The 144,179-nt window shown below is 36.7% G+C and overlaps 2 protein-coding genes and 2 long non-coding RNA genes across 4 annotated transcripts; 2 read left to right on the top strand and 2 right to left on the bottom strand.

The window, feature by feature from the left end:
- Window positions 1-8,078: 8,078 nt before the first annotated feature.
- On the bottom strand, window positions 8,079-31,932 carry LOC139125302 (uncharacterized). Its single transcript, XR_011550188.1, has 6 exons — window positions 31,757-31,932; window positions 25,793-25,929; window positions 11,446-12,733; window positions 10,268-10,348; window positions 8,726-9,097; window positions 8,079-8,143 (listed from the first exon to the last, which is right to left on the bottom strand). It is a non-coding gene; the product is annotated as an uncharacterized lncRNA (long non-coding RNA).
- Window positions 31,933-45,335: 13,403 nt separating this feature from the next.
- LOC139125303 (uncharacterized) lies at window positions 45,336-51,299 on the top strand. The gene is made up of 4 exons (XR_011550189.1): window positions 45,336-45,438; window positions 47,049-47,207; window positions 48,573-48,674; window positions 51,231-51,299. It is a non-coding gene; the product is annotated as an uncharacterized lncRNA (long non-coding RNA).
- Window positions 51,300-58,647: 7,348 nt separating this feature from the next.
- LOC139125301 (uncharacterized) lies at window positions 58,648-120,338 on the bottom strand. The gene is made up of 9 exons (XM_070691400.1): window positions 120,163-120,338; window positions 115,419-115,555; window positions 97,526-98,826; window positions 97,320-97,399; window positions 95,777-96,148; window positions 95,105-95,181; window positions 94,009-94,054; window positions 90,698-90,838; window positions 58,648-59,846 (listed from the first exon to the last, which is right to left on the bottom strand). Exons 4-9 carry the CDS (start codon window positions 97,321-97,323, stop codon window positions 59,734-59,736), a joined length of 753 nt encoding a protein of 250 aa, XP_070547501.1. The 5' UTR covers window positions 97,324-97,399; window positions 97,526-98,826; window positions 115,419-115,555; window positions 120,163-120,338; the 3' UTR covers window positions 58,648-59,733.
- On the top strand, window positions 65,438-68,066 carry LOC139125138 (uncharacterized). Its single transcript, XM_070691244.1, has 4 exons — window positions 65,438-66,682; window positions 66,961-67,150; window positions 67,444-67,564; window positions 67,827-68,066. The coding sequence occupies exons 1-4, from the start codon at window positions 66,454-66,456 to the stop codon at window positions 68,064-68,066; spliced, it is 780 nt and encodes a 259-aa protein (XP_070547345.1). The 5' UTR covers window positions 65,438-66,453.
- Window positions 120,339-144,179: the final 23,841 nt, after the last annotated feature.

Raw genomic sequence — 144,179 nt, 5'->3', positions numbered from 1 at the left:
TGAAATAATACTTTTAGGTGAAATTTCAATCTTGTAATTGTTGTCCACATCTTAACTTTCAAACGCCCTATATTAAGTAACTACATTTGTCCATTGGTTTTTTTTTACAACACTTGGGGCCGGTGGTTATAACTGTATCCTGTGTTGCCACAATTCTGTCCGTGTGTATGTGTGAATTTCAGTCAGACACAAAAAACAAGGATGTGACGACTGCCATTGCTCTCTTGTGAAAAACAATGTTACTAAGTGAAAATTGCGAAGCAGAACATTTGTCTCTCAAAATAGTGACAGTAATCTTTGCCAATTCAGGTGTATGATTGTTTGCAAACTTAGCGGTTCAGTCACAGTTAAGCATACCAGAAGGCTCTACCAGAAGGCTCTGTGATGTGTAAAGATAAGTCATTTTTGAATGAGAATATTTAAAATATTTGCACAAATTGAAGGTAGTCAAATGAAAATGATTATACATGCGTATAGTGCCAAGAAATGTACGTATAAGCTTCAATGCCATGTGAAAATAAGCACATACTCATTGCTGCTGGCCTAATCTCCATAATAAACACCTCCTGGAACTCAGTGTCCATCAAAACTTGCAAACTCTAGCCAATTAAGCTGGCAGGCAGCAATGATAAAGATTGACCTCATTACCATTAAATACAAGTCTTTTCCAAGTAAAAGTCCTATACAGAGGTGAAGCTTGTGCATTGTGATTGGTGCTTGACAACAGTATCATTTGACATCAGAAGGTTGTTTGCCATTTACCTATACAATACACGACTGTAACCAACCATTTTCTGTGAGCAAAACACAAGTGAAAGCATGTCTGTATTGTATGAAGTGACTCAACTATCTATTTGTGTCAAACTGTAAACCCTGGTATACAAACAAGAAATTAGTGTGTGTGAGACATTGAAACAATGTAGCATGGTATAATCAGCTACATGAGGTGTTTATGCGTGCAGCTCTACTCAATCGAAAAGGTGTCAATACAAAATATGCCATTTAGTAACTGCATCAGTGAGTAGTGTAACATCAGCAGTACAAGCTTACAATACTTACAAGGATTATCAGTTGTTGTACCTGGAACCAATTCATCGTCATTCTTGTCATTACCATTAGATACAGCTCCACTAGTTGTATCGCCATTATTACTTTGCGTAACTTTTGTGGTTGATTTCTGTTCATCATCAGTGGTACCTTCAACAGCAGATGTCCCTTTTGCAGTTTCATCGCAAAGGGATATATCACGTTGTGTTGTTGTACATGACAAATGACTTTACAAATTATAATTTTTTTAACAACAACAATTAGTTGTGAGGTAAAATGAATCAATTACCAACGCAGCTTGTTCAGGGTTTACAAAAGCACATAGCAATTCATTACACGGAATATTAAATGTTGTTAAGTTGTAGTTTGGGTTAGTTTGTTCTGGTGACCGAGGTGTCGTATTTGGCCACAATGTCGTGTTATCTACCATAGAAGCTATTGAAAGTCCTCACTTGTCCTTTTTGGTGTGTATCCCTATCTCACTAGTTTTGATGCCAATGAGCTGTGTCGTATTTGAAAATCAGTGTAGGAATCACAAGCTCTACAATATCTGAGAAGTTGAGAAACGTATACACCATAACCAGGTGCAGAGGGAATATTACTTGACAAGTGGGGATAATTTGCATTTTAAAAATCGAATAAATCCCTTTTGTCATACAGCTTAGTGTGTAGCCCATTGGTACCAACTTGTAGGAACAGATCGAGATATGAAGCTGAGTTCTTACCGTCAGTTACATGTTTAATTGTAACTGCTCAGGATAAATATGATGTAAGTTATTTGATGTGTCTGGATTGTCTAGACTAATCAGATCATCAAAATATCTGTGCATGGTGTTGAAACGCCTTGCAAGATTTTAGACCCTGCTTTGTGGAGAGATTGTAGGTATTCTGCTTCATATGATTACAGAAATAAGTCAGCAAGAAGGGGTGCACAAATTGTACCCATTTGTATGCCGATAAATTGCTGAAATGGTATACCAACAAACTTAACAAATATGTTGTCAATAAAGAAATCAAGTATTTTAATAATTTTTGATCTGTATATTTGTACCTGTCTTCCATGTTTTTTTACTAAAAAATGTTATGTATTTGTACTTTTTACTGCCATTTTTAAAATGCAGGAAAGCTTGCTTCATAAGAGATGTCAGCCTTGTTTTTAGTTGATCATGGGCAATTGTGATGTATTAATATGGAAAAGTCAAATGTCCGGCTTGACTTGTACTTATTTCTTCTGACTTTTAAGTCCGAAAGCAACAATTCCTTCGAATTTTTAGTATCAGAATTTGATTGAACCCATCCGTTTCATAAACTTTGTCGAAATATTGAAAAAGACCATTTTGATGGTGGATAAAATTATAGTTAATAATTGTGACAGATGTTCAGCAGTGCATTTTCTTGATCCTGCGGTAAAGCATTGTTTGAAAGGGTTCTTATGTAGTTTGGGCATCCAATAAAACACAAGCAGTGTTTTGTCCTTCTATATTATACACTGGCTATAATAATTGCTACATACAAAAATAATGTTGTTTGAAGCTGTGTCTGCAGTAACTACAACATATTTGTTGTGTAAAGCATTGACGCATGCTTTGACAGCGGGGTCAGCTTATACTGAGGAAGTGTTTACATCTTTGTATGTATTTACATATTTATATCTAAAGAAATTTGAGAAATAAAATTTGTTTCGAAGTCACCACCAAAACATACCTTAGTTATCAAATTTTAAGACAACCTAGAAACAAAATCGTACGACCAAACCATATAAAGGAGAGTGTAGAGCCTTTCACTTCTGTCTGAAGATTGAAGGGTGCACAAAATATTATTTCTTCGTACTTGATGTAATTCGTGTTATATAAATACTTAAATAATACACAATTTCTTCGTACTTGATATTTTTGTTATATATATACACATATATATATATATATATATATATTATATATATAGATATATATATATATATAATATATATATATATATATAGTGTCATATGATGAAGAATTAGTATTGTTATGTTGTTAATGGTAAGTGTACTTCAACAGATCTTAAACAATAAATGCAAATATGCCGTTCAGTACCTGCGTCACTGAGCTGTGTAATATCAGCAGTATCACCAGTAGAAGCTGTGTCATAGGAGTCACTACAAGAACCATCAGTTGCTGGTGTACCAGGAATAAATTCATCGTCAGTCTTGTCTTCACCATGACATTCAGTTCCACTAGTTTGTATCGCCATTATTAGTTTGCGTAACTTCTGTGGTTGATTTCTGTACATCATCGGTGGTACCTGCAACAGCAGATGTCCCCATTGCAGTTTCATTGAAGTGTACTCGGTCCCCATTTTATTAACAATAAACACATCATCATTAGCTGAATTGCTAACTGATCGCGGTGTTTCACATCAATTGTATGCGGATGATACGGGGATTTACATCTCGTTTGAGGTTGATGACTCTGCACCCGCCATTGCTCAAATTTCTGATTGTATCAGGGGTGTGCAGTTTTGGATGCTGAGTCACCGTTTGAAGATGAATGACAGTAAGACGGAGGTCATCTGCTTTGGAACGAGACATTCCCTCTCCCGTCTCGGGCCTGTGGATGTTGCAATAGGCGGCTCCCTCGTGGATTCGGCCCAAGTCGTCAAAAATCTTGGTGTTCTTCTCGATAGCCAATTGACGATAAAGCGGCATGTGACATCCACATGCAGGAGTGCATACTTCCATTTAAGGAATTTAGCTCGCATCTGTAGATTTCTCCCACGTTTGTCACTCGAAAGGCTCATTCATGCTTTCATTTTTTCTAAGTTGGACTATTGCAATATATTGTTTCTTGGGCTTCCTTTATGTTTACTACGGAAACTACAGCTAGTTCAAAATAGCGCGGCTCGCCTATTGTCTGGCTGCCGCAAGTATGATCACATATCTCCTGTTTTAAGATCACTTCACTGGCTCCCAATCGAGCGTAGAATTGAATTCAAAGTCTTATTACTGGTTTTTAAGGCACTTCATGGTCTTGCGCCTATCTATATTATTGACCTCTTAACAGCCAGGAGTAATACGCGCCGTCTGCGTTCTTCAGATTCGGGCTTGCTTGAGGTTCCGTTTACGAGGTCTTCATTCATATACAAACGGGCCTTCAGCCATGTCGCTCCGCATTTATGGAACGATTTACCGGCTGATATTAAAATGTGCAATACCGTCGATTGTTTTAAATACGTCTAAAACGCATCTTTTCCGCAAAGCTTTTAATTAATTGTCTCTTTAAGATTTTAAAGATTTTCTTGTGCCTGTTTTTTTTGTAGTGTCAATGGTTTGTTTATTTTTTTACATTTGTGAACCGTTTAGAGCATTTTATGGATTTACGGTATAGAAAAATAAAAATTATTATTATTATCATCATTGCTGGAGGATATATCATTTTGTGTTGCCGTACAGGACAAATGACCAGACAAGTTATGTATTTTTCAACAACAACAATAAGTGGTAAGGTAAAATGAATCAGTTACAAAAACAGAGAGTTAAGAGTTAACAGTAGCCCGTACCAATTCACAACTCGGAGATTAAATGTTGTTAAGTTTCCAAGACAAGAAATTTGACCTTTTTAATCTAACAATTCTTTTACGGTTAATAAGCTCAGAACCCCTGTAAAGTATACATTTTCTGAAAGCCTAGATATACGGGAACATTTTGGTAACCACAGTGTCTCCATTGTTTACATAACTATCACGTGACACGGTAATTTGCATAACCTTTCAAAAAACGGTTTTCCCTATGTTTTGTCTCAATACTTCAAATATCTGACTCAAACTTGCTGGAATGCAAGCTGTCACAACGCTCTTCAAAAGTGTGTCTCAGATTTTTTATATCTTGCTTAGGTTTTTTGGAGCACAATTTTAAAGAAATCAACTACGCTTAAATTCACTGCTCTGGAAGTTTTTCTGACATAAAAACTGTTGTAGAAGGTTTAAAAAAATTCTGAGACACACTTTTGAAGACCCTTAGAACAGCTTGCACTCACACAAATTTCAGCCACATATCTCAAATCATTGAAACAAAACATAGGGAAAACCGATTTTTGAAAGGTTATGCAAATTACCTGTCACGTGATAGTTATGTAAACAATGGTGACACTATGGTAACCAAACTGTTCCCCTATATCTAGGCTTTCCGAAAATATACAATTTACGGGGGTTCTGAGCTTCTTAAACACTAGAGAATTGTTGGTTTAAAATGGTAAATTTCTTGTCTTGGAACCTTAAGTCTATTTCAAGTGAGTATGTTTTGTAAGCCTTGGTGATAAGCTGTACCAGAGTGGTATTCCTATCTTCAGCAAGTATCTCAGATTTCATTCTTTTTGTTTTGTTAAACTCTGTATCCACATAATACAAGCTCACTACAAATAATTAAAATAAAGCAATATTTCAGTGCATTCACAATCATTCAAACTACTTTCATCAGTGAAACTTTTCTTTGGGTGAATGTCCTTCCTGTCTATGAAGGTTATGCTACTCTTTTGTCCCAAAGTTATTCAATAAAGAAATTTAAGTTCCTAAAGATTCAAGAAACAAAAGCAGTGAAAGGTGATTACCTCACCTACGTGGTCAACATGTAAATGAAAACGCATCGGTAACTAGCACCTAGGAATCAAATTGGCAGGTTTGGCTATATATATTAGAGTTTGAAAAGAAAGATCGAAAATGTTTTCTTTTTATTGATTTGCCTGTGTCCTTGAACCATTCATTATTCAAAATACATGTTAACCAGAATGGGAGTTGACAACTTCTCATGTATTTGCATTTGATGCTACATTTTACATGAGTGACATTGGTTCCAAATAATAAAAGGAAAGGCTTTAGTTGATTTTTTGTCATCAATTTAGAATGATGAGCTTATTTATTTACACAACATTTAATTTCAGCATTGCATTGGCTGGAAAATATTTCATAGGCCTCTGTCACAATTGGCAAAGTTCCTACTGACTCAGTAAAAACATATGACTTCCTGTGCCTCGCAGATAATAAAAGTTTCAAGACCCCCTACGCTTCCCCTAGAAAAACAGTATTTCTATATTTGAATATTTCCCCCTGCAATAAAGATTTAACTTAGTGTAAAAGATTTTACATCCTTGTATATGCAAGAGTTCTTTTGTCTACTTCCCGCAGTATTTCAAAATGTCAAATATTTTGTTTTGTCTGCACTTTCCACTGTCTCAAATGCATCGGTATTGCTGATTATTTATGTTAGTACGTTTGATAATTATCACACAGTTTCTTAATATTTAAAGACAATGTTAACAAGAAAAAAAGCAGTATCGGCATGTAGCAGTTGAGTGTAAACCTAGAGAAGCTTGTTGACACTCGCAACAAGAAAACCCTGAAAAACATGAAGAGTTACAATTACTTGGCCTTTAAATGCTCTTATGCTATAATCAGCAGTATTTGGTTTGCCGAGAGACTTATTAGAGCTTTGGATAATCTATAATTTTAAGATTTACTGAATCCACATGCTTTAAGATAGAATGCACCTCAATGGAAAAAGACTTAAAACTTTCACTCAAATCTTCCTCAAGGAATCTTTCAACTATTCACTTTCAAAATTAAGAATAAAAATTGGGATTCATCGTGCAATTTTCGGTACAAAAGAAACAAAGCGAGCATTACCGATGTTAAAATTGGCCGCCAGCCCTGTATTAACTGTATAGAGAAAAATAAAACTTTTCGATTCAAAAACTGTGAAATGTTTTTTTACTCAACGGGCCTTTAAAATTGCCCCAACCCCATACGTGGTAGATAAGAGAAGACATGAAAAGGTTTGAGAGTCCGAATATCTGTCCTCAAAGCGCATTCCACCTTATGGAGTGTGTATCACTATGAACTGAATTTAGAGTTGCAACTATTGCAACTATCCTCAGAATCAAAGTGACTCACCTCTGTTATTCGATGACCTTCTTTGTGACTTGTACCAGAAAAACTGCAAGGTTCAAGCAAGAAAAATAATGGAATATGTATGAAAAGCTTCCTTAGTATATGATTACAACTAGTAAATAAATATCTTGGGATCAGGCATAAAATTGATAAGAAAACGTTGAAACATTTCTGTACGTCGATTGAAAACGAGCAGAAAATACAAGCCCTGCAGTTGAATCATTTATTTATTTATTAGTCATTCATTCATTCATTTATTCATTCATTCATTCATTCATTCATTCATTCATTCATTCATTCATTCATTCATTCATTTATTCATTCATTCATTCATTCATTCATTCATTCATTCACATAAGTATGAAAGAGTGGTATTGTATTGATGACCAATTCCCTGAGATGCCCTGAAATATATAATGTGCTAAAGAGCAAAGTTTTGTAACTTTTAAGATTATCAAAAACCCAATGATTTGCAATATATAACATATATATCTTTGAAATACTGTGCAGAGTTTCGAAAACTGCTAATAAAAGCATTGAATTGAATTTCAATAATGCCATGTACAATGTTTTGCTTATGCCCCTCGAGATTACAAAACGCAGCTTGAGAAGTTTCACTTGGTGCACACCAAGTACAGTAATATGTTTGTCAGATCGCATACCACTTTGCTTTTCTGGAATGCTGATAGGCGAGTTTGATAGCTTCGGCCTTTTGAATGGAATATCTGCTGTTCTTGGCTGCTTTTTCATTTCTCCAAAATACACTTACCTTAATCTTTTCGTACTACGTTGGTGAAATCTTTCAGAAATTGCGTAAAACTAGATATTTTCGCCATTGTACACTTGCACAAAGAAGAGCTAATAGAGTACTCAAATTCAATAGTTTACATGTACATTGCAATACATCATAGTTAAATTTTTCTAATGATATCACCACTTTGATTGGTTTTGACATTTTAGTTACTCACATTTGGCATAGTCGTGCTGACAGGGCGCAGGAACAAAATATATGGGCAATAAGGAAAAACAAATAACATTTTCAGAGTCAATATGGAGGTCTTCTTTAAAAAGCAAAAGATGTGCAAGGGATGGTACTCTTACAATGCAAATCACACTGCTATAAAGCATAATCCACTCATGGCAATCCAGAAGAGTCTTGCCGTAGCACGTTCTTGCTCTGTAAAACAAACAAACAAACAATAATGCCTTTGCTACGCAGGAAATATGAAAATGTTGCGCAAAACCATATCCAGTATTCATTGTAACCAAACTTAACCAGTTCATATCTAACTTTTGGAATAGGCAAATAATCGTGGTAAACATAATATAAGCATTTTTGATCATGTTGATTGAGATCTTAGCGAGATTGGGTGACTTATAAAAGGTTTTTCATTATTTCCTGGTGCATTTTAGTGGCATAAATGAGACGAAAATGCACCTAACACATATAAATGGAAACATGTTAAACAATCATTGCTTTAAAGCTCTAGTAACTTGAATATTTAGTCCCACGAAATGGGTTAATGATTCCAACATACCAATAATGAAACACGAAATAGTAACATTAGAGCTTTTTCTTTCAAGACTTTACTAACAACTACTAAAAATCTCAAAAAATCTGAGAGATATTTGTAGATCGGTTTAATGTTTGTCCGAATATTTTGACCAATTGAAATGTCAACAATACTTGGCTGCAAATTCAAGTCTCCTTGTGCTCTCAGTAGGAATATAATTTAACTATAATTTAAATTTACTATACCTTTATGGGCAATGTCAAGTCCCAACTTGCATTGGCGGTAGCGCCATTTCTCTATAGTTGTTCTCAGCCTTAGGTTTCCTGCACCAACAGACTTTAGTTTGACGTTTTTCTCTACGTCTGTTTGAATCATCTGAGACAGGGAACCATTCTCATAGTTAGCCCACAAGATATCAAGAGTTACAGTGGATGGACACAAGAGGACGACCGACAACCCACGGTCAAATAGGAGCTGACACTTGATCTCGAAACTTCGAAGAAACTTCTCAAATCTCGGTAGATCATCACATGACTTTAATTCTTGGCGTATATTGTTTTTTAAATCCTCCTGCAAGGGTGTCTTAGTATCAGGATTTAAACCAATCTTTAGACTTCCTGTCAACAAAAGTACGGAAGTGTTTGATACGGGTACATTGCAAAGGTAGGACTTGAAAATTTATTGAATGTCAAATTCATCTTCAAATGCCTTCCGGCTTTTTCCGTTCCTGCCATTTCTATTTTCGGCGCGCCCTTCGGATGCAATGGGGTATAAAACAATTCATTGATGAGCCAGGCAGCCACCTTGAGGCGAAAGATCTGTAGGTTTAGGCTTTGCCCAGATTACTGGGTAGTCTTGCAGTGCGTAGTAACTTCATTTAAATGACTTGTTGGTGAGTAAAAGGTGATAGCAAGGTGCACGAAATCGGGTATGCCACATATCACTATTGATGGAAACTATCAGGAACCGCTTCTTAAACAGATTTTATTGCAGTTGATAATATTTAGCATAGAGATTACTTCTTATAACGTGCTCGGAGTGCTGCAACTGTAAGAATTTCGTAATATGATAGTTTTGAAATCCCAAATCGCAGTTTTGTTAGCATCATGGTGACAAGGGTAATGATCAAACCGTGAATTACATAACCTTTCATCAATACGACAGGGGCACAATATTGATATTTGATATCCTGTCGTAGAAGCAGACATGGTTAACAAACATACGGCGTTGTTAGTCAAATGGGAGCGTCTTATCAGCATTTAGCCCCACTGCTCAGACCAAATTTTTCTGCGTGAATTTCTTTCTTCCTTTTCAGGGATAACACTGATACATTGTACTGATGAGAACACTAAAAGCAAAATATGGTGTAGAATTTGCAGGTATTTTGTCATGCCGAGATTAGTAGTCAAAAGACAACCCTCTTGCCAAATCTAAAAAACTACGCTAGTGGTGTTATTGCATATGCAGACATTTCGTCCCATTTGACATCATACCATTAAGAATTTGTCAAAAAAAGAGAATATTAGAAATGGATCAACGATGTAAAAGCCACGTCAGGACTAATACAAAGACACACATTGTTACCGACATTTTGCTGATTATAATTCAGGTGTACAAATGAACTTTGTAAGTCTTCTCTCCTCTGCTGTCTTTCTATTTTAGTAAAATTACCATGTTGTCTATACCATGATAAATGATGTTTTACAAGGCAATTCTTACTCTTACCCTCAATGTCTGCTTGTTTTTTAATCAATCTTTGTCCAGTTATTTAGTTCTCCATAACTTACCAATTTCAGTCAAGGAGATATCATCAGTACGATTAGCCGTTCCTGATTTGTTTACATGCTCTCCTTCCGGAATGTTGCTGTCTGTGAAACATCAATGACAACATAAAATTGAACGCATCAGTAAAATTAGTATCATTTTGTTTGAGTCTTTAATCATTAAGGTGGTTGGAAAGGCTAGAGCGTCAGTTATAAATTTCAACAAAACTATTAAAATATAAAAGTAGTCAACATTCTCTGTGGAATAAAAAAAACTAGACATTTGGGCACAAAGGCATTGCAGAGTTATAGCCTGTTGAAACTTCTGAAAAACTGACCAAATAAGAAGAAGTTGGGGAGTCCTTAGTGTATAAATTATGGTAGAGGTCCCCTAGCTGTTAATAAAATGTTTGAAAAGGGAAAGTCATTATTTGCTGTTTTTCAGGAAAGTTTGACAAGGTGGTGCTGGCATTCAGAGTGAGTGACTGCTATTGTAAATGCATTTTTAGATTCTTTGAGTGTCAAAGAGGTGTCAAAAGTGAGATTGACCAAAAAAACTGCTCTATGACTTCAAAAGAGGGGTGCAAATATGGCTTGTTTTCAACATTTTTGACAGAATAACAGTTTTCCTACATAATTGTATACCAATTTAATCCAACTTTGAAATGAGATATGGACATGGAATTTTTACAGCCTATTTACAAGGTTACAGATAAGATTTGTACGGCACAATTTTCCTGTATTTGAAGTACTTTTTGAAAAATCACATTTTGAAATTTGAAAGAATTTTAAATAATTTTTGATATATAAACCCATGTAAAATCATAAAAACAAATTTTATTTCAAATCCTGCCGTACAAATCTTACAATAAATAGTGTCAACATATTTATAACTAATTTGGTAATATTAATACTATCCAATTATTATTAAATTCAATATGTAAAAAAAATATGAAAATTAAGTTTTAATATTTACTGGTGTCATATTTCAAAATCATGGCTGCAAATATACGATTTTTATATTCTTTGGAGAAGCTATTAACTAAGGGAGTTATCCTGAAAATTTGAACTGAATATCTTGATTCTAACACTTGAAACTTGACATTAACGCTGAGAAAAGAATTGGTGCAAAAATAGCCTTTCCAACCACCTTAAACATATTTGTCAACATCAGCATTCTAAGAATAACTTTTGATTCTTACCTTTTGAAAACGTCTTTCCTGTAAATTTGCGTGGACTTCTTCTTTGAATTTTGTCGACAAATTTTTATGTGAATCGTCAATAAATCCTTCTCTCATCGACACTGTTAAAATATTTTGCAGTGCTTTGGCATTTCGAAAAAGGTTTCATACAAGTTTTGATTTCCGAGAAGTGAGCGACTTTCTCTTTCAGTCTGCCGGCAATCTTTGCCGGATCGTCATGTATTCCAAATCCTCCGACCACTATCATATTGTATTGTTCCATCATGTCCTGTTTCAAATATTCGGCAACGCCAGAGTGTGTAGTTATTACTGTTGGTACACCAGCTGCACTGGACATTAGAGTAATCATTCCGAACGGATCTTGCTCAGGTGTGAAAAGATGTAGATGACATTGTTAAAATCATTTGATATTTTTTCTATTACGTCACCTGAAAATGGGTATGCTTTAACGGATACATGAGGTGAGTCAGTTTTGATCCTTAATAGAGCTTGGCATTCACGTGCAATATTCTGTGGTAATCCACGAATTTTCCACTCAAATCTGTTGACCAATCTGTTCATTGCAACAGTGTCATTAGCAAGTTTACCGATTGCAAGAGCGGCAATTTCAGAATTTTTGTGCAGTCCGACACACTTTTAGCAGCGAGGTCAAAAGATAGAATTTCAATCTTTCCTTCTACAAAAGGACAAGAAACATTAGTATTTATTATTTTATCATCTACGCCAGGAATGAACTGCAAATGTTCAGGAGTAAAATCTGTTTGCGTAATTGTACGAAATTTGTTCCTGAAGTGCGAATATATTCTAGGTCCTATGGAAATAAGAAATTTTGCAGACCGAGCGTGCTCAAGGATACTATTAGCATGTTCTTCAATTTCCGAAGGTTCCTTGTCAGTATCCTCTGGTATGTGAGTGAGAAAAAGTACAAAACTAGCATCTTGAAAGTAGGAATCTTGCATACTCAGGGCGGCATCTGAAAGACTTTCATCATCAGCATACCCAATGATAACGGAGATGTTTTTGAACTCTTTAAGAATCGGAAAGTAAACCTGACGACGGAGTAGCCTGTCTGAATAAGGCATGTCTTCCGACACTTTTTTAGCAATTATTAAGTCAATTCCATGGTTTCTTGCATCCCTGATTTCATCCTCAGTAGCATCAAACACGGTTATGTAAACACTGTGCCCTGTCTTTTTTAGTAGAGTTGATATATCTTTCTGAATGATGTTCCAAGAAAGGTCATCTGTTCTTGGCCACCAACCAGTGCCTGCTATCAGAATGACGCCGTCTGAAATTAGAAATTTTAAATATGTTCAGGTGCCGCCAACTGGTAAATTTCATCAATTTCGCAAAATCATCACAAAACATATTTTGGAAGGCCAAAGTACCAATTTTACGCATTTTTGACCTTGGCCTAAAATTTGGAGGGGAAAGTAGAGCTGTTCGTAATGCCCTCTCACTGGCATACAAGGAAATTGTGCCCTCCCACTGAATTTTGATGCCCGATGCCCTCCAGTATGTATGGTCTGCCCGTTCCCCACGCCCTACAACAATTCAAGCTCCCCACTGCCCTCTCCCCACAACTGAAATTCCCCATTGCCCACTAGATACCCACTAGGCAACTGAAATCAACACACAACCGTGCGAGCAGCCAGCATTATACCCTCCCTCGACGAATTTTGGGTACCCACAGTCAAAGATTTTCTCCCCGCCCACTGAAAATAATGACATTTCTTCCCCACCCACAGTAAATACCGTTTTGGTCTCCCCGCCCCGCTCATTAGTCTTAAAATTTGCCCGCCCGCTGAAAAACTGTGCACACGAACACCTTTTTGCACGAACAGCTTTGTTGGCAGCACCTGGATGTTATACCATAGATGGCATGCATATGTCATATCGATACAAGTAATGTTACAAAGCATGTTTTACGTACATTTATTGACAGAAGCAGATGTTTCAAACAGGGAAGTAGTTCGTCTAACATCATATAACTGAGCAGCTCTAAAGACAAGACTCTGTTGGATGAAAATTATGGAATCCACTCAACGGGTCTGTTGCTGGGCACAACATATCCCAACATCCCCTAGGCATATCCATTTTAACAATGGCATTTTTGCCTAATGTTGATACCGCGGCCGAAGTAGCTTCGTATGAAGAAGGGACGTAACTTTTGGCTGACAATGAATACGGAGTACATTTTATATTTGCTTCACATTTTCTCAACATTTGTAAGCTCCTGTAGGCGGTACGTCCAATCCCTTTAAACTTCGGAGCTTGTTTAAAACTACCAAACTTAAAATTACGGTGACAAATAGAAATATAGCAAAACAGTGACATCAGAGATGCCAAAATTGTTTCAGCACATTTTCGACAAAATATTCTACCTTTTCAAAACATTACAGTTAGACTGCTTGTGCAAAATGTCATCTTTGTCGCCTTTTACTTTTGACGTCATTTCCTAAATTACATAACATATTAATCATCACTACAGAATTGCATGTGCAATATACGTATGGCTGAATACATATGATGTAAAGAAGTGTCACCAATAACTTCTAGTCAAATTACCATTGTTGTGATAACAGTTAAATATTGGTATGACTTTAATGAAGAAGTTGAAGGAAAAAGTATAGCTATATCAGGGTTCGAAATACCCGGGTGCACACCATGCATCAATTTTAGGGAGCATTCGTTTTTTTACAGGGACGAGGGGTCGGTTTAAATCAGTAGGGTTTGACTATTACAAAACCGTTTTTAGTGGGGTCAATTTTTACAATCAATGATTTGAAGGGGATCTAATTTTACGAAGGTTTGTATGGAGTTATGGCAAGAAAAACCCAACAGATTTGACAAAAAAGTATTTAAAACAGATTATGAACATGACTTTATTCTGTCTGAAAAGATAATAAGTAGCAGAAAAGAGCACTCATGTAAAGATAATAAAATTTTAAAGTAGACCAAGGGAAATGTGACCTACCATGTTCTCGATATAACTTTTTTTATAACACTTTGAATACAGGGAAAAAGAACACCAGTGTTTAACCAGATATGAACTGAAAATGCTCACGTGTTTCATTATATATTGAAGTTATGTGTAAATTTGAACCGTTGCCACATGTTTGCAACTTCATTGAAATTATTATGATCAACATAATGAACAATCATCACCGCCGATTAATTTTAAAAGGTCATGAAGTATACAAATATGTCATTAGCTGAAATAAAAATATTAACGTTATTTGACTGCTCTTTTTGTATCACCACTTTACCTAGCAAGTGTAATTACCGTTGGCCAAGTCCTTCAAGCCATATATGCCGAGCTGTGAAAGCTAATTCGATATGCAAATTATAAATTGGCTGACATGAAAATGTAAAATGACTTTCGATATTGTTTTGACCTAGTACCTGGTATAATCATCAATGTACATAGCATGTTTTGCCAACTTTGATCAAGTAAATCCCGGTATATGTACCTAATAAGCAAAGTTCATTAAATATGTAAATTAGGAATTGGCTTAAGTAAAAATGCTGAATGATTGTCAATAATGTTGTATCATGGTATCTGCAACATGTGTAGCAAATTTTGTCAACTTTGGTAAGGTCAATACAGACATATATCTCTAATTAGGAAAGATCATTAATATGCAAATTAGGAATCGGCTGAAGAGAAAATGCTTAATGTTTTTCAATAATATTGTATTATAGTGTCTTTAATGTACACAGTAAGTTTCATCAATTTTGATCAAGTCAATTCAGATAAATATCCCTAATTATGAAAATTCATTTAATATTCAAATTAGGTTTTGGCTGAAGTAAAAATGTCTTTTGACTTTCAATAATGTTATATCACAGTATCTTTGATGTATATAGCAAGTTTCAACAACTACAATCAAGTTAATTCAGATATATCCCTAATTGGGAAAGTTCATCAAATATGCAAATTCGGAATTGGCTGAAGTAAAAATGCTTAATGACTTTCAAAATGTTGTACCATAGTGGCTTCAATACATGTAGCAAGTTCATCAACTTTAGTCCAGTCATTTCAAATATATATTCCTAATTAACAAAGTTCATGAAATATGCAAATTAGGAATTGGCTGAAGTTAAAACACTTAATGACTTTCAATAATGTTAAATTATAGTATCTTTAAGATACATACCAAGTTCGGTTAATTTTGGTCAGGTCAAATCAGACATACATCCCAAGTTAGGAAAGTTCATTAAATATGCAAATTAGCATTTATCTTTCATGTCACCCCTTAATGGTTCCCACTGCTGATATATCTTGGTGTGATCAACATTTGTAGCAAATCTCATCAAATTGTGTGTGGTCATTTTTAATATATATCCGTGTTTTCTAAATCATTAATTATGCAAATGAGCAAAAATTATACAAGCCACACCCACAAAAAAACTAATCAGTTCTTGCCATTTGATAACTGAATATATGTACCACATTTGATTCTGATCTGATAAGCCGTTTTTGAGATATTGGACCAACAGACAGACAGACAGACACACACACACACAGACGGACAGACAGACAGACGGACAGACATCGCTGCGACATATATATAAAATATGGTATTATTATGGAGTATTTGAAAAGAGTGTCTGACTTTGTGTAACTACATACATTAAACAACCAGGATTAACAAATATATATATAAAAACACAAATGTGACAAGTGCTTTTTAATCAGTCATTCTGACGAATCACTTTGACTGACTATCAAGTTTACAGAGATATTGGGACCATGATGTGAATGCTCCTGAATTTGATTTTGCAATTTCACTTAAATGTTGATTCACTATACATTGTAGTCTATGAGGAAACTATGAACAATATTTTTTCAATATAAAACTAGCTGAATCTGTGCATTTATAAACGTGTGATAATTCATTTCTGTGTACATGATTAGATTTAGGTGGTAACAATTGCATGTGTGTGCAGGACATTTGATTTTGGAATTTTACAGAAATGTTGATTCACTATACATCGTAGTCTATGAAAAAACCATGAATATTTTATCCCAATACAAATCTAGCAACTCTATGTATTTGGAGACGGTTGCTTACTGGTATTAATGTACTTGATGAATCTGTGGCACATTGCAGTCAGTCCATTTTTGAATTTGGACACTCAGTTAGAAAATAGTACATTTTCGCCGAGCACATGAAGCACATTTCAGCCTTTATGAAACGGAGATTTTTTCACAAACAACTTCATCAGAAATACCTTAAAGCCTTTTTGACGATGGTACTTTACGGTCAACCATTTTTTGCCCTGATAAATCAAAACTTAGGTAACATTTGGAATGAATGAATGAATGTTATATAATTAGGTATCAGTCTTACAGCACCCTCTTCTGGCCTTGCTCCGTACATTTCAATATTCAGTTTATATACTTGTGGTCTGCATGTAACCTTTGGCTCTATCTTCGCTATAATTGTCCCTCCCGCCCACCCTTACTTATCAAAGTTAACTTCATTTGTAGGTTTTTAGGCCTTGTGTTAATCACTTACTTGACAGTGACTGTACTGTAGTTCAATTTTTGCAATATTCATCGTACTGTTCAATTGGATTCACTTGGAGCGGTTTATTTGTTTCAAGTCAAAGAGCGTCGTTATCATTTTATGAAACACGGGCTCTTGCCCTAAACTGCCAAACATCGTCCTTGTGTGCTTCGCCATGCTTTCAGCGAGTCAATACTAATCACTATCTCGACTTTTATCGAAGCCAATTAAAATCAGTAATAGTTTGAAGATACCAAATTAACGACGTGAAACCCGAAGTAAAAATTAGGTCCAAACTTTCTTATTTCCATTTTTTGATGTAGGCGTGATCTGTTTTAAGAAATAAAGGTACTGGGCGGGGCACCGGATGGGGCCGTGGTTATAATATGACGTGAAAACCAATTCAATAATGCATATCATATAAGGTAATAAATTACCAGAACCTTTAGCGTAAAATATCTAACATAAAAATATACAAGGTAATGAAGGACCATCTTGAACTACGAATGCAATCATAAATGGTGGTACTAGGTGTCTGGAATGGATAAGCGTTCTCTGCTAGCATGCTACACCAGTCAATCATGTCCCCGAAGTGTCAACGTCAATGGCAACTAAGTTAGCTGAGATAAGGTGAAAGTTGGGAATACTATCACACATCATTTGCAAGACAGTTGTCATATTTCAAAACCATGTTCCCATATCTACCTGTCCATAGAATTTATTAAAAGATCTTCCAAAAAGTCCTGTCTCACTAACTTAAAGGCTAATGAAGCATGTCATACTCGAAAATCATCATTACACTCGCAAGCTCTACAGTATCTATGGAGTTGTGAAACATAGCCAGTGTAAAATCATCCCGCTGGTGTAGCGGGGGCGGCCGAACTCCCTCTAACCTCGTAGGTAGCGACCATTGACAATCAAAGATCATCGAATTCGCCCACGCGTATATGAGGCTACCCACAATTTTCCATGATCTGTACAAACCAAGATCACTCACTGAACTAAAGCAAATTTCTTCTGTACACAGAACAACTTAGTCCATATTTCAAAATTCTGGCAACGTAGTTGGCAAGATAATTTTCTGATTTCTCACTGTGAATAATTAGAAAATTAACCCCTTTTCCGCGGAGGAGATAGCAATTTTGTAATTTTGTCGTCATAGATTTTTGACAACCATACACAATATTTTCAAGGAAACTAAAGGAATAAGTTGCATCTGTGTTGGCAAAAGAAAGGGTATTGATTTTTTTACTGTTCGTAACAATGGATATTTGCATGTCTGACAGGTGGTATGATGAGACCATCTTAGTTGCTGATAACTTTACCTTGAGAATTTACTTTGAATTTTAAACATAATCAATAATTTCGGAACATAGTTTTAACAAATAATCCTGAACTTAAATTGTAAGTGAAAAGTTGTTAACAAACTGATCAAATTGAAATGCCTTTAGCAAAAAATGTCTGAGTGAACAAATCAAGGGGAATTGTGGGTAGCCTCACTTACTGTGCACGGTATACTGCCAGAGAACTTGACGGCCGTCGGGATTGTCGCTGACCAGAAAATAGTGTGTTCCTGGTACATCATGCCCCATTATGTTAAGTCGTCGGCATGGCACTGACACATTTAAATTATAAATTTCTCCGCCAATTTTTACACGAACGACGCTTATTCTACAAGTGCGTGCAGCAGCAGGTAGTGCAGACTAAAGTATGGTAGGCAAATGTTGGGGTGTTGCGTGGGAATGTTGTGCCAACGAGCAAAACATTTAACAAAATTTTGGACGCACAAAAAATACCTCATTTGATTGGTTCGGTATCTTTCCATACCAAAACCGTGACCCAATCATTAAGCTACTATTACTTGGTTGGACGGATACGTATTTGGCATCTTATTAAAATTCAAGAAAACAAAAACGCTGAGAAAAGGGTACCTAATTTGCACGCATAATGAGGATTTTACTTCAAATCAACACGCGCAGCCAGCGCTCATAAGTGACGGTTTGCCGGTTTTCTCCATAATGGGAAAAACAGATTTTCGTTAAAGCACTCCATAGATTTTCAATTTGTTCAGTCTATGCGTTCCTCATAAGTGTGATCATGGTCTGAAGGGAAAAAGTCGACTTCTGTGGAGTAGTTTTTCGTCAATCCCCGATGTTATGTTTCACCGCGACACGGTCCCTCGTGACCAAATACTAAGACGGTAGCTGCTGCAGTTTAAGAGTTTTTGATCTCGACGGACTAACATACATACATACATACATACATGTACATACACACATGTACATACACACAGACGACATGTTAATGATATGCAAATGAAATTGTGACGTAGCCACTAGATAGTTGACATTTTATCACTTGAATTTAGCTGTATGAATGATACAGTTGGCATTGAGGGAACTGTCCCTCGTTGTAATTTTCGGATTGGTGATGTCAGTGTATAACCATCTGAATCAGTTCGCAATCTAGGTGTTACAATGGACTCTGCCTGCACCATGTCAGACCATGTTACAAATGTTTGTAGATCAGCTTCACATGCGATTTGGAGGTTAGGAAAGATTCGTGATATTCTTGACCAACGTACCACGGAGAAACTTGTTCAGCCTTCATTACATCACGTTTAGATTATTGCAACAGTCTTCTTTTTGGTCTTCCGAACTTTGAAATACGTAAACTCCGGGCTATTCAAAATTCAGCCGCTCGGCTTGTTAGCAGAAAGACGAAAAGGGACCACATAACACCAGTACTACACAATTTACATTGCTTCCAGTCCAGAAACGAATTGATTTTAAAATTCTTTGTTTCACTTATAAATTATTACAGGCCAAGCCCCAGACTATCTAGCAGAAATGCTTACAGTACGTCATACTGGTCGTACACTTGGGTCTAAGTCTAGTGGTGCGATCATTTTGCATCAGCCTGTTTGCAACACAGCTTTTTTATGGCAATAGAGCCTTTTCTGTATGTGCTCCCCATTTGTGGAATGCTTTACCATTTGTGATAAGGCTTGCTAATTCTTATAACAATTTGAGAAGTCAGTTAAAAACTTATCTTTTTAGCTCATTTTATTCCGAGAGATTTTTTAAAATTTTATCTTTGTATTTATTGGTGTTTTCTCGTAATATTTATTTATAATGTACCTCTTTTTTAGTGTTGTGTAAAGCGCATTTAGATTTTTAAAATGTAATGCGCTCTATAAGAAATAAATATTATTATTATTATTATTATTATTGTACTTGGGCCTCAGCCCAAGTACATGAGGCCCAAGTACATTTGTTTTCATTCCGTGGGAAAAAACTGCAAGGTATAACCATTTCTGGCTGAGACCAGGGAGGGCAAAACGTATTGGCTTCATCTTTCTTGGCATAATAAATGGCGTAATGATGTTAACTGAATGGAAGTGCTGCTCTCAGCCAGTCTTGAATAAGCGAGATGTGAATATAAATGCTTCTCGATCTGAGTTTTTGCCACAAAATCTTCTGAATATAATCAAAATGTGCATCGAAATGCAACAATTAATGCACCCTCCGTTTACTAGGCGTTGGCACGACCTTTGCTACACCCACTGGACGAGCCAAAGTGGGAGGGGTAATTTCGGTTTAGTCGAACAGGAGGGCTCGAGACCAGAATTTAACATTTAAACTTGAAACATGTTTAATCACTGACAAGATGTGGATTAGTGTTAATCAAAGAGAAAGTTTGAAAAGGAAAGGTTTTATATCCCGGACACAATGAAAAACATTACGACTGGAAACTGTACCCCCGTTGAGAATAGTAATGCCCACAGCGATGGAGAACACTTATCCTTGAGCTGAGAAAACCAGACCATCATTTCGAAATAGAGCTGCAGATTCGAGAAGCTCGTTAAAAATAGCTAGGTACACCCCATAAGGGGTGGTTTCGAGTCTTGAGGGCAAATTTCGCCTCCTTCATTTAGAAATCGTACGTTTGTTTTTCCAGGGGAACACATCATTTGACACAAAATTTGCATGAAAAGGGGTCGCCAGTAAGCACGTGGTCAAATCTGGCATAAGAAACAATATGAAGTGTTGGGTAAAGCCAGTCCAAAATAAACTGATTTGAGCTTTTGTGTTTTGTAATTTATACCACTGCAGTAACATGACTTTTTTTGACAACATCACACAATGTAATACGTTTTGAAACTGAATACTCCGACGTATTCTGTGTCCCCTTTGCTAAAAAATACGGTATGCCGATTACCATGTAAGGAGATGATGACGTCAAGACAGATTTGTAGTGCGTTTGGTCTTGGATGGTGCACGAAGTTTTGTCGAGGTAGCTTGTGTATTTATTTCCTAAATGGGAGATATTAGGGTCGATCTAAAAATGTTATGATACTCTAAGCGAGCTGAACTCCAATGCGAATGGTTGGATAATTTGGAGGATGTCTAGGCTGATCTCGTCTCATTAAGATTATTTGGCGGTCAGTATTGAATTTCAACTGCGTCACAAGTTTGCGTCGAACGGTCAACGAACGATATTTTAGAAATCTGGAGACATGGCACATCGCAGTTTTATTTAGTATTTTATATTTTACAAAGATGTAAGAAGCAATGATTTTGTTGAAAATTCTGAAAAAAATGTAGGAAGATTTGATCGCGAACACATTTTCACTTGGGGGTCAACTAGCCCTGCGTACGATGCTGTGTGTTCCGCTACAGCTACCGCCCCGCTCACCACAGCCCTGCAAAGACCTGTACGTTGGGTCGGTGACTTCAAATCCATTTTGGGACTTGACGTAAAAAGCCAAATTACTGCCGAAATTCAGCGTTCTTGGGCCCAAGTCATATCCCAGCCTACCTCAGCTACTCGATCGCTTCCAAAAATGACAGTCTTTTATTCACTTCTCGTAAATAACCGTCGATGTCGGCAACTCTCTCGCTGGCCCTGCGTACGATGCTGTGTGTTAGCTGTAGCACATAGCATCGTACGCAGGGCTAGGGGTCAACATGGGGTCGCAGCCATGTTGCCTCAAAACTTATTTCTGTCTGCACTCAAAACTCAAAAATGTCGCATATGAACCTGAAAAATCGATGTAATTTTGTCAAACTTCGGCGAAATTCAGCCTATAGACAAAATTTCATCTAGGTAAGGTAAATTTACTGAAATTTGATCGACAAATAATCCTGAGCTTGAACGTGACAGCTCGCCTTCTCCGGGAAGTCATGCATCCGGCCAGCTGCCCATATGGCCAGGTGCATGAGATTGTTTTCAAGCGACGGCGGCAGACCGTACGGGGCTCTGGATATGAACCTACCGCCAGTGTAGCTGTAATAACTGTTGCGTTGTTTTTAATCACCACGGACGAAGTCCGAGGGGACTTATAGGTTTGGTCATGTCCGTGCGTCCGTCCGTCCGTTCACGCCTAGTACCCAACCCCATACAGATGCACGTCGATTTGTTTCACAATGCTTTCAAATTTGGCCGTGTCAGAGGACTTTTTAGTTTACACCTCCATAGACTCCCATGTATAAGGCAGTTCTCCATAGACTCGCATGTATGATGCCAAAAAAATAAAAATTAAGTTTCTCATCGTATTCATATTGCCTAAAGGATGCAGTGACAGTTTTTTTGTCCCCACGGATAAAGTCCAGGGGGCTTATAGATTGGCTCATATCCGTCCGTGAGTCCATCAGTGAGTCCATCGGTTCACACAGATATCTCAGACATTTTGACAAAATATCATGTGACCTTGGTGACCTGTGACCTCAAATATACATTATTGTCCATAACTCAGTAACCACAAGTGCTAAACCTTTCATATTTGGTATGATGGGACACCTTATGATGCCACATATTGTACCCCATTAATTATGTGCATATCTAATTATGAGCGAGCCAATAGAGCAAGAGGTCTGATTTCTGGTATATAGGGATAAGTTAACAATATAATTTGTTTGACAAAACTTCACGTGACCTCAATGACCTTTGACCTCAAATATACATATTTGTCCACAACTCAGTAACCACAAGTGCTACACCCTTCATATTTGGTATGAAAGGACACCTTATGACACCATATATTGTACCTCATTAATTATGTGCATATCTTATTTTGAGCGAGCCAATAGAGCTAGAGGTCTGATTTTTGGTATATAGGAATAACTTAGCAATACAATTATTATGACAAAATGTGACGTGACCTCGATGACCTTTGACCTCAAATATATATATTTGTCCACAACTCAGTAACCACAAGTGCTACATCCTTCATATTTGGTATGATAAGACACCTTATGACACCACATATTGTACCTCATTAATTATGCGCATATATAATTTTGAGCGCGCCAATAGAGCTAGAGGTCTGATTTTTGGTATATAGGAATAACTTAGCAATGCAATTATTTTGACAAAATGTCACGTGACCTCGATGACCTTTGACCTCAAATATATATATTTGTCCACAACTCAGTAACCACAAGTGCTACACCCTTCATAAATGGTATGATGGGACACCTTATGACACCACATATTGTACCTCATTAATTATGCGCATATCTAATTCTGAGCAAGCCAATAGAGCTGGATGTCCGATTTTTGGTATATAGGGATAACTATAGGGAAGAAATCTAAATATGCCCATCTAAATATTAGACATCTACCATCGAGAACAAAAGAAATTTGCTGTAATTTGAATATTTAAGGAGTTTAAACAATTCCCGCTATAAATAAAGAACCCCTGCCTCAAACTCCACAAAAGTTGCTAGACATATTTTGCCGTTGTCATGCCATTGCTTCGTTTAATAACCAGTTAATCAAATGCCTCATTGACAGGAGGAAATTCAAGACCATATTTGAATAGTAGTATATATTGTCCTCAAAATTACCCTATCAAGGCCCAAGTACTCATTGCCTTCAGCAATACTGCCTTGTTATTATTATTATTATTATTAACTGTGACCTATAGTAATTTTTGCACGTGGTGCATCGTGAGAACGATTCCCTTGATTATCTTCGAGACTCTTTTGCTGTAACCGCTCATCCGCTCTTAGTGGGCGTATTGTTTTGACAACTGCTTAAGTCATTAGCATTGGTCGGACGCTATGTTGACAGATGTACTGATGGAGCGACCTTTCCTGTCTTTCACTACTACCGACTTTCTTTTAGTTAATTATAGATGCATACCAAAGGCATGACAATATGCAGATTTAGAGACGATTTAAGTTGTACACATTCTAGACAGAGAGACACTTCACTTCGCTTCACTTCGAGTCTTGACGCATTCCTGTACAGAGATGTAGACGCTCTGAGACTTTGAAGTACTGACCTGTGGTGAGAAGCCCAGTCTGTTTGACTGTGGTGGACCACGTCTTTGTAGAACCTGTTGAGACGCCCCAGACGACACTGACCGTGACCGACGCCTATTATTAGACTAGTGTGAGACATAGAAGTTTAACGTGTAACTCGTGTTACTCAGTTGAATAAAGTACTACGACTTAGAGTATACTTGTCTACCAGTTGCCGTCTCTTACACGTCTACTGCCTGACGTTCCGTGCTACACAGAGTGTACGTATCCGACAATAGCTATATCTCAACCACGCACCGTGACAAATGATTCACCTTATACGATAAGCTCTCTTTGGTCTACCAAATGAGAGCTAAAAAATCTGATATGTATCCTGAAAATGCGGTTCATCTGCTAGCCTAAAATATTTGAAGGGTCAAGGGCGGACGAGGGTCACAGTTTTTGGGCATGAAATTGGGAAGGGTCACTCTTTTTCTTGCAAACACTATTTAAGATCCCTTTTTTATGCAGCGTCAATTTACAAAATACTGGCCATCTCACCTGTAATTGTGGGGCACAGCCTTTTAATTATTCCAGTAGTCAGAAGTCATGCCACATTGAACTTCTAAATGTCAACTCCACCTAAGGGCATCAGGGTGCAAGGGTTATCAATTCATCAGGGTTATCAATCAAATGAGATGAAAAATCGGGGGCGGGGTGTCACATTTTACAATTGATAAAGGTGGTGTCAAATTCTCTAAATTCAATTTGGAAGGGGTCGCTCTTTGCATTTCATCTGTAGCTTAAGTTCCACCGACCTCCCCACCCCACCCGGTAAAAAAACAATGCTCCCTTACTTCGGTGCAGTTAGCCATGTGCACGCCGTGCAAGTTAAAAATAGCAGGAGGCTAATAACTTTACTTTGCCTGAACGTTACGTTTTATAAGGTCAATTTTCCACTACACTTGAATTTCTGGTCAAAAACTTAACAAAATGCCGATTACAATCTTGAGCAGTCATAAAACAAATGCGGAAGTTTTCATACAGAGATCCCAATTGGGGTACGATTTCAATAAAGGATTGCTTTACTTACTTTACTTACTTTACTACAAAGCCAAGTGAGGACCACATGTTTTCTTGAGTCTCGCCTAAGACAACACTATAGTATACATCTCTCAAAAATAGCGTAGAGGCCCCACCATTGTTTCATCAGCACACTCTCGTTTATGTCAGTCAAATTGAATGTTTTGAATTGAATGTTTTGAATTATTACTTGGACACATGTCAAAACAGATGACCGTTCTCGATTTCCGTATCAAGCGTGCATCAGAGAAGCAGGATAAAGAGGATCGTAAGTCATGTGTCACCCTTACATGTAACTTTAATAGCCATCAGCTACGACGTCAATATAGGAGCTTGCACGCGATGATTGGGATGATAACATATTTTTGCGACAACCTTATTCCTTAAATTGACGCAGGTAATCAAAGCCTGGTGCATGTGGATTAAAAAGTGATGTGTACAGTGTGCAGGTTAACCAAAAAGTCTAATTTTAATCCAAGTATGTAAATGTATACTTGCCTTCTCTGACTGACAGACTAGCATGCTTTTCGTGTTGCCCACTTTCTGATTGGATTTCATCCTCACTTTGCGAAGGTGGTTGCGTTGGCTCTTCGCATCGTACTGTCGCCCCGATGAGAATCATCCAATACAGTAGTCTATAACATGTAACATAGTTTGTCTAATTGTGAATTTAGCGAACTGTAAAGATGAGCATTTGAATTCGTAAGCCTGGCAACCGATACCCTAAGGAAGTTCTGTTTTCTTGAAACTTTATCTTTTCCAAAATATTCCTAGTTCGATTTTTAGTCCACACTGACGTAGTCTTGGGAGACTAAGGTTTTTGTTATAACAGTGCGTCAGTGCGTCTGTTCACTTGTCTGTCATTAAACATTTCTCAGACATGTGTGAACCGACTTCTTTCAAAGTTGGTCCAAGAACATTGACCTTTGTCATACATATGCACATCAATTTATGCTTTTAAACAATCCAATATGGCCATCTCTTACGACATTTTCATGTCCGAAGTCACAACGAAGACATGCTTCAACCGATTTCAAGAAAATTAACCTACATGTATATCATACATGTGCACAGTAATTTGTTTCATGATAAGGTCCAACATGGCCACCAATGACAATCAAAGATGCACACATTTTTCACACAGAGTCAACCCACTTTATCTTGCAACCTTCTTAATATATGGTGTGCTCATGCATCACAGGCGGGACATGTGGACTTGTTCAAACAAATATGTTTGTATCAAAAACATGCAAATGAGCTAAAAAGGGCGAACTCTGTCAAAGTGCTACAACTCAAGCCAGATTGGCTTGATATTTGGAACATATTTACCTGCACAAACTTTTAAAAATGTATCATGCCACAAATGCATGGCCATTTGTCTAGCTCCGCTGTCAGCAATGCCGAGATTATAGCTGGCAATGTTTTCTTTGTATATTTACAGCGAGTTATCGGACGCTACTTGTACTATGGTCGTAATTTTAAAACCGACTTTTATACATGATTACATGTGGCACGTTGAAACACCCAATTCGGCTGAGGTATTTTGTTTTGCTTAGTTGTCACTGCTGTTGCGATTTGACATCAATATTCTCTTTAGATATCACTTGTTCAATTCAACAGTTCACCCATAATAGTACTACAAGCTCATCAAGCCCTATCTGTATCGCAATTAATGAACATGACTCTGTCCTCTTCAAGGATTTGTAATCAAAGTATCCATTAACAAGTGGGGACTGTGTCATCAACGATGACTTGTATTTTGTTGCAACGTTCGTCTCATGTTGGATTAAGTCGAAATGACATCGCAAGGTCTCTGACCATTTTTGGCAATTGGCTAGTCGTAAAGCAAATTCGTTTGTGTTTTAATTTGTTACAGTACCCGATAGAGTTTTATTAATCTGGCATTTAACAGGAAATAAAAACACCTACTTTTTGTTGTTATTTGTTACAGGATCTAAAAAGGTGATAGTCAACATTATTTCCATTGTTCAAAATGTGATTTACCTATGATTCTCACAAAATTAAGATTTTTTGGTGTCCGTATGTCATATAATGTTGTTATGTAGGTCATTTTCCCCTACACTCATCATGACCTGAGTTTAATTAGTCTAGAACATTCTCAGGGTCAATGCCCTTAATGACCTCACAATCTTGAATTCAATTAGTCATGTTTGGAATGTTCTGGAAGTTTAATCAGTTGTGTAAGAGAGATAATTTCAGAACAGTAATGTCAATAAAAGTTGTAGATTGTTCTTATATTCTCTTATGTAACCAAATGAGTATAAATACTGGGACAGCAGGCTTGCAGTCACACTTTTGGGATCGTTTCTCTTAATCTTGCGTGTTACTTCAAGATTTTGGAAACTCCAGGAGTATTAATTTCAAGACTTTTCAAGACCTTCACTGCCTCGCTTGATTTATACTGTGGACTTTGTGCAACTTCAAGCCTGCAAGCCAAAGGACTGTTCATTCATCCGACTGACTGTTACAACTCTGAGACTGGAGCTTTGCCGTCCCAGCTGAGATAAGTAGTATGTACACTTTTACATTTTGTATCCTTTCCCTTGTACTAGCGATTAATTTTAATTTTCGTAATAAATTTCGTTTTATACGGAAAGTGCTGAGTTCACCTTTTTGTTCGTTTTCTGTCACGTAACAATGTTATCTTGCTTTGAGGTGTAGTGCTCATAATCCCATTTTCATGTGTTTTCAATGAGTTTCTTAACTGTTAAAATGACCTTAGCAACATTCACAAATGTTGTGCGAGGTTACATTAGGGAAACACTGCATTAAATTGCATGGTACCTGAATCCCGGCTTCCTGCCTGACCAACTCGGGTGACAAACAGAATAATTTTAACCCCCAAGGTGTTAATGTTCCATCGTTATATTTATCTTATATTTATTTTATCTTATTTTATTTATGTATATATTTATTTATTTATCTTATATTTATCTCATATTTATCTTATCCATCGTAGGGAAGGCAGGCCTGTGACGTCTCACTCAATACCGAGGGCACATACATATGCAGGCACAGGGAACTATGTCGACAGGGAAAAAATGAACTTCCCATTTTTCAACGTCAAGTTATCTATTTTTTTAAACTTAGACTCTAAAATAAGTTTTAGAAATATGGCGAAACGTAATATCGTTCTTCATTCATTTTCATTCAGCTTCCTATTTTCAGATGCTTCACTTCAGTATCGTGTATTGATCATATTCAAATTTGACGAGAACAGCATGCAACGTTCCTTCCACATGAACAGTTTATGCATGCACAAGATACCAACAGCAAACGTGTGCTACTTTTTTGTGTAGCTGTGTGCTGTGGTGCCCTATTCTGTGATATCTCCGATAAATCACATGAATTGCTTGCAAGAAACCTTTATTGTATCAGTATGGGCACTCTTACATATCAGCGGGTAAAATGGTCGAGGCACTTGACGAGGCTTGCCGGTGGACCGTGGCGAGAGTTATTGACACAGTCGACGATGGAAAAATTGCATTGACTTTTCCTGGCTGGAGTAAGAAATACAACATGACCCTTTCTCCTGATATGGTTCGACCAACGCTACCACTGCTAATGTTCAGGGTACATATTCCGTTTTAATTAAAATGAAAACGATCTTTGTAGGATTCAAATTTGCCGCAATGACGGCAGCCATGTTTGATTTATAGACGCACACATTTGCTTGCATTTAGGCGAATGCCTCTGGTGTCGACCGCGATGCGTGTTTAATTTCTATCGACGCTAAGGTTAGAACTCTGGTACGTAGGATCGTTTTCATCTTTTCGCGGCCACTTAAATCACAATCGAAATTAGGAGACTGCTCATTTCCGAACTGAAATAAGGGACTGGTCAGTTTCTTCAGCGTGGGAGGGGGGCGGTGGATTCATGTGGGGGGGGGGGGGAGGTCACCCTGTTTTTGACTTTGGTGATAGGGGGGTGATAGGGGGGTCACCATGTTTTTGAAATGCCCAATAAGGGGGTCAGTGTGTTTTTGAATTTTGACACAGGCTCATCATTGCCTAAAATGCTAGTGTCAGCCACAAATTTCATCATTCAGTTGTATTTTTCGGCGCGTAACTTTAATAATCAGTCATATTTTTCAGCACGCCCAACTTTAACATATCAAGCATACATACATCAGAGATATCTGTATGTTCAATATTTTTCAGCATGCTCTTCAAGCTCATTACTTTAATATATCAGACATTTTTCAGCATGCCCTTCAGGTGCATGACTTTAATATACAAGGCATATATATCAGAGATATCAGGATGTTTCATATTTTTCGGCGCGCCTTTCGGGCGCCATACTTTAATAAATCAGAGATATCGTGATGTTTGCTAAGTGAAAGTGTACCATTATGAAATCTGCATTTCATATGAAAAGGATGACAAATTCCTGATACTTTTCTGTTCCCGCTATTAGAATTCAGTATGAGAAAGCAACATGCACAAATATTTCACTATATATATTTGATACAGTGACTTATTTTAGAGATAGAAAAATGACAAGATATCTTTCCTTCTCATTGATGCAATTATTTTCCTTTGTGTCACAGGTTTTCTGTAGAAAGATGCTTTTTTATGAACAAAATAACAGTTAAAAAGGCATTTTTGTCATTATTAGCTGTGCTTTTATGGTTTCAATGTTACAAGAAAAGGTCCTCTCAGGCACTGTACACATCAGATTTGGCTAAAAAAGCTCTCTATGGCTCCTCAGGAGATTTAATTGGATGGTTGGCAAGTCTTAACACCCATCAAAGTTTTTGATTCACTGCCTTTTCTTCTTTGATATTAATGATTGACATCCATTTCTGTACAACAGTTCAAGACATCTGGTTAAGCATAGAAAGTGTGAAATACATTCACAGCTAATTCAAAATACTGAATGTACTATATTCAAACTTTAAGATTGACACTTTGAAATTCATATCTTACAACTGACATGTCAACGATTTCGTTAAAACATAGAATGACTATTTAAATATAAATACATGTAAAATGTAAAATAAAAAAAATATATAAATATATAAATATATATATATATATATATATATATATATATATATATATATATATATATATATATATATAAAATTTATGTCAACGTTTTGTTTTGCAGTAGTCGGGCGCAGGGCGGGGTCACCCTGTTTTCAAAATTAGAATGGGGGGGTCACAATTTTTTCAAAATTTGGAATAGGGGGGTCAGCCACTTTTTGACGTCGGCAAAAAATAATCCACTCCCCCGGCCGAAGAAACTGACCCGTCCCTAAATTGTCTATGCTTCAAAGGCTATGGAATTTACCAGAATTTGATAGTGATGAGTGCATGATTAGCATTGCATTCACTTAGCCCAGACTTGAATGTCGACCGTTACTAAGTACTAGTAATAGATAGGGTTATTCGGGGTATTAAATTTCGCCTTTTGTACACAACAGTGCGACTCCCTTCATTTTTTCAGGGGTATATAAATTCAGTTCTGACAATAAAATCCTTATTTATTATTTATTCATTAACATGAGGATTTGTCAGACCAACTTGATAAATACGTAAAACTGGAATTAAAGTCCCCCTTGACATTTTACAAGAGGTCCACATGTCTCAACTTTCACAATTCGACTTTGTGGTGTACTGAGTGTGTACTAGTATTTTTTCCGTCTCTCTGGTGATTTCCATCAGTAAAAAAAATTCTTGGTGGTACATCTTCGCGTGGAATTGTTTCAGGAAGGTATTCTTGTTCATAACTGTTATTTTTTAAAGTTAATTTTTTTGAGTCACTACGCAAATTGTTGCATGTCAAAATGTCTTCTACTTAGTAACTTATTCAAAAGGAGATATTTATGTATAAATCACGCCTGTTCACCCATCCCTTTAGCAAGGAAATAAGAACAAAAAAAGATGTTTCTTGGGATTTGCTGTTAAATGATGATCCTGAAAGTAGTTCCGGCAGTGCTAATGTTTTGTTTACACTACAAGATAATCTGTTTGCAAATGTTTACATATAGATTAATCCTCTAATAACCAAGTAGGGAAGTGGGGTATTTCTAAGTTAATGGAGCTTTCCCGTAAAGAGATTGTGAATGGCAGTGATATTGAACGGTTTGTTGAGAGCAATCGATACTTTGTGCAACGATTGTGTGAATTAACAGTACCTTAATACAATTATGCCACCTAAGTGAGTCATCAAAGTCTGCAGGCGGTCGATCATATTTTCAGTTTTGTAGATTACTACCGGTTAAACATATAAGATTACAGAATCGAAAGTAAAGTTTTAGTTATCTAGAAATATCATACCTTAAATGACTAAAAAGACGAAAAGATGCATGACTTTATGTAATTTCTTAACTTTATGCCACGAAAACGATCAGCAACAAAAAATGGCGACCGCCTGCGTCGCCTTAATGCCACGCACAGTGTATGTAATTGTCACAGGGTATGTTATCAAACTTACGTCATGGTGGTTCGTTTGTCCATTTTTCAACAATGTCTTGTCACATGGAAGATTGAGTGAGTTCACTGATTGGCAATATATGAGGGGTTTTGGTGAGACCAAACCCGACGAAATGCTTCCTTGCCAGCGTTGTTGAAATGTAGACGTGCTTGAATCAAGATACAAACAACCGTGTTGCTATGAATAGGATTGATGTTTGGTTGTAGTATACTTCCACGTATGGAAAGTAGTACCCGATTTTACACGCAATGACAATGTAGAATACGGAAACTCTTACGAAACCTAACATATTATATCAAAACAACCAAATATATTTATCGTCTCATACAAGTATAACTTATATTACTACTCTTCTTCGGTAGGTCTTCCACCTCCTTGTGATTGGAAGCCTGCGGCCAATAACACACACAGTCTCGCCACGTAGAGCTGCTTCTTTGGCAAACAAAAGGTAAAGAAGGGTATCTTTGTCTGCACAGGTCATGCAGATACTGTGTATGAATACTTCGTCGCCAGGCCCATGTCCTCACTCACCTCAATCTTGTATGGCGCAATAGTTTACTAGGGTTTGATGACCGTTTCAAGGACAAACATGCCTAGGGCCATTTCTCGTGCGATCGACTCGTTTTTCTTTTGTATTAAATGTTAAAAGTCTACAACTTGTAGTTTTGGCTCAGAATATTTACGTGGAATCACCGCAACAAAGCAAAACTATAACTTAGCGATGATTTTCTAGTGACCGAGCCTTTTTCATTGTATATAATGGACCATTTGATTTCTGAGGATGGGAGCTGTACCTCTAACGATATACTATAAACGCTTAACAAAACAGCAAGCTTATAGGCATGCTTGGTATCTGGATAGCAAAGTTCAAACTTAAAGCAATCGGAAAATAATTTTCTGCAGATCTGTTTGATATTCAGAAAAGCGAAGCTATTCTGAAATCAACTTAGGTAATTTTGGCACAACGTACAAACATGAACATCGGGGAACTAGCAAAGTGAACTTCAAAAGATCTACATAAACTGTTTCTAGGAGGATTTTATGATTTTATGAATATTGACAAACAAAAAGTTATAGGGAATTACAAATCGGTAGAGGTAATTTTTTAAAGCATTTGTATTTTTTTAAAGGCATATGAGCTGCAACTTTTGACATTATTTTCATGATTTTACATTTAGATTAAAATTAGTACATAGAAATGTTCTTACTCAGCGATGTTTACTCAAGTATAATTATCCACTGAGTGGGACTGCATGGGGAGGTTTCAGTAAGACAAATAACGGGTGCCGTACGCAAATATGGCCGTCTCCATGCAACTACTTGATAACAGCGTAAATGGTGTATGTACACATTTGAATATTTACAAATACAACATGGTTCAACGCGCTGAAAGGACGGGAAAGGGATTCACTCCACTTTGACTAAAAATTCTCCGTTTTTCACATAATATGGCAAGATTTTGAAAATGGCGAGAAATTTAAGACGAATAAAAATATGTTTAATTTCTTGCCTATTCTGCCGCGAGAAAATGTTGTTGAGGCAATTTGTAGATTGCAATAAATATCTGAGGAAACTGGAGGTACCTTGAGGTTGGACAAATTTCGAAGAGTTGCAGCTCATGGGCCAATTATATCAAAAGTGTCTGGGACTGTTTTCGGAAGGCCCGTATGATATACCCACACGTTAAACACTAGCCTTGGTCATTTTCAAATTTAACACTGCTCTACCATAGGATATGCCAAGGTGGAATGAATGAAAAGGCAGTGTCCAGGTTGCAATATTGTCAAGACCAGTCATCCCCTCATACATTTTTAAAATCCTTGTGCCAAACATAAAAGGAGGGACACTGACTTAACTAAATGTATGTGTGAATTCATCTTTGAAAGTTGTGTAACTTTGACGTCAGTGATGTGCATGTAGTATGCGTATTTTAACATAATCAAGTTTTGAATATACTCTACTAAATTAGGAATCGTCATATGGCATTTCGTCATAATACTAACCCTAATTTCCTAATTAAGCCAAAGTAATTCAAAAGTAGACACGCGTCGCTAATTTAAGAGATAATTGCACATTCTAATTAGTGCACTTTTTCGGTCAAATGCGCGGAAACCAATGAAGTTATTGTCAAACGACGCTTTCCTTTCTTTATCTCAATAATGGACGCGCTGTCACCCAGAGCGGTCGTCAATCTTCTGACCAAGGAACAAACAGTCGCCCATTTTGATAATAGTTGTCTTTCAAGGGTTTTATTTTCCTAACGACCAACGGTGATGCCCCTGTTTCTTCGATATATTGTGTTTAATAAAATCGAACAAAAATTTGAAAATTAGATACTGATTATCAAGCTTATTCAATAAAGGTGTGAATAAAAATCTCCACCGAGGCTTTAAAATGATATCCTTTCCTCTGTTCTTCATCAAATTGAATGTCTTGACTTATACACGCCGCAGTGTCATTTTAAATTGTGTTTTATATAACTTATTTTTTTTGTCACCGATGTATATTTACTTTGTATCGTAAATATTGCATTCTATTTAGAGGTGCAGTTTTTTGTCTCTTGATAACGAGCATTAAAGTCCGTTGTCTTGTAACGGTCAAAGTCTGTGATCGAGGATTGTGAAGTCGATAGTGTAGCATTACAGTGATGTTAACGTTACGATAACAACTTTCAGGAGTTGTAAGGTTTCCATTTTGGCAGAACGCTACGTTCACTCAGCAGTAACCGTTATATGGTATAAATGAAAATGATACACTGGGAAAGACGAAAGTTACCATTTTAATGTTCTACCTGCTGCTGTTTGTCATATTTTATCTTCCATTGGTTTCTTTATGGCAGAAACATCATCCTCTAGAGCATCAGCGATACAGACAGGGACAGATAGAAATCACACAGTGTCAATAAGGCTATCTATACAAATAAACATACGAAGGTACTTTTCATTGTCGAAGTATATATGCCAACTTAAAAGCACACGAAAAGTATCAGCGTTAACTCCAAATAAATCGATTATCTGAACGAAGCTTTCAATTCAGGGAAAACAAAACAATCGGTGCAAACAAGAACAGCTACGAGAACCATGGATTAGGATTGCGGCTTTAAGCAAAGAGTATGTATATTTCTTTCGGACTTGGCTATCCGTGAACAACCGAAACAGTTGGTGAAAGACTCTTTCCAAAACGAACTTGAGTCTGAATCTTGATCGCGTTTCAACCGACAGTCTTGTACAATTACGTGTACTGGCGAGTATGAATTACTATACTCTATGCTGCTATTTGTATTTGCTTTCCATATTTTAGGTCAACTTTTAACTTTATTTTTTAATCCTGCACAAAAGAAGATGGGAATGCTTTAGTAAAATGGAAAATTATTCGAAGAGTTTGAGTTACATTTTCCTTCTTTGTAATAACACAGTAGGGCCTATACAGAATGTGAACATCATTTTCTCAGCGTAACGACACATTTTACAAGATTCTTCACCGTAAATAGGTATTCTACTATAAAAGTATGCTCTTCTGGGACCTTGGTCTCAGCGATATGGTAGTCACGATTTTAACAAAATCATTAAAATAATTTCAGAGTCCCCTGGGCGTAGAAACCTATATCGCTAATTAGTAAACGAGTGGGGAGGGTGTCCACAGGGCATAAGGGCATAAGTCTCCAATGTGAACATCTGTCGTTGTCTTCAGAATCCCCTGGAGACCTGATGAAGTAATTTTAGCATGAGACTACATTATTTCCCTTATATTAATGCTAGTCATTGTGGCAGGTAAGAAGTGAAGCCGTTGATTATTATGATGGCAAAAGTTTTCTTTGGCAAGCGGAAGTGTTAAATATAGACAATATGGCTTATTGACATTACAAACTTGTAAAATGTTTGAAATAGCACCTAAAGTTACCGGACAGAAAGTAGAAATTGCTTGTAACTGCAACAAAGTCCCCGTTATATTGATTTTACATTTTTCAAGGCAAAATATTCAATTGACATGTCTGAAAAAAATGCCATCAAGTAATAATGGTCATACTGCTCATATTTATTGTCTTTCGGCACATATGGGAGGTTATTACATCAATTCAAAGTTTCACATGATAGCATATTTGTCAGATTTAACATGAATTAATTTTGAGAGAGAGAGAGAGAGAGAGAGAGAGAGAGAGAGAGAGAGAGAGAGAGAGAGAGAGAGAGAGTTGCACTAAAGAGCTGTTAGTTTATAATTATGACAACAATGTCATGTTTTCAACAACCAAATTAGAGAAGAAAGGGCTATATGGTAAAGGAAATGTTGACATTCAGTATGAAAAATAGTACTAGCCCCGTCGGTCAGTGAAACCTTGAATTTTCCTTTGTGATAATAATATGACTTTGTCAGGGAGTTACTAATATATTGCCGTGTTTTGACAACGGTCTTTAAGCGTCTAAGAGAACAAAGGAAACGTCGCGAAAATCTATTTACGAATAATCTCATGAGTTTACCCGTCTACGCTTGCCAAACAGATAACGTGATTTAATCGTTTTTGAGTGCTTTGAACCATAGCAAAATCGGGTCATCATAACAAACACATGTACGTTTGCTGTCTCCAAAGATGGATGTGTGAATGCATGGATAGATGAATGTATTGGTGGATGAATGGATGAATGGATGGATTGATGGATATTTGGAATATTTCGCCATCGGCATGAGTGTAGAAGACAATGAACGTTTACTTCGCTATTTCTTCTCCACCACTTTCCCATCCCTAAGCACTGTGTTTAAGAGATTAGACTGTAAGATGCCATTGTGCAGTTTCATCTGTACATTGTGTAATCGAAATAATTGGATTCATTTTTCTCAACGAAATGACAGAAATGGCTGAGCTGACGATAATGTGAGGCAAAGATGAATGCACACACCCACAGTCCCTCGTGGGCTATTCAGCTCTGGGACTATTCGCCCCATAGACGAGTGTACAGAAGCGCTTCTGTACACTCGTCAATGGGGCGAATAGTCCCAGAGCTGAATAGCCCACCAAACGACTGTGACACACCCTTGTATCTCTATAAATTTCAAGTCATAATTTCCCCCTCTGTGCACAACGGACACGATGGCAGTGTTCGTACACACAGTGATTACACAGGAAGTTTTACAGATCAATATCTGATTCATTTCAGAACTGGTTAACCACTTTCTGGTGAACGGCCGAGCGCAAAGCCCGGGAGGATAGACGTGGTGTCGTCACAAGATGGTGCTACCAAGTATTAAACAGGAACCGGAAGAGATCTCATCGGAAGCGGAAGTCAATGAAAATCACAACGAGATTCAAAACGAGAACCATAACATGGGTGCAAACGGTCGCAAGGAAGCTCACCTCACGCGTGAAGAACGACGTCGCAGACGCAGGGCCACTGCCAAGTATAGAACAGCGCATGCGACCAGGGAGAGAATAAGAGTCGAAGCTTTCAATGTTGCGTTCGGAGAACTTCGGAAACTTCTTCCGACCCTTCCACCGGATAAGAAACTATCAAAAATTGAAATACTCCGATTGGCAATTTGTTACATTTCCTATCTCAATCATGTCCTTGACGTTTAACTAATTACCATTGAGCAAAATGACAGCAATTAAGCTGATGAATTTTACAAGGTACCCGAGGGACTTCGAAAGTTTCCGATGAAGTCTCATTGTTAAGGTATTCAAGGGCACGCCACTTATTGACATTTGAATTTCAAATGTCATGCTAGCTTGTTCTAAAACTCTGAACACCAATCAAATTGTGGTATTATGATTAGAGCGGAAATGACGTATTCATACGGGTTTTATTCAACTGTCATTTCCTTTGAGCAACATAGTCGAATCACGCAAGAAATTTATTTAAATGAAATATCCGGGGAATAAGACGACATACTAAAAACAATACACTGTGTATTTGTGTAAATAATAAGCAAGCGATATCGCTGATTCTTCTGTAGTTGCCAAACAACTGTCTACATATGCCAAACTATAGAAACTATGTAATTACATTAAAAAACAATTGTTCCGCAAAAATTATGAGAGATGTATTTCTCCAAAACGTAAATGAATTTATTTGTCTGTTTGTTGTATCTTATCTCTTTGATTTTTATGTGCTTTTGAAGTGCCCTGCGGCAAAAGATACTTAATTGGAATTTCCTTGTTTTCGAATCTGCCAGGGCTGGGATATGTGCAATATTCTATAATCAGGGATGCTGTGGTAGATTGATTTAGATCGCCACTAGATCATCCGGATTAATTTCAAAGGAAAATTTTGAAGGAAGTTATTTTAATCTTGTTTAGTGAAAGTCTACGGTTTACTGACGTAAAGAGTATGCTATGTCTGTATTCTCTTTCTGACTGGAATAGCATTTCTATAGTAGCAAAAGAGAACGCCAATAACAAGCAAGGGCTGCATCGTCCTCGTGATCAGACAGCACTACACTACACTACACTACACTACACTACAGTACACTACACTACACTACACTACACTACACTACACTACACTACACTACACTACACTACACTACACTACACTACACTACACTACACTACACTTCTCTGACACTGCATTAAGGGGTGGAACATTTGATATATTTGGGGGGGGGGGCTGGAAGATTATATATTGGGGGGGGGGGGCTGAAGATTGATGAGGTAGCATTATTTTTTACCTGATCCATTGTACATTATTTTTTCCTACTCTCCCATCTTTTTTGTGGAGCGTTCTCTGACTGAATTTTTTCAGTGACATTTGCTGGCAATATTTTGTGTTTTTTTTCGAAAATCTTCCAGACCCCCCAGGATTAAACAGCCTAACAGAATTGAATCAAAATTTTTGTACATGTTTTACATAATTGAGAGGGCTGCCAGTATTTTTCCCAAACGAGATTGTGACTTCTTTGAATTAATAATTCGATGGGATAAGAAGTAACTGATCGTGATCAGGTGATAATGTTCTTCCTAATTTCCGTTGATACACTGAATGAAGAATTAGCGAGCGGGTCTGTGTACCGACGGAATTATAGATCTGTACTAAAATATATCTACCATTCGAAAAGGGATCTCTGTCATCTTTATCGCTACTTTCTTCTTCCAGCATGCACAGTCTTTACAAATACAGCGGCACTTTCACGGCATTTCAAAGTCTGACGTACTGACTGTCACCTGTTGTAATTTATGATAGGTGGAAGCGTATCGATATTGCATCACAGTAAAAGACGGCCAGACCACAACCAGACTATTGATTTGCAAATGATTACGGCATTCGCGGTATTGGTCAGTAAAGTAAAGAATGAACATATAGAAAAAACTGTAATAAAAATTTACCGTAAAAACCTTTCATGTGTCACTGTCATACTTTTTTCCGATTTGACAATTCATATTTGGGAAAACGTCAAGACTGAAGATGCTAGTCCCAAGCCTGTACAGCGAATACTATTTAAAAACATTTAGTTACATATAAACAGTTTGAGCGACGTAACCATATCGCTGCCCTTCCTGGAATATGTAGAGCAAATTCCGCACCATGGACGTATGAAACTAAGGGACTTAGGGACCGTGGATAATTAAATCACACGCACGGTAAACGCAACTTTAGCGGGGGAGGGGGTTTGGCTGTATTTCGATTACCGTGCACAAACATCGAACTACAAGTTTTCATATCGCAACATCTCGCTACACGTTTTTATGTATCGCAAAATATCGCCCTGCTCATTGTTTGGCGTTTACCAGCCAGTACGGCACCGGCGCTACACCAGCATTCTACATGTGAATCAGTGCACGAGTAAAACAAGGTAACAATAATTTGGATACACTGTTTCATTTCATTCTATTGGTTGCGTCATTGTTGAGTTGCACTGAACAGAGATTGACGGGGTATTGGGGGGGGGGGTTCGGTAGCGTATGCGTGATTTCATAGCGACGTTTTTACCGATTGTTTGATGCAGATACAGAATGAGACTTGGTTGGATTTTCTCACTTCCAAACTTTCGTTTAGGGGAGGGGGAGGGGTTTGAGGACAAACGCACTTAAGTTTCGTGTACCGTGCGCATGTTTTAATTATCCACGGCCCCTTGCTAACGACAATTTGTGTGAAAATTGAAGGCAAGTCATTGGAGGTGGTTACAGTACGGTTCGTGCTACACATGAGCAATACCATGATTGGGTTTAGTTAAAGTCAAATGGCTTCAGCCATACAGTCTCAGACTCACAAAATGTATGTCTTAGATACAGTGTAGTAGATGTGGAGGACATTCTACTGCTGCACAGGGTCTGATCCTCATTCCAGCCACGATTATACAAATCTTCGGACCTAAATACGTTATGATAAAATGTAACAAGTAAGATGAACAACAAAATCATTGTCGATATAGCAATGCCTGTATCACTTCCACCAACACTGCTGCAGACTGAAATATGATTAATTTATCAAATCAAAAATAGATAAAGGAAGCAATCAAATAATTACTTCCGTCCTCCGTAATCTAATAAAGTTTATTATTTCCATAATGAGAATTATATTTCATTGAATTATTTCGATGCGACGCCCCAGGTTTATGTTATTTCATGGGACGCTAAGACAGTGTCTATGTCCAAACGAAGTGACGTCAGAGGGTTGTCGGGTAATTTCATGTTTCCCTTGGACGCGTTTCTAGGATCCAGAAAAGGATTTGTCTGTGTTTTCCGTGTTTAATTACGAGACATATTGCCAAGGAAGACATACTACGCGTATGCAGACTGACGGGTTTCCTTAGTCACCTTTGACCCTGATTTAGAAATCATGTGTATCATTTCTGTAACAAGCTGTATTTTGGCATCAAAGCTGTCACTTGTTCCACCTCACCACCATTCAACTACAATACTTAGAATTGCAAAGACGCATCCTCTGTGACATCAAAAGTTACGATAACGTTGCTGGATCATTGAATTATTGTAATAAATTTGCTGACAACTTAATAACTTCGTTCTATTGGGAAATCATACATGAAAGACTTCGATTTACTGACGTATAATATTTATAATTTATATTAACTCTTTGCAGTCACATGCACATACGTGCACTGCATATAATAGCAATATGCTTTTCCAAACTCGAAGCATCAAAATGTATAGAAGTCTCTTTGTTTTCATGTATTGCGTGATGAAACAAACAATTGAAATGATTACAGTGAATAAATAAGGTTTTACGAACTTTTCATCTTGTCTTGCTAATTAATCGACAGCAGACAAAAACGGGCAGGAGATTTTAGACGGAGATTTTGTAGCTGTCGATGTTTCGTCCGTTGATGCAGTGGACACAGATGAAATCCATTCCGTGGAATTCGAATGCCTTGAGTGTCTCCAAAGGGACATAAAGCACAGAAGAAATGAATGATCCAAGTTTCAGTTCAGCAAGTATCAGTGTCTGGCTCAGGTGGTCAAGTCTGACTCTCACATCTCTCAAATAACTTATCTCCATAGTAACGATGTCTTTTTATCTCCGCGTTTGCTTGGTGGAATGACCAATTAGCAGAAACGCTTCAAAACATCTGAGACACAATATCAAGACTTTCCAACGAGAGAACATGAAAATGCAGGCAGTTGTCGCGAAAGATTTGTTTTCATATGTATGTATGTATGTATGTATGTATGTATGTATGTATGTATGTATGTATGTATGTATGTATGTATGTATGTATGTATGTATGTATGTATGTATGTATGTATGTATGTATGTATGTATGTATGTATGTATGTGTGTGTGTGTGTGTGTGTGTGTGTGTGTGTGTGTGTGTGTGTGTGTGTGTGCGGTAATGTGTGTGTGTGTGCGAATGTGCATGTGTGTGTGTATGTATGTGTATATACACAGGTACGGATGATGCGTAAGCGTGATACTTTAAACAATACAATCGTAGTACTATGGAAGTACAATCACGCACAAAGGTAGGTTAGGTAATCATTATAACGGAGTTAATAACCGAGTTGTTATTAAGTAATCATGGAGAAGACTAAAATTATAACACATAGTTCGCTCTTTCTCCGCGATTGCTACTTTTAAAGTGACGTTTACGATGAGAGATTCACTAAGCTGTTTAAAGTTGCAAATAACAAGCTATTGGCGTTAATATGAAATAAGACATTGTAAATTATCGTTGCATTCTTACTCAATCTTCATTTGAAGTGGGAGTGGTCAACCGACTTTAAAAATATTTGTTTTTTGAAAATTAAAAGTTTTTTTTTATTGCAGTTATCAAAATTATTTTAATAGATATCTTAATGAATCTGAGAAAAAAATACATTACAGAAGCCAATAAAATATTGAACATTCATCATACATTATCATTATCATGTGTCATATCTGTTGTGCATCGATCTCGGTGGATATTAGAACTGTAAATTCCCACTTTATGTGCAAACGTTTTCTCTCTTGCTAACGGCAATGCGAAACTCAGTTTTTTTTTGTACAGAGTTAACAAATGTTTTGTATGCTATAAAGCTGAGTAGTGCCTTTTTACAACGACAGATATAAATGTACCTTTTACCAATAAGCAGTAGGAAATTTACAATAATAGAAAGTTTGGGATCACCTGGAATGATCTGCAATTTTTTTGGTCTTACTCTCAATTTTAATGTTTGTTCCAATTACATAAAAACGATTCCAAAATAACAGCACATGTTGACAATCATGTAAAATATGGAGTTAAGTTTTTCGTTGTTTTTGCAGAAAGAACATAGAGCTGCAAATTGAAAGTTACTAGTATTTGAATTTTGACGTAACAATTTTGACAATCCTATGTACGATTGTACATTTCGAGAGAAATACTTATAAGCCTAGATCTCCGATTGACTGATAAGAAAAAAACTACAGTATATCTGTGCATTCATAAAGGATGGGTGGAAAATGAAGGGCAGAACTGAATTAGGAGCAGTAAACTTGCAAGCAAAATACGTAAGGGAGTCTACACCATTGAAAATAGGCGAAAGTAGTCGATGAAAGACTGAGAACATATCATGATGATATATATCGACCTTTGGAAGATCAGAAATGACAACCGTCGTGACACAAGCCACAATGGTTTCAATGTTGAAGTAAACGTAACGATGGAAAATCAAAGGGAGAAGTAACTAAAAGTACACACTGCACATAAATTGTCTGTTGATGTTGTTATAATAATAAGTGCCACTGAATGAAAAATGTGATATAATACATGCTGACCTTATTATTGTATTCACGGCTTTCTTTTAACATATAATAATAACTACGGATTGATATTTGTGTAATGACTATTAAAGACGTAAAAATATCGATAAATGAAAATGTAATGACCTTTTCTTATTTCTAGAAGAGAAACTTTTACAATGCTAAATCTATTAATTTCATTTCAAACGAATTCCAATATTATCTTACACAAAATTCTGAAGCAGGTGATACATAGACAGTGGAGTTCCGATGAAATTAATTATGACCATTTTCATTACACATAGAATTATTAAGTAAGATTGAATAAAGTTTTAATTACAGTCACAGGTGGGTTTTGGCTCCTGTCTAGGTTGCTTTATTGTCTTATAAATTACTTTCCTTCAAGGTCAACTTTACCTATCCGTCTTTGTACGAATCTACACTACTCGTCTTCTGAAAACAAAGCTACTTCCACTCGGAAATGACCTCATACTGAAATATGTATCAAATAGTACGCAGCAATGTCAATAATATTGCTCCGAGAGATGAACAATTCTTAACGGAAGTAAAAAAGACAGTGTTGACTGTGACTGGCCTCTCTTGAGAATATTGTGTAGATAACCATACTTACCATGTCGCCGTTTGTGCAATTTATGTCAACACTAACTGATCTTAAAACTGTAAAGAACCACTTCAATTTAAGTTCAGCTGACGTGAGCAATAGAGAAAATCTCGAGTAAAATTATGTACTTTTTCATAATCAATCAATCAATCAATCAAAAACATTATAAAGCGCCAGGATCAATAACCATGTTATTTTCAAAGGCGCAGAGTTTTTAACATCAGTGTTCATGCGCTTTGGCAAATAAATGAGTCCTGAGTTTTTGTTTAAAAATGTTAACACTTTGGGCCTGTCGAATGTCAGAAGGTAGAGCATTCCAGAGTTGTGGTGCTGTGATGGAGAAAGCACGTCCACCATACGTTTTGAGTCTGTATTTGGGTACACACAGCAGGTTCTTAGAGTTGGAGCGTAGTGAACGACGGGGTTATATGGCTTGATCAGATCCTGAATGTAGACTGGGGTCAGACCGTTGAGAGCTTTGTAAGTAGCAGGAGAATTTTGTAGTCAAGTCCTAGAGATCGGGTTGAATCATCTTTAAAAGATCGCTGAAATCTAGCTTTCTCCCATTAAAGTAACTCGAGCTGTTTTACCGTAGAGGGCAGTATACAATAGAAGACTATACTGAATTTTTATATATTTAAGCAATGTCTTTGTCATTTTTTTCAAAAAAAGTAAAAACTAATTATTTCAAATAGTGATACACTTAAAAAGAGAATTATGTCAGTCTACAGTGCCGTGGAGAATATGAAAATGTAGTTCCATAAAAACTTAGACTGCATCATAAAAATGGAAGCGGTATACATGTTTTATCAGTTTACAGTGATTGACAACAGTTTCAGTGGCAATCGGAATGGTTCATCTTAACAACTACGAAATTAATGTATACATGTACATGTCAGTAATCGTTTAATGATGATGAGAGAAAAAGAACGAGAAAAAATATTCACACTGACCTTGGATAAAAGGAAAGTTGTTATAAAATAAACATGTCTATTATCAGGATAATAACACTGTATACAATTAATTACAATGAAATGAAGCACATGTGGTTTTTCGTCTTAACAAATAAAACTGAAAATTACAGTCCGAACAAGAATGTGTAGTTTTAATACTGACAATGCACTGTAAATGTATCAATGAATATGTACAATGGTTTGGTCTACATTTGGAAATCCGTTAAATGCACAAGAAATTATCATCATAGATATTTTACACATACGGGAGTTTATCATGGTTTATTTGGTAAGCTTAGGCCTACATACTCACAGAAATTACTTTGCGCTAGTTTACGGTCATTTTATGATAATTAGTACAAGTGACTAACAATTAAATAATATACTTGCACAATTAAAAATACGAACAAAACCCTATACATTCAGTACGTTAAAGGTAGTAACCTAGAGTACAAGAAATACAATATAAAGCGTTAGATATTTATTATTTTTCTCTCCAATAGATTGACATTAAAAGTCATGTGTAGTTTTTGACCGAAAACGTAAAGGAGAAGGCTTTCGATAAGTCAATTACAACAGCGTTTGCTTTCACCCGACAGATTTATTATGTTCAAAATGTATTCGAGTAACATCTTTGAAAGCTAAAGTATCTTTTTGTCTGGAAAATATATGGTCGGCTCTATCCGTTTATCATGTTTATAAGCCACATACTTATCGCCAGAAACTATAGGTGTGCACTTTGGACGATTAGATTAACAGCGCCCTCTTTCAAAAGAATCTCACAATCTGCCGGAGGGGGCGCTTTACCAAACTCCGGCTTCACTTCAAGTTTTCATGGCCGGCCATCCCAGCTGGCCATCACTTGCTCACTGTCAGATCATGGACAGTTTGGAATTTACCATCGCGATCGGATGGAAGTATTTGTTGCATATTATGCAGGAGTTATCACAGGATATACAGGTAATGTTTAACAAGTAGATTTCACTGACAAATCAACCGTACCGGTCGTTTGTCTCTGATGTAATTGAGATCTGATGGTTTGTCGGGACAGTCCGATACACAATCTCATCAAAATATTCCATTTTTTGGAGTTTAGAAAATTATAAAATCGCCGGTTTTTATTTTCAGTGAAAGCAGTCAATCCATACAAATTACAGATATCAATTTTAAGTCCGAAAACCAGTTTGAGAATTATAATGATTGAATTTTAAACATTGCATTTTCAAGAATCAATTGATTGTTTTCATTCATTCATTATGATTCATCAAAAGTTACTCATTTTTTGTTCACAAAAAATTCTCATCATGGATTCTGGTCACTATAGACAAGTCTAACGACTCATACACAATAAAATTTTAGCTCACACTTGATGTCTAAATTTCGTAATTCTACCAAAAATTGAGAAATTCATATTACAACACCAACTTTACTTGGCATTCCAGTGACGTCACCAATTCAAACTGTTCATTGCAATCAATGCATTTATGAAAATGACAGAAATTTTTCACTCAAATTTTTAAAACTTGGTTTTCAACCACCATAAACTTGTCCATCGAGTTGTGAAGAAGAAATTTTTAGCCCACACTTGATGTGTAAAATTTCTGGATTTGAGAAAAATGGAGAAAACCTACTGACCTACTTCACTTGAAGTCAACAAAACAATCGATGACGTCACTGATGCAGACCGTCCATTGCTTTCAATGCATTTTCAAAAAATTCCTGAATTTTTCACCAAAATTTTCACAATTCTGATCCGGATGCACATGAAGTTCTGTGTCGAGTTGAGGACAAGAGATTTTTAGTCCAAACTTGGGGTGTAGGATGTGAAAAATGTGTTAAAAATGGTGATATTTGATGAGATTGTAATGCATATCTATGTTGATACAGAGTATACACTGATTTGGTGTTCGGACGGATACCTCCACTGTGTGGCAGCAATTGTTGTTGTGATGTCATCATTGACTGCAATGAACTCTGGGTAATACCAAACACCTTCAAATAATACACAATCCAATTGTCCATCAGATCTCAGTTTTACAATGCCTTTACTCAGGGATGTACCAATATAAATATTGCCGTGTGAATCGACATCCAAGCCTAGTGGAGACTTTAACCTATCATTGCGATATGAATTCAGAAAATTCAAATCAGAATCTAAAACATGAATGACATGTTCATTGTAGTCTGACACTAAGAGATGGTTGTTGCTAGTAGCCATTACAGAGTGTGGATAACTGAATTGATCACTGACTCTTGCAACAAGTTTTCCATCTTTGATGTTGTATTTGATCAAACTTTTACCTTTGCTGTCAGTGACAAAAATAAATGCTGCCATTACAGTAATGCTCCTAACCTTAATGTCTGCACTTTGGGGAATAATTTGAATAATTTTTTTATTTTTGTCACAGATAATTATTTGGTTATCACCGATGTCAGTGATAAAGAAGTGACCATCAGGGGATATGGCCACATCCAATGGCCTGAATTCTTTGTCAAGCTCAAATCTGATAATATCTATGACCACCTTATTCTTATTGAGTATTTGTATGCGATGGTTTTCTGTGTCACAGATCACAAGCTGATCTCCATGCCATGCCAGACCTTCTGGATATTTAAACTGTCCTGGCTCTGTACCAGACTCATCACTGCCCAATAACTGCAATGTCCACTCAGAACCTGAGGAGTAACAAAGAGTTTAAAGGTCAACCTAAATGTAAACAATACTGCAGGTAAGTTTTCACTTCTCTATTTTTTGAAAATTATTGTTGTTAAGATTTTTTTCTGTATGACAGGAGTGAAAGATTATATCCATAATTTATCGAACTGTTACTGCCATTTTATGTTATTAAATGTGAGATTTGTAAAATTTGACTGAGTTATCATGCATAAATATGTTTTATAGAATGATGCCTAAGATTTCAACTTTGGCCAGCCTCTTTTTATTCTATTTGAAAACACTGAAACTTTGATCTTAAAAGCGTATTTTCTGTCTCATTCTAAGTTGTTATACCAGACAGAGACACATACTTTGACACAGACATTTTATGATTTATCATTGTTTAGAGATTAATTTTTGTGCATTCATTTTAACTTAAAATTTGAAGACAAAGTTGACTTGCTTTTGGTGAAACTCACAGAGATAGTCACAATGAAACTAAAAACTTTAATAGCCTTTTTTTGTAATGTTCTGTTTGATTCAAAACTTTTACACTTTTAACTCTGAAATAAAATTGCTGAGCATTTCTGTGAGCAAACTGCAAGTAACTTTATTGGTATGTAGAATATATTGACAAGAACCCCAAAAAAATTTAAATGGAATGATTTTCAATATTGATTCATAGTTAGTGTTGTACTGAGTTTGCAGTCCTTTGGACCAAATGTCCAAAAAATAAAGGCATGGCTTTTTTATATGCCATATACCGCTGTTTATAGCTGTATACATAACCCATTTGGTAATATTATCTTTGATTTTGTTGGTAAATAATTTTAGACAAATATTTTTCATCCTTTTTAAAGCAACCTTTTTAGGACTTGGATCAAAATTAATATCATATCAGTATTTGGCATGTGTGTTGCCTTAGTTGAAGTGGAGTCAGATTTGTCAATGTTATGGCATTGCATGTCTTGTACGATATTAAATGGTGTTTTCCCATCCTGCAGTACAGAGTTGATTTAATGAATGCTAAAAAATTATACCAACCTAGAGTAGAAAGACTCCTTTTTCTGTCAAAACCTTAAAAATCATCCATTGTTGTTTGAGATTATCTTGACAGTTGAGAAATAGCAACACAGCATGTACATCAAAGGAATCACAATTCTGTACATGACATTGATTTTACAAGAAGTTGAATTTTTGTATAATGTAGTAATTTAACTAAATATCCTGCATAGCGGCATGTACAAACAAAATTAAGATTTGTGATGACAAGTCCACAGAGTGAGGCTCCCATATCAGGATACACTACAGTATAAATTAAAGCTTGCAGGACTCAATTGCCTCTCCGCTCTTGTTATGTAAAACATTGAGTTCACAGTCATCGATTTTACTTTGCTTTGTTCACTGACTAACCTTTTCTTGTTTTATTTGAATTGAGGAATTGACGTACTGCAAACACCATGATGTCGTCAAAATAACTATATGATAGAGGGCGCTGTCATCCTATCAAGTGCAGAGTAAACAAGAACAGGCCTGTAGGGTAGGTGTTTATGATTTATTACAAATTTATAAAAATAAAAAAATTAGAGTGTCAGAATTTTTAGACATGATACTAATTTTAATATGTATTATGTTACTGGAGAAATGTTTCAAAGAAAAATCCATCCAGGCAAGGAATCTTTCAAACTAAAGGAATGTTGACGGTGACATGAAAAGACGAATACTTGACCCTGTAAATGATGTATTTTGCTAAGAAACCATGCAATAATTAGATATTATTCCCTCATATTTTTCTTCGTTCAGCGAAGGAAAATACGAGTGACGTAATGACCGTGTCACCACGAGTCGAAGACGAGTGGTGACACGGTCATTACGTCACGAGTATTTTCCGAGCTGAATGAAGAAAAATATTAGGGAATAATATACTTATCACATGCACAAGCCAAGAATTCCTTATTTTTCGCAAAAGAAGATAAGTTTTCCATGACGATTCCGCGTTTAAACTTTTGAACTACTTTAGGAATAATATCAGTACGCCGTGCACAAGTTGTCAATCATTTCCAGTTGTCCGTCGTGTGCGTTAGCACTCAGTACGTTCGTTCGTGTGTGGAGCAAATGACAGCTCTCGGTCTACACGTAGGCTACCTTCCGCAAAGTTATACTCTATTTCAAAGATAGCATAGTCCTAGAAATTTATCACAGACGAAGATACGCTATTTTTCGGGAACAAATATTGACTGAATCTCGACGGCGCGAACACTGTAAACGTCGCGCCTGACCCTGTTTACAATGCGTACGGAACCCACGGTATATGCGACCAGCTTCGAGTTCGTTGTTTCCGCAAATTATTCACGTAATTCCTTCGGAATATACAGGCGGTACATTCTTGTGTTTGCATTGTTCGTATTATTAATGTCGCAGTCTGTGAAAATATCGATTTCATTACATGACTTTTGATCATGGGAGAAACATCGGCCGCCATGTTGTTTGTTTACATATTTACGAGCACACCAAAGCTCGACAAAAAAAAGGTCCGACGCACCAAAATTGATGACATAGACGCGGGTTGTCGTGACGTAGAACGACCAGAGAATAAATCCCGTATTTTTTGTTCGGAGACGACAAACTTGGCTTGTGCATGTGATAATGTCACAGTAACAAGGAATACTGTGATGTTGCCTGTCAAATGTGCTTTAGGTGACCTGTCACTAAAATTTTCAATTAATTGGTCACGTGACCTAGCTGTATTTGGGTTCCAATGTTTCATATCTATGACTACAGCAAAGGACATAACACATGTATTTGATAGTAAAATGGAGCAATTCCCTAGGACAAAATTTCACCAAAATCATAATCCCATGCAGCATTGCTGCCGCTGTGACTGACATTCCTACAGGATTATTTCATTAGCAATATCATTGTTTTCTATCATGGTAGCATAGACAATTCAGAATTGTTCCTAATGGCTGTTAATTAACAGTAAAACATATTAGTGACAGGTCATCTAAAAGTGAAGATTATGCTCTGTCAATACTTATGTTAACTGTTATGTAACATAGGGTGCAAAAATTGAATGAATGATGAAAATGAATCAAATTTCTGTAAAATTCAGTGTCTACCAGTGCTAAAACCCTACCAACTCAGTCTTAAAGCATGCAGCCACATACATAATGGGTAATAATATTAAGGTGTACATTTGATTTTAGGGAGGGGGCTGGAGGATTTGAAAAATAATGTTGCTAGAGGAAAAAAATTGTCAGAGAAAAAAAGTCCTTCCACTCAAGGAAGTAAAGGAAGGCCATAAAAAATTGTTGCCATGTACCCCAAGACAGCAGATTATATCTTAAATAATCTCTGGAGCTGCTGCGTGCAGTGGTAAATTATGGCCCAGCTTTCATAGATTGTTTGGTAATTAATCTGTATGGCATGAATAGGTCAGTGGAAACATACAAGCAGAAATCTGAGAATACATGGATGTGTACTTGTATACATGCTGATTATTTGCAAGTTGTTAACAAATGAGTAACTGCTAAGCATCAGATAATGCAGGGCTCGAAATTAGCGGTAGTCCCGTGTCCACAGACTACCAACTTTTCCCTGGGGCTACCAAAGTCCATAAAATGAAGTTCCGGATTATTACTTCACTCATACAGTGTACATGTCTTCAATGAAAATATATTCATTGACATTATGCAGATTATCAAATGCCAAACCAATTATGAAACTTTAATTTCCTTTTTAATGTTTTATTATTTATATCTTTGTATCTAAACTTTGACCTCAAAATGTAATCATAAATGATCTATGTCTGTGCAGAATAAAACTTTGCCAATATTTTACAGTGTAGTCTCTCCATGAGTGAAAGAAATGTTACAATTTACAGGGCTAAATGCTTCATATGGCAATACATTGTTCTTTCCAGGTGTAGGGTTTCTGAATGCACATTTATATTCATCCAAAGTGCAGAGACAAGCATACAAGCTAGTAAATTGCCTTCCAGTTCAAATAATGGCTATATACTGCTATAGAAACAATTTAACTTTAGTTAAACTATTAGATTATCCTAGCTAGTATCACGATTCTTTTATCTCAACAGAAATGGAAAGAAATTATGTATCTACTTTTCATTGTCAGGAAGCATGTGGGCCTTGATCGCTGCTGCCAGTATGTAACCATGGTGATACAGATCAGATCACATTTTTTTCGTGTGTTACTGTTTTTTGAAATTCTGAGTATCCCTGTTAAATTCCTCCTTTCTCCATGCCACACATAATGATTTATTCAAATTATTTTTAATCCATAGAGTATAAAGATACACTTTAAATAGTGGTTTTGAAGATGATTTCCCAATCATACATAAGGTTTGCTGAAAATGAATTGATTTACTGTCATAAGGTTTGACATGAATCTTTTGACATAATTCTTTTTATTTCAAATATTCTTGTCACTGCACTGCCATTGTTACTTTCTGAAACATATACCAAGGATGGATGAAAATTTTTTAAGTTTTGAGCTGAACTACGAAGGAGCAATGCCAGATCAATGAAGCTTGGTTTACATTTATTTCAAAGCTTCAGATGGCTATGACTCTTCAGGGGGCTTAGAGGGAAAAAAAAGAGGAAAGTTGAGAAAAAAGGTGTCTTGTTCCATCAGGACAATGTTCCACCCAACAAGTCTGCAGTCATCAGAGTCATGCCATGGCAGCAGTGTGTGACTGCGGCTTCAAACTCGTTTTACACCAATCATTACTCTCCTAACCTGTCACACTCAGACTTTCATCTCTTCCTCAACATGAAGAAACAGTTAGCTGGAAAGCATTTTGATGATGATGATGATGACATTATATCGGCCTTTGAGGACTTTTTTCATGACAAGATAAACCCTTCCACAAAGCAGGGGTCCAAACGCTGCAGTACCGCTCCAAGAAGTGAGTGAACCGCAAGGGGACTGTGTTGAAAAATAAATACCATAGAAACTCATTCCAGTAGGACTTCATAATTTGGTTCAAAACTTTCCATCCAACCCTCATATATTGTTAAATGACAATCTTGTAATTATAAAAATATCCCCTTAACATGTCACATACATGTACATGTATCATTATACACTCATTGATAGGTTGTAAGTGTGAGTGTTGATTGTCAAAATATACACATGTAATTCATCATCTATGGATGGCAGATAATCTTCCCTATATTCAAGGAAACACTGCAATATAGTCACAGGACAATTACAGTGATCTTATAGAGAGATAATAAGGTTAAATTTGCTGTTATAAATAACTTGACTTTTTATGCAGATGTGTCACTGTACCAAATTTAATTATTTCATTCTGTACGTAGTATTGATAAGTGTGTTAATCTGAGAATTTTAACCTGTTCATCCCCAATTCCCTGTATACAGGTCCACAATCACCATTGCTAATAATGGATTTGGGCTAAACCATGGTGGTGAAAGGGTTAAAGTTATATGGTCGAACCTTACAGTGTGTTGCCCTGATATGTTCTCTATCAATTCTGATCAATCATTGTGGTATTTTTCTTTGTTTTCAGTTCCCCTTATAGGTTTGGTAGAGCAGAGATGTACATGTAGAAGAGAGAGTCCAGGGACATTAGAAAGGGACTGTGTATGAATAGTTAAAAGGCAGGTAGAATTCAGTTGATTTTATTTTCTCTCCTTTCACATATTCTCTGCACTGACTGCCGCTTTAATTAGTGTGACTTTGTATGTATTAAAGTAAAAATATTCCCTTATGATTTTATTGTGTGATTTTTATACAACTGTGGAACAAACATTTGTTTAATCCTCCTCCTTCATACAAAATTTGAAAGAAATCATGACTTTGGAATATTGGTTCGAAACATAAAGGATGTCAACATTCAATTATTTGATTTTTGTTGTGAAATTTTGCCCGCTGTGTTTAGTGATGTGAGAACACCGCTGTGTACAGTGATGTGAGAACACTGCTGTGTACAGTGATGTGAGAACACCGCTGTGTACAGTGATGTGAGAACACTGCTTTGTAATTGTACAGTAATGTGAGAACACTGCTGTGTACAGTGATTTGACACCGCTGTGTACAGTGATGTGAGAACACCCCTGTGTACAGTGATGTGAGAACACTGCTGTGTACAGTGATGTGACACCGCTGTGTACAGTGATGTGAGAACACCACTGTGTGCAGTGATGTGACAAGAGTGATGTGAGAACACCGCTGTGTGCAGTGATGTGACAAGAGTGATGTGAGAACACCGCTGTGTGCAGTGATGTGACAAGAGTGATGTGAGAACACTGCTGTGTACAGTGATGTGAGAACACTGCTGTGTACAGTGATGTGAGAACACCGCTGAGTACAGTGATGTGAGAACACCGCTGTGTACAGTGATGTGAGAACACCACTGTGTACAGTGATGTGAGAACACCGCTGTGTACAGTGATGTGACAAGAGTGATGTGAGAACACCGCTGTGTACAGTGATGAGAGAACACCGCTGAGTACAGTGATGTGAGAACACTAGCTGCTGTGTACAGTGATGTGAGAACCCTTATGAAAGTCAAATTTGCCACAAGTTTGCATTCCTTATTTGTTACAAACTTGATACAAATTCTGACATCCAAAAAGCACCATCTTGCTAGTCAGTTATATAACACTTTGATTCAAAATAGGCTAAGTTTGCAGCAAGTATGTGTGGAGAGTGTGATGAACATTGCACCAAGTTTGTACAGAGAATGTAGAGGTCATTTTGTTTTTGTTTGTGTGAGTGTGCACCAAGCTTGTAGATGCGAGGGCGGGGGGGGGGGGATTTGATATCTGGGGCGTGGTATCTGTTGCCTTAGCAACAGCAGACATACTGTTGCCCTGGTAACATTTCAGGGGATTTAGATGATTGTAATTCCTGACAGCGTCTTTTTCAAAGTAATGCTCACACAACATGTGGTACATGACATCATCGTGCTGCTACTCCCCATTGTATTGTATACAAATGATTCTTTTTAATATAAATGTTCACTCTTTAGATATGTTTACCATGTGAGCAGCAGATTCTAAATTCACCTTCAAGTCATGTATCCAGATGCTAGGTTGAACATCTATGAAAAAGTTGAGAGGATATTACTACATCCAACACGCACTCACCCTACAACACATTCAACTAGCTGTAAAAAGAAAAAACTTCTCAGACAATAAATTTTGTTAACTAAAAAACACAATATATTACTGTAGAATAAAACAGTATCTCTTCTATAATAAACATACAATCTTTGTACTTTATACATAAAATGAGCTGTAAAATATATTCTTTTTGGCATATATGTACATTACACTATATTTCAAAACATTCCCTGACCATGGAATTTAGATTGAAAATGGTAAATTCTGTCTCTTTGAAGAAGATACTACAGATCACAATTTTTTTAAATGTGTACCAAAAACTGAATGGTGAAAAAATATTATGTTAAAGTCTCACAGATAGTTAACTATGAAAAACTTATTCAAAAAATTTGTAATTTTTGTGACATATACTTTTGACGAATAAATTCACTTTAAATATTTCAAAATACCTTTCCGATGGAATGTACATGGAAAACATGAGTTTTAACTTAATGTTGTATTATTACATGTTCAAATCAAAACGCAAATCATGGAAAAAAAATGTCCATAGCTACAAAAAATAAAAACTTCATGGAGTATGTGATGACCTTGACTTAACAGTGATATTTGAACAGACACTTAGTGCTCAGTCCAACTTCAAAAAGCAAACAACTAAACACACCAAATTCCCATAAAATTCTACATCACTTGGATGATAGATTAGTTCTGCCGAGTCCAAAATATTTCTTCCACCGTAGGTACCGACAACTGTGACGAAAATAACTCTGCCATGTCCGATTTGTCCGCAGCAAAGCATGCAGTGGAGTTTCTATCATAAGTACCAATGCAATGATCGATACGGCCAGTCTCACTTCTTGTCATCATGATGTTCTCAAAGAACAGTGGTTGGTTTGAAATAGTCCTCTGTGGCATGGAAAGTGTAAAACTCAAAGCAGCAAACTCTTGCTTGAAACCTCACTGAAAACCGCGGAATTGTCCAAGGCCATTTGAGTGTATAACGGACATCCATGATCCACTGTCACTGAATGTGTTTAACTTACATGAACTCTCGGTGTCGAACGCAGGCATTGTCCTTCAAACAACAAATCTCTTCTTTGTTCCCTTAATCGTCCGATGACAGAAATAATCCACAATTTCTCCCCAAACGGCGGGTAAAAACGTTGTAAATTTGACAGCTGAAGCAATGCATGACTTGCTATGGTATTGGAGTTCAAATGCTGGTGTTGGCAAAATGAGCCAATCAAGTGTCTCTCTTCACGACATGTGATCTTGTAAGGTCGAAGTTCAAATACATAATTATAATCTGTGTGACCTGTGACCTCGATGCTCTCATTTATCTGAAACATCAGTTTCTCGAGAAATGGGAGAGTATATTACTTTTTGACCAACTTTTATGCACTTGAAATCAATCATTTGAAGACATTTGGTGTCAGCTGGGATCCATGGTCTTTGGACATGTGTAATAATGCAAGTTACGATCATGATTTATAGCCTTGGCAATGACTTTCCCTGCTCTGAGCATACTGGTATGACAGTGTGAATGTGTTTTGGCGGACACTTGACAGGTACTTTCAGTGGTTACGACTTGTAAACTGAACAAAAAAGTCTTTAACTGGAATTCGAGTACCATTTTTGGATCCTAATCATTTAAAATATGTCCAAGGAAATTGTTTGAAAAAATGGCAGATGAACTAAGATTTAGTTGACTTTTTATGTTTTTCATTCATGATGTTGCAATGGTTTAATCATGGAGGTAGCTACCTCCATGGTTTGATAAATTTGTGCATTCTACGCGTAACCTAATTCATATGTGTTTAACGACCGAGAGTATTTAAATTTTTTTGAATAAAAGAGAATTAATTTGTCATTTTGTACAATGAACACAGGGTACGTAGTTCGATCATTGTTTCAATTCTGTGACAAAACAGTGCCACGTGGGACAGCTAAAAAAATCTGAAGTTCGTACCAAACTTGATTTGTATTTCATATATATCTACAAGCTTGGTACAAATGTCACAACTACCATGGTGAAAATCCCATAGTGTGTACCAAACTAGTACAAACTTGGTGCATATTTCACATGTTCAATTAAAGTGTGTATCAAATTTCTAACATATATGTACTAATATGTAGCAAGTTTTGATCTTTCGTACGGGAACACTGCTGTGTACAGTGATGTGAGAACACTGCTATGGACAGTGATGTGAGAACACTGCTGTGGACAGTGATGTGACACCCGCTGTGTACAGTGATGTGAGAACACCGCTGTGTACAGTGATGTGAGAACACCCCTGTGTACAGTGATGTGAGACACTGCTGTGTACAGTGATGTGACACCGCTGTGTACAGTGATGTGAGAACACCACTGTGTGCAGTGATGTGACAAGAGTGATGTGAGAACACCGCTGTGTGCAGTGATGTGACAAGAGTGATGTGAGAACACCGCTGTGTGCAGTGATGTGACAAGAGTGATGTGAGAACACTGCTGTGTACAGTGATGTGAGAACACTGCTGTGTACAGTGATGTGAGAACACCGCTGAGTACAGTGATGTGAGAACACCGCTGTGTACAGTGATGTGAGAACACCACTGTGTACAGTGATGTGAGAACACCGCTGTGTACAGTGATGTGACAAGAGTGATGTGAGAACACCGCTGTGTACAGTGATGAGAGAACACCGCTGAGTACAGTGATGTGAGAACACATGATGTGTACAGTGATGTGAGAACACTGCAGTGATGTGAGAAAACTAGCTGCTGTGTACAGTGCTGTGAGAACACTTCTGTGTACAGTGATGTGAGAACACTGCTGTGTACAGTGATGTGAGAACACTGCTGTGTACAGTGATGTGAGAACACTGCTGTGTACAGTGATGTGAGAACACTGCTGCAGTATACAGTGATGTGAGAACACTGCTGTGTACAGTGATGTGAGAACACTGCTGAGTACAGTGATGTGAGAACACTGCTGTGTACATGTAGTGATGTGAGAACAGTCTGCTGTGTACAGTGATGTGAGAACACCGCTGTGTACAGTGATGTGAGAACACTGCTGTGTACAGTGATGTGAGAACACTGCTGTGTACAGTGATGTGAGAACACTGCTGTGTACAGTGATGTGAGAACACTGCTGAGTACAGTGATGTGAGAACACTGCTCTGTACATGTAGTGATGTGAGAACGTGCACTGCTGTGTACAGTGATGTGAGAACACCGCTGTGTACAGTGATGTGAGAACACTGCTGTGTACCCCAGTGATGTGAGAACACCGCTGTGTGCAGTGATGTGAGAACACTGCAGTGATGTGAGAACACGTGTACAGTGATGTGAGAACGTTAACACCGCTGTGCACAGTGATGTGAGAACACTGCTGTACACAGTGATGTGAGAACACTGCTGTGCACAGTGATGTGAGAACACTGCTGTGCACAGTGATGTGAGAACACTGCTGTGTACAGTGATGTGAGAACACCGCTGTGCACAGTGATGTGAGAACACTGCTGTACAGTGATGTGAGAACACTAGCTGCTGTGTACAGTGATGTGAGAACACTGCAGTGATGTGAGAACACTAGCTGCTGTGTACAGTGATGTGTTAACACCGCTGTGTACAGTGATGTGAGAACACTGCTGTGTACAGTGAATCGTGAGAACACCGCTGTGTACAGTGATGTGAGAACAGCGCTGTGTACAGTGATGTGAGAACACTGCTGCGGACAGTGATGTGAGAACAGGTCCGCTGTGTGCAGTGATGTAAGAACACCGCTGTGTACAGTGATGTGAGAACACTGCTGTGTACAGTGATGTGAGAACACCGCTGTGTACAGTGATGTGAGAACACCGCTGTGTACAGTGATGTGAGAACAGCGCTGTGTACAGTGATGTGAGAACACTGCTGTGTACAGTGATGTGAGAACACTGCTGTGGACAGTGATGTGAGAACACCGCTGTGCACAGTGATGTGAGAACACCGCTGTGTACAGTGATGTGAGAACACTAGCTGCTGTGTACAGTGATGTGAGAACACTGCTGTGTACAGTGATGTGAGAACACTGCTATGGACAGTGATGTGAGAACACTGCTGTGGACAGTGATGTGAGAACAGCGCTGTGTTCAGTGATGTGAGAACACTGCAGTGATGTTAGAACATATAGCTGCTGTGTACAGTGATGTGAGAACACTGCTGTGTACAGTGATGTGAGAACACCACTGTGTGTACAGTGATGTGAGAACACTGCTGTGTACAGTGATGTGAGAACACTGCTGTGGACAGTGATGTGAGAACACTGCTGTGGACAGTGATGTTAGAACACTAACTGCTGTGTACAGTGATGTGAGAACACTGCTGTGTACAGTGATGTGAGAATATTTCTGTGTAAAATCTTCTTTTTGCACTATATTTTTGTACAGATTTTTTTGAAGATTGCGTTCATTCTATTGACAACATATATAGTTGTTTCAGGCAGCAAAATCACTGATTTTCAATTACCAATGCCAATGTCATCTAACTGTTCTAAGGGATTGAATTACTTAGAGTCGGTCGGTCATTAGTAAAATCTCTGATTTTCTATCATCATTTATCGCATTCTGCCAGCATGGCTTGAATTACTTTTTCAAATTGATAGCCTATGAATTACTACTGGCTTATTGATACCCTTGATAATGTCAGTTCTGATTTTTTAAGCCACATGAATGTAAGTTTATTTTGTTAAACTTCAGCACTTAAAGCTAAAATGACCACAACACTTTAGCAATTGACTTTAAATTTTAAAATAATCTCAAATTTCAGTAAATCTTGTTTCTCAAACTACTCTCATTGCAGAGTTTGTCTATGATGGAACTCTGTAGGTTACAGAGTCTCTTCAAAGATTGGTTGAACAGAGATGAAGATACTGCAGGAAAAGTTCTATGCCATGGGAAATTGAAGAAGGCTGTGTAGTTTTACAAGACAGTGTTAGTATGCACAATCAGAACATCTTCTTCTCTGAAACTGTTTGTTGGTTTGCTTTTTAACTTGGTATGCATGATTTTATGTTATTTACCATTCAGAAGTGTTCAAATTGTGGCAAAATGTTATTATTTGTATTTTGGAGGCAATTTTTCCAATTTCTGGTCAAAAATACATCTCAGAAATTGTCTAATTGCTTTGGAACTGGGTATGCATGTGTCTAGGACTTAACTTAGTTGAGTTTATTCAAAATCTGGAGAATTTTGCGTGTGTGTATTTTGTCGGGGGGGGGTCCAAATGTGAGCAAAGTGACATTGGCACTATTTTTCATTCTTAGTATGTAATGTAATCGACTATGAAAAAATTAAAATAATCTAATCAATTAACCATTGAATTGTGAAGAGTACTCATGAAATAATAATAATTGTTGTTCTTCGTGCAGATTTAACCCCTACACTGAACATGGCTAGAACAACAAAGTAAGACTGGTCACTGGTGCATTGGATTGACCCAAGCTCTCTGATAGTTTTACCATTACCATACTACGTACCACCAATAGGATTCCTCATACACTCACCTCCATGTCTCTTATAAACCTTCTCTTTCTTACCAATATAGCGTTTGGTACCAATCGGTTTTGGTTCTGTGTTCCATGCTGTTGATGGAACAAAAGTATCTGGTTTTAGTATTTCACAATATATTTATGTGATTTTGATGACAGTATAATGACTTAATTCAGAGGAAATATTTTGAGAAATTGTATGTTCAATGTATTGCATTGTATAAGAAACTTTAATATAATACATGTATGACAAATATTACTTAATATCGTTACAATTCTTGTCACATTTGATGTTAATTTAGAAAAAAATGTTTTTAAAATGTTGGACAAATCACAATTATACAAATACAAAACAGTAGCTACATTGATACAAGGTATGAAAAACATTTTCACATAATTACTGAAAACTCACCTGAAAGACAAACATGTTAAAACAAACAATAATTTTATAATCATACAACAGTTTCCACAACCTAGTTTTCTGGTCTGTTTATGCTTGAATTAATTGTCAAAGAAATTATTTGCGGGTTTTATGCTGTTCAGTGTATCATTGTTTAGTAAGTAAAATCACCTTGAATGTTTAGTAGACTTTACAGAGCTGAACTTTATCACACCCTGTATGTGTGAAAGAACATTGTGTAAATCTTTGTCAATAAGTAGTACTGTGCATGCTTGAATGCCTTAATACGGCCACTTTCTAACAGGTATTGACAAATATCACCAAATTTTACGTTCATTTCAAAACAGATCAAGTGTTGTCATTTCTTCCTGTCATCAGCTGTCAGCTGCACCTAGATGATAGATTTTACTTTGACATTCCTGACATTTAAATTAAACGTTTTACTGAATGGTATTAGGAGAAACAAAACTTTAACTAATTACTTAACAGCTGATTTCTTTGGACTACAATGATATGATGTGTAGTATACATGCACTGTACTTATTTAGCCTGTGATGTGTTTATCTTACGGTACATGAACCTAATGTTGAAAAAACAATTATAGTCATCTGTATCGCTTTAGCCTGTTGTATGTTAGTTTTGTCATTGCAACATTTAATGAACCTGATGTAGGACAAATTACATTTTGCGTTCCATGCCCAAATGTCAGTAGACTATACATCATTTCAGCGAGGTTGAGTGAAACTGTCAAACACTGGAAGTTATGTCAATGCAGAGAATTCCTATCCAGTTCATGTAAGTAATATATTTGTTCAGAATGTGACTTGTCACTTGTGTTATATAAAACTGTGAAGCTTTTTTCAGTGATTTGGTAGCCAATTTTATTTTTTTGAGTCTTTTCTTTTCTGGAATTACCATGGGGTACCACAATACATTCAATCCATGCTGTACAAGTATTTGTGCAAGAAGAGGGCATTTGTTGAGATGTAAAAGATATTTGTAGGATTTTGCATGTGTGTATTTTGTGTGTGAGTGTGTGTGTGGGGGGGGGGAATCCAAATGTGAGCAAAGTGACATTGACACAGACACTATTTTTCATTCTTAGTATGTAATGTCATTGACTAAGGAAAAATCAAAATAATCTAATGTAATAACCATTGAATTGTGAAGAGTACTCATGAAATAATAATTGTTGTTCCTCGTGCAGATTTAACCCTACACTGAACACGGCTAGATCAACAATTAGACTGGTCACTGGTGCATTGGATTCACCCAGGCTCTCTGATAGTTTTACCATTACCATACTACGTACCACCAATAGGATTCCTCATACACTCACCTCCATGTCTCTTATCAAGCTTCAATTTCTTACCAATATAGCGTCCAGTACCAATCGGTTTTGGTTCTGTGTTCCATGCTGTTGATGGAACAAAAGTATCTGGTTTTGGTATTTCATATTCCAGAATATTTATGTGATTTTGATGACAGTATAATGACTTAATTCAGAGGAAATATTTTGAGAAATTGTATGTTCACTGTATTGTATTGCATTGTATAAGAAACTTATATTAGTAATCTTTATACATACATGTATATGACAAATATTACTTAATATCAGTTAATTTTGTCACATTTGATGTTAATTTAGAAAAAATGTTTTTAAAATGTTGGACAAATACAAATACAAAACAGTAGCTACATTAATACAAGGTACTGAAAAACATATTCACATAATTACTGAAAAACTCACCTGAAAGACAAACATATGAAAACATACGATAATTTTATAATCATACAACAGTATCCACAACCTAGTTTCTGGTCTGTTTATGCTTGAATTAATCGTCAAAGAAATTATTTGCGGGTTTTATGCTGTTCAGTGTATCATTGTCTAGTAAGTAAAATCACCTTGAATGTTTAGTAAACTTTACAGAGCTGAACTTTATCACACCCTGTATGTGGGAAAGAACATTGTGTAAATCTTTGTCAATAAGTAGTACTGTGCATGCTTGAATGCCTTAATACGGCCACTTTCTAACAGGTATTGACAAATATCACCAAATTTTAACGTTCATTTCAAAACAGATCAAGTGTTGTCATTTCTTCCTGTCATCAGCTGTCAGCTGCACCTAGATGATAGATTTTACTTTGACATTCCTGACATTTAAATTAAACGTTTTACTGAATGGTATTAGGAGAAACAAAACTTTAACTAATTACTTAAAGCTGATTTCTTTGGACTACAATGATATGATGTGTAGTATACATGCACTGTACTTATTTAGCCTGTGATGTGTTTATCTTACGGTACATGGAACCTAATGTTGAAAATACAATTATCATCTGTATCGCTTTAGCCTGTTGCATATTAATTTTGTCATTGCAACATTTAATGAACCTGCTGTAGGACAAATTACATTTTGCGTTCCATGCCCAAATGTCAGTAGACTATACATCTTTTCAGAAAGATTGAGTGAAACTGTCAAAACACTGAAAGTTATGTTAATGCAGAGAATTCCTATCCAGTTCATGTAAGTAATATATTTGTTCAGAATGTGACTTGTCACTTGTATTATATAAAACTGTGAAGCTTTTTCAGTGATTTGGTAGCCAATTTTTATTTTTTTGAGTCTTTTATTTTCTGGAATTACCATGGGGTACCACAATACATTCAATCCATGCTGTACAAGTATTTGTGCAAGAAGAGGGCATTTGTTGAGATGTAAAAAGATATTTGTAGGATTTTGCATGTGTGTATTTTGTGTGTGAGTGTGTGTGTGGGGGAATCCAAATGTGAGCAAAGTGACATTGACACAGACACTATTTTTCATTCTTAGTATGTAATGTCATTGACTAAGGAAAAATCAAAATAATCTAATGTAATAACCATTGAATTGTGTAGAGTACTCATGAAATAATAATTGTTGTCCTCGTGCAGATTTAACCCCTACACTGAACACGGCTAGATCAACAATTAAGACTGGTCACTGGTGCATTGGATTCACCCAGGCTCTCTGATAGTTTTACCATTACCATACTACGTACCACCAATAGGATTCCTCATACACTCACCTCCATGTCTCTTATCAAGCTTCAATTTCTTACCAATATAGCGTTCAGTACCAATCGGTTTTGGTTCTGTGTTCCATGCTGTTGATGGAACAAAAGTATCTGGTTTTGGTATTTCATATTCCAGAATATTTATGTGATTTTGATGACAGTATAATGACTTAATTCAGAGGAAATATTTTGAGAAATTGTATGTTCACTGTATTGTATTGCATTGTATAAGAAACTTATATTAGTAATCTTTATACATACATGTATATGACAAATATTACTTAATATCAGTTAAATTTTGTCACATTTGATGTTAAGGCGCCGTAAAATAAATTCTTTGTTTGCCGTCAGCGTGCGGTAGGTTTTCGGAAGAAATTTCAAAAACAAACACAGTCCGTCTCCTCGAAAATGCGGCACGATGTGCCCTGATTTTGTCTGCAATAACACATTTAGAGCGCCTTTACGCAGCAGTCGTCTGAAATGTCGCAAAAAACACCAATGTTGTACGATCGTTTGAATACAAATCAGACAAATCGTAAAAGGGTACGGCATCAGCCGCTGTACGTAAAGTTCACGTGCGCACAGGTCTCCCTATTTTTAGCGCGCTGCAGTGTACCGTACATAGATGGTCGAGGTCTTACACTGATTTCCGTAAATCATGACAGCGGAAGGACGTGAAATAGTTGTGGTCTCCATAAAAGATGGATCGAAAACAATTCTTGACTGGTTTGGCTTCGAATGTGGAACGGAACAGAATTTCTGTCAACTATTTGAAGCACTTTTCATCGCCAGCCAGAACGACACAAACAACAATAGGTTCAAATACGCGATCGATCACGATATTGGATCTGCACCAGGGAAAGCAGGTACAGTGAAATGTTCGTTGTTGAATGCTCCAAACAGCCCATACGCTGTTGAAGTTGCTCTTACTTTGAACATTCTGTCTGCTACCAAACGTCTTGGTCATTTTATAAAGTTTGACATCGTACGGCAGAAGGCACAACATGATACTGAGAGTACGGGCAATCTGCGCAATGCTTTTGAAATCATGCAACATGCATCCAGGGAGTTATCTCAGAGACTGCTGTACCCCGGGAAAATTGGCTTAAACCCAGATGACCCAAACCTGAGAGGTGACTACAGATTAAGGAACCATTTGATAGATTTGCTGGAACGAGAAAGGTTGGGCTTCCAATCAGAATATTGCAATACCGTTGGGAAAACAGTCGTCGATAATATTTCCTCTGCGATCTTTTACATCTTACCTCATTTGCATAAATTTAAAGAACGTGGGTTCACACTTCCAGAGTTGTTCCACTGTTTCCTCAGCGACGTGGATAAACTTCAGCAAGTTTATAATCAACCAGAAACACATAAAAATGTCGCCAGAATTGAACGAGACAAACTTGAGCAGAAAGTTCAGGGCCTCTACGCTATTTTGCTGTATGGTTGTATGCAGCTACCAAGAATGACAAAGTTAGTTGATGCTGTCAAGAAACTTGCACATGGTATTGATGGGTTTATCAAACATTTAGATGATACAAACCGCCTTGAAAATTGCATTCATGCCCAAGGGTTTCCACAAAGATCACCATATCATGGGAAAAATACCCAACTGAATCACCTTAAAGGTAGACTGAGATCTGACTTCAAGCTTGTTCAACGCTACAAAGCACTTGAGGAGAAAATGTCTGAGCTTGGCACTTACGAACCTGTGTGCTTGAATGACTTCATGGCGCCTGACAGAAGAAAGCGTTACTACTATGTTAAAGATCTGGTCCTTCCCTTTGACTCTGAATTATTTGGCTATCACCGTGGAGGTTGTAATCCAAGTCTATGGTTTCTCTGGAAGTCAGACAAAGCTATTGATATGTCACGAAGTAATTCAGTGATTCATAAGATTGAGCAGGATCTTCCAGTGTATCACACACGTACAATGCAGAAAGAGTTTACTACCAGGTTCTCCCTTGTGTGCAAAGCTAGTCCCAGCGTAATGAATGATATGTATAAGTATCTCACTAACGACCAGTCAGCACTACCGAACAAAGTCAGCAAAGAAGTTCAGGAACGCCTACATTTGTTACTCAGTTCACAAGATCCGGATATTGTACATGACCTGAGACTGTTAAATGAAGGTAGAGCTGGTGTTTATGATAAGTTTTGGGATGAAACTGAGAGGTACTTGAATGAGAAATCTATGAAGGCTGTTGATGACCGTCGCCATGGAACTGTGTGTCCATATGAGTGTTGCAATATCTTTGCCAGACTTGCACGAGCATGTAGTCTCCAGGCTTCCACCAAATACTCCAGTACCAAGTTTGCAGTGGCTGTACCTCCAATTTATGCCACGAAATAAACTTAGTACAAGGGCAACCACCTATACCGGTAGATTCAATCTAAAGTTCATGGTTCAGTCACGACAGATAAATACTTATCATCCTGATGCACACTATGCAGCTGCTATCTTCAAATATTTGAAGGAATTTGCAGTGAAATACAGAGATTATGCTGTCCTGATGTGTGTTGACGACAAGAGTAATATCCCTGTCGGTGAACCAGGTGTCCCATTGGCTACCATTAACAGATGTCAGAAGACTATTGTGCAGGCTGGTGTACCACTGATGGCAGCTGACCATGATACCAGCACAAAGTGCAAGCTGACACCATCTACTTGCCTTATCGTGGAAACTCCTGAGAAATGTACTGAATCATTTTTCGGTGGTCATGTATATGAAACCCTGAAAGACACCATATTTGCAGCATCTTCCCCACTACGTCACAGTGCAGAAATGAGGAAAGCTCTCAGTGTGACTGGGAAATTGGACAAACCGATCAGGATCATTTATTCAGATGGTGGAGCAGATCATCGCATAACGTATCCATCTGTACAACTGTCACTCATTGCCTTATATCTCATTGATGATTGTGATGTTCTTCTGGCTGCACGTTGCTGTCCTATGCAGTCATACACCAACCCCGCGGAAAGATGGCATTCAATTATGAATCTGGCCCTACAGTCTGTTGCAGTTGAGAGGAAACCAATGAGTCAGCAGTTTGAAGCAGAAATGTCCAAGCTGAACACAATGCGTGAAATCAGAGAAGAGGCAAGAGTCATCCAGCCTTCAAGATGCCCTGATATCAAGTCTGCAGGATGTAACAGATTTGCTAAATCAGTTGTTTGGGAGACTGAAGTTGAAAGGTAATCCATGCATCATCGGAGAGCCAGCAAATGACACTCTCATGACAGAACTCTGGGATACCATTTCTGCCATTGATGACAGCGTTACCCAAGATGATACCACAACCAAGCTGCTACAGGGAAAGACAAAACTTCAGGCATTTCTGAATCACTGTACAGTCAGAAGATATTACTACTTCATGATATCAAAGTGTGGAGATATCAGCTGCAAATTATGTAAACCACCAAGGCTACCCCAAGATGTATTCCAGGGTATTCACAAACTCCCAGGTATGTTATGATTACAAAGCAACAACTTCAGCAGTGTATGATGTGATCTAATGTGAAAAAGATTCAGCTTTATAGCTAGCATTTGTGTCAGTCATAATGATTTGAACAAAACATACATACACATACATGCACGCACACACACACACACACACACACACACACACACACAATATATATACGGTGATACTTAGCCTGTATGAGCTATGTCTTAATTTAAAGTTTTTCAGCAAGTGTCAGTTGTAATAAATAGTCAACGCTCTTTTTTCTGTCGTCATCAGATCCTGTACCAACTGAAGATGGTGATCACTTCAAGTCATTTGAAGAACTGTATGGCACAGAAACAACTGAAAAATTCCGTCCATCTCTGGTTTCAAAGCAGACAGCACTGGCCCAGCGAGATTTTGGATTCCGACTGTCTGGAGAGACTGTCAGGCGAACTATACTATGTACAGAATGCAGTAAACCTAGGTATAGGTATGTAAAATCACTGATTTTTGGGTCCTTTAAGTTAGTATAGTTACGCACAGTACTGTGTAGGGCAGTAAATTACATTACACTATAGTAAAGAGACACTCAGTGTAGCATTAGTGTATCTTATCCATAATATTTTAATGCAGTGCAAGACAGCACAAAATAGTACTTAAATTATCTCATTGTAGACCCAAAGAGATGTTGTCTTATCATTTAGTTTTGATTTTATCAACCTGATGGTATTGTAACAAACTTATGGAAATTTGTTTTGATTACACTCAAACCTGCAGGTGTGTATATTCACCAAAGAAACTGGTTGAAGCTGAAAGACAGTCTCTTGAACAGATATTGGACACCATTGATTATACTTGTGGTACAAGTGCCATTCCTGAAAGTCATAAACTTCACAAGGTATTTTCAAGAGTTCTAGCTGCTCAGTCAGTTTTCAGGAACAAAAATAGAAGCAATAAGGTTAACAAAAAATTGTGATCATCGAATATTTGGTAGCTGAATAAAAATGACGTATAACAGGCTAAGATTTTCTGTCATTTTTTATCAAAAGTGAAAAAACAGCAGTATATTTTTTGTAATTTCATACAATTGTTTTATTGACTCCTTTGTGTGTATTTGTTTGCTTACTAGTGTTTGTTTGTTTCCTATGCATTTGTTTCAGGTGTGTTTGTTTGAGAATGTGACATGTGGAAATTCTATCACCCCACATTACTACAGCTCAAGGTTGAAATTTCCCTTGGTGTGTCATGTGTGTGGTACTCCAGATGACCTTGTACCCATCCAGGATGATTGGAAGGAAAGTTATCAGAGTATCCATCCTGTCTGTCATCAGTGCAAATCCATAGGACATGAGGAACGTACCCGAAACAAGTCCAAGGTTGGCGGGAAGAAAAAGAAGTAAAACATGAGAGTACTTCTGCATTACAGCCTCAGAGACAGACACCTAACAATAACTATGCTTGTTGTACTTGTACAAGTAGATGTATAACTTGTGTTTCCAAACAAGAGCACTGGAAACACTGCATTGTAACTGTAATAATTGAGTTTTCATACCATTAAACCAATTGGAAAGTTAAAGTTTATATGACTGTGTTTTTTTTCCGTGTTTGTTTTTTTGCTGGCTGGCTGATAGGTTTTTCAAATATCCAAGGACGGCAAACAAAGAATTTATTTTACACGGCCTAATTTAGAAAAAATGTTTTTAAAATGTTGGACAAATACAAATACAAAACAGTAGCTACATTAATACAAGGTACTGAAACACATATTCACATAATTACTGAAAACTCACCTGAGAGACAAACATATGAAAACATACGATAATTTTATAATCATACAACAGTTTCCACAACCTAGTTTTCTGGGCTGTGGGATGATGCTTGAATTAATTGTCAAAGAAATTATTTGCGGGTTTTATGCTGTTCAGTGTATCATTGTTTAGTACGTAAAATCACCTTGAATGTATAGTAGACTTTACAGAGCTGAACTTTATCACACCCTGTATGTGTGAAAGAGGAAAATTGTATAAATCTTTGTCAATAAGTAGTACTGTGCATGCTTTAATGCCTTACGGCCACTTTCTAACAGGTTTTGACAAATATCACCAAACGTTAACGTTCATTTCAAAACAGATCAAGTGTTGTCATTTCTTGCTTTCATCAGCTGTCAGATGATAGATTTTACTTTGACATTCCTGACATTTAAATTAAACGTTTACTGATGCTTTCTGAGAATGGTCTAATAGAAACATAACTTTAACTAATTACTTAACAGCTGATTTCTTTGGACTACAATGATATGATGTGTAGTATACATGCATTGTGTTTATTTAGCCATGGAGTGATGTGTTTATCTTACATGGAAACCTAATGATGAAAAACAATAGTAATCTGTATCGCTTTAGCCTGTTGTATGTTTTGTAATTGCAACATTTAATGAACCTGCTGTGTAGGACTAATTACATTTTGCGTTCCATGCCCAAATGTCAGTAGATTATACATCTTTTCAGCGAGGTTGAGTGAAACTGTCAAACCACTGAAAGCTATGTTAATGCAGAGAATTCCTATCAAGTTCATGTAAGTAATATTTTGTGAGTCCCCACGGACACCCTCCGGGGGGACTTATAGGTTTGGTCATGTCAGTGCGTCCGTGCGTGCGTCCATCCATGGAGATATCTCAGAGATGCCTTGAGCGATTTCATTCTAACTTGGTACAAGGATTACTTCATATGTCATACATATGCACGTCAATTTTTTTTGTGATACGATCCAATATGGCTGCCACGCAGCCATTTTATTATGATTTGTTCATGTACAGAGCCATAACTCAGACATGTTTCAACCAATTTTATTGAAAGTTGGTACAAGGACATTGACCCATGTCATACATATTCACATTGATTTGTTTTTGATACGATTCAATATGGCCGCCAGGCGGCCATTTTATTACGATTTTTTCATGTACAGAGCCATTACTCAGGCATATCTCAACGGATTTTATTCAAACTTTATACATGGACAGTGACCTATGTCATAGATATTTTCGTCCATTAGTTTTGTGATACAATCCAATATGGCTGCCAGGTGGCCATTTTGTTACGATTTTTTCATGTACAGAGCCATAACTCAGGCATATCTCAACGGATTTTTTTTCAAACTTTATACAAGGACATTGACCTTTGTCATACATATTCTCGTCGATTAGTTTTGTATTACGATTCAATATGGCCGCCAGGCAGCCATTTTATTACGATTTTTTCATGTACAGAGCCATTACTCAGGCAAGTTTCAACTGATTTTATTCAAAGTTGGTACAAGGACATTGACCAATGTCATAGATATGCATGTCAATTTTTTTGTGATACGATCCAATATGGCTGCCAGGCGGCCATTTTGTTACTATTTTTTCGTGTACAGAGCCATAACTCAGACATAGCTCAACCGATTTTATTCAAACTTTGTACAAGGACATTGACCTATGTCACATACATTGATTTTTTTTGTGATACGATCCAATATGGCCACCGTGCGGCCATTTTATATTACGTTTTTTTATGTCCAGAACCATAACTCAGACATGTATCAAGCGAATTTATTCAAAGTTGGTACAAGGAGATTGACCAATATCATAGATATGTACGTTAATTTGTTTTGTGATACGATCCAATATAGCTGCTGTGCGGCCATTTTGTTATGATTTTTTCATGTACAAATCCATAACTCAGGCATATCTCAACCGATTTTATTCAAAGTTGGTACTTAGGACATTGACCAATGTTATACATATGCACATTGATTTGTTTTGTGATATGATCCAATATGGCCGCCATGTGGCCATTTTATTACGATTTTTCATGTCCTGAAATACAACTAAGACATGTATCAACCGAATTTATTCAAAAGTATTTTTATCACAGACCTAATGAAGAGGACTCTATCCTCTCTGAGGACCTGTAATCAAAGTACCCATTAACAAGTGGGGACTGTGTCATCAACGATGACTTGTTCAGAATGTGACTTGTCACTTGTATCATATACAAGCGACCTAGCGGCCGATATAGCTCCGCTGTGTTTATGTAGAGGCAACTTCAGTGTTTTGCCCAGGAATTGTAAAGGTGGGACACAGTGTCCCATGATTGTTAAAATAGGGGGACACTGAGTTACAATAGGGGGTCAATGTGTGAGCGAAGAACGCAAAGCAAAGTCAGCAAGGCAGAAAGGTATTGTAAACATGTAGGGCTGTTGTTTTCCATCGAAAATTTGATATCATGAATACATACATTCATAGTAAAATTAAGATTGCTGGACGTCTCCTATAATGGTTTGTGACAAAGTCATTTTAACTGGTCGTATTTTACAGTTTTGAATTGTAAAAAAAGACATCATCATGATAAAATCAATTTCATGCGCATTTTTCTTTTACGGGATTCTTGCCAGTTACTGCATTACATGTGTTTAACAGAAATAAAGAAGATGTTTCATTACACTTATGACTCCAGAACCAGAAGTGGTTGAAGACAATAGTTTGATGCACATTGTAACCTGGTTTTTTTTTCATTACTGCTATAAAGTTCTCTTCTTTTTTTATAATTGCTCCAATGACTGACACTTTTCCCTAAAATTTGCAAAAATATAGTTTGAAAACACAAATATCTGAGAGAACTCATTGATCCTCATGATAGCAGTAGCACATTGCCATAACGCTGTTTTGACAAGCTAGGTGGTTCTTGGTAAGATCAGCTACAATCGAGTTAGGGGGTCTTGACTATATAAGGAATTCAGAATTGTGACCTCGATCTCTCGCTGGGCTGGCTTGCAGACGATCGGAGAGTTTTATGAGACTCCTTCTGGGGAAATTTAAGGCAAATTACTACTTTGAAAGTCAGGGATATAGTGTTTCAACAAAATTGGGGGGTTGATGATATTTTTTGGTGAAGTCATGAGCTTCCAGTACACCAAATACCGGTACAAAACCATCGTCCGCTCGCACAGCTCGTTAGCCAGACAGGTCTTCCACGAAGATGCCGGGTACACGTAATACCGGTACACGTGCAGTCAATTCCATTTGATGCCATGTGCCCGGGCTAGTATATCATGACTGAAAAATTGATTCTCCGTACTTCACTGTACCAGCATTACATGTAAACGTTTCATTATAAGTTGGTGGTCAATAAAATTTGCTTTGTGAAAAGTTAGTTGTTCTTTTTACAAGCCTTCCGCTTCCGAAATTATTGTCTGGTTATTGGGATCGTACATGGCCCGGCATTTGATTTTGTCCCCAAGGCTGCAGGGCCCAATGGACGCACATCGCCTTGCTCATACCATGAATCGTAGACTGTAACAGACTAACTGATTTTCCAATAGTGTTTACATTGTGACGAAAAAATTGACTAAATTTTAAATGTTTCATTGTCTCAATAGAGAAGCAATAGCTGTACGGGCTATCAAGTGTGTAATTTGGTAGCTAAAAAAATAGTCAGTCTGTGGACGCTAGACTTACAATTCTAGCCCTGATTTTAGTGCGTCCCTGTGACCCATGTCCGGTATTTTTGCGGGACATTGTTGCTAATTTTGCGTCAAAAGACGCAAGAACGCACTCTGGGCAAAACACTGGACAATAACTATTTTTGACACATGTTGATGAAGAAGGGTGGAAATCTTTGATAGCTCGATGCAGTGGCCAGAAAAAAGTGGCTAAAATAAGCTGCAAAAATACGCAATTGAAGATTTCATCATACTTTGAATGTATCACATAGGATCATCCCTAAGAACATGTCAACCAAAGCTATCTGATGAGTAGTTTTTGAGAATAAATTTTTTGACCAAAAATGGCAACAATTGCCCCCAAAAGTAAAAATTGCAGATTTCATCATAATTTCAAAGATCAAATTTAGTTCATCTATAGAAACCTGCATATACCAAATTTCAAAGCTGTTAGACCAGTACTTTTTGAGAAACGCATTTTTTGACCAAAAATGGGAAAAATTGCCCCAAAAGATCAAAATTGCAGATTTCATCATAATTTCAATAACTATCATTTAGTTTATCTATGGAAACCTGTATACCAAATTTCAAAGCTATCAGATGAGTAGTTTTGAATATACACATTTTTTGACCAAAAATGGCAAAATTGCCCCAAAAATACAAAATTGCAGATTTCATCAGATATTCAATATATATTACTTAGCTCATCTGTAGAAACCTGTATACCAAACTTTAAAGCTATCAGACCAGTACTTTTGAGAAACACATGTTTTGACCAAAAATGTCAAAAATTGCCCAAAATTACAAAATTGCAGATTTCATCATAATTTCAATAATTATCATTTAGTTCATCTGTAGGAACCTGTACACCAAATTTCAAAGCTATGGGATGAGTAGTTTTTGAAATACACATTTTTTGACCAAAACTGGTAAAATTGCCCTAAAATTACAAAATTGTAGATTTCATCATAATTTCAATAACTATCATTTAGTTAATCTGTAGGAACCTGTATACCAAATTTCAAAGCTATCGGATGAGTAGTTTTGGAAATACACATTATCGGATGAGTAGTTTTGGAAATACACATTTTTTGACCAAAAAATGGCAAAAATTGCCCCAAAAATACAAAATTACAGATTTCATCAGAAATTCAATACATATTACTTAGTTCATCGATAGAAAGCTGTATACCAAATTTCAAAACTATCAGACCAGTACTTTTTGAGAAATAAATTTTTTGACCAAAAATGGCAAAAATTACCTTAAAAATGCAAATTTGCATATTTCTGCACAATTTGAACAAATCTGAAATAGATCATCCCTAGGGACCTATGTACCAAATATCAAAGCTATCTGACAGGCAGTTTTGAAGAAGAAGATTTTTAAAGATTTTTTTTACCAGAAATGACAAAAATTGCCTCAAAAATACAAATATGCAAACTTCGCCACGATTTGAATAAATCTGACTGAAGTCACCCTAAGCAAAGTGCATATCAAATTTCAAAGCAATCGGACAAGCGGTTTCAGAGAAGAAGATTTTTTTACCAAAAACACCAAAAAATGCCCCAAAAATACAAATATGCAAATTTCACCACGATTTGAACAAACTGAAGTGAGGTCACCTTAAGTCAACTGCATATAAAATTTCAAAGCAATTGGACTTGCGGTTTCAGAGGAGAAGGCAATTGTTGACGGACGACGACGGACGACGACGACGGACGACGACGGACGACGACGGAAAATCAACCTATTTGATAAGCTCCGCGTCGCTGACAGCGGAGCTAAAAACTGTGAAGCTTTTTTTAGTGATTTGGTAGCCAATTTTTATTTTTTGAGTCTTTTATTTTCTGGAATTACCACAGGATATCACAATACAATCAATCCATGCTGTACAAGTATTCGTGCAAGAAGAGGGCATTTGTTGAGATGTAAAAAGATCATTTTGTAGGACATTAATTTCATCATGTGGCATAACTTTTTCTTACTTAGCTGAAGTGCATCTCTAAGTTTTTTTCTTTTAAGGAATATAGAAGTTCACGTATTGTCACTGTCATAACAGTGTATGTTGTTAACATACACATAGAGGCAAGATAGAACACAGGGTTTTATTCAGGGACAATAAATACTAATATGATAAAACCATATAAGTTTTGTTGTCTACAAGTTTTTTTCCTGTCTGCCTTTCTCTTACCTATACGCTCTGCTCACTTGAGACGTGTGTGTGCGTTCTGTGCCTGAGTAGTAAGACGCGCTTCCAAGTGTGACCTGAATATTTTGCAGGATTATCGAGTCTGATTCCCCAAGGGGAGACAGCTGGCTGACTGGATGTATGATGTGTACCTCAAAGTGCTCGGTTATTTGCTATGCATAATGAATATTCAGATGTTAAGGTGGGCATGTTCTTGCATAAATAAGCGTCTGGTTGATACGGGTAACCATGAAGCAATCATCTTCAAAATGTAGACTTCATTATTGGTAATTTTAACAGTCCCGATCATCAACAACACGATAAAAACCGATGAACACTATATATGTGGTACATTTGTAAAATTACTTGCGATAGACCGTGATTTCGCCAGCCAGTGAAATCACAGTCAGCCGGCTGTCTCCCCTTTGGGAATCAGGCATGGTAATCCCACAACGGATACAGTTCACCGAAAGAGGGCGCATTTCACTACGCATATCTGACACAGTGCGCAGTCCGCCATGTCTCAAGCTAGCAGAGTGTATAGGTAAGAGAAAGGTGAACAAAAGAAAACTTGTAGACAGCGAAAATTATTTGTTTTCTAATCATATTAGTAGTCTCGCCAGCGGCTTACTGACTACGCATGCGCATATTCATAATGTACTATGCGAGTAACCGGAAGTGTACCATACTTTCATGGGCAATGCCATGTTTTTTTTATAGTACTCGTAAATAAACAAATACGAAACGTGCAAATTATTATTTTATAACATGCCATTTATAAAATATATCTCTTTTATTGGTTGGCAGCCAGTAAGAATTATTCCACCTTGTCGCTGATACAAAATATCATTAAAATCACGCCTAAAAAATAGAAAAAGGGAGAAAACTGTCATGCATATGAACAAGGGCATACGCAAGAATGCCGGGATTGAATTTTAGAAAAGCGCCCCCTGTTTCAATAACTATATTCAAGCCGGTTTTGAGATAGAACGCTTCGGCTTGCAAGTGGAAGGTGGGCAGTGCAGTTACCATTGCAATGATAATGATTGCATAATACGTCCCTTGTGAAACACAATAGGCTGTTATCATGGCAAAAATTGCCAATTTTTTCTACATTACACATTTCAGAAAATCTATACCTGCACTTGCTGCTGGGTTTGACGTCGTGTACGTACTTAACTGCTTTCATCAGAGGGAAATTGGACATATTTGTCATACAAACGTATACAGCAAGTAACAATTAATTCTATTTTATCATGAATCAAATACAAATAACATTGCCAATCTTAACCCCTGGCACGACACCAAGGGCTGAGCCTACCCTGTGGATAGACACTGCACTGTGAGCACTTCTAAGGGGGCATTCAGCTTGCCAGCAAAATCCAGATGGGGAGGGGGCAGGGGTCACCTTAAATGAAAACTGCAAAGGAGGTGGTCATGTATTTTTCAAACAGAACAGGGGGTCACTTAATTTTCATAAGTATCCATCCCATCATGAAGCTAACTCACTGTTCAAAAATATTCTAGGCAATACAAATTATTCGCTGCATGATTTCATTCTCTGAAGTCATTTAACTGTAAATCTGAATAACAGTATAATCTATCACATGAGCATTGACAATATCCTGTCTTGCCTGAGGCCTTCTAAATCGAGCTTGCTGAGGACAATGAACAACTCCTATTACTTACATATTATAGATATAGCCAGTTTTATCAGGGGAAAATATTTAATAAATACCTGTAGACTATGATGAAAAGTGAAATGATACTTTTAGGTGAAATTTCAATCTTGTATTGTTGTCCACATCTTAACTTTTAAATGCCCTATACTAAGTAACTACATTGTCCATTGTTTTTATTTCAAACACTTGGGGCCGGTGGTTAGGGTGACCCCTTTTTAGCTCACATTTGGTTTTACCAATGTGAGTTTATCGTATAAGCTGAAGTCGATGGCGTCTGTATGTATGTGTGTATGTATGTATGTATGTATGTATGTATGTATGTATGTATGTATGTATGTATGTATGTATGTATGTATGTATGTATGTATGTATGTATGTATGTATGTATGTCTGTCTGTCTGTCTGTATGTATGTATGTATGTATGTATGTATGTATGTATGTATGTATGTATGTATGTATGTATGTATGTATGTATGTATGTATGTATGTATGTATGTATGTATGTATGTATGTATGTATGTATGTATGTATGTATGTATGTATGTACGTACAGTATGTCCGTCAACATCAAAAACACGCAAACCGCTACACGTTTCAGCTTGGTATTTGGTGCGTGGATGCATCCTGGGCTATAGATGGGATTTTGTTCAAATGAAGTCTGCATTGCCAAAATTATGCAAATGAGCTTACAAAATGTGAAAATGGTCAAGTATTAATATCTTGAGGACCGCTGTTTTGATTGCTTTGAAAATTTGTGTGCAAGTACCTTAGGTAAACCTTAAACAGTTTTATGAATATTGTGAAGATATCCTTAATTTTGTATTTTTGCTGAATGTTTGGTGATTTTTCTCATTTTCAGTAAAAATTCTTCTTCTCTGAAACCGCCAGCCCAATCGCTCTCAAATTTGGGTTGGATCTTTGCGAAGGTGTTACTCTTCTAATTTGTTGAAATTATGACTAACATTGGGAAAATTACTATTTTTGAGCAATTTTGTCATTTTTGGTCAAAAAATCTTAATCAGTATTTTCTTTTTAAAATCCCTGGACAGACAGCTTTTGCATTAGGTACACAGACGTACAGTGGGTGACAATAGTTAGATATGTGGAAATTGTCCTGAAATATACAAATTTGTATTTTTAAGAAAATATTGTCATTTTGGTCAAGAAAATGTTTTATGCTGTTCAGTGTACCATTGTCTAGTAAGTAAAATCACCTTGAATGTTTAGTAAACTTTACAGAGCTGAACTTTATCACACCCTGTATGTGTGAAAGAACATTGTGTAAATCTTTGTCAATAAGTAGTACTGTGCATGCTTGAATGCCTTAATACGGCCACTTTCTAACAGGTATTGACAAATATCACCAAACGTTAACATTCATTTCAAAACAGATCAAGTGTTGTCATTTCTTCCTGTCATCAGCTGTCAGCTGCACCTAGATGATAGATTTTACTTTGACATTCCTGACATTTAAATTAAACGTTTTACTGAATGGTATTAGGAGAAACATAACTTTAACTAATTACTTAACAGCTGATTTCTTTGGACTACAATGATATGATGTGTAGTATACATGCATTGTACTTATTTAGCCTGTGATGTGTTTATCTAACATGGAACCTAATGTTGAAAATACAATTATCATCTGTATCGCTTTAGCCTGTTGCATATTAATTTTGTCATTGCAACATTTAATGAACCTGCTGTAGGACAAATTACATTTTGCGTTCCATGCCCAAATGTCAGTAGACTATACATCTTTTCAGAAAGATTGAGTGAAACTGTCAAAACACTGAAAGTTATGTTAATGCAGAGAATTCCTATCCAGTTCATGTAAGTAATATAATTGTTAAGAATGTGACTTGTCACTTGTATTATATAAAAGTGTGAAGCTTTTTTCAGTGATTTGGTAGCCGATTTTTATTTTTTTGAGTCTTTTATTTTCTGGAATTACCATGGGTACCACAATACATTCAATCCATGCTGTACAAGTATTTGTGCAAGAAGAGGGCTTTGTTGAGATGTAAAAAGATATTTGTAGGATTTTGTATGTGTGTATTTTGTGTGTGAGTGTGTGTGGGGGGGGGACTCCAAATGTGAGCAAAGTGACATTGACACAGACACTATTTTTCATTCTTAGTATGTAATGTCATTGAGTAAGGAAAAATCAAAATAATCTAATGTAATAACCATTGAATTGTGAAGAGTACTCATGAAATAATAATTGTTGATCCTTGTGCAGATTTAACCCCTACACTGAAACACGGCTAGATCACAATTAAGACTGGTCACTGGTGCATTGGATTGACCCAGGCTCTCTGATAGTTTTACCATTACCATACTACGTACCACCAATAGGATTCCTCATACACTCACCTCCATGTCTCTTATCAAGCTTCAATTTCTTACCAATATAGCGTTCAGTACCAATCGGTTTTGGTTCTGTGTTCCATGCTGTTGATGGAACAAAAGTATCTGGTTTTGGTATTTCATATTCCAGAATATTTATGTGATTTTGATGACGGTATAATGACTTAATTCAGAGGAAATATTTTGAGAAATTGTATGTTCACTGTATTGTATTGCATTGTATAAGAAACTTATATTAGTAATCTTTATACATACATGTATATGACAAATATTACTTAATATCAGTTAAATTTTGTCACATTTGATGTTAATTTAGAAAAAAATGTTTTTAAAATGTTGGACAAATACAATACAAAACAGTAGCTACATTAATACAAGGTACTGAAACACATATTCACATAATTACTGAAAACTCACCTGAAAGACAAACATATGAAAACATACGATAATTCTATAATCATACAACAGTTTCCACAACCTAGTTTTCTGGTCTGTTTATGCTTGAATTAATTGTCAAAGAAATTATTTGCGGGTTTTATGCTGTTCAGTGTACCATTGTCTAGTAAGTAAAATCACCTTGAATGTTTAGTAAACTTTACAGAGCTGAACTTTATCACACCCTGTATGTGTGAAAGAACATTGTGTAAATCTTTGTCAATAAGTAGTACTGTGCATGCTTGAATGCCTTAATACGGCCACTTTCTAACAGGTATTGACAAATATCACCAAATTTTAACGTTCATTTCAAAACAGATCAAGTGTTGTCATTTCTTCCTGTCATCAGCTGTCAGCTGCACCTAGATGATATATTTTACTTTGACATTCCTGACATTTAAATTAAACGTTTTACTGAATGGTATTAGGAGAAACAAAACTTTAACTAATTACTTAACAGCTGATTTCTTTGGACTACAATGATATGATGTGTAGTATACATGCACTGTACTTATTTAGCCTGTGATGTGTTTATCTTACGGTACATGGACCCTAATGTTGAAAAAACAATTATAGTCATCTGTATCACTTTAGCCTGTTGTATGTTAATTTTGTCATTGCAACATTTAATGAACCTGCTGTAGGACAAATTACATTTTGCGTTCCATGCCCAAATGTCAGTAGACTATACATCTTTTCAGCGAGGTTGAGTGAAACCGTCAAAACACTGAAAGTTATGTTAATGCAGAGAATTCCTATCCAGTTCATGTAAGTAATATATTTTTTAGAATGTGACTTGTCACTTGTATTATATAAAACTGTGAAGCTTTTTTCAGTGATTTGGTAGCCAATTTTTATTTTTTTGAGTCTTTTATTTTCTGGAATTACCACAGGGCATCACAATACACTCAATCCATGCTGTACAAGTATTTGTGCAAGAAGAGGGCATTTGTTGAGATGTAAAAAGATATTTGTAGGATTTTGCATGTGTGTATTTTGTGTGTGAGTGTGTGTGTGGGGGACTCCAAATGTGAGCAAAGTGACATTGACACAGACACTATTTTTCATTCTTAGTATGTAATGTCATTGAGTAAGGAAAAATCAAAATAATCTAATGTAATAACCATTGAATTGTGAAGAGTACTCATGAAATAATAATTGTTGATCCTTGTGCAGATTTAACCCCTACACTGAAACACGGCTAGATCAACAATTAAGACTGGTCACTGGTGCATTGGATTGACCCAGGCTCTCTGATAGTTTTACCATTACCATACTACGTACCACCAATAGGATTCCTCATACACTCACCTCCATGTCTCTTATCAAGCTTCAATTTCTTACCAATATAGCGTTCAGTACCAATCGGTTTTGGTTCTGTGTTCCATGCTGTTGATGGAACAAAAGTATCTGGTTTTGGTATTTCATATTCCAGAATATTTATGTGATTTTGATGACAGTATAATGACTTAATTCAGAGGAAATATTTTGAGAAATTGTATGTTCACTGTATTGTATTGCATTGTATAAGAAACTTATATTAGTAATCTTTATACATACATGTATATGACAAATATTACTTAATATCAGTTAAATTTTGTCACATTTGATGTTAATTTAGAAAAAATGTTTTAAAATGTTGGACAAATACAAATACAAAACAGTAGCTACATTAATACAAGGTACTGAAACACATATTCACATAATTACTGAAAACTCACCTGAAAGACAGACATATGAAAACATACGATAATTTTATAATCATACAACAGTTTCCACAAACCTAGTTTTCTGGTCTGTGGGATGATGCTTGAATTAATTGTCAAAGAAACTATTTGCGGGTTTTATGCTGTTCAGTGTATCATTGTTTAGTACGTAAAATCACCTTGAATGTTTAGTAAACTTTACAGAGCTGAACTTTATCACACCCTGTATGTGTGAAAGAACATTGTGTAAATCTTTGTCAATAAGTAGTACTGTGCATGCTTGAATGCCTTAATACGGCCACTTTCTAACAGGTATTGACAAATATCACCAAATTTTAACGTTCATTTCAAAACAGATCAAGTGTTGTCATTTCTTGTCATCAGCTGTCAGATGATAGATTTTACTTTGACATTCCTGACATTTAAATTAAGTGTTTACTGATGCTTTTTGATACTGGTGTAATAAGAGAAACAAAACTTTCTAATTACTTAACAGCTGATTTCTTTGGACTACAATGATATGATGTGTAATACACATGCACTGTGTTTATTTAGCCATGGAGTGATGTGTTTATCTTACATGGAAACCTAATGATGAAAACAATAGTAATCTGTATCGCTTTAGCCTGTTGTATGTTTTGTAATTGCAACATTTAATGAACCTGCTGTGTAGGACTAATTACATTTTGCGTTCCATGCCCAAATGTCAGTAGATTATACATCTTTTCAGCGAGGTTGAGTGAAACTGTCAAACCACTGAAAGCTATGTTAATGCAGAGAATTCCTATCAAGTTCATGTAAGTAATATTTTGTGAGTCCCCACGGACACCGTCCAGGAAACTTATAGGTTTGGTCATGTCCGTGCGTCCGTGCGTCCGTGCGTCCGTCCGTTCACGGAGATATCTCAGAGATGCCTGGAGCGATTTCATTCAAATTAGGTACAAGGATTACTTCATATGTCATACAGATGCACGTCAATTTGTTTTCTGATACGATCCAATATGGCCGCCAGGCGGCCATTTTATTACGATTTTTTCATGTACAGAGCCATAACTCAGACATGTTTCAACCGATTTTATTCAAACTTTATACAAGGACATTGACCTACCGGTATGTCATACATATTCACATTAATTTGTTTTTGATACGATTCAATATGGCCGCCAGGCGGCCATTTTATTACGATTTTTTCATGTACAGAGCCATTACTCAGGCATATCTCAACGGATTTTATTCAAACTTTATACATGGACAGTGACCTATGTCATAGATATTTTCGTCCATTAGTTTTGTGATACAATCCAATATGGCTGCCAGGTGGCCATTTTGTTACGATTTTTTCATGTACAGAGCCATAACTCAGGCATATCTCAACGGATTTTTTTCAAACTTTATACAAGGACATTGACCTTTGTCATACATATTCTCGTCGATTGGTTTTGTATTACGATTCAATATGGCCGAAAGGCAGCCATTTTATTACGATTTTTTCATGTACAGAGCCATTACTCAGGCAAGTTTCAACTGATTTTATTCAAAGTTGGTACAAGGACATTGACCAATGTCATAGATATGCACGTCAATTTTTTTTGTGATACGATCCATATGGCTGCCAGGCGGCCATTTTGTTACTATTTTTTCGTGTACAGAGCCATAACTCAGACATAGCTCAACCGATTTTATTCAAACTTTGTACAAGGACATTGAGCTATGTCACATACATTGATTTTTTTTGTGATACGATCCAATATGGCCACAGTGCGGCCATTTTATATTACGTTTTTTTATGTCCAGAACCATAACTCAGACATGTATCAAGCGAATTTATTCAAAGTTGGTACAAGGAGATTGACCAATATCATAGATATGTACGTTAATTTGTTTTGTGATACGATCCAATATAGCTGCTGTGCGGCCATTTTGTTATGATTTTTTCATGTACAAATCCATAACTCAGGCATATCTCAACCGATTTTATTCAAAGTTGGTACTTAGGACATTGACCAATGTTATACATATGCACATTGATTTGTTTTGTGATATGATCCAATATGGCCGCCATGTGGCCATTTTATTACGATTTTTCATGTCCTGAAATACAACTAAGACATGTATCAACCGAATTTATTCAAAAGTATTTTTATCACAGACCTAATGAAGAGGACTCTATCCTCTCTGAGGACCTGTAATCAAAGTACCCATTAACAAGTGGGGACTGTGTCATCAACGATGACTTGTTCAGAATGTGACTTGTCACTTGTATCATATAAAACTGTGAAGCCTTTTTTAGTGATTTGGTAGCCAATTTTTATTTTTTTGAGTCTTTTATTTTCTGGAATTACCACAGGATATCACAATACAATCAATCCATGCTGTACAAGTATTTGTGCAAGAAGAGGGCATTTGTTGAGATGTAAAAAGATCATTTTGTAAGGACATTAATTTCATCATATGGCATAACTTTTTTCTACTTTAGCTGAAGTGCATCTCTAAGTTATTTCTTTAAAGATTAAAGAAGTACACGTATTGACACTGTCATTACAGTGTATGTTGTTAACATACACATAGAGGCAAGATAGACCACAGGGTTTTATTCAGGGACAATAAATACTAATATGATAAAAACCAAATAAGTTTTGTTGTCTACAAGTTTTTTTTCCGTCTGCCTTTCTCTTACCTATACCCTCTGCTCGCTTGAGACGTGTGTGTGCGTAAGTGCCTGAGTAGTAAGGTGCGCTTCCACGCGTGACCTGAATATTTTGCAGGATTATCAAGTCAATTGATTCCCCAAGGGGAGACAGCTGGCTGACTGGATGTACAATGTGTACCTCAAAGTGCTTGGTTATTTGCTTGCTATGCATAATGAATATTCAGATATTAAGGTGGGCATGTTCTTGCATAAATAAGCGTCTGTGTTGATACGGGTAACCATGGAGCAATAATCTTCCAAATGTAGACTTCATTATTGGTAATTTTAACAGTCCCGATCATCAACAACACGATAAAAACCGATGAACACTATATATGTGGTACATTTGTAAAATTACTTGCGATAGACTGTGATTTCGCCAGCCAGCGAAATCACAGTCAGCCTGCTGTCTCCCCTTTGGGAATCAGGCATGGTAATCCCACAATGGATGCAGTTCACCGAAAGAGGGCGCATTTCACTACGCATATCTGACACAGTGCGCAGTCCGCCATGTCTCAAGCTAGCAGAGCGTATAGGTAAGAGAAAGGCGAACAAAAGAAAACTTGTAGACAGCGAAAATTATTTGTTTTCTTATCATATAAGTAGTCTCGCCAGCGGCTTACTGACTACGCATGCGCATATTCATAATGTACTATGCGAGTAACCGGAAGTGTACCATACTTTCATGGGCAATGCCATGTTTTTTTAATAGTACAGTTGTAAATAAACAAATACGAAACGTGCAAATTATTATTTTATAACATGCCATTTATAAAATATATCTCTTTATCAGCCAGTAAGAATTATTCCATCTTGTCGCTGATACAAAATATCATTAAAATCACGCCTAAAAATAGAAAAAGGGAGAAAACTGTCATGCATATGAACAGGGCATACGCAAAGAATGCTGGGATTGAATTTTAGAAAAGCGCCCCCTGTTTCAATAACTATATTCAAGCCGTTTTGAGATAGAACGCTTCGGCTTGCAAGTGGAAGGTGGGCAGTGCAGTTACCATTGCAATGATAATGATTGCATAATACGTCCCTTGTTAAACACTATAGGCTGTTATCATGGTAAATATTGCCAATTTTTTCAACATTATTACACATTTCAGAAAATCTATACCTGCACTTGCTGCTGGGTTTGACGTCGTGTATGTACGTGAACTGTTTTCATCAGAGGGAAACTGGGCGTAGTTGTCAATACAAACGTATATAGCAAGTAACAATTATAGTATTTTATCATAAATCAAATACAAATAAATTGCCAATCTTAACCCCTGGCACGACACCAAGGGCTGAGCCCTATATAATATTATTTATTGTCCCTGAATAAAACCCTGTGGATAGACACTGCACTGTGAGCACTTCTAAGGGGGCATTCAGCTTGCCAGCAAAATCCAGATGGGGAGGGGGCAGGGGTCACCTTAAATGAAAACTGCAAAGGAGGTGGTCATGTATTTTTCAAACAGAACAGGGGGTCACTTAATTTTCATAAGTATCCATCCCATCATGAAGCTAACTCACTCTTCAAAAACATTCTAGGCAATACAAATTATTCGCTGCAAGATTTCATTCTCTGAAGTCATTTAACTGTAAATCTGAATAACAGTATAATTATAATCTATCACATGAACATTGACAATATCCTGTCTTGCCTGAGGCCTTCTAAATCGAGCTTGCTGAGGACAATGAACAACTCCTATTACTTACATATTATAGATATAGCCAGTTTTATCAGGGAAATATTTAATAATTACCTGTAGACTATGATGAAAAGTGAAATGATACTTTTAGGTGAAATTTCAATCTTGTAATTGTTGTCCACATCTTAACTTTTAAATGCCCTATACTAAGTAACTACATTGTCCATTGTTTTTTTCAACACTTGGGGCCGGTGGTTAGGGTGACCCCTTTTTAGCTCACATTTGGTTTTACCAATGTGAGTTTATCGTATAAGCTGAAGTCGATGGCGTCTGTATGTATGTGTGTGTGTATGTATGTATGTATGTATGTATGTATGTATGTATGTATGTATGTATGTATGTATGTATGTACGTACAGTATGTCCGTCAACATCAAAAACACGCAAACCGCTGCACGTTTCAGCTTGGTATTTGGTGCGTGGATGCATCCTGGGCTATAGATGGGATTTTGTTCAAATGAAGTCTGCATTGCCAAAATTATGCAAATGAGCTTACAAAATGTGAAAATGGTCAAGTATTAATATCTTGAGGACCGCTGTTTTGATTGCTTTGAAAATTTGTGTGCAAGTACCTTAGGTGAACCTTATACAGTTTTATGAATATTGTGAAGATATCCTTAATTTTGTATTTTTGCTGAATTTTTTGGTGATTTTTCTCATTTTCAGTAAAAATTCTTCTTCTCTGAAACCGCCAGCCCAATCGCTCTCAAATTTGGGTTGGATCTTTGCGAAGGTGTTACTCTTCTAATTTGTTGAAATTATGACTAAAATTGGGAAAATTACTATTTTTGAGCAATTTGTCATTTTTGGTCAAAAAATCTTAATCAGTATTTTCTTTTTAAAATCCCTGGACAGACAGCTTTTGCATTTGGTACACAGACGTACAGAGATGACAATAGTTAGATATGTGGAAATTGTCCTGAAATATACAAATTTGTATTTTTAAGACAACATTGTCATTTTTGGTCAAGAAAAGTTGTTCTCAAAATTACTTGTTTGATAGCTTTGTAATTTGGTATAAAGTCCGGAGGGATGTTATTAGATTTTTAGTTATTAGATTTTCTGCTCAAAGTGTTGGGAAACCCCCAAATTTGTATATTTTAGGTAATTTTCTCTGTTTGTGACCTTAAATGACCTACACCAACCCAGGATATGTTGTGAGACAGTTTCGAAGGCTGTGAACATAATTTTGTCATATTTGGTATCAATTTGTAGGAAAATTTGATCCAGAAAACAAAGCAGAGGTGAATTTTTTCATTGCGGACCAATTTTTGCAACTTTTCTATGGAAGACATACAAGAACTGATGAGAAATTTGGATCCAAGATAATTCCAGATTTGTAGTCACCACCCACAGTGGAAGGCATTTCACTATCTGTAACTAACTTAAGTGCTGTTTACATAACAATGATAACACTCATGGCATTAATTCAAAACTCCCCAAGGTTTTAAATATATTTCCTGTCATCTGGCGTTGTGTAATACCAAGGGATGGAACATTTGATATTCAGGAGGGGGTAGGGTCTAGAAGATTGATGAGGTAGCATTACTTTTTTACCAGATCCCTTGTACATTTTTTTTACCCACTCCCACCTTTTCTTTTTATCAAACCTTCTCTGTATATTTTTTGTTGTTGACATTTGCTTATGTATTTAGGATCTGCTTGTCCCATTGCTATAGAAGTTGATATGCATGTTCCTAAAGATGACCTCCAGTACCAAAGTTGAAGACCTTATTTGCTTTTGTCATTCTTGTTTTTCCTGATTTAAATATTTCTCAATGGACCAATTCAAACCGAATGTGAGCACCACTGTCCTTGACGTTATTTTTATTATTTGTTTCTCATCTCCAGAGGAATACTCAAGCAGGGCAGGCGGGCGAAATAAAAAAACAAGACCAAAAAAAATGTATTTGTTTCAGTTCAATGTTTGTCCATTCAGTCTGTACAATTTTTTTAAGTACAAAAAATGTGTATTTGTGCAATTTCTTATCTTTCAGTTCAGTGTTCTCTAATTTTAGTCTCTACAATTTTTAAGTTCATTGCAGTGTTTCATCTAGGATGCTACACCAGGACAAGTCACCCTCTACAGGAATTTTGAGGGGGAGTTCAAATTGGGGGGGGGGCCTTTAACTGAAACATTACACAGAAGTTTTAATGTTGCAATGATGTCACATATGATACACATATTTCAAGCCATAAATCACTTGCTTACACAATCCAAGCAGCTTGCTGCAAACACCATCCTCTATAAGATTTTTCAAAAGTAAAGAAATTTGAGTATCACTGTTGTGACTTTATAGGGCTGCCAAGAGCCGTGCATGGCTCATTAATATTCATAAGCATTAATATTCCTGAAAAATTGTAGCATATTTTGTATGCTACAGTATTCTGTATGTTTGTTTGTACATATTCTGTATGTTTGCTTTCTTAAGGCTTGAAGTACATTCAAGCATAATAACAACAGCTAGCCATTTCCACTGTACCTGCAAGGGATTTTTTTTTTCATTTTTAACTAAACTGTGTGCACTTACACAAAGCAAAAAAATCTTTAGTGGTGATAGAGGAGTGTTTAGTAGTTCTGAAAAAAATAAGTTTCTTGTTTGTCATATTTTTACTGTGCTTATATTATCCCTAACCACTGTAAAGTTTGTTTTCGTAATAACCTTATTATTATATATACATCTTACATTCCTGATCGGGGCATCAAAATGTCGGAGTAGTGACCGTTTTCGTGCAATGTCAACAATTTTTCTTCCGATTTTATCGCGCCAGTGTGGAACGCTACCTCGGACGCGCTTCTGCAAGTTTTGGAGTGTGTGCACTACACACATACGTACGTACAGAGCGCGCGCGAGACTTGTTCTGGCACTCGTCCAAGGGGTCCCTTGAAACCGTTCTACAGTGAACGCGCAGATACAGCTGCAGGGAATGGGGCGCCTTGAAACCGTACGTGTTACGGAACGGGCGCGCTTTTTTAGCGCACGCTAAATTCTATTGTTCTCGATGGTAGATGTATAATAATGTTCATCATGTTGATCATAATACTTTCAATGAAGTTGCAAACATGTGGCAAAGGTTCAAATTTACACATAACTGCAATAATAATGAAACACGTAGCAATTTTCAGTTCATATCTGGTTGAATGAGAAAATTAAAATATTTGCACAAATTGAAGGTAGTCAAACGAAAATGATTAACATACATGCGTATAGTGCCAAGAAATGTATCTATAAGATTAAATGCCATGTGAAAATAAGCACATACTCATTGCTGCCGGCCTAATCTCCATAATAAACGCCTTCGGAAATCAGTGTCCATCAAAACTTGCAAACTCTAACCAATTAAGCTGGCAGGCAGCAATGATAAAGATTGACCTCATTACCGTTAAATACAAGTCTTTTCCAAGTAAAAGTCCTATTCAGAGGTGAAGCTTGTGCATTGTGATTTAGTGCATAACAAACAGTACCCTTTGACATCGGAAGGTTATTTGCCATGTACCTTACCATAGGTGCCTGTGACCCAACATCTACTGTGAGGAAAACACAAGTAATTAAAGCATGTCTTGTACTGTATGTAGTGACTCAGCTATCTATTTGTGTCAAACTGTAAACTCTTGGTATACAAAACAAGAAATCAGTGTGTGTCAGTACTGTAGCATGGTACATATCAGCTACATGTAAATGAGGTGTTTATGCGTGCAGCTTTACTCAATCGAGAAGGTGTCAATACAAAATATGCCATTTAGTAACTGCATCAGTGAGCAGTGTAACATCAGCAGTATGTGGTTGATTTCTGTACATCATCAGTGAAACCTGCAACAGCAGATGTCCCTATTGCAGTTTCATTGCTAGAGGAGATATCACTTTGTGTTGCTGTACATGACAAATTACTTTACAAATTATTTTTTTTCAACAACAACAATACCTTGTGAAGTAAAATGAATCAATTACCAAAACAGCTTGTTCAGGGTTTACAAAAGCACATGACAATTCATTAAGCGGAAGATTAAATGTTGTTAAGTTGTAGTTTGGGTTAGTTTGTTCTGGTGACCGAGGTGTCGTATTTTGCCACAATGTCGTGTTATCTACCATAGAACCTATTGAAAGTCCTCACTTGTCCTCTTTGGTGTGTATCCCTATGTCACTAGTTTTGATGCCAATGAGCTGTGTCTTATTTGAAAATCAGTGTAGGAATCACAAGCTCTACATATCTGAGACGTTGAAAATGTATACACCATAACCAGGCGCAGAGGGAATATTACTTGACAAGTGGGGATATTTATATTTTCAAAATCGAATAAATCCCTATTGTCATACAGCTTAGTGTGTATCCCATTGGTACCCACTTGTAGGAACAGATCAAGGTATGAAGCTGAGTTCTTACCGTCAGTTACATGTTTAATTTCCAACTGTTCAGGATAAATATGATGTATTGATGTGTTTGGATTGTCTAGACTAATCAGATCATCAAAATATCTGTGCATGGTGTTGAAACGCCTTGCTAGATTTTAGACCCTGCTTTGTGGAGAGCTTGTAGGTATTCTGCTTCATACAATTACTGAATAAGTCAGCAAGAAGTGGTACACAAATTGTACCCATTTGTATGCCGATAAATTGCTGAAATGGTATACCAACAAACTTAACAAATATGTTGTCAATTAAAAAATCAAGCATTTTAATAGTTTTTTGTTCTGTATATTTGTGCCTGTCTTCCATGTTTTTACTAAAAAAATTTATGTATTTGTACTTTTTACTGCCATTTTTAAAATGCAAGAAATCTTGCTTCATAAGAGATGTCGCCTTGTCTTTAGTTGATCATGGGCAATTGTGATGTATTAATGTGGAAAAGTCAAATGTCCGGCTTGACTTGTACTTGTTTCTCCTGATTTTAAGTCCGAGAGCAACAATTCCTTTGAATTTTTAGTATCAGAATTTGATTGAACTCATCCGTTTCATTAACTTTGTCAAAATATTGAAAAAGACCATTTTGATGGTGGATAAAATTATAGTTAATAATTGTGACAGATGTTCAGCAGTGCATTTGCTTGATCCTGCGGTAAAGCATTGTTTGAAAGGGTTCTTATGCAGTTTAGGCATCCAATAAAACACAAGCAGTTTTTGTACTTCTATATTATACTCTGGCTATAATAATTGCTACATACAAAAATAATGTTGTTTGAAGCTGTGTCTGCAGTAACTACAACATATTTGTTGTGTAAAGCATCAAGGCATGCTTTGACAGCGGGGTCAGCTTATACTGAGGAAGTGTTTACATCTTCATATGTATGTACATATTCATATCTAAAGAAATTTTAGAAATAATATTTGTTTCGAAGTCACCACCAAAACAGACCTTAGTTATCAAATTTTAATACAACCTAGAAACAAAATCGTACGACCAAACCATATAAAGGAGAGTGTAGAGCCTTTCACTTCTGTCTGAAGTTGAAGGGTGCACAAAATATTATTTCTTCGTACTTTATGTAATTCGTGTTATATAAATCCTTAAATAATACACAATTTCTTCGTACTTGATATTTTTGTTATATATACATATATATATATATATATATATATATATATATATATATATATATATATATAGATAGATATTGTCATATGATGAAGAATTAGTATTGTTATGTTATTAATGTTAAGTGTACTTCAACAGATCTGAAACAATAAATGCAAAATATGCCGTTCAATACCTGCGTCACTGAGCTGTGTAATATCAGCAGTATCACCAGTAGAAGCTGTGTCATAGGAGTCACTACAAGAACCATCAGTTGCTGGTGTACCAGGAATCAATTCATCGTCAGTCTTGTCTTCACCATTACATTCAGCTCCACTAGTTGTATCGCCATTATTACTTTGCGTAACTTCTGTGGTTGATTTCTGTACATCATCGGTGGTACCTGCAACAGCAGATGTCCCTATTGCAGTTTCATTGAAGTGTACTCGGTCCCATTTTATTTACAATATACACATCATCATTAGCTGAATTGCTAACTGATCGCGGTGTTTCACATCAATTGTATGCGGATGATACGGGGATTTACATCTCGTTTGAGGTTGATGACTCTGCACCCGCCATTGCTCAAATTTCTGATTGTATCAGGGGTGTGCAGTTTTGGATGCTGAGTCACCGTTTGAAGATGAATGACAGTAAGACGGAGGTCATCTGCTTTGGAACGAGACATTCCCTCTCCCGTCTCAGGCCTGTGGATGTTGCAATAGGCGGCTCCCTCGTGAATTCGGCCCCAGTTGTCAAAAATCTTGGTGTTCTACTCGATAGCAAATTGACGATGGAGCGGCATGTGACATCCACATGCAGGAGTGCATACTTCCATTATACGGAATTTGGCTCGCATCTGTAGATTTCTCCCACGTTTGTCACTCGAAAGGCTCATTCATGCTTTCATTTTTTCTAAGTTGGACTATTGCAATGTATTGTTTCTTGGGCTTCCTTTATGTTTACTACGGAAACTACAGCTAGTTCAAAATAGCGCGGCTCGCCTATTGTCTGGCTGCCGCAAGTATGATCACATATCTCCTGTTTTAAGATCACTTCACTGGCTCCCAATCGAGCGTAGAATTGAATTCAAAGTCTTATTACTGGTTTTTAAGGCACTTCATGGTCTTGCGCCTATCTATATTATTGACCTCTTAACAGCCAGGAGTAATACGCGCCGTCTGCGTTCTTCAGATTCGGGCTTGCTTGAAGTTCCGTTTACGAGGTCTTCATTCATATACAAACGGGCCTTCAGCCATGTCGCTCCGCGTTTATGGAACGATTTACCGGCTGATATTAGAATGTGCAATACCGTCGATTGTTTTAAGAAACGTCTAAAAACGCATCTTTTCCGCAAAGCTTTTAATTAATTGTCTCTTTAAGATTTTAAACATTTTCCTGTGCCTGTTTTTTTTAGTGTCAAAGGTTTGTTTATTTTTTTACATTTGTGAACCGTTTAGAGCATTTTATGGATTTACGGTATAGAAAAATAAAAATTATTATTATTATCATCATTGCTGGAGGATATATCATTTTGTGTTGCCGTACAGGACAAATGACCAGACAAGTTATGTATTTTTCAACAACAACAATTAGTAAGGTAAAATGAATCAGTTACAAAAACAGATTGTTAAGAGTTAACAGTAGCCCGTACCAATTCACAACTCAGAAGATTAAATGTTGTTAAGTCGTATTTCAAGTGTGTATGTTTTGTAAGCCTTGGTGATAAGCTGTACCAGAGTGGTATTCCTATCTTCAGCAAGTATCTCAGATTTCATTCTTTTTGTTTTGTTAAACTCTGTATCCACATAATACAAGCTCACTACAAATAATTAAAATAAAGCAATATTTCAGTGCATTATTTTATTATTTTATTATTTTTTTTTTTTATATCTTTATTTCGGACTTGAGCGTCCATATAATAGTCAAATAAGGCAATAGTATGAAAATTCAGTTACAAATTAAATTATGGTTGAAAAGATAGAAAAATTGTTTATATCTACATACACAATCATTCAAACTACTTTCATCAGTGAAACTTTTCTTTGGGTGAATGTCCTTCCTGTCTATGAAGGTTATGCTACTCTTTTGTCCCAAAGTTATTCAATAAAGAAATTTAAGTTCCTAAAGATTCAAGAAACAAAAGCAGTGAAAGGTGATTACCTCACCTACGTGGTCAACATGTAAATGAAAACGCATCGGTAACTAGCACCTAGGAATCAAATTGGCAGGTTTGGCTATATATATTAGAGTTTGAAAAGAAAGATCGAAAATGTTTTCTTTTTATTGATTTGCCTGTATTCTTGAACCATTTATTATTCAAATTACATGTTAACCAGAATGGGAGTTGACAACTTCTCATGTATTTGCATTGGACGCTACATGACAACTTCTCATGTATTTGCATTTGACGGTACATTTTGCATGAGTGACATTGGTTCCAAATAATAAAAGGAAAGGCTTTAGTACATTTTTTATCATCAATTTAGAATGATGAGCTTATTCATTTACAGAGCATTCAGTTTCAGCATTGAATTGGCTGGAAAATATTTCATAGGCCTCTGTCACGATTGGCAAAGTCCCTACGAATACAGTAAAAACATATGACTTCCTGTGCCTCACAGATAATAAAAGTTTCAAGACCCCCTCCGCCTCCCCTAGAGAAACATGCTATGACGTCAAGAAAAACAGTATTTCTTTATTTGAATATTTCCCCCTGCAATAAAGATGTAACTTAGTGTAAAAGATTTTACACCCTTGTATATGCAAGAGTTCTTTTGTCTACTTCCCGCAGTATTTCAAAATGTCAAATATTTTGTTTGTCTGCAGTTTCCACTGTCTCAAATGCATCGGTATTGCTGATTATTTATGTTAGTACGTTTGATAATTATCACATACTATGCAGTTTCTTAATATTTAAAGACAATGTTAACAAGAAAATAAAGCAATATCCGCATGTAGCAGCTGAGTGTAAACCTAGAGAAGCTTGTTGACACTTTCAACATGAAAACCCTGAAAAACATGAAGAGTTACAATTACCTGGCCTTTAAATGCTCTTATGCTATAATCAGCAGTATTTGGTTTGCCGAGAGACTTATTAGAGCTTTGGATAATCTATAATTTTAAGAATTACTGAAATCCACATGCTTTAAGATAGAATGCACCTCAATGGAAAAATACTTAAATTTTCACTCAAATCTTCCTCAAGGAATCTTTCAACTATTCACTTTAAAAATTAAGAATAAAAATTGGGATTCATCGTGCAATTTTCGGTACAAAAGAAACAAAGCGAGCATTACCGATGTTAAAATTGGCCGCCAGCCCTGTATTAACTGTATAGAGAAAAATAAAACTTTTCGATTCAAAAACTGTGAAATGTTATCTTGCTCAACAGGCCTTAAAAATTGCCCCAACCCACGTACGTGGTATATCAGAGAAGACATGAAAGGTTTGAGAGTCAGAATATCTGTCCTCAAAGCGCATTCCACCTTTAAACTTCTGGAGTGTGTATCACTATGAACTGAATTTAGAGTTGCAACTATTGCAACTATCCTCAAAATCAAAGTGACTCACCTCTGTTATTCAATGACCTTCGGTGTGACTTAATGTACCAGAAAGACTGCAAGGTTCAAGCAAGAAAAATAATGGAATAAGCTTGTGTATGAAAAGCTTCCTTAGCAGGCCTATATGATTACAACTAGTAAATAAATATCTTGGGATAAGGCATAAAATTGATAAGAAAATGTTGAAACATTTCTGTACGTCAATTGAAACGAACAGAAAATGTAAGCCCTGCAGTTGAATCATTTATTTATTAGTCATTCATTCATTCATTCATTCATTCATTCATTCATTCACTCATTCATTCATTCATTCATTCATTCATTCATTTGTCATTCATTCATTCATTCATTCACATAAGTATGAAAGGGTGGTATTGTATTGATGACAGATTCCCTGAGATGCCCTGAAATATATAATGTGCTAAAGAGCAAAATTGTGTAACTTTTAAGATTATCAAAAACCAATGATTTGCAATATGTAACATACATCTTTGAAATACTGTGCAGAGTTTCGAAAACTGCTAATAAAAGCATTGAATTGAATTTCAATAATGTCATCTGGAGTGTTTTGCCTGCCTCTTGAGATTACAAAACACAGCTTGAGAAGTTCCAGTTGGTGCACACCAAGTACAGTAATATGTTTGTCAGATCGCATGGAATGCTAAAAAGCGAGTCTGATAGCTTCGGCCTTTTGAATGGAATAGCTGCTGTTCTTGGCATCTTTACTATTGCTTTTCATTTGCTTTTTCATTTCTCCAAAACTACACTTACCTTAATGTTTTTGTACAACGTTGGTGAAATCTTTCAGAAATTGCGTAAAACCAGATATTTTCGCCATTGTACACTTGCACAGAGAAAAGCTAATAGAGTACTCAAATTCAATAGTTGACATGTATACATTGCAATACATCATAGTTAATTTTTTCTAATGATATCAGCACTTTGATTGGTTTTGACATTTTAGTGACTCACATTTGGCATAGTCGTGCTGACAGGGCGCAGGAACAGACGATATTGGGCAATAAGGAAAAACAAATAACATTTTCAGAGTCAATATGGAGGTGTACTTTAAAAAGCAAAAGATATGCAAGGGATGGTACTCTTACAATGGAAATCAACACTGCTATAAAGCATAACCCACTCATGGCAATCCAGAAGAGTCTTGCCGTAGCACGTTCTTGCTCTGTAAAACAAACAAACAAACAAACAAACAAACAATAATGCCTTTGCTACACAGGAAATATGAAAATGTTGCTCAATTAACCATATTCAGTATTCAATGTACCCAAACTTAACCAGTTCATATGTAACTTTTGGAACAGGCAAATAATCGTGGTAAACATAATAAGCATTTTTGATCATGTTGATGGAGATCTTAGCGAGATTGGGTAACTTATAAAAAGGTTTTTCATTATTTCCTGGTGCATTTCAGTGGCATAAATGAGACGAAAATGCACCTAACACACATAAATGGAAACATGTTAAACAATCATTGCTTTAAAGCTTTAGTAACTTGAATATTTAGTCCCACGAAATGGGTTAATGATTCCAACATACCAATAATGAAACACGAAATAGTAACATTAGAGCTTTTTCTTTCAAGACTTTACTAACAACTACTAAAAATCTCAAAAAATCTGAGAGATATTTGTAGATCGGTTCAATGTTTGTCCGAATATTTTGACCAACTGAAATGTCAACAATACTTGGCTGCAAATTCAAGTCTCCTTGTGCTCTCAGTAGGAATATAATTTAACTATAATTTAAATTTACTATACCTTTATGGGCAATGTCAAGTCCCAACTTACATTGGCGGTAGCGCCATTTCTCTATAGTTGTTCTCAGCCTTAGGTTTCCTGCACCAACAGACTTTAGTTTGACGTTTTTCTCAACGTCCGTTTGAATCATCTGAGACAGGGAACCATTCTCATAGTTAGCCCACAAGATATCAAGAGTTACAGTGGATGGACACAACAGGACGACCGACAACCCACGGTCAAATAGGAGCTGACACTTGATCTCGAAACTTCGAAGAAACTTCTCAAATCTCGGTAGATCATCACATGACTTTAATTCTTGGCGTATATTGTTTTTTAAATCCTCCTGCAAGGGTGTCTTTGTATCAGGATTTAAACCAATCTTTAGACTTCCTGTCAACAAAAGTACGGAAGTGTTGATACGGGTACATTGCAAAGGTGGGACTTGAAAATTTATTGAATGTCAAATTCATCTTCAAATGCCTTCCGGCTTTTTCCGTTCCTGCCATTTCTATTTTCGGCGCGCCCTTCGGATGCAATAGGGTATAAAACTATTCATTGATGATCCAGGCAGCCACCTTGAGGCAAAAGATCTATAGGTTTAGGCTTTGCCCAGATTACTGGGTAGTCTTGCAGTGCGTAGTTATTTCTTTAAATGACATGATGGTGAGTAAAAGGTGATAGCAATGTGCACAAAATCGGGTATGCCACATATCACCATTGATGGAAACTATCAGGAACCGCTTCTTAAACAGATCACATTGTATTGCAGTTGATAATATTTAGCATAGAGATTACTTCTTATAACGTGCTCGGAGTGCTGCAACTGTAAGAATTTTGTAATAAGATAGTTTTGAAATCCCAAATCGCAGTTTCGTTAGCATCATGGTGACAAGGGTAATGATCAAACCGTGAATTACATAACCTTTCATCAATACGACAGGGGCACAATATTGATATTCGATAACCTGTCGTAGAAGCAGACATGGTTAACAAGCATACGACGTTGTTAGTCAAATGGGAGCGTCTTATCAGCATTTAGCCCCACTGCTCAGACCAAATTTTTCTGCGTGAATTTCTTTCTTCCTTTTCAGGGATAACACTGATACAGTGTACTGATGAGAACACTAAAAGCAAAATATGGTGTAGAATTTGCAGGTATTTTGTCATGCCGAGATTAGCAGTCAAAAGACAAACCTCTTGCCAAATCTAAAAAACTACGCAAGTGGTGTTATTGCATATGCAGACATTTCGTCCCATTTGACATCATACCAATAAGAATTTGTCAAAAAAAGAGAATATTAGAAATGGATCAACGATGTAAAAGCCACGTCAGGACTAATACAAAGACACACATTGTTACCGACATTTTGCTGATTATAATTCAGGTGTACAAATGAACTTTGTAAGTCTTCTCTCCTCTGCTGTCTTTCTATTTAGTAAAATTACCATGTTGTCTATACCATGATAAATGATGTTTTACAAGGCAGTTCTTACTCTTACCTCAATGTCTGCTTGTTTTTTAATCAATCTTTGTCCAGTTATTTAGTTCTCCATAACTTACCCATTTCAGTCAAGGAGATATCATCAGTCGATTAGCCGTTCCTGATTTGTTTACATGCTCTCCTTCCGGAATGTTGCTGTCTGTGAAATATCAATGACAACATAAAATTGAACGCATCAGTAAAACTAGTATAATTTTGTTTGAGTCTTAATCATTAAACATATTTGTCAACATCAGCATTCTTAAGAATAACTTTGGATTCTTACCTTTTGAAAAACGTCTTTCCTGTAACTTTGCGTGGACTTCTTCTTTGAATTTTGTCGACAAATTTTTATGTGAATCGTCAATAAATCCTTCTCTCATCGACATTGTTAAAATATTTTGCAGTGTTTTGGCATTTTCGAAAAAGGTTTCATACGAGTTTTGATTTCCGAGAAAGTGAGCGACTTTCTCTTTCAGTCTGCCGGCAATCTTTGCCGGATCGTCATGTATTCCAAATCCTCCGACCACTATCATATTGTATTGTTCCATCATGTCCTGTTTCAAATATTCGGCAACGCCAGAGTGTGTAGTTATTACTGTTGGTACACCAGCTGCACTGGACATTAGAGTAATCATTCCGAACGGATCTTGCTCAGGTGTGAATAGATGTAGATGACATTGTTTAAAATCATTTGATATTTTTTCAATTACGTCACCTGAAAATGGGTATGCTTTAACGGATACATGAGGTGAGTCAGTTTTGATCCTTAACTAGATCTTGGCATTCACGTGCAATTTTCTGTGGTAATCCACGGATTTTCCACTCAAATCTGTTGACCAATCTGTTCATTGAACATTGCAACAGTGTCATTAGCAAGTTTACCGATTGCAAGAGCGGCAATTTCAGAATTTTTTGTGCAATCCGACACACTTTTAGCAGCGAAGTCAAAAGATAGAATTTCAATCTTTCCTTCTACAAAAGGACAAGAAACATTAGTATTTATTATTTTATCATCTACGCCAGGAATGAACTGCAAATGTTCAGGAGTAAAATCTGTTTTGCGTAATAGTACGAAATTTGTTCCTGAAGTGCGAATATATTCTAGGTCCTATGGAAATAAGAAATTTTGCAGACCGAGCGTGCTCAAGGATACTATTAGCATGTTCTTCAATTTCCGAAGGTTCCTTGTCAGTATCCTCTGGTATGTGAGTGAGAAACAGTACAAAGCTAGCATCTTGAAAGTAGGAATCTTGCATACTCAGAGCAGCATCTGAAAGACTTTCATCATCAGCATACCCAATGATGACGGAGGTGTTTTTGAATTCTTTAAGAGTCGGAAAGTAAACCTGATGACGGAGTAGCCTATCTGAATAAGGCATGTCTTCTGAAAATCCTTTAGCAATGATTAAGTCAATTCCATGATTTCTTGCATCCTTGATTTCATCCTCAGTAGCATCAAACACGGTTATGTAAACACTGTGCCCTGTCTTTTGTAGGAGAGTTGATATATCTTCTGAATGATGTTCCAGGAAAGGTCACCTGTTCTTGGCCACCAGCCAGTGCCTGCTATCAGAATGACGCCATCTGAAATTAGAAATTTTAAATATGTTCAGGTGCCGCCAACTGGTAAATTTCATCAATTTCGCAAAATCACCACAAAACATGTTTTAGAAGGCCAATGTACCAATTTTACGTATTTTTGACCTCGGCCTAAAATTTGGAGGGGAAAGTAGAGCTGTTCGTAACTGCCCTCCCACTGGCATACACGGAAATTGTGCCCTCCCACTGAATTCTGATGCCCGATGCCTTCCAGTATGTATGGTCTGCCCGTTCCCCACTCCCTAGAACAATTCAAGCTCCCCACTGCCCGCCTCTCCCCACCACTGAAATTCCCCATTGCCCACTAGATACCACTAGGCAACTGAAATCAACACGAAACCGTGCGAGCAGCCAGCATTATACCTTGGAACATTGCTCCCCTCTTCCTCAACTTCATTCAACTACGGTTTCCCCTCCCTCGACGAAGTTTTGTGGTACCCGCTGTCAAAAATTTTTCTCCCCGACCGCTGAAAAAATGAAATTTCTTCCCCGCCCATAGTAAATATCGAAACTGTGCACGAACACCTTTTTTCACGAACAGCTTAGTTGGCAGAACCTGTATGTAATAACATAGATGACATGCATATATCCTATCGTTACAAGTAATGTTACAAAGCATGTTTTACGTACATTTATTGACAGAAGCAGATGTTTCAAACAGGGAAGTAGTTCGTCTAACTTCATATAAGTGAGCAGCTCTACAGACAAGACTCTGTTGGATGAAAATTATGGAATCCACTCAACGGGTCTGTTGCTGGGCACAACATATCCCAACATCCCCTAGGCATATCCATTTTAACAATGGCATTTTTGCCTAATGTTGATACCGCGGCCGAAGTAGCTTCGTATGAAGAAGGGACGTAACTTTTGGCTGACAATGAATACGGAGTACATTTTATATTTGCTTCACATTTTCTCAACATTTGTAAGCTTCTGTAGACGGTACGTCTGCTACCTTTAAAGTTCGGAGCTTGTTTAACACTACAAAACTTAAAATTACCGTGACAAATAGAAATATTGCAAACCAGTGACATCAGTGATGCCGAATATATTGTTTCAGCACATTGTCGACATGTCTTTCGTCATATCTTATGTTTAAATAGACACGCCCCAAATAGTGCTATCAAAGCTGAAACTGGACGTTACGATCTCTTCTACCAACGTCAAATTAAAATAGTTAAATATTGGTTTAAATTATTGTGTATGGAAGAAAACAATATAGTGGCGATCTGCTACAAATCACAATACGATAGAGCTGAGAGAAATATATTGTGCTGGGCACTTCAAGTAAAACAACTGTTATGTAAGCTAGGTTTTGCTGATGTGTGGTCACAGCAAGGGGTTGCAAATGTAAATGCATTCCTGAGTGTTTTTAAACAAAGGTGTCATGATATCAATATGCAAACGACCTTGAGTGACATGACCTCAATTAGCAAATTAGACACCTTTTGTAGATTTAAATTTACAGTTAACTTTGAAAAGTATTTGTATGTGATAAATAGAAAGATCTTTAGAGTTGCAATGTGCCGCTTTCGATTATCTAGTCACTCACTACGTATTGAACAATGTAGATGGGAAAGAACAAAAGTACCAAGATCTGAAAGAGTTTGCTTGGTGTGTAACAGTGGCCAGGTGGAAGACGAATACCACCTGTGTTTAGTTTGCCCGGTGTACACTGAGTTAAGGCGAAGGTTCATTCCATTGTATTTTATGATCCTCCAGTCCGTTATAAGTTTTACTTACTCATGGAATTACAAAATGTTATTAAGTTAATCAATTGAGTAGATTTATTTATTTTGCTTTTCAAAAACGAGACAAAGTTTTGCAGATGTAAATATTTTTTCAAGATGGTATGTATGGTAATGTATTCTTTTGTATTTAAGGGCCAAAGGCCTTATATACTGAATAAATCAATCAATCTATCATTGTCGACAAATATTCTACCTTTTCAAAACAATAGAGTTAGACTGCTTGTGGAAAAGGTCGCATCTTCGTCGCCTTTTACTTTTGACGTCATTTCCTAAATTACATAACATATTAATCATCACTACAGAATTGCATGTGCAATATACGTATGGCTGCATACATGTGATGTAAAGAAGTATCACAACTAACTTCTAGTCAAATTACCATTGTTATGAAAATAGTTAAATATTGGTATGACTTTAATGAAGAAGTTGAAGGAAAAAGTATAGCTATATCAGGGTTCGAAATACCCGGGTGCAAACCATGCATCAATTTTAGGGCATTCACGGTTTTACAGGGACGAAGGGTCGGTTTAAACAGTGGGGTTTGACTTTTACAAAACCGTTTTTAGTGGGGTCAATTTTTACAATCAATGATTTGAAGGGGATCTAATTTTACGAAGGTTTGTATGGAGTTATGGCAAGAAAAACCCAACAGATTTGACAAAAAAGTATTTAAAACAGATTATGAACATGACTTTATTCTGTCTGAAAAGATAATAAGTAGCAGAAAAGAGCACTCATGTAAAGATAATAAAATTTTAAAGTAGACCAAGAGAAATGTGACCTACCATGTTCTCGATATAACTTTTTTGTAACACTTTGAATACTGGGAAAAAGAACACCAGTGTTTAAAAATATGGTATTATTATGGAGTATTTGAAAAGAGTGTCTGACTTTGTGTAACTACATACATTAAACAACCAGGATTAACAAATATAAATCAGAACACAAATGTGACAAGTTGTTGTTGTTGTTGTTGTTGTTTCTTTATTCCTCCTCAAGAAAGAGAAGAGTTACAACACACAAATAAACTCAAGAAGTTGCAAAGTAAATGAAAAAATAAAGAGGTAATTACTTTGAGATCGTTCTTTCAGCTGAATAAGCTAAAATGTCCAAACATCTAGAGCTCGTTTACATCAAAAAGATATGTTATCATTTGCGATGTATTTTGTTTACTACATTGGACGCTTACCAAGCATTCAAGCACGCACTTATAAAATCAAAGGCAAGTTTTTGGAATATTTCGTATTCGTGTGGTTGTTGAAAGTTGTGGTTGTTATCTTGTAAATACAAGAAACAAACCCAATATCATGTAAGTTAAATAAAGTTACAGCAAAATGTACATTAACCTTATCAAATACTGTTGTCCAAAAAGCATCTTTCAATTCAGTAGTGTCAATACAGGAAGTGAGCAAGTGGGTTAAATAGTTTTCAACAGCACCACTGACATTTCGTACATAGAAGGTCTGCTGGTAATGCAAGTGCTGCTACAATTCTATAAATAGTAAACCTGCGATGCGGGAGGTTACGTAATACAGTATATAAATAAAGAGGTTTGATTTTTTTGTGTAGTTGAGAAAAAAGAGATAAATCTTCTCTTCCTTCAAGCCTTTGTCTCCAAGCAGTATACTCTTTTCATTAATAGCTTCTTTTACAATAATTTTCCATATTGCTTTTGGAGGAAAATACCCTGTTGCACAAAAGTTCATCAAAAAACACAGAAGGTTGTATTTTGACAAAATTCTCGTAATATCAGGAATAAATCCCCGGAGTTTTGAACAGAAGCAAGCTTAAATTCAAAAAGACGTTGTAAAAATATACATTTTCTAATGGCTGAATTATCACAGTTACAAAGCATTCCAAAAAACGCAGTTTGCAATTATCCATGTAAGCTTCAACTGATATCAATCCTAAAGCACTTAAAGCTAAGTCAGTGGGTGTTCTGGGAGGTAAACCTTGGATAACTTTGGCAGCATAACGCTGACACTTTTCAAGCATTTGCAGTTCAATATCAGTAATAGACCATAGCTCACAAGTATTCTTAGCAGTAAAGAAGTTTGTACCAGCCACTGTAATTAAGGATGTCAACAGACCTCCCTGGGTCGACAGTGAAATCAAACACTTTAGAAAAAGGTTCAAACAGCACGGAGAAAGGCACACCGCTCTGACTCAACATCAGCTTGGTCTAACTTCCGCAAATTAAGAAATAAACTTAAAATATGTGTACTCACAAATATAATGATTACCTACAAGTCCTCAGTGACTCAGTTAAAGAAAACCCAAGAGATTTTGGGGTTTCTTCAAAAGTAAAACGAAATCTAAAAATATATCCAAATCAAGTTAAACTCAATGCTAAGACAGCCACCAAGCCAAACGAGAAAGCAGAACTTTTCAATGATCACTTCAAGTCCATTTTTACTTCTCAACCCATGAACCGGACTTATCCTGCAACTTCAGTTTTCCAACATGCTGGTCTTGGCAGTATTAGCATTTCGATCGGTGAGGTCGAACATATTTTAAAACATCTGGATACAAACAAAGCCAGCGGGCCTGATGAATTGCCAGCCCGAATTCTCAAAGAGTGCTCACATGAATTAGAACCTTCATTGTGTTCACTATACAACAAATCGATAGAAACAGGTTCACTACCCGATGAATGGCTGTCAGCTAATGTTATTCCGGTGCACAAAAAGTCTGACAAATCAAACGTCATTAACTACAGGCCTGTTTCCTTATTGTGTATTTGTAGCAAAGTTTTCGAGAGATGTATTTTTAACTCCATTTATCCACATATTGAACCATTTCTCCATCATATGCAACATGGTTTTACTAAAAGACGTTCCACGACAACTTGTACAAATATTTCATCCTGTAGGGAAAATACTCGATCGGTCAGGGCAAGTCGATATAATTTATCTCGACTTTTCAAAGGCCTTCGATTCCGTTCCACATGACCTTCTTATCCACAAAATCAAATCTTTCGGCTTTCATGGCACTTTACTGCGGTGGTTCACTGCATATTTGTCAAACAGAAAACAAAGAGTTGTTGTAGAGGGCTCAAATTCACAGTGGTGTAATGTATCGTCCGGAGTACCCCAGGGATCAATACTGGGGCCTATGTTATTCCTGTTATATGTTAACGATTTACCAGACCATGTTACTTCAAACGCAATGGTTGCACTTTTTGCAGACGACTCCAAATGTATCAATGAAATCAACGACATTTCTGATTGTCTAAAACGGCAAAGTGATATCAACAATTTAGTGTCATGGAGTGAGAAATGGAGCATGCTTTTCAATGCTGAAAAATGCAAGCTCCTTACCATTAGTAGAAAACGCAACCCCATTACCTATACTTATTCAATGCGTGGTGTTTCCCTAGAAAAAGTTTACAGCATCCGTGATCTTGGAGTCGAAAGTTTCTTCAAATATGTCTTGGGATAAGCATATCAATATATCTGTTACAAAAGCAAACCGCATGCTGGGACTGATTAAACGTACATGTGGCCACACCTGTTCCACTAAAATGAAACTCCAACTGTATTTATCCCTTGTCCGTAGTATTCTTGATTATTCATCCCAGTCATGGGCTGTCACGACTAAGCAATCGATGCTTCATCTTGAAGGTGTCCAAACGAGAGCCACAAAATACATTCTTGGATATCCCCAGGAGATGGATTACAAAGAGCGTATGATTAAATTGAATTTGCTCCCATTGAGCTACAGGAGAGAATTAAATGACTATGTCTTTTAGCTAAATGTTTTACTGGTATGTATGACTTAAATTTAAGCCAGTTTGTCACATTTAAATCTTCTGATGACACTTCCATGAAGATGCCACTTTTTAAAACTGAATGTTTTCGTTACTCGTTTTTTAACAGAGCTTTTTACTCGAGTAGTGTTATGCCCTTTCATGGCAAATCTTCAACAAGTGTTAGGTCATACAAGTCTATTTTATTAAAACATTACACTGGTTTGTTAAACAATAATTTTTATCCTGATAACACTTGTACTTGGGTGGGAAAGTGCCACTATAAAAATTGCCGTCTCTGTTAATTTCTCTGTTTTCTTTTGTTCTGTTTTGAATTTTTTTGTAGTTCTTTTATGATTGTTTTATTCTGCGTTTGTCTTTTTTGTTTTTAATTTTGTATGTGTAACTTGTTAAATGTGTGCTTTTGTGGAGGGTTGCTTTTGTATAGGTGTTAGTCACCTGTGCGACTCATCCTGACTTTATGTCAAAGCTGAATAAATAAAAATAAAAAAATAAAATGTAAGGCTGCTGGAGGACACATGCGTTTCCACACTTCTGTGCTTACAATAGGATTTAGACCGTGTGGTCCAATGCAACACTACGTAAAGAATTAATTAAACATCTAGCTTTTTTACTAGCTTAAAGTGTACGTTCCATTGTTGATAGTGTGTTTGTGATTCGCGTGCCAATAACAGTGATTTCATTGACTTCTTCAAGACGACAGTTATACAGAGAAATGTTTCTATGCTTACACAGTCTTTTGCGTTCTCTGTTACTTTCTCCAAAAACAATGATTTTGCTTTTTGACAACGAGAGTTTTAATCTCGAATTGGAGCATATTTGCAAACTATGTCCAGTAATCTCTGGCAAGTAGTGCGTGTAGTCGATAAAATCGAAATGTCGTCAGCTAAGGCAGGTGACCCTACAAATGACGAACCAATATAACATCCTAAACCAGTATTTTCCAGTTCAATAAACAAATTATTTACATAAATTAATATGACATCAAATCGATTCCAGCAATCATTATCATTCAAGGCAAATAAATTACCAGGTCCAATAAACAGTAAAAAAAAACACACAAAGAAACATAAGATCACTGACAAAATCGGTAGTACAATCTTGAACCACTATATAAGTGGTGGTACCAGGTGTCCGGAATGGTAAGCGTACCCTGCTAGCATGCTACACCCGTCAAGATTGAACTAGTGTGACAAAGTTATTGTACGGTAATTCAGCTATCTGCTAAATTACTGTTCTGAGTCAAAGTCGGGAATACTGTCTTTCATCATCTGAGTGACAGATTTGCCATATTTAGATATAAGATCTCCATATCTACCATAGAACTTCTTAAAAGATCTAACCAACCTACTTTGTGAAAATCCTTGTCTCACCAGCTTTAAGACTAATAAGCTGTGTCTCTCTTGAAAATCTCCATATGAATCACAAGCTCTACAGTATCTCAGTAGTTGTGAAATGTACACACCATAAGCTGGACTCGACGGAATATTACTGGTCAAGTAGGGAAAGTTAATGATTTCAAATTAAAATCATCCCTTTTATCATACAACTTGGTGTGTATTGCATTGTGTCTAATTTCAATAAATAGATCAAGATACGATGCTGAGTTCATGCTCTCCGTTGTTTCTTTAATTTCTAATTCATCTGGATATATGTGATGGAGGTAATTAGAAATTCCAGGATTGTTCAAACTGATGAGATCATCAATATATCTATAGGTATTATTAAAGGACTTTGCAACTCTATTTTAGATCCTGAACTATGAAGAGTCTGCATGAACTCAGCTTCATATGAATAACAAATAAATCAGCAAGAAGTGGTGCACAGTTTGTACCCATAGGAATGCCTATAGTTTGCCTGAATGTCATACCGGCAAATGAGACATATATGTTGTCAATTAGGAAGTGTAGCATCTTAATTACTTCCGTATCAGTGTATTTGCATTGGCATCACTGTTGTTACTAAAATAGCCTGAATTGTGTTTGATGACAATGTAATCATACCTACGACTGCCATTCTTGTAAAAGAAGGCCTGCTTAACCAATGATGACAACCTAGTTTTAAGCTTGTTGTGTGGGATGGTGGTGTAAAGTGTAGAAAAATCAATGTGCGGATTGAACCATACTTGCTTTTGTTGGTATCTAGAGTATGTAATAATTCTTTAGAATTTTTCAATATCCACATCTGATTAATCCACTCGTTTCATAAACCTTGTCACAATATCGTACCAGACCAGATTTGATGGTTGACAAAATTGTGGTCAAGAGTTGTGACAAGCGTTTGGTTGTACATCTGCTGCAACCTGCTATAAAACGTTGCTTATATGGATTCTTATGGATTTTGGGAATCCAATATAGTCGAGGTAGAACATTGTCATCATTTGATAGCTTGATGCCAAATGCATTCAAAACCGATGAATGATTATCAAATATTTCCTGTTTGGACAGGCTTGATGGACAGTAGGTGGTATTACTGTCACCTGAATTAATTTTCAGTTCATTCATCAAACACTGAATGTAGAATTGCTTGCAGACAAAAATGATGTTATTAGAAGCTTTGTCTGCAGGCACGACAACATATTTATCATGCAATGCATCTAGGCATTCACGTATGGTGGAGTCATCAAATGAAGATGTTGTCTTGATGACAGTATATCAAGAACGAAGACGTGATATACGTTTCTGAACTTTATCTCTGACAGTACGTAACCAGTCAGAGAGGCACTCAACGTCTTCATCTTCTACAGAGGCCCACTTCTTTGCATAAGTCTCGGCAGCATCCATAATGATTTTAAAATTATAGTTCCAGTTTATGGTTGGTGGCTCACGATATTTAGGGCCATACTGGAACAACTGCCGAAGTTTATTATTCGTGACGATGTTTAGGTCACCAGTTATTACATGACCATACGGCTTGTAACAAAAGGAAGATGACGTGCAATCACAAGTAATGTCATGAATGTTCTCCAGGTCTAGATCCTTTAAAACCTTGTTGTAATTAAATAGTTTCCTACCTATAGTTCTAGAATAGCTGTAGGAAACTATAGGTGGTTCTTGAAATTTAAAATGTGGAGGAACTTTATCAATGACATCCTTGTTGTGTAAAATATTGCTGATATTAATACTGTCAATTCCTTTGTTGACAAACCGTACAGGGAAAAACATCCTCTGCTGACTGTTGATGCTGTCCGTCCGAACAGGTCTAAATAGCCGATGATGGCCTATATCTATAATAATAGATATTAACCGATGTTCGGGTGTTTCCAGATTGTAATTCATGTTATCAACAGTCAACAAAACGATCTTAACTTTTGCAAGGAACATCCAAACAGCTCAGTTCTTATTTTGTGAACACCAAAAGGTTGGTTAAGCATGGGTAAGAGATCACTGAACTGGGGATTTCTAGTGTTGTTACCATGTCTATGACCATGGCTTCGTCGTCTTCTCGGACGAGAGTTGAACAAACCCATGACATTGACAGATTTCCCTCTAGGGCTTGATAGATTACCCACACCTAGAACATTGTCATTACAGCCATATGGCATAGATTAAGAATAAGGTAGTTGAAAGAACGCTACCTTGTCTTACACCTTAAATTGGAAAATGGGTAATTATTTGATACATAAGTACCAAGAGCAATTTGACAGTTTTGTCCATGAAACATGGTACGCAGAATTCGCAAAAGTTTTGCATTGAGGTTCATGGTGTATAGCTTGTAAAATAAACATTCCACCATAAAGAATCTAAAGCTTTATGAAAATCTAGGCTACACATAAATATTTTACTGCGTCTTTCAATATGGTGATAAATTGTCTCAAGAATGCAAAAAAGCTGCAGTAATGTTGCTTTGGCCGGATTGATAACCAGCTTGTGTGCGGTATTTTATTTTCAATTAGCCAAGGCTGTAAATTTTGAGAAATACATAATTCAAATAATTTGTACAACGATGGGAGTGATGAGTTTCCACTATAATTGGAGACGTCAAAACGGCTTTTGTTACCATCTTTAAAAATTGGTACCAAATACGCAGACTTAAACGAGGAGGGAATATATTCGACAGTAACCATTGCATTGAATAGGCGCATCAAGCAGTTCACTAGAGATGGTCTCATAATGTGTTTATATGTTAGGGAGACCGGTCCTACAGCTTTTCCACGTTTTAGCTTTCTAATTGCACATAAGATTTCTTCAACTGAGAAATGTATTGAAAGTATAATCTCGGTATTGTTATGACTTTCTTCCACAAGGTTGTCAAGTACGTCATCAATGTGAGCTTCAAAATCATTTGAAAAATTGTCATCTTCTGTTGGCTCGTACAACTTTTTAAAGTGTTCCGCAAAAGCATTAACAACAGAAACAGGCTCGGAAATTGTAGTATCGTTGACTTTCAAGATAGGAAAACTATCGCAATTGTTTTTCCTACACAAATTGACATTGCGCCGGAAGAGTGCTTGATCGAGCTCGATAGAATTTTCAATAAATTCGTACTTTTCACGTTCGTCATTTCGCTGTAGACGTCTCAATTCACGCCTAAACTCTCGTTTTGATTCTTTATAATTGCGGAAAGTAGCATGTTGCAGTCCTCTCGGTCTTCCAGCTTTAATCCATTTATTACGCAACTCCCACGCTTTTTTGTGAAAGGGTTGCACGTCCTTCCAATAAGGCTTTAAGTATGGTTTGAAACGAGTGGAGGGAATATTGTTGTCGGCAGTTTCATCACGCAGAGCATTAATTAATTTTGATGAGTAGCGATCAATGTCAACTGGACAAGACAGTATTTGTTCAGTGAAGTCGGAAGTGTCTAATTTTTCACGTAGTGAATTAGTGTACGATTCTGTGATTGTGATGCGCTCTAGTTTTGACCAAACTAAGCGTTTCTGGAGGGATCAAAATTCCGATTTTTTTCGTAATGAATAAGCTAAGAGAGCAGAGAATTGGGTAATGATCCGAAAGATTTAAAGTGTCGTCATCAAGTACTTTTCACATTGTCAATAAATCGATAAGTTGAAGTGGAAAGAGGACAAAGTCAATGGTCGACTTGCTCCGTCCACTAAAAGAGCAAAACGTTTCGACTGGACCAGTGCATAAGTTCAAGAGATTTGCTGGTTGCAGATCGCATGAGTCTATAAATTGACTAAGCGTCTTTTCACGTGTTGGGGTTGGGAAACCTGGCATACGAGGCCCAAACAAATTAGCATTGAAATCACCAAGGAATATGACGTCACCAACAGGCGAATATGTCGAGTAAAGATCTTCCAAAAAGTGAACATAGTCGACATAAGAGTCTACCGTGTAATTAACAGGCGATAGATATACAGCAAAGATAAAAATACATTTTTTCAGACGTTCACAGTTACTACAGTTAATTCGCAGACCAATGACACGGTCATCTTCTAAGTTTAAATAATCAACAGAAGGTAACATAGACTTTCTAATGAGGAAAGCTACCCCACCTTGTCCACGTAAAGAGAAGTCGGTAGTGCTAGCATCTAGAGCTCTGTCAGTTACTCCAAATGAAGTACATTTACAATCAACAGTGTCAGAAATTTCAATGAATGTGGAAAAAGCCAGTGTTCAGTAATAGCCAGAATATCGATATTTTGCAAAATTTTGGTAAGGTAAGGAACTGTAGATATAACACCACAGACATTCCAGCAACCCAATCGCAATGCATATTGTTGTGTTACAGGGACAAGTCATTAACAGTAGGAGAGAAAAAAGCAAAATTAATGGAATCAAGCTTTTAGTAGCCTTCATCAGTGTTTCTACGATAATCATTACTTGTTTTATCTATCTGTGCATTATTTGATTTCATTTGTTCGGAGACTTTTGCTCTCCCAGCCATGACCTACAGAAGACATTTGGTGGCCAGAAGTTGTCGGCAAGGAGAAGTTAACTTGATTAAAGGATACATTTATTTTGGCAGCTCCTTTGCGTCTGCTAGTGATAACTCTTATCATAGTAAATTGAATGTTGTTTTTGATCAAATGTCTCTCAATCTGTTCACGATTAGTGCCCTCCTTAATGCCTCCAAAGTACATTCTGCGGGTCTTTGAGCGAACACTGGTAACACCTTCAAATTCAAAATCAGTAAGCTGTCGTCGGTAGAGTTCTTGTCACGTATGCCACGTGGACGAACAGAAGTGGTCTGTTCAGACCATTCAGATACAATATCAGTGTTTATTTTCGAAGTCTCCTAGTTCCTTGCGATAGTAGACGAATCTGTTGACGGCACAGGTAATGATCGGGCTTCCATTGCGGAGGTCGCCGACACTGACGCAGCATACGATGTCGACTTTCTTTGTTGTGGACCTGGCGCACTGGTTTGGGTTATCACTGTTTGGCAAATCCTGCGAATTGAGATTCTTCGTTGGCGCAGAAGTCTGCTCAACACCAGACGAAATCAAGATGTCGCTTCCCGGTGATGCCACTAAGTTAGTGCTCGCCTTGATGCTTTCAGCGGATGTTGTTGTCTTTTCATTAGGCTGGTCAGATACACGTGATAACTGGGTAGATGGTAGGCACGGACTAGGCGAAGTGAATACATCTACTGGTTGACGCGCAGAATGTTTAGTTACTTTCTTTTCTAGGCTTTTTAGTTTCGATAAAGTCTGTTCATTCAAACTGCGTTGGATAACTAAGTCCGTTTGAATTTCTTTCACTTGTTGATTTATGAGCTTTAGTTGCGATTTAGAATTTGCTTCAAATGCTTGAGTCTCACCTCGATTTTACAAGTGCTTTTTAATCAGTCATTCTGACGAATCACTTTGACTGACTATCAAGTTTACAGAGATATTGGGACCATGATGTGAATGCTCCTGAATTTGATTTTGCAATTTCACTTAAATGTTGATTCACTATACATTGTAGTCTATGAGGAAACTATGAACAATATTTTTTCAATATAAAACTAGCTGAATCTCTGCATTTATAGACCCTTGATAATTGATATTAATGTACTTGATAGACTAGGGTGGTTACAGGTGCATGAGCGTGCAGGAAATTTGATTTTGGAATTTTACAGAAATGTTGATCCACTATACATTGTAGTCTATGAGAAAACCATGGATATTTTATCCCAATACAAATCTTGCAAAATCTGTGTATTTGGAGACGGTTACTTATTGGTATTAATGTACTTGATGAATCTGTGGCACATTGCAGTCAGTCCAGTTTTGGACACTCAGTTAGAAAATAGTACATGCAAACTATTAATTTTCAAAAATTTTCGCCGAGCACCTGAAGCACATTTCAGCCTTTATGAAATGGAGATTTTTTGTCACAAACAACTTCATCAGAAATACCTTAAAGCCTTTTTGACGATGGTACTTTACGGTCAACCATTTTTGCCCTGATAAATCCCAAGTTTAGCTAAAATTTGGAATGGTCATAAAAATGTTATATAATTAGGTATCAGTCTTACAGCGCCCTATTCTGGCCTTGCTCCGTACATTTCAATATTCAGTTTATATACTTGTGGTCTGCATGTAACCTTTGGCTCTATCTCCGCCATAATCGTCCCTCCCGCCCACCCTTACTTATCAAAGTTAACTTCATTTTGTAGGTTTTTAGGCCTTGTGTTAATCACTTACTTGACAGTGACTGTACTGTAGTTCAATTTTTGCAATATTCATCGTACTGTTCAATTCGATTCACTTGGAGCGGTTTATTTGTTTCAAGTCAAAGAGCGTCGCTATCATTTTATTAAAAACGGGCTCTTGCCCTAAACTGCCAAACATCGTCCTTGTGTGTTTCGCCATGCTTTCAGCGAGTTAAGACTAATCACTATCTCGACTTTTATCGAAGCCAATTAAAATAAGTAATAGTTTGACGATACCAAATTAACGACGTGAAACCCGAAGTAGAAATTAGGTCCCAACATTCTTATTTCCATTTATTGATTTAGGCGTGATCTGTTTTAAGAAATAAAGGTACTGGGCGGGGCACCGGGTGGGGGCGTGGTTATAATATGACGTGAAAACCAATTCAATAATCCATATCATATAAGGTAATAAATTACCAGGTCCTTTAGCGTAAAATATCCAACATAAAAATAATATATAAGGTAATGAAGGACCATCTTGAACTACGAATGCAATCATAAATGGTGGTACTAGGTGTCTGGAATGGATAAGCGTTCTCTGCTAGCATGCTACACCAGTCAATCATGTTCCCGAAGTGTCAATGTCAATGGCAACTAAGTTAAGCTAAGATAAGTTAAGCTATGAGATAAGGTGAAAGTTGGGAATACTATCATGCATCATTTGCGTGGCAGTTGTGTCATATTTCAAAACCATGTTCCCATATCTACCTGTCCATAGAATTTATTAAAAGATCTTCCAAAAAGTCCTGTCTCACTAACTTAAAGGCTAATGAAGCATGTCATACTCGAAAATCATCATTACACTCGCAAGCTCTACAGTATCTATGGAGTCCAGTGTAAAATCATCCGCTGGTGTAGCAGGGGCGGCCGAAATCCCTCTAACCTCGTAGGTAGCGACCATTGACAATCAAAGATCATCGAATTCGCCCACGCGTATATGAGGCTACCCACAATTTTCCATGATCTGTACAAACGAAGATCACTCACTGAACTGAAGCAAATTTATTCTTTACACAAAACAACTTAGTCCTATTTCAAAATTCTGGCAACATAGTTGGCAAGATAATTTTCTGATTTCTCACTGTGAATAATAAAAAGATCAATCCCTTTTCCATGGAGGAGATAGCAATTTTGTAATTTTGTCGTCATAGATTTTTTACTACCATACACAATATTTTCAAGGAAACTAAGGGAATAAGTTGAATCTGTATTGGCAAAAAAAGGGTATTGTTTTTTTTTTACTGTTCGTAACAATGGATATTTGCATGTCTGACAGGTGGTATGATGAGACCATCTTAGTTGCTGATAACTTTACCTTGAGAATTTACTCTTGAATTTTAAACATAATCAATAATCTTGGAACATAGTTTTAACAAATAATCCTGAACTTAAATTGTAAGTGAAAAGTTGTTAACAAACTGATAGGTAGCCTCACTTACAGTGCACGGTATACAGCCAGAGAACTTGACGGCCGTCGGGATTGTCGCTGACCAGAAAATAGTGCATTCCTGGTACATCATGCCCCATTATGTTCAGTCGTCGGCATGGCACTGACACATTTAAATTAAGAATTTCTCCGCCAATTTTTACACCAACGACGCTTATTCTACCAGTGCGTGCAGCAGCAGGTAGTGCAGACTAAAGTATGGTAGGCAAATGTTGGGGTGTTGTGTGGGAAAGTTGTGCTAATGAGAAAAACATTTAACAAAATTTTGGACGCTTAAAAAATACCTGTATCTTCCATATCAAAACCGTGACCCTATCATTAAGCTACTATTACATCTTTTTAAAATTCAAGAAACAAAAACCGCTGAGGAATGTTGTACTATTTGCATGCATAATGAGGATTTTACTTCAAATCAACACGCGCAGCCAGCGCTCATAAGTGACGGTTTGCCGGTTTTCTCCATAATGGGAAAAACAGATTTTCGTTAAAGCACTCCATAGATTTTCAATTTGTTCAGTCTATGCGTTCCTCATAAGTGTGATCATGGTCTGAAGGGAAAAAGTCGACTTCTGTGGAGTAGTTTTTCGTCAATCCCCGATGTTATGTTTCACCGCGACACGGTCCCTCGTGACCAAATACTAAGACGGTAGCTGCTGCAGTTTAAGAGTTTTGGATCTGGACGGACTAACATACATAAATACATACATGTACATACACACATGTACATACACACAGACGACATGTAAATGAGATGCAAATGAAATGATTCACCTTATACGATAAGCTCTCTTTGGTATAACAAATGAGAGCTAAAAATCTGATATGTGTTCTAAAAATGTGGTTCATCTGCTAGCCTAAAATATTTGAAGGGTCGAGGGCGGGCGAGGGTCACTGTTTTTGGGCATGAAAGTTGGGAAGGGTCACTCTTTTTCTTGCAAACACTATTTAAGGTCCCTTTTTTGTGCAGCGTCAATTTACAAAATACTGGCCATCCCACCTCTAATTGTAGGGGACAGCCTTTTAATTACCAAGTCAGGAGTCATGCCACATTGAACTTCTAAATGTCAACTCCACCTAAGGGCATCAGGGTGCAAAGGGTTATCAATCAAATAAGATGAAAAATCGGGGGCGGGGTGTCACATTTTACAATTGATAAAGGTGGTGTCAAATTCTCTAAATTCAATTTGGAAGGGGTCGCTCTTTGCATTTCATCTGTAGCTTAAGTTCCACCGACCTCCCCACCCCACCCGGTAAAAAAACAATGCTCCCTTACTTCGGTGCAGTTAGCCATGTGCACGCCGTGCAAGTTGAAAATAACAGGAGGCTAAGAATTTTACTTTGCCTGAGTATTACGTTTTATAAGGTCAATTTTCCACTACACTTGAATTTCTGGTCAAAACCTTAAACAAAATGCCGATTACAATCTTGAGCAGTCATAAAACAAATGCGGAAGTTAACGTACAGAGATCCCAATTGGAATACGATTCAATAAAGGCTTACTTTACTTACTTTACTTACTTTACTACAAAGCCAAGTGAGGACCCAATGTTTTCTTGAGTCTCGCCTAGAACAACACTATAGTATACATCTCTCACAAATAGCGTAGAGGCCCCACCTTCGACCATTCGACCACCCATGTTTCATCAGCTCCACTCGTTTATGTCAGTCAAATTGAATGTTGTCATTTTGAAGTTTTATTATTTGGACACATGTCAAAACAGATGACCGTTCTCGATTTCCGTATCAAGCGTGCATCAGAGAAGCAGGATAAAGAGGATCGTAAGTCATGTGTCACCCTTACATGTAACTTTAATAGCCATCAGCTACGACGTCAATATAGGAGCTTGCACGCGATGATTGGGATGATAACATATTTTTGCGACAACCTTATTCCTTAAATTGACGCAGGTAATCAAAGCCTGGTGCAAGTGGACGAAAAGTGATGTGCACAGTGTTCAGGTTGACCAAAAAGTCTAATTTTAATCCAAGTATGTAAATGTATACTTGCCTTCTCTGACTGACAGACTAGCATGCTTTTCGTGTTGCCCACTTTCTGATTGGATTTCATCCTCACTTTGCGAAGGTGGTTGCGTTGGCTCTTCGCATCGTACTGTCGCCCCGATGAGAATCATCCAATACAGTAGTCTATAACATGTAACATAGTTTGACTAATTGATAACACAGTATTCTATTAAGCTTATGAAGTGAATTTAGCGAACTGTAAAGATGAGCATTTGAATTCGTGAGTCTCTTTATGCATGGCAACCGATACCCTAAGGAAGTTCTGTTTTCTTGAAACTTTATCTTTTCCAAAATATTCCTAGTTCGATTTTTAGTCCACACTGACGTAGTCTTGGGAGACTAAGGTTTTTGTTATAACAGTGCGTCAGTGCGTCTGTTCACTTGTCTGTCATTAAACATTTCTCAGACATGTGTGAACCGACTTCTTTCAAAGTTGGTCCAAGAACATTGACCTTTGTCATACATATGCACATCAATTTATGCTTTTAAACAATCAAATATGGCCATCTCTTACGATATTTTCATGTCCAAAGTCACAACTAATAGACATCAAATCAGGTCCAATAATCGTTATCATTCAAGGTAACTATGAAATTTACCGGGTCCAAGGAACATATAGATGATGACAAAGGCAATGGGGTCATCTTGAACCACGAAATAGTGGTGGTACCAGGTGTCCGTAATGGGTAAGCGTACCCTCCCAGCTAGCCGCACCCGTCAACATTGACCCAAAGCGACAAATCCAGACATGCTTCAACCGATTTCAAGAACATTAACCTACATGTATGTCATACAAGTGCACAGTAAATTGTTTCATGATAAGATCCAACATGGCCACCAAGACCATCAAAGATGCACACATTTTTCACTCAGAGTCAACCCACTTTATCTTGCAACTTTCTTAATATTAGATGTGCTCATGCATCACTGGCGGGGACATGTGGACTTGTTTAAAACAAATGTGTTTGTATCAAAAACATGCAACAACTCAAGCATATTGGCTTGATATTGGAACATATGTGCCTTGCACAAACTTTTGAAAACGTATCGTGCCAGAAATGCATGGCCATTTGTCTAGCTCCGCTGTCAGCAATGCCGAGATTATAGCTGGCAATGTTTTCTTTGTATATTTACAGCGAGTTATCGGACGCTACTTGTACTATGGTCGTAATTTTAAAACCGACTTTTATACATGATTACATGTGGCACGTTGAAACACCCAATTCGGCTGAGGTATTTTGTTTTGCTTAGTTGTCACTGCTGTTGCGATTTGACATCAATATTCTCTTTAGATATCACTTGTTCAATTCAACAATTCACCCATAAGCTCATCAAGCCGTATCTGTATCGCAATTAATGAACATGACTCTGTCCTCTTCAAGGATTTGTAATCAAAGTATCCATTAACAAGTGGGGACTGTCTCATCAACGATGACTTGTATTTTGTTGCAACGTTCGTATCATGTTTGATTTAGTACAACTGACATCGCAAGGTCTCTGACCATTTTTTGCAATTGGCTTGTAGTAAAGCAAATTCGTTTGTGTTTTAATTTGTTACAGTACCTGATAGAGTTTTATTAATCTGGCATTAAACAGGAAATAAAAATCTGCTATTTGTTTTTATTTGGTACGGGATCTGAAAAGTTGATAGTTAACATTATTTTCATTGTTCAAAATGTGATTTACCTATGATTCTCACAAAATTAAGATTTTTGATGTTCGTATGTCATAATGTTGTTATGTAAGTCATTTTCCCCTACACTCATCATGACCTGAGTTTAATTAGTCTAGAACATTTTCAAGGTCACTGCCCATAACGACCTCACAACCCTGAAATCAATTAGTGGTGTTTGGAATGTTCTGCAAATTTAATTAGTTGTGTCAGAGAGATAATTTTAGAACAGTAATTAGCATGTCAATAAAAGTTCTAGATTGTTCTTATATGCTCGTATATAACCACATGGGTATAAATAGTGGACAGCAGGCTTGCAGTCAGACATTTTGGGATCGTGTCTCTTGCATGTTACTTCAAGTCTTTGGAAACTCCAGCAGTATTAATTTCAAGACTTTTCAAGACCTTCACTGCCACGCTGGATTTATACTGTGGACTTTGTGCAACTTCAAGCCTGCAAGCCAAAGGACTGTTCATTCATCCGACTGACTGTTACAACTCTGAGACTGGAGCTTTGCCGTCCCAGCTGAGATAAGTAGCCTGTACACTTTTATAATTTGTATTCTATCCCTTGACTTAGCGATTAGTTTTATTTTTCGTAATAAATTTCGTTTTATACGGAAACTGCTGAGTTCACCTTTTTGTTCGTTTTCTGTCACGTAACAATGTTATCTTGCTTTGAGGTTTGGTGCTCATAATCCCATTTTCATGTGCTTTCAATTAGTTTTCTGACAGTTAAAATGACCTTAGCAACTTTCACAAATGTTGTGCCAGGTTACATTAGGGAAATACTGCATTAAATTGCATGGTACCTGAAATTCAGATTCTTGCCTGACCAACTCGGGTGACAACAGAAGACTTTTAATCCCAAAGGTGTTAATGTTCCATTGTTACGTTGATCTTATCCAGCTGGTGCTATCATAGGAATGTCAGGCCTGTGACGACTCACTGAATACCACGGGCACATACACATGCTTCCACATGGATCTATGTTGACAGGAAAAAAAATGAACTCCCAATGTTTCAACGTCAAGTTATCTATTTTTTAAAACTTAGTCTCTAAAATAAGTTTTAGAAATATGGCGAAACTTAATATCGTTCTTCATTCATTTTCATTCAGCTTCCTATTTTCGGATGCTTCACTATGATCATATGCAAATGTGACCAGAACAGCATGCAACGTTCCTTTAACATAAACAGATTATTAATGCACAAGCTACCACCGGCAAACGTGTGCTAGTTGTTTTACTTCCAAGAGCTGTGGTATCCTGTCCTGTGACATCTCCAATAAATCACATGAATTGCTAGCCAGAAACCTTTATTGTATCAGTGTGGCCACTCTTACATGTCAGCGGGGAAAATTGTCAAGGCAGCTGACGTGGCTTATCGGTGAACCCTGGCAGAGTTATTGACACTGTCGACGATGGAAAAATTCATTGACTTTTCCTGGCTGGAGTAAAAAGTACAACATGACCCTTTCTCCTTATATGGATCGACCAACAAGCACTGCTAATGTTCAGGGTGAATATTACGCTTTGATTTAAATGAAAAATACCTCTGTGGGATTCAAACTTGCCGCATATGACGGCAGCCATGTTTGATTTATCGACGCACACATTTGCTTGCATTTAGGCGAATGCCTTTGGTGGCGACCGATATGCGTGTTTGATTTCTATCGACGCTGAGGTTAGAACTCTGGTACGTAGGATCGTTTTCCATCTTCTCGCGACCACTTAAATCACAATCGAAATTCCGACACTGCTTATTTCCGAGCTAAGATAAATTGTTTATGCTTCAAAGGCTTTGGAATTTACCAGAACTTGGTAGTGATGAGTGCATAAGTAGCACATCGCACTCACTTGACCCAGACTTGAATGTCGGCCGTTACTAAGTACTAGTCATAGATAGGTTTATTCGGGGTATTAATTTAGCCTTTTGTAGACAACAGTGCAACTCCCTTCATTTTTTCAGGGGGACATCAAAAGCGTTCTGCCAATAAAATCCTTATTTATTATTTTTTCATGAACATGAGAATTTGTCAGACCAACTTGATAAATATGTAAAATAATTTGAATTAAATTCCCCCTCGACATTTTACAAGAGGTCCACATGTCTCAACTTTCAAAATTACACTTTGTGGTGTACTGAGTGTGTTGTAGTTTTTCCGCCGTGCTTTGTCTCTCTGGTGATTTCCTTCAGTAAAAAATTCTTGGTGGTACATCTACACATGGAATTATTTCAGGAAGGTATTCTTGTTCATATCTGTTTTAAAGACAATTTTTAGTGAAACTGCGCAAACTGTGGCTTGCCAAATTGACTTCTACTTAGTAACTCATTCCAAAGGAGATATCTATGTATAAATCACGCTTGCTCACCCATCCCTTTAGCAAGGAAATAAGAACAAAAAAGATGTTTCTAGGGATTCAACTTGCTGTTAAATGATGATCCTGAAAGTAGTTCCGGCAGTGCCAATGTTTTGTTACACTACAGATAATCTGTTTGCAAATGTTGACATATATAGATGAATCCTCTAATAACCAAGTAGGGAAGTGAGGTATTTCTAAGTTAAGAGAGCTTTCCCGTGAAGAGGTTGTGAATGCAGTGATATTGAACGGTTTGTTGAGAGCAATAATATTTTGTGCAACGATTGAACAAGTTTGTGTGAATTCTCAGTACCTTAATACAATTATGTCACCTAAGTGAGTCATCAAAGTCTGCAGGCGGTCGACCATATTTTCAGTTTTGTAGATTACTACGGGTTAACACATAAGATTACAGAAGGCAAAAGTAAGTTTTAGTTATCCAGAAATATCATACCTTAACCCTTTCACCACCATGGTTCCACCCAACCCATTGTTATCAATGGTGATGTTGGACCTGTATACAGGGAACTGGGGTGAAAGGGTTAAATGACTAAAAAGACGAAAAGATGCATGACTTTATGTAATTTCAAATTTTATGCCATGAAAACGATCAGCAACAAAAATGGCGGCCGCCTGCGTCGCCTTAATGCCACGCACAGTGTGTGTAATTGTCACGGGTATGTTATCAAACTTACGTCATGGTGATTCGTTTGTCCATTTTTTCAACAATGTCTTGTCACATGGAAGATTGAGTTAGTTCACTGATAGGCAATATGAGGGGTTTGGTGAGACCAAACCCGACGAAATGCTTCCTTGCTATAGCGTTGATGAAATGTAGACGTGCTTGAATCAAGATACAAACAATCGTGTTGCTATGAATAGGATTGATTTTTGGTTGTAGTATACTTCCTCGTACGGAAAGTAGTACCTAATTTTACACCTAATGACAATGTAGAATACGAAAACTCTTACAAAACCTAACATATTATATCAAAACAACCAAATATATTAATCATCTCATGCAAGTATAACTTAAATTAACTCTTCTTCGGTAGGCCTTCCATCTCCTTGTGATTGGAAGCCTAAGTCTTGCCACGCAGAGCTGTTTCTTTGGCAAACAAAAGGTAAAGTAGGGTATCTTTGTGTGCACAGGTCATGCAGATACTGTGTATGAATACTTCGTCGCCAGCCCATGACCTCATTCACCTCAATCTTGTACAATGGCTCAATAGTTTACAGGGTTTGATGACCATTTCAAGGACAAACATGCCTAGGGCCATTTCTCGTGCCATCGACTCGTTTCTGTTTTGTATAAAATGAGAAAAGTCTACAACTTGTAGTTTTGGCTCAGAATATTTATGTGGAATCACCGCAACAAAGCAAGACTATAATTCAGCGATGATTTTCTAGTGACAAAGCCTCTTTCAGGGTATATTTCCGGATGGACCATTTGATTTCTGGGGAGGGAGTTGTACCTCAACGATTTTCTATAAACGCTTTACAAAACAGCAAATTTATTAGAATGATTGGTATCTGGGCACCAAAGTTCAAACTTAATGCAATCAGAAAATAATTTTCTGCAGAACTATTTGATAATTGGAAAGCTACGCTATCCTAAGTCAACTAGGTAATTTTGTCATAAAGTACAAAATACGGCTAGTTTTCAATCGAACCCACAACATACGGCATCAGTCGCCTAGCGGAGAGGCCACAGAGAGAACCGCTCGGCTAAATCCCCACTCTCAAAAAGAGTGTTCAATAGCCGGCTTAGTTGTTACATTTTCAGACTGAGACCGCTCCACACGTTGTAGAGTTCGTGAAGCACTCACTCACGCATGCTCACTTTCACACATCGCACATACAAACTTTATCGAAGCGAAGCAACGAATACATCGCTTTAACCGGGCGAACGATAACCTCGGGGACAATTCTGTCCACCAGCAGAGCTACCAACCCAGAGTAGAAAATACGGCTAGTTTTCAATCGGGTTCGAACCCACAACATACAGCATCAGTCGCCTAGCGGAGAGGCCACAGAGAGAACCACTCGGCTAAATCCCCACTCTCAAAAAAGAGTGGTTCAATAGCCGGCTAAGTTGTTACATTTTTCTGACTGAGACCGCTCCACACGTTGTAGAGTTCGTGAAGCACTCACTCACGCATGCTCACTTTCACACATCGCACATACAAACTTTATCGAAGCGAAGCAACGAATACATCGCTTTAAACCGGTGAACGAACATGAACATCGAGGAACCAGCAAAGTGAATTTCAAAAGATCTACATAAACTTTTTCGAGAAAGATTTTATAATTCTATGAATAAAGAAAAACAAAAAGTTACAGAGAAATAAGCGATCGTTGGATGTATTTTTTCAGGATTTGTATATATTTAATATCAAAAGTATCTGGGACTGTTTTGGAAAGGCCCGTATGATACACCCTCACACGGAACACTAGTTCTGGTTATTTCCAATTTAGCAACGCTACACCATAGAATATGTCAAATAGGATTGAATGAAACGGCAGTGTCTCCGTTGCAATAATGTAAAGACCAGTAACACCCTCATGCAGTTTAAAAAGCCTTGTGCTAAACATCAAGCAGAGACATTGACTTAGCTAGATGTATCTCTGAATTCATCTCTGAAGGTTGAAATAAAGTCAATGATATTCATTTGCAAAGATATACATATTTTGACATAAATAAAGTAATTAAATGTTTAAGGCAAGTAACTGTAATGTTTAATGATGTTTACTCAGTATTTTTGTTCAGTGTCACAATACTTTGTTATTTTTACGTTTCATGTTGACGTTCTAAGAAATATAGCCATTGCATGTATACACTGCATTGTTATTGTTGTATACCATTAAAATTTATTCTTGACATAGATCCACAAGTGCACAATATTATGCACTTCACAATGTAGACTTGTTGTGTTCAGAAGCTGAATACTGAGAATTTAAATAAACTCTCCAAAGTGGAACAGGAAATAGTTTTTGATACATTGAACATTTAACTCTGAAAAAATCATCAATAGCTACCGTTCCTGTCACTCGAAGAAAATTGTATTTAACAAAGACTGCACGACAGATGTCAGAAACATATAGATAGACATACAGACAGACAGCTAAACAAACGACCAAAAATATAAATGATTTTGCATGTTAAATATTCTTTGGTTTAACATTTCATGGTAGTAATATAATGTTGTTATAAATGATAAAAAGAAGAAAAGTTTTTCAATTTTAGGTTTTCAAGCAATTCGACGGAGTACATGTATTTTTTTTAATATAGTAGTATATTCAAAACTAGTAGTTAATAAACGATTGTGTTATGAAATTTCATAGGTAATCGTTTTAATTTCATTACCAATTACAAACATTAGTCTATGCAACACCCCAAAACAAATATACAAACAAATAAACACAAAACAACAAAAAACAAGTACGCTAACTAAACAATCATCTTCTGTTTAGCCGATTTCAGTTTCCGAAAAACGCGCTATGGAACACTTTGATACTTGTTTTATCATTTTTAATCATTGATATAATAAAACTTTCATAATGTATGTGGCGAACACAAATATCACCATAACACACGTCAGAAATTGAATTGATTATTTGACGAACTGCGAAATCTTGCAAACTGAACCTGAATTTTACATTTAACTTCTCTCTTTACAATGTTGCAAACTTGAAGGCAATAGTCATAACCACAATTAGCAAAGGTTCAAGTCTTAGACTGATTCAATGTATCAACCAAGATCATGCTCAGGTTGAAGGAAATCGTCATATGGCATTTCGTCATAATACTAACCTTAATTTCCTAATTTAACCACAGTAATTCAAAAGTATACACGTGTCGCCATTTAAAGAGATAATTGCACATTCTAATTAGTGCACTGTTTCGGTCAAATGCGCGAAAAACAATCAAGTTATTGTAAAACGACTCTGTCCTTTGTTTATCCCAATACTGGACGCTCGGTCACTCAGAGCGGTAGTCGGCTTCTGACCAAGGAACAAAAAGTCATTCATTTCGATAATAGTTGACTTTCAATGGTCCTGTTTTCCTAAAGACCAACGGTGATGCTCCTGTTTCTTCGATATATCGTATTATGGAGCATAACATCGAACAAAAATAAAAAATTGGTGACTGATTATCCAGCTTACTCAATAAATGTGTGAATAGAAATCGCCGTCAAGGCTTCAATATTTTATCCTTTCCTCTGTTCCTCATCAAGTTGAATCTCTTGACTTATCATGACGTTGTATCCCTTCCAAATCGTGATTTACGTAATTTACAGTTTTTGTTGTATAATAAGTAAAGCGTTCTATGTAGGGTTGTTTGTCCTGTCTCCGGATCTATTTATTTATTAATCTTTATTTAAACTCGATAACTCCATAGGTGAAACTCCTCTTTTTATGGAGGTCGAATAGACAAAAGAAAATCATATTGCAGCACCAACTCGAAAACACAAGAAACACAGAATTACAAATATCAGAAAATAAAAAACTACGAAGAGGCATCAGACAAGTAAATAGAATACAGAAAGTTGTTACAAGATTTCTTTAAACTAGTCAGTGACTCGGAGTCCCTGATTGATTTGGGGAGATTGTTATATTCAGACACGCCGCAACAGACAAGGTGTTTTCATAAAGAAGTGTGCGTGCTTTGGGAACTTGAAGGAGGTTCTGATTGGAGGAACGAAGTGATCGGATATAATTATTGAACATACTGGTTATATAGTTAGGGGTTAGATTGTGAGTTGCTCTGTAAATTTGGGCCATACGGTTAAAACGGAGTTTCAAGTTAATCGGCAGCCAATGAAGCTGAGTATACATTTGATAAGTGGAAAGAGGCGGAACAGTGTCAAGAATAAGTCTCATTGCACGTCTCTGTAGACGCTCCAATGCATAGATATTGCTATTGGAAGTAAAGCTCCAAACATTAGAACAGTAATTGATGTGTGGTGAGATGAAACAGTAATAGAATAGCTTGCGTGAGTGGAGAGGAAGAAATTTTTGATGCGTGCCAAAAGAAACAATTTGGAATTGATTTTGCTTTCAATGGTTGAAATGTGTTCACACCAGTCTAGGTTATTAGAAATAGTGACCCCTAGTAACCTCTCTGATAAGACGCGGTCAATAGTTTTACCAGCCAAAGTGAGGTTGAAGTTTTCACTGTCAATGTGCTGTCTCTTCAGAGAAGTTGTGATGATCATTGATTGTCTTACAAGAATTGATACAAAATTTTTGATAGTAAGACACCAATTGTCAACTACTTTTAGATCAGCATTCAGGTAAGTAGATAGTGTTTAAGGACTTGTTTGAAACATGAAGTGTTGTGTCGTCTGCAAAGGAAGTACAGGATGAATTTTCAAGGTGAAGGGGCAAATCGTTAACATAAATAATAAAGAGCAATGGCCCCAGTACGGAACCTTGCGGCACACCGACTATGACATCAACTACATCTGAGTTAGTACGTTTAAACTGCACAAATTGTTTACGTGTGAGTAAGTATGATTTAAGCAATGACAGGGTATGATCAGAACAACCATTGATTTTTAGTTTTGACAACAACATTGTGTGATCAACGAAATATAACGTTTTGCTCAGCCAACGATGTTTCCACGATCGATTTCTTTAGTCCATGAGATAACCAGACCACAAGAGTACTTTCACAAGAGTTTTTGGCGCGAAATCCAGATTGATTTGAAAGGAAGAGATTGTGTGTTTCCATGAATTTTACAAGGTGATTGTGAATATGGCGTTCAAGAAGTTTGGAAAGCACAGGAAGTACACTTATTGGCCTGTACCGTAGTTACCAGGTTCATCTATTGGACTTTTTTATAGATTGGACTAACACGAGCAAATTTCCATAAAGATGGAAACTGACCTTTGGTAATGCAGCAGTTAAATGCATACGTTAGGGAAGGTGCTATACTGTTGGCTGCCAACTTTAAGAATTTGGATGGTAATAAATCTGAACGGGAAGATTTCTTACAATTTAGAGATTTGGGTTGGGGAGAACAAAATTAAAAGACATTGGTGGGATGTGGAAAATTGAAAGAGGGTTATTTTGGATACTGACGAAATCTGACATTTTTCAAGATTGACTGGGCTACTGTTACATTTGGAAGACAGCTTGTTGATGGTGTTGATAAAGTATTCATTGAATGTATTTGAGATGTGTTCAAGATTAGTGAAAATATTTTTACCTGATCTAAGTTTGGTGGGCGTACTTCACAATTTTGATGGAGCAAGTTCGCGAAATGATTTCCAGTACTTCGATATATTCATGTCACGAGATGATAGGAGATTGTCGTAGTACTGTGATTTGGATTTAAAAATAAGATTTTTGACTCTTTTGACTCTTTTTCTTAAGTGTCTATAGTCATCAAAACATTATATGATGTTCCAGGAGACTTGGTGTAAGTCTAAGAGAAGGTCGTCTGGATAACGAGCATTAGGGTCCTTTGTCTATAGTAACGGTCAAAGTTTGTCGCGGATCGAGGACATTGAAGTCGATAGTGAAGCACTACAGCTATGATAAAGACTTTCAGGAGTTGAAAGGTTCCCATTTCCGAATGACTATTACATGGTTTAGATGAAAACAATACACTGGGAGAGACGAAAGTTACCATCAAGACTTGAATATTCTACCTACTGCTTCTTGTCATATTTTGCCCTCCATTCGTTGTCTTAGTGACAGAAACATCATCCCCCAGAGAATCAGTGATATAGACAGGGAAGACAGAAACCACAAAAAGCGTATCAATAAGGTTGGTGACAATCTATACAAATAAACATTTAGCGAAGGTATTTTTCCTTGTCGAAGTATACACGAACGTAAAAGCAGAGGAAGTGTATTAGCGTTAACTCCAAATAAATCAATTATCTGAACAAAGCGTTCAATTTCAAGGTAAACAAAATAGCCAGTGCAAACAAGAACAACTACGAGCACCATGGATTAGGGATTGTGGCTTTAAGCAAAGTGTATGTATATTTCTTTCGGACTTGGCTATCCGTCAACAACCGGAACAGTTTGTGAAAGAGTCTTTCCCAAAGTTAACGAACTTCAGTCTGAATCTTGGTCGCGTTTCAACCGACAGTCTTGTACAATTACATGTACTGGCGAGTTTGAATTACTGCCCTCTATGCCATGCTATTGTATTTGCTTCCCACATTATAGGTCAACGTTTGACTTTATATTTTTAATCCTGCACAAAAGAGATGGAAATGCTTCTGTAAGAAATGGAAAATTATATCAAAGGAAGATTTTGAGTTACATTTTCCTTCTTTGTAATAACACAGTATACAGAATGTGAGAACATCATTTTCTCCGCGGAACGACACTTTTTAGAAGATTCTTCACCGTAAATAGGTATTCTACTATAAAAGTATGCTCTTCTGGGACCTCGAGCTCAGTGATATGGCAGTCACGATTTTTACAAAATCATTAAAATAATTTCAGAGTCCCTGGGCGTAGAAACCTATATCGCTAATTAGTAAACGAGTGGGGAGGGTGTCCACAGGGCCTAAGGGCATACGTCTCCAATGTGAACATCTGTCGTTGTCTTCAGAATCCCCGGAGACCTGATGAAGTAATGTTAGCACGAGACTACATTATTTCCTTATATAAATGCTAGTCATTGTGGCAGGTAAGAAGTGAAGCCGTTGATTATTATGATGGCAAACGTTTTCTTTGGTAAGCAGAAGTGTTAAATATAGACAATATGGCTTATTGACATTACAAACTTGTAAATGTTTGAAATAGCACCTAAAGTTACCGGACAGAAAGTAGAAATTGCTTGTAACTGCAACAAAGTCCCCGTTATAATGATTTTACATTTTTAAAGGCAAAATATTCAATTGACATATCTGAAAAAAAAACAGCCATCAAGTAATAATGGTCATACCGCTCATATTTATTGCTTTTCGGCACATATGGGAGGTTATTACATCAATTCAAAGTTTCACGTGAATGCCATTTGTCAGATTTAACATGAATGATTTTTTATTGAGAGAGAGAGAGAGAGAGAGAGAGAGAGAGAGAGAGAGAGAGAGAGAGAGAGAGAGAGGAGAGAGAGAGAGAGAGAGAGAGAGAGAGAGAGTTGCACAAAGAGCTGTTGGTTTATAATTATGACAACAATGTCATGTTTTCAACAACCAAATTAGAGAAGAAAGGGCTATATTGTAAAGGAAATGTTGGCATTCGGTATGTAAAGTAGTACTAGCCCCGTCGGTCAATGAAATCTTGAATTTTCCTTTGGGATGATAATATGACTTTGTCAGGGAGTTACTAATGTATTGCTGTGTTGTCTTTAAGCGTTCAAGAAAACAAAGGAAACATCGCGAAAAATCTATTTACGAATAATCTTATGAGTTGTGGCAGACAGACCTTTTACACTACCGTGTACCCGTGCCACACAGATAACGTGATTTGATTGGGTTTTTTTGCGTGCTTTGTACCATGGCAAAGTCGGGTCGTCATCATAACAACTACATGTACGTTTGCTGTCTCAAAATAAGATGGATGTGTGAATGCATGTATGTATTAATGTATTGGTGGATGAATGGATGGATGGATGGATTGATGGATATTTGAAATCTTTCGCCATCGGCATGAGTGTAGAAGACGATGCAATTTTACTTCGCTATTTTTTCCTATCTCTTTCCCATCCCTAAGCATTGTTTAAGAGATTAGACTGTAAGATGCCATTGTGGAGTTTCATTTTACACTGTGTAATCGAAATAATTGGATTCATTATTCTCAACAAAATGATAGAAATGGCTGAGCTAACGGGAGTGTGAGGCACAGATGAATGCACACGCTCTTGTATCTCCATAAATGTCAAGTCATAATTTCCCCCTCTGTGCACAATGGACAGGGTGGCAGTGTTCGTACACACTGTGATTTCACAGGTAGTTGTACAAATCAATATCTGATTCATTTCAGAACTGTTAACCACTTTCTGGTGAACGACCGAGCGCAAAGTCCGGAAGGATAGACGTGGTGTCGTCACAGAATGGTGCTACCAAGTATTAAACAGGAACCTGAAGAGATCTCATCGGAAGCGGGTCAATGAAAATCACAACGAGATTCAAAACGAGAACCATAACATGGCTGCAAACGGTCGCAAGGAAGCTCACCTCACGCGTGAAGACGAAATCGCCGACGCAGGGCCACTGCCAAGTATAGAACAGCGCATGCGACCAGGGAGAGAATAAGAGTCGAAGCTTTCAATGTTGCGTTCGGAGAACTTCGGAAACTTCTTCCGACCCTTCCACCAGATAAGAAACTATCAAAAATGAAATACTGCGATTGGCAATTTGTTACATTTCCTATCTCAATCATGTCCTTGACGTTTAACTAATTACCATTGAGCAAAACGACAGCAATTAAGCTGATGAATTAAGGTACCCGAGGGACTCGAAAGTTTCCGATGAAGTCTCATTGTTATGGTGTTCAAGGGCACGCCACTGATTGACATTTGAATTTCAAATGTCATGCTAGTTTGTTCTAAAACTCTGAACACCAATCAAATTGTAGTATTATGATTAGAGCGGAAATGACGTATTCATACGGGTTTTATTCAACTGTCATATCCTTTGAGCAACATGGTCGAATCAGCAAGAACTTTATTTAAATGAAATATCCGGGGAATAAGACGACATACTAAAAACAGTACACTATGTATTTGTGTAAATAATAAGCAAGCGATATCGCTGATTCGTCTGTAGTTGCCAAACAACTGTCTACATATGCCAAACTATAGAAACTATGTAATTACATTAAAAAACAATTGTTCCGCAAAACTTTATGAGAGATGTACTTCTCCAAAACGTAAATGAATTTATTTGTCTGTTTGTTGTATCTTATCTCTTTGATTTTTATGTGCTTTTGAAGTGCCCTGCGGCAAAAGATACTTAATTGGAATTTCCTTGTTTTCGAATCTGCCAGGGCTGGGATATGTGCAATATTCTATAATCAGGGATTCTGTGGTAGATTGATTTAGATCGCCACTAGATCATCCGGATTAATTTCAAATGAAAATTTTGAAGGAAGTTATTTTAATCTTGTTTAGTGAAAGTCTACGGTTTACTGACGTAAAGAGTATGCTATGTCTGTATTCTCTTTCTGACTGGAATAGCATTTCTATATAGTAGCAAAAGAGAACGCCAATAACAAGCAAGGGCTGCATCGTCCTCGTGATCAGACAGCACTACACTACACTACACTACACTACACTACACTACACTACACTACACTACACTACACTACACTACACTACACTACACTACACTACACTACACTACACTACACTACACTTCTCTGACACTGCATTAAGGGGTGAAACATTTGATATATTGGGGGGGGGTCTGGAAGATTGATGAGGTAGCATTATTTTTTACCTGATCCATTGTACATTATTTTTCCCCACTACTCTCCCATCTTTTTTGTCGAGCGTTCTCTGACTGAATTTTTTTCAGTGACATTTGCTGGGAATCTTTTGGGTTTTTTTTTCGAAAATCTTCCAGACCCCCAGGATTAAACAGCCTAACAGAATTATCAAAGTCTTTGTACATGTTTTACATAATTGAGAGGGCTGCCAGTATTTTTCCCAAACGAGATTGTGACTTCTTTGAATATAATTCCACAAGAAAGGAAGCTACTGATCGTGATCAGGTGATAATGTTCTTCCTAATTTCCGTTGATACACTGGATGAAGAATTAGCGAGCGGGTCTGTGTACCTACGGAATGATCGATCTGCACTAAAATATATCTACCATTCGAAAAGAGATCTCTGGCATCTTTATCGTACTTCTTCCAGCATGCACAGTCTTTACAAATACAGCGGCACTTTCACGGCATTTCAAAATCTGACGTACTGACTGTCACCTGTTGTAATTTATGATAGGTGAAGCGTATCGATCTTGCATCACAGTAAAAGATAATCAGACCACAACCAGACTGTGGATTTGGAAATGATCACGGCGTTCGCCCTATTTGATCAGTAAAGTAAAGAATGAACGCATAGAAAAAACTGTAATAATAATTTACCGTAAAAACCTTTCATGTGTCACTGTCATACTTTTTTCCGATTTGACAATTCATATTTAGGAAAACGTCAAGACTGAAGATGCTAGTCCAAGCCTGGACAGCGAATACAATTAAAAAACATTTAGTTAGATATAAACAGTTCGAGCGACGTTACCATATCGCTGCCCTGCCTGGAATATGTATAGCAAGTTCCGCACCATGGACGTATGAAACTAAGGGACTTAGGGACCGTGGATAATTAAATCACACGCACGGTAAACGCAACTTTAGCGGGGGAGGGGGTTTGGCTGTATTTCGATTACCGTGCGCAAACATCGCACTACAAGTTTTCATATCGCAACATCTCGCTACACGTTTTTATGTATCGCAAAATATCGCCCTACATTGTTTGGCGTGTACCAGGCCAGTACGGCACCGGCGCTACACCAGCATTCTTTTGACATACATGTGAATCAGTGCACGAGTAAAATAACGTAACAATCATTTTGGATACACTGTTTCATTTCATTCTATTGGTTGCGTCATTGTTGAGTTGGCACTGAACAGAGATTGACGGGGTATTGGGGGGGGGGGTCAGTAGAGTATGCGTGATTTCATAGCGACGTTTTTACCGATTGTTTGATGCAGATACAGAATGAGACTTGGTTGGATTTTCTCACTTCCAAACTTTCGTTTCGGGGAGGGGGAGGGGGTTTGAGGACAAACGCACTTAAGTTTCGTGTACCGTGCGCACGTTTTAATTATCCACGGCCCCTTGCTAACGACCATTTGTGTGAAAATTGAAGGCAAGTCATTGGAGGTGGTGCAGTACGGTTCATGCTACACACTGAGCAACAGCATGAATTGGGTTTAGTGAAGGTCAAATGGCTTCAGCCATACAGTCTCAGACCCACAAAGTGTATTAGATACAGTGTAGTAGATGTGGAAGGACATTCTACTGCTGCACAGGGTTGTTCCTCATTCCAGCGACGATTATACAAATCTTCGGACCTAAATACGTTATGATAAAATGTAACAAGTAAGATGAACAACAAAATCATTGACGATATAGCAATGTCTGTATCACTTGCACCAACACTGCTGCAGACTGAAATATGATTAATTTATCAAATCAAAAATAGATAAGGGAAGCACTCAAATAATTATTTCCGTCCTCCGTAATCTAATAAAGTTTATTATTTCCATAATGAGAATTATATTTCATTGAATTATCTCGCTGCTACGCCCCAGGTTCATGTTATTCCATGGGACGCTTAGACAGTGACTATGTCCAAACGAAGTGAGGTCAGAGGGTTGTCAGGTAATTTCATGTTTTCTTGGGACGCATTTCTAGGATCCAGCAAAGGATTTGCCTATGTTTTCCGTGTTTAATTATGAGACATACAACGAAGACATACTACGCGTACGCAGACTGACGGGTTTCCTTAATCACCTTTGACCCTGATTTAGAAATCATGTGTATCATTTCTGTAACAAGCTGTATTTTGGCATCAAAGCTGTCACTTGTTCCACCTCACCACCATTCAACTGCAATACTTAGAATTGCAAAGACGCATCCTCTCTGACATCAAAAGTTACGATAACGTTGCTGGATCATTGAAATATTGTAATAAATTGCTGACAAACATAATAACTTCGTTCTATTGGGAAATCATACATGAAAGACTTCGATTTACTGACGTATAATATTTATAATGTATATTATCTCTTTGCAGTCACATGCACACACGTGCACTGCCATATATAGCAATATGGTTTTCCAGAAATTGTCAAACTCAAACATCAAAATGTATAGAAGTCTCTTTGTTTTCATGTATTGCGTGATGAAACAAACAACTGAAATGATTAAAGTGAATAAAGAAGGTTTTGCAAACTTTTCATCTTGTCTTGCTAATTAAAGGACAGCGGACAAAAACGGGCAGGAGATTTTAGACGGAGATTTTGTAGCTGTCGATGTTTCGTCCGTTGATGCAGTGGACACATATGAAATCCATTCCGTGCAATTCGAATGTCTCGAGTGTCTCCAAAGGGACATAAAGCACAGAAGAAATGAATGATCCAAGTTTCAGTTCAGCAAGTATCAGTGTCTGGCTCAGGTGGTCAAGTCTGACTCTCACATCTCTCAAATAACTTATCTCCATAGTAACGATGTCTTTTTAATCTCCGCGTTTGCTTGGTGGAATGACCAATTAGCAGAAACGCTTCAAAACATCTGAGACACAATATCAAGACTTTCCGTCAAGAGAACATGAAAATGCAGGCAGTTGTCGCGAAAGATTTGTTTTCAATATGTATGTATGTATGTATGTATGTATGTATGTATGTATGTATGTATGTATGTATGTATGTATGTATGTATGTATGTATGTATGTATGTATGTATGTATGTATGTATGTATGTATGTATGTATGTATGTATGTATGTATGTATGTATGTATGTATGTATGTAGTATGTAGTATGTATATGTATGCATGCACGTATGTACGTACGTACGTACGTACGTATTATGTATGTATGTATGTATGTATGTATGTATGTATGTATGTATGTATGTATGTATGTATGTATGTATGTATGTATGTATGTATGTATGTATGTATGTATGTATGTATGTATGTATGTATGTATGTATGTATGTATGTATGTATGTATGTATGTATGTATGTATGTATGTATGTATGTATGTATGTATGTATGTGCGTACGTGTGGTGTGTGTGTAGGTGTGTAGGTGTGTGTGTGTGTGTGTGTGTGTGTGTGTGTGTGTGTGTGTGTGTGTGTTGTGTGTGTACGCACTTACGGATGATGCGTAAGCGTGACATAGATACTTTAAACAATACAATCGTAGTACCATGGAAGTACAATCACGCACAAAGGTAGGTAATCATTACAACGGAGTTAATAACAGAGTTGTTATTAAGTAACGATGGAGAAGACTAAAATTATAACACATAGTTCGCTCTTTCTCCGTGATTGCTACTTTTCAAGTGACGTTACGATGAGAGATTCACTAAGCTGTTTAAAGTTGCAAAAGAACAAGCTATTGGCGTTAATATGATATAAGACATTGCAAATCATCGTTGCATTCTTATCAATCTTCATTTGAAGTGGGAGTGGTTCAACCGACTGTAAAAATATTCTTATTTGAAAACGTTACTCTCGTCTGTCCATATTTGTTTTTTTGAAAACTGAAAGATTTTTATTGTAGTTATCAAAATGATTTTAATACATATCTTATTGAATCTGAATGAAAAAATTACATTACAGAAGCCAATAAAATATTGAACATTAATCATACATTATCATTATCATGTGTCATGTCTGTTGTGCATGGGTCTCGGTGGATATTAGAACTGTAAATTCCCCACTTTATGTGCAAACATTTTCTCTTTTGTAACGGCAATGTGAAACTGATCAGTTTTTTTGTACAAATTTAAGTTAACAATTTGTATGCTGGGCAGTTCCTTTTTTACCATAAAGAAGTAGGAAATTCACAATAACAGACAAATTAGGATTATCTGGTATGATCAGCCATATTTTTGATCTTTTTCTCAATTTTAATTCTTGTCTCAACAACATAAAAACGATTCCATAAAAAACTGCACATGTTGACAATCATGTAAAATATGGAGTTAAGTTTTTTCGTTGATTCTGCAGAAGAACATAGAGCTGCAAATTGAAAGTTACTAGTATTTGCATTTTGACGTAACAATTTTGACAATTCTATGTACGATTGTACATATGGAGAGAAACACTTATAGATATCCGATTGACTGATAAGAAAAAATCTCACAGGCATTATAATATTGGTGCATTTCATAAAGGATGAGTGGAAAATGAAGGGCAGAACTTAATTAGGAGCAGTAAACTTGCAAGCAATAAACGTAAGGGAGTCTACACCATTGAAAATAGGCGAAAGTACTCTAGAGAATTCATGAGAAAATATCAAGTCAGAGAATAATGATGATATACGGTATATCGACCGTCTTGACACAAGCCACCATGGTTTCAATGTTGAACAAAAAACTATGGAAAAATCAAAAGAAGTGACTAAAACGTCCACACTGCACATACATTGTCTGTTGATGTTGTTATAATAATAAGTGCCACTGAATGAAAAATGTGATATAATACATGCTTACCTTATTATTGTATTCACCGCTTTCCATTTAACATATAAGAAATACTACGGATTGATATTTGTGTAATATTACATTGGTAGTATGCAACTGAATAATACTCCATAAAAAAACATCTCCATCGACATCATACACAAATAAATTTTTAAATCGTTTACTTAAATACATTATCCGATAGTTACTGACTAAATGAATGTATCGGCACATTTACAGAAAAGATTGAAATCAAGGTAATGTCTATTAAAGACATCAAAAATCGATAAATGAAAATGCAATGACCTTTTCTTATTTCTAAGAAACTTTTACAATGCTAACAAACAAATTCCAACATTGTCTTACTCAAAATTCTGAAGCAGGTTGATACATAGACAGTGGAGCTCCGGGATGATGTAATGGCAGAATACTTATGTTTGAACAAAGAACTGTCATAGCGCCCTCAAAGCTTTCAAAAGAACTCTCTCTAAATACCGCTAAAGGTCTTCAGTTGCAGTATTTGCAAACGTTTGTTGATCGTACATAACAATTAAAATTTGGAGTATATAATGGTGATCGGATGGAAATATTTTCTGCAAATAATGCTGGAGTTATCATAGGATATACAGGTAAGGGTTTACAATTACTTTTCATTGACAAATGAACCGTACCGGTCGTTTGTCTCTGGTGTAATTGAGATCTGATGGTTTGTAAGGACAGTCCAGTAGTACACAATCTCATCAAAATATTCCATTGTTGTGGGTTTGGAAAAATTAATATTGTCATGTTTGGTTTAGAATGTCTTCATCCTTAGGAAATTAATTTACAGTCTAAACATGACTAGAAAACTATTCTGGTGCCTTTAGGGAGCGTTCAGTTATTATGGCCGGGGGTGGGCCGGCAAATTCTTCCTGCGCATCAGTCAAAATAAGTGAACCACCCCCTTACCCATTGTACCAAAAATTGATGACCCCCCTTTCAAGATGACAAAAATTTCATGACCCCCCCCACATTGCTTGAGTAAAGCTGCACACACAAAACACCTATGGGGTATGGAGCAATAGAGTTCCCCCCCCCAAAAAGAGCTTGGATTTTTTCAAATGACCTTCTTTACAAAACTCAAAAGGTGTTAATGATCAGTTTCCCTTCTGACTTGCTGTAATTTTGAAATTACCTCTCAAAGGGGTTGGACAGAAATTACTGGTGGATCGCAATATTTTTGCGCAAGCGTGTGTGTACAAAATTTTGATATTTGGATTTAATTAAAAATCAGCTGTTGATAATGTTGATTCACCATACATGGTATACATATATTTTCTCATACATGTATGAGAAATCTATGTAAACTTTTTCAATGCAAAACTATATCTGTGATAATTTACATAAATGTAGGGTTGTTACAACTGGCATGCGGACAAAGAGTTTGACCTTAGAATTTCACCAAAAATGTTCATCCACTATACATGGGAGTCAATGATAAAATTGTGAATAATTTTTTTTCCAGTGAAAAACTTGGTATACTTGTGCATATACAGATGTTCAATAATTAACATTATTTTACTTGATTAGAATATGATGGTTAAAGGTGCATATTATGTGTACAAGAAATCTGATTATGGAACTTCACTGAAAATGTTCATCCACTATACATGGGAGTCTATGAGGAAAGTATGAATAATTTTTTCCAATACAAAAATAGGTAAACCCATGTATTTATGTACTCTCGATTATTGATATCAATGTACTTGATTAGATAGGGTGGTAACAAATGGATGTGTTCGCCAGAAATTGGATTTTGGAATTATACCAAATGTAGATTCACTGTACATGGGAGTCTATGAGGAAAATGAATAATTTTTTCCAATACAAAACTATCAAAATCTGTGTATTTATAGACATTTGATAATACTTAGTTAGCCTAGGATGGTTAAAGGTTGATATGTGTGCAAGAAATTGGATTTTGGAATTTCACCGAAATGTTGATTCACTATACATTGGAGTCTATGAGAAAATTAAGAATAATTTTTTTAATGCTAAACTAAATTAATTTGTGCTTTTATAGGTGTTTGATAATTGATACAAATGTACTTGATTCAAATAGGGTATTTAAAAGTTCAGATGTGGACAACAATTATGATATTGGAATTTCACTTAAAAGTATTATTTAACTTTTCATGGTACTAGTAGTCTCAGTACAGGTAACTGTTAAATAATTTCCCTGACAAAACTTGCTATATCTCTAATATGTAAGTAATAGGAATTGTTCATCGCCCTCAGTGCAGTGAGCTTGATTTACAATAAGACAAGCCTCAGAGTTGTCAAGTCAAGATGTTCATGTGACATAATTATACTTTTGTTCAGATTTACAGGTGAATAACTTCAGAGAATGAAATCGTGCAACGAATCATTTTTATCTCCCAGAATATTTCTGAACACTGAAACTGCTTTTTGACGGGACGGATACTTATGAAAATTAAGTGACCCCCCCTCTGAGCTGTTTGAAAAATACATGACCCCCCCTTTGCAGTTTTCAAATTTGAGGTGACCCCCCCCGGATTTTGCCGGCCCTACCCCGGCCATAATAACTGAACGCTCCCTTAGCCGATGTATGCAAGTCCTTCGGTCACATTTAAGCTTCTTGCAGTAATGTCGGCTGATGTCTCTTTCCCGGAGATACATCCGTGATTTTCCGACTCGATTATTCTTTGGTGTTTTAATGAAAATTAATTATTACCATTTTAATTACACATTGAATTATTAAGTATGATTGAATAAAGTTTTAATTACAGTCACAGGTGCGTGTTATGTTTTAGCAATTTTCACTTTTTGCGATAATCCTTTGTCATTGGTTCAGAAGACTCGTCCAAAACTCACGTCTTTGTTACTTAACTTAAGAGAGTTAGATCTTGCTTTTCATATCAACGATAATGCAGTTAACAGAGCAACAAGTATTGAAGTCGATGGTACAAGGACGCTTTAGAGTCATTTTTCAAAGAAAACATTGAGTTTCAAAGATTTCCAAGCAGCGATTCACTGATTATACGATAATATTTTGACTCATAACAATCTTGAGGTGGATCCTGTCCAGGTTGCTTTATTGTCTTATAAATTACTTTCCTTCAAGGTCAACTTTACCTATCCGTCTTAAGAAGAATCGACACTACTCGTCCACTCCGAAATGATCTCATACTGAAATATGTATCAAATAGTACGCAGCGATGTCAATAATATTGCTCCGTAGAGGATGAACAATTCTTAACGGAAGTAAAAAAGACAGTGTTGACTGTGACTGGCCTCTCTTGAGAATATTGTATAGATAACCATACTTACCATGTCGGCCGTTTGTGCAATTTATGTCAACACGAACTGATCTTAAAACAGTAAAGACCACTTCAATTTAAGTTCAGCTGACGTGAGCAATAGAGAAAATCTCGAGGAAAATTATGTACTTTTTCATAATCCTAGAGATCGGCTGAATTATCTTTAAAGATCGCTGAAATCTAGCTTTCTTCCATTAAAGTAACTCGAGCTGTTTTACCGTAGAGGGCGGTATACAATAGAAGACTCTATACTGAATTGTTATATAAATAAACAATTTCTTTGTCATTTTTCAAAAAAGTAAAAATTCATTATTTCTAATAGTGATACATTTGAAAAGAGAATTGTGTCAGGCTAAAGTACCGTGCAGAGTATGAAAATGTAATTATATAAAACTTAGACTGCATCATAGAAATGGAAGCGGTATACATGTTTTATTCAGTTTACAGTGATTGACAACAGTTTCAGTGGCAATCGGAATGGTTCATCTTCACAACTACGCAATTAATGTATACATATACATGTACATGTCAGTAATCGTTTTAAGTGTGATGAGAGAAAAAGAATGAGAAAAAATATTCACCCTGATCTTGGATACAAATGAAAGTTGTTATAAATTATACATGTCTATTTCAGGATAATAACATTGAATACAGTGAATTACGATGAAATGAAGCACACATGGTTTTGTCGTCTTAACAAGTAAAACTGAAAAGTAGAGTCCGAACAAGAATTTCTAGTTTTAATACTGACAATGCTCTGCGAATGTATCGATGAATATGTACAATGGTTTTGTCTACATTTTCAAATCCGTTAAATGCACGAGAAATTATGATCATAGATATTTTACACATACGGGAATCGAGTTTATCATGGTTTAATTTGGTAAGCTTAGGTCTACATACTCACAGAAATTACTTTGCACTAGTTTACGGTCATTTTATGACAATTTGAGAACAAGTGACTAACAATTAAATAATATACTTGCACAATTAAAAATACGAACAAAACGCTATACTTTCAGTACGTTTAAAGATAGTAACCTAGAGTACAAGAAATACAATATAAAGCGTTAGATATTTATTATTTTTCTCTCCAATAGATTGACATTAAAAGCCATGTGTAGCGTTTTGACCGAAAACGTAAAGGAGAAGGCTTTCGGTAAATCAATTACAACAGCGTTTGCTTTCACCCGACAGATTTATTATGTTCAAGATATATTCGAGTAACATCTTTGAAAGCTAAAGTGTCTTTTTCTCTGGAAAATATATGGTCGGCTCTATCCATAAGCCACATTCTTATCGCCAGAAACTATTGGTGTACACTTTAGACGATTAGTTTGACAGCGCCCTCTTTCAAAAGATTCTCACAATTTGCCGCAAGGGGCGCTTTACCGAATTTCGGCTTCACACAATTTCATGGTAAGCCATCAAGCTGGCTATCACTTGCTCACTGTCACTCATTGACATTTGGAATTTAACATCGCGATCAGATGGAAATATTTACTGCATATTATGCAGGAGTTATCACAGGATATACAGGTAATGTTTTACAAGTACATTTCACTGACAAATGAACCGTACCGGTCGTTTGTCTCTGGTGTAATTGAGATCTGATGGTTTGTCAGGACATTTCAATACACAATCTCATCAAAATATTCCATTGTTGTAAGTTTAGAAAATTATAAATAACCAGTTTTTCTTTTCAATGAAAACTGTCAATCCATACAAATAACGGAAATCAATTTTAAGTCCGAAAACCATTTTGAGAATTTTAATGATTGAATTTTAAACACTGCATTTTCAAGAATCAATTGATTGTTTTCATTCATTCATTATGATTCATCAAAAGTTACTCATATTTTGTTCACAAAAAATTCTCATCATGGATTCTGGTCACTATAGACAAGTCTAGCGACTCATACACAATAAAATTTTAGCCCACACTTGATGTCTAAATTTTGTAATTCTACCAAAAATTGAGAAATTCTTATCATGACCAACTTTACTTGGCATTCCAGTGACGTCACCAATTCAAACTGCTCATTGCAATCAATGCATTTATGAAAATGTCAGAAATTTTTCACCCAAATTTAACTTGGTTTTCAACCACCATAAACGTGCCCATCGAGTTGCAACAAGAAATTTTTAGCCCACACTTGATGTCTAAGATTTCTGGATTTGGAGAAAAATGGAGAAAACCTACTGACCTACTTTACTTGAAGTCAACAAAATAATCGATGACGTCACCGTCACAGACCGTCCATTGCTTTCAATGCATTTTCAAAAAATTCCTGAATTTTTCACCAAAATTTTCACTATTCTTATCCAGATGCACATGAAGTTCTGTGTCGAGTTGAGGACAAGAGATTTTTAGTCCAAACTTGGGGTGTAGGATGTGAAAAATGTGTTACAAATGGTGATATTTTGATGAGATTGTAATGCATATCTATGTTGATACAGACAATACAAAGATTCGGTGGAAGGACGGATACGACAACCACCACGGCCACGACGACCTCACTGAGACAGCAATTGTTGTTGTGATGTCATCATTGACTGCAATGAACTCTAGGTAATACCGAACTTCATCAAATAATACACAATCCAATTGTCCATCAGATCTCAGTTTTACAATGCCATTACTATACTGTTTACAAATATAAATATTGCCGTGTGAATCGACATCCAAGCCTCGTGGATACTGTAACCTATCATTGTGATATGAATTCAGAAAATTCAAATCAGAATCTAAAACATGAATGACATGTTTGTTGTAGTCTGACACTAAGAGATGGTTGTTGCTAGTAGCCATTACAGAGTGTGGATAACTGAATTGATCACTGACTCTTGCAACAAGTTTTCCATCTTTGATGTTGTATTTGATCAAACTTTTACCTTTGCTGTCAGTGACAAAAATAAATGCTGCCATTACAGTAATGCTCCTAACCTCAATGTCTGCACTTTGGGGAATAATTTGAATAATTTTTTTATTTTGGTCACAAATAATTATTTGGTTATTACCGATGTCAGTGATAAAGAAGTGACCATCAGGGGATATGGCCACAGCATATGGCTTGAATTTTTTTTTAAACTGACCATCAAATCTGATAATTTCTATGACCACCTTATTCTTATTGAGTATTTGTATGCGATGGTTGTCTTTGTCACAGATCACAAGCTGATCTCCATGCCATGCCAGACCTTTTGGATAATTAAACTCTCCTGGCTCTGTACCAGATTGCAAACTGCCCAATGCCTGCTCTGTCCACTTAGAACCTGAGGAGTAACAAAGAGTTTAAAGGTAACCTAAATGTACACAATACTGCAGGTAGTTTTCACTGCTCTATTTTTTGAAATTTATTGTTGTTAAGACTTTTTTCTGTACGACAGGAGTGAAAGATTGATCCATAATTTATTAAGTGTGAAACTGCCATTTTACATTATTAAATGTAGATTTGTAAAATTCACTGAGTTATCATGCAAAAATATGTTTTATAGATGATGCCTCGGATTTCAACGTTGGCCAGGCTCTTTTTATTCTTTTGAAAACAATGAAACTAAGTTTGATGTTAAAAGTGTATTTTCCATCTCATTCTAAGTTTGTTATACCAGCCAAAGACACATACTCTGATACAGACATCTTATGATTTATCATTGTCTATAGATTATTTTGTGCACATTCAGTTTTACGAGAAAGTTGACTTGTACTTGCTTTCGGTGAAACTCTCAGATATAGTCACAATAACTAAAAAAATTGAATAACCTTTTTTGTCATGTTCTCTTTAATTTGAAACTTTTACACTTTTAACTGTTTCAGAGAATTCATTTTAACAAATGACAATGGACTCCCCATTGACATGAACTGAATTGAACTAGTTTGCATTAGAGCGCCCTCTACATAACCTTGAAACACAAGATCGTTATTGTTCTCTTTAGACAATAGAATGAGTATCCGCCTAAACGAGTAAACCGGCCTCAACATCGATGGTACTTTGATGCCAAAATAACCCATGAATTCACCCTCCGACACAGGAAGAGAGATGCGTATTGAAATAGTAATTGATTATAGTATAATTGATTTGAGTTTGTAGTTTTAGAATTTTCCGAGTTTTCTAGACTTTAATAGTTGTAGAGAGTTTCTTAAATAGATTATGTTAATTTTGTCCTACAGTTTTTACGTTAACCATGTCGATGAATAGAACTGATCTGTGTCAAAGCCAATCTATTCCTGTAACAGAAATGCTGAATATTTCTGTGAGCAAACTACAAGTTCATTACAGAATATACTAACTAGAACAAAATTAAAATAAATGATTGAAATTAAATCTTTAACAATATTGATTCTGAGTTATTGTCGTATCAAACAATTTGTTGTCCTTTGGACCAAGTGTCCCGGGAAATAATGCCACGCGCTTCTGCAAGATCTGGATAGTGTGTGTGTGCACATCACACGTACGTACAGAGCGCGCGAGAGACAATTGTTCTGGCACCCGGCCAATGAGTCCCTTGAAACCGTTCAATAGTGAACGCACAGATACAGCTGCAGGGGATGGGTCGCCTTGAAACTGTACGTGTTACGGAACAGGCGTTCCGTATGGCTTTTTTAGCGCACGCTAAATTCTATTGTTTTGTGATGTATTGTGATAGTAGATGTATAATAATGCAGATTATCAAATGCCTAATCAATTATGAACTTTAATTTCCTTTTTAATGTGTTTATATCTTTGTATCTAAACTTTGACCTCAAAATGTAATCATAAATGATCTACGTCTGTGCAGAATAAAACTTTGCCAATATTTTACAGTGTAGTCTCTCCATGAGTGAAAGAAATGTTACAATTTACAGGGCTAAATGCTTTATATGGCAAAACATTGTTCTTTCAAGTTTTAGGCTTTTCTACATGCACATTTATGTACATCCAAAGTGCAGAGACAAGCATACAAGCTACCACAATTGCCTTCCAGTTCAAATATTGGCTATATACTGCTATAAAAACAATTAACTTTAAACTATTAGATTATCCTAGCTAGGTATCACGATTCTTTTATCTCAACAGAAATGGAAAGAAATTATGTAACTACTTTTCATTGTCAGGAAGCATGTGTGCCTTGATCACTGCTGCCAGTATGTAACCATGGTGATACAGATCAATCACATTTTTTTCATGTGTTACTGTTTTTAAAATTCTGAGTATCCCTGTTAAGTCCTCCTTTCTCCATGCCACACATAATGATTTCACATTAGAGTATAAAGGTACAGTATAGTGGTTTTGAAGATGATTTCTCAATCATACATAAGGTTTGCTGAAAATGAATTGATTTACTGTCATAAGTTTTGACATGAATCTTTTGACATAATTCTTTTTATTTCAAATATTCTTGTCACTGCACTGCCATTGTTACTGTCTAAAACATATACCAAGGATGGATGAAAAGTTTTGAGCTGAACTACGAAGGAGCAATGCCAGATCAATGAAGCTTGGTTTACATTTATTTCAAAGCTTCAGATGGCTATGACTCTTCAGGGGGCTTAGAGGGAAAAAAAAGAGGAAAGTTGAGAAAAAAGGTGTCTTGTTCCATCAGGACAATGTTCCACCCAACAAGTCTGCAGTCTCATGCCATGGCAGCAGTGTGTGACTGCGGCTTCAAACTCGTTTTACACCAATCATACTCTCCTAACCTCAGACACCCTCAGACTTTCATCTCTTCCTCAACTGAAGAATTTTACAGTTAGCTGGAAAGCATTTTGATGATGATGATGACATTATATCGGCCTTTGAGGACTTTTTTCATGACAAGATAAACCCTTCCACAAAGCAGGGGTCCAAACGCTGCAGTACCGCTCCAAGAAGTGAGTGAACCGCAAGGGGACTGTGTTGAAAAATAAATACCATAGAAACTCATTCCAGTAGGACTTCATAATTTGGTTCAAAACTTTCCATCCAACCCTCATATATTGCCAAATGACAATCTTGTAAATATATCCCCTTAACATGTCACATACATGTATCATTACATTCATTGATAGGTTTCAAGTGTGAGTGCATGTTGATTGTAAAATATAATTCATCATCTATGGATGGCAGATAATCTTCTCTATTCAAGGAATCACTGCAATATAGTCACAGGACAATTACAGTGATCTTATAGAGAGACAATAAAGTTAAATTTGCTGTTATAAGTGACTTGACTTTTTATGCAGATGTGTCACTGTACC

The sequence above is a fragment of the Ptychodera flava genome, assembly GCF_041260155.1.
Source record: "Ptychodera flava strain L36383 chromosome 3 unlocalized genomic scaffold, AS_Pfla_20210202 Scaffold_25__1_contigs__length_14229661_pilon, whole genome shotgun sequence".
Lineage (NCBI taxonomy): Eukaryota > Metazoa > Hemichordata > Enteropneusta > Ptychoderidae > Ptychodera > Ptychodera flava.
Note: the sequence above shows the minus strand (reverse complement) of the source record. Positions and strands in the feature narration are given on the sequence as shown.

Bases quoted from the DNA above. Each gene is read 5' to 3' on its own strand.
- LOC139125138 (XM_070691244.1), top strand. From the start codon at position 66,454: ATGACAGAACTCTGGGATACCATTTCTGCCATTGATGACAGCGTTACC. The intron at 67,151-67,443 runs GTATAGGTATGT...TCAAACCTGCAG, and splicing joins ACAGAATGCAGTAAACCTAG to GTGTGTATATTCACCAAAGA. The intron at 67,565-67,826 runs GTATTTTCAAGA...CATTTGTTTCAG, and splicing joins AAAGTCATAAACTTCACAAG to GTGTGTTTGTTTGAGAATGT.
- LOC139125301 (XM_070691400.1), bottom strand. The intron at 94,055-95,104 runs GTAAGAGTACCA...TGAACCTTGCAG, and splicing joins TAGCAGTGTTGATTTCCATT to TCTTTCTGGTACATTAAGTC. The intron at 90,839-94,008 runs GTGAGTCACTTT...CTGCTGTTGCAG, and splicing joins AAGGTCATTGAATAACAGAG to GTACCACCGATGATGTACAG.